Source organism: Momordica charantia (assembly GCF_013281855.1).
Source record: "Momordica charantia cultivar OHB3-1 chromosome 3 unlocalized genomic scaffold, Mcharantia_2.0 BLBB01000003.1, whole genome shotgun sequence".
Classification (NCBI taxonomy): domain Eukaryota; kingdom Viridiplantae; phylum Streptophyta; class Magnoliopsida; order Cucurbitales; family Cucurbitaceae; genus Momordica; species Momordica charantia.
This window is the reverse complement of record NW_028275161.1, coordinates 19,954,969-20,090,872: the sequence shown is the minus strand read 5'-3', so window position 1 is coordinate 20,090,872 and position 135,904 is coordinate 19,954,969. Positions and strand designations below refer to the sequence as shown.

At 35.9% G+C, this 135,904-nt stretch overlaps 19 protein-coding genes, 1 long non-coding RNA gene and 2 pseudogenes across 30 annotated transcripts in view; 10 read left to right on the top strand and 12 right to left on the bottom strand.

Annotated features, from left to right (window-relative positions):
- Window positions 1–1,089, bottom strand: part of LOC111010887 ((3S,6E)-nerolidol synthase 1-like) — a 4,134-nt gene extending 3,045 nt beyond the window's left edge. The window contains exons 1-2 of the mRNA XM_088121881.1: window positions 849–1,089; window positions 503–764 (exon numbers count right to left, since the gene is read on the bottom strand). Coding sequence (XP_087978007.1) covers window positions 503–764; window positions 849–1,037 — 451 coding nt within the window. The 5' untranslated portion in view covers window positions 1,038–1,089. The remainder of the gene's footprint in view (window positions 1–502; window positions 765–848) is intronic.
- Window positions 1,090–2,897: 1,808 nt separating this feature from the next.
- LOC148212542 (uncharacterized) lies at window positions 2,898–8,143 on the bottom strand. Its single transcript, XR_015789596.1, has 2 exons — window positions 7,711–8,143; window positions 2,898–3,376 (listed from the first exon to the last, which is right to left on the bottom strand). It is a non-coding gene; the product is annotated as an uncharacterized LOC148212542 (long non-coding RNA).
- Window positions 8,144–25,059: 16,916 nt separating this feature from the next.
- On the bottom strand, window positions 25,060–28,331 carry LOC111010924 ((3S,6E)-nerolidol synthase 2, chloroplastic/mitochondrial-like). Its single transcript, XM_088122005.1, has 7 exons — window positions 28,099–28,331; window positions 27,742–28,015; window positions 26,733–27,108; window positions 26,446–26,664; window positions 26,208–26,346; window positions 25,842–26,090; window positions 25,060–25,732 (listed from the first exon to the last, which is right to left on the bottom strand). Exons 1-6 carry the CDS (start codon window positions 28,267–28,269, stop codon window positions 26,088–26,090), a joined length of 1,182 nt encoding a protein of 393 aa, XP_087978131.1. The 5' UTR covers window positions 28,270–28,331; the 3' UTR covers window positions 25,060–25,732; window positions 25,842–26,087.
- A 7,593-nt stretch (window positions 28,332–35,924) lies between these two features.
- LOC111010706 ((3S,6E)-nerolidol synthase 1) lies at window positions 35,925–38,684 on the bottom strand. Its single transcript, XM_022284214.2, has 7 exons — window positions 38,406–38,684; window positions 38,051–38,318; window positions 37,589–37,961; window positions 37,302–37,520; window positions 37,059–37,197; window positions 36,681–36,929; window positions 35,925–36,547 (listed from the first exon to the last, which is right to left on the bottom strand). Exons 1-7 carry the CDS (start codon window positions 38,589–38,591, stop codon window positions 36,254–36,256), a joined length of 1,728 nt encoding a protein of 575 aa, XP_022139906.1. The 5' UTR covers window positions 38,592–38,684; the 3' UTR covers window positions 35,925–36,253.
- A 5,295-nt stretch (window positions 38,685–43,979) lies between these two features.
- LOC111010631 (uncharacterized) lies at window positions 43,980–45,529 on the bottom strand. Its single transcript, XM_022284112.2, has one exon. It carries the CDS (start codon window positions 45,278–45,280, stop codon window positions 44,249–44,251), a length of 1,032 nt encoding a protein of 343 aa, XP_022139804.1. The 5' UTR covers window positions 45,281–45,529; the 3' UTR covers window positions 43,980–44,248.
- A 4,077-nt stretch (window positions 45,530–49,606) lies between these two features.
- Window positions 49,607–50,966, top strand: LOC148212541 (sesquiterpene synthase Cop-like). The gene is made up of 2 exons (XM_088121960.1): window positions 49,607–50,083; window positions 50,720–50,966. Exons 1-2 carry the CDS (start codon window positions 49,642–49,644, stop codon window positions 50,842–50,844), a joined length of 567 nt encoding a protein of 188 aa, XP_087978086.1. The 5' UTR covers window positions 49,607–49,641; the 3' UTR covers window positions 50,845–50,966.
- A 1,452-nt stretch (window positions 50,967–52,418) lies between these two features.
- LOC111010702 (G-type lectin S-receptor-like serine/threonine-protein kinase RKS1) lies at window positions 52,419–56,210 on the bottom strand. The gene is made up of 7 exons (XM_022284210.2): window positions 54,818–56,210; window positions 54,600–54,728; window positions 54,310–54,494; window positions 53,664–53,874; window positions 53,348–53,585; window positions 53,068–53,212; window positions 52,419–52,974 (listed from the first exon to the last, which is right to left on the bottom strand). The coding sequence occupies exons 1-7, from the start codon at window positions 56,109–56,111 to the stop codon at window positions 52,666–52,668; spliced, it is 2,511 nt and encodes an 836-aa protein (XP_022139902.2). The 5' UTR covers window positions 56,112–56,210; the 3' UTR covers window positions 52,419–52,665.
- A 3,978-nt stretch (window positions 56,211–60,188) lies between these two features.
- LOC111010698 (G-type lectin S-receptor-like serine/threonine-protein kinase At4g27290) lies at window positions 60,189–64,062 on the bottom strand. Its single transcript, XM_022284205.2, has 7 exons — window positions 62,536–64,062; window positions 62,305–62,415; window positions 62,021–62,178; window positions 61,636–61,846; window positions 61,269–61,506; window positions 61,005–61,155; window positions 60,189–60,894 (listed from the first exon to the last, which is right to left on the bottom strand). The coding sequence occupies exons 1-7, from the start codon at window positions 63,806–63,808 to the stop codon at window positions 60,592–60,594; spliced, it is 2,445 nt and encodes an 814-aa protein (XP_022139897.1). The 5' UTR covers window positions 63,809–64,062; the 3' UTR covers window positions 60,189–60,591.
- A 1,350-nt stretch (window positions 64,063–65,412) lies between these two features.
- On the bottom strand, window positions 65,413–68,852 carry LOC148212540 (G-type lectin S-receptor-like serine/threonine-protein kinase At4g27290). Its single transcript, XM_022284204.2, has 7 exons — window positions 67,374–68,852; window positions 67,123–67,233; window positions 66,880–67,025; window positions 66,490–66,700; window positions 66,126–66,363; window positions 65,887–66,037; window positions 65,413–65,789 (listed from the first exon to the last, which is right to left on the bottom strand). Exons 1-7 carry the CDS (start codon window positions 68,662–68,664, stop codon window positions 65,487–65,489), a joined length of 2,451 nt encoding a protein of 816 aa, XP_022139896.1. The 5' UTR covers window positions 68,665–68,852; the 3' UTR covers window positions 65,413–65,486.
- A 1,048-nt stretch (window positions 68,853–69,900) lies between these two features.
- On the bottom strand, window positions 69,901–73,358 carry LOC111010700 (receptor-like serine/threonine-protein kinase SD1-8). Of its 2 annotated transcripts, XM_022284206.2 has the most exons (7): window positions 71,786–73,358; window positions 71,567–71,680; window positions 71,338–71,477; window positions 71,028–71,238; window positions 70,660–70,897; window positions 70,410–70,560; window positions 69,901–70,325 (listed from the first exon to the last, which is right to left on the bottom strand). In XM_022284206.2, the coding sequence occupies exons 1-7, from the start codon at window positions 73,038–73,040 to the stop codon at window positions 70,014–70,016; spliced, it is 2,421 nt and encodes an 806-aa protein (XP_022139898.1). In that variant the 5' UTR covers window positions 73,041–73,358; the 3' UTR covers window positions 69,901–70,013. The 2 variants fall into 2 exon arrangements, with proteins under 2 accessions (XP_022139898.1, XP_022139899.1); XM_022284207.2 differs by lacking the exon at window positions 69,901–70,325 and having other exon boundaries at window positions 70,419–70,543.
- Window positions 73,359–73,489: 131 nt separating this feature from the next.
- On the bottom strand, window positions 73,490–76,771 carry LOC111010699 (G-type lectin S-receptor-like serine/threonine-protein kinase At4g27290; annotated as a pseudogene). Its single transcript, XR_015789689.1, has 7 exons — window positions 75,397–76,771; window positions 75,214–75,327; window positions 74,979–75,115; window positions 74,631–74,841; window positions 74,265–74,501; window positions 74,022–74,172; window positions 73,490–73,937 (listed from the first exon to the last, which is right to left on the bottom strand). The product of XR_015789689.1 is annotated as a G-type lectin S-receptor-like serine/threonine-protein kinase At4g27290 (transcript).
- Window positions 76,772–77,454: 683 nt separating this feature from the next.
- On the bottom strand, window positions 77,455–80,683 carry LOC111010816 (G-type lectin S-receptor-like serine/threonine-protein kinase At4g27290). The gene is made up of 7 exons (XM_022284382.2): window positions 79,388–80,683; window positions 79,179–79,310; window positions 78,950–79,086; window positions 78,641–78,851; window positions 78,274–78,511; window positions 78,028–78,178; window positions 77,455–77,949 (listed from the first exon to the last, which is right to left on the bottom strand). The coding sequence occupies exons 1-7, from the start codon at window positions 80,646–80,648 to the stop codon at window positions 77,641–77,643; spliced, it is 2,439 nt and encodes an 812-aa protein (XP_022140074.1). The 5' UTR covers window positions 80,649–80,683; the 3' UTR covers window positions 77,455–77,640.
- Window positions 80,684–82,743: 2,060 nt separating this feature from the next.
- LOC111010815 (G-type lectin S-receptor-like serine/threonine-protein kinase At1g11330) lies at window positions 82,744–86,100 on the bottom strand. 3 transcript variants are annotated; one of them, XM_022284380.2, is made up of 8 exons: window positions 84,547–86,100; window positions 84,362–84,457; window positions 84,104–84,282; window positions 83,803–84,013; window positions 83,484–83,718; window positions 83,247–83,397; window positions 83,069–83,154; window positions 82,744–82,973 (listed from the first exon to the last, which is right to left on the bottom strand). In XM_022284380.2, exons 1-8 carry the CDS (start codon window positions 85,823–85,825, stop codon window positions 82,943–82,945), a joined length of 2,268 nt encoding a protein of 755 aa, XP_022140072.1. In that variant the 5' UTR covers window positions 85,826–86,100; the 3' UTR covers window positions 82,744–82,942. The 3 variants fall into 3 exon arrangements, with proteins under 3 accessions (XP_022140072.1, XP_022140070.1, XP_022140073.1); XM_022284378.2 differs by having other exon boundaries at window positions 82,744–83,154; window positions 84,547–86,098; XM_022284381.2 differs by lacking the exons at window positions 82,744–82,973; window positions 83,069–83,154 and having other exon boundaries at window positions 83,247–83,365.
- A 3,633-nt stretch (window positions 86,101–89,733) lies between these two features.
- LOC111010813 (G-type lectin S-receptor-like serine/threonine-protein kinase At1g11300) lies at window positions 89,734–93,639 on the top strand. Of its 3 annotated transcripts, XM_022284377.2 has the most exons (7): window positions 89,772–91,846; window positions 91,945–92,067; window positions 92,147–92,346; window positions 92,420–92,630; window positions 92,725–92,962; window positions 93,037–93,187; window positions 93,296–93,639. In XM_022284377.2, the coding sequence occupies exons 1-7, from the start codon at window positions 90,550–90,552 to the stop codon at window positions 93,602–93,604; spliced, it is 2,529 nt and encodes an 842-aa protein (XP_022140069.1). In that variant the 5' UTR covers window positions 89,772–90,549; the 3' UTR covers window positions 93,605–93,639. The 3 variants fall into 3 exon arrangements, with proteins under 3 accessions (XP_087977690.1, XP_087977689.1, XP_022140069.1); XM_088121563.1 differs by lacking the exon at window positions 93,037–93,187 and having other exon boundaries at window positions 89,747–91,846; window positions 93,296–93,437; XM_088121564.1 differs by lacking the exons at window positions 92,725–92,962; window positions 93,037–93,187; window positions 93,296–93,639 and having other exon boundaries at window positions 89,734–91,846; window positions 92,420–92,635.
- Window positions 93,640–94,963: 1,324 nt separating this feature from the next.
- On the top strand, window positions 94,964–96,746 carry LOC148212539 (G-type lectin S-receptor-like serine/threonine-protein kinase At1g11330). 2 transcript variants are annotated; one of them, XM_088121567.1, is made up of 5 exons: window positions 94,964–95,465; window positions 95,533–95,664; window positions 95,904–96,100; window positions 96,404–96,487; window positions 96,699–96,746. In XM_088121567.1, exons 1-5 carry the CDS (start codon window positions 94,964–94,966, stop codon window positions 96,720–96,722), a joined length of 939 nt encoding a protein of 312 aa, XP_087977693.1. In that variant the 3' UTR covers window positions 96,723–96,746. The 2 variants fall into 2 exon arrangements, with proteins under 2 accessions (XP_087977693.1, XP_087977692.1); XM_088121566.1 differs by having other exon boundaries at window positions 96,404–96,746.
- LOC111010814 (G-type lectin S-receptor-like serine/threonine-protein kinase At1g11330) lies at window positions 96,014–97,718 on the top strand. The gene is made up of 5 exons (XM_088121565.1): window positions 96,014–96,100; window positions 96,404–96,612; window positions 96,699–96,936; window positions 97,022–97,172; window positions 97,280–97,718. The coding sequence occupies exons 2-5, from the start codon at window positions 96,561–96,563 to the stop codon at window positions 97,586–97,588; spliced, it is 750 nt and encodes a 249-aa protein (XP_087977691.1). The 5' UTR covers window positions 96,014–96,100; window positions 96,404–96,560; the 3' UTR covers window positions 97,589–97,718.
- Window positions 97,719–98,588: 870 nt separating this feature from the next.
- On the top strand, window positions 98,589–102,070 carry LOC148212538 (G-type lectin S-receptor-like serine/threonine-protein kinase SD1-13). Its single transcript, XM_088121562.1, has 7 exons — window positions 98,589–99,985; window positions 100,081–100,197; window positions 100,435–100,622; window positions 100,722–100,932; window positions 101,021–101,258; window positions 101,349–101,499; window positions 101,601–102,070. The coding sequence occupies exons 1-7, from the start codon at window positions 98,674–98,676 to the stop codon at window positions 101,907–101,909; spliced, it is 2,526 nt and encodes an 841-aa protein (XP_087977688.1). The 5' UTR covers window positions 98,589–98,673; the 3' UTR covers window positions 101,910–102,070.
- A 553-nt stretch (window positions 102,071–102,623) lies between these two features.
- LOC111010889 (G-type lectin S-receptor-like serine/threonine-protein kinase At1g11300) lies at window positions 102,624–106,579 on the top strand. Of its 2 annotated transcripts, XM_022284465.2 has the most exons (8): window positions 102,624–103,968; window positions 104,052–104,165; window positions 104,229–104,407; window positions 104,497–104,707; window positions 104,811–105,048; window positions 105,156–105,306; window positions 105,403–105,739; window positions 106,449–106,579. In XM_022284465.2, the coding sequence occupies exons 1-7, from the start codon at window positions 102,672–102,674 to the stop codon at window positions 105,709–105,711; spliced, it is 2,499 nt and encodes an 832-aa protein (XP_022140157.2). In that variant the 5' UTR covers window positions 102,624–102,671; the 3' UTR covers window positions 105,712–105,739; window positions 106,449–106,579. The 2 variants fall into 2 exon arrangements, with proteins under 2 accessions (XP_022140157.2, XP_087977687.1); XM_088121561.1 differs by lacking the exon at window positions 106,449–106,579 and having other exon boundaries at window positions 104,232–104,407; window positions 105,403–105,712.
- Window positions 106,580–115,104: 8,525 nt separating this feature from the next.
- LOC111010962 (G-type lectin S-receptor-like serine/threonine-protein kinase SD1-13) lies at window positions 115,105–118,523 on the top strand (annotated as a pseudogene). Its single transcript, XR_015789691.1, has 7 exons — window positions 115,105–116,579; window positions 116,686–116,799; window positions 116,885–117,057; window positions 117,141–117,351; window positions 117,460–117,697; window positions 117,792–117,943; window positions 118,043–118,523. The product of XR_015789691.1 is annotated as a G-type lectin S-receptor-like serine/threonine-protein kinase SD1-13 (transcript).
- Window positions 118,524–122,417: 3,894 nt separating this feature from the next.
- Window positions 122,418–126,062, top strand: LOC148212537 (G-type lectin S-receptor-like serine/threonine-protein kinase SD1-13). 2 transcript variants are annotated; one of them, XM_088121559.1, is made up of 7 exons: window positions 122,427–124,098; window positions 124,184–124,303; window positions 124,459–124,649; window positions 124,725–124,935; window positions 125,035–125,272; window positions 125,369–125,519; window positions 125,618–126,062. In XM_088121559.1, exons 1-7 carry the CDS (start codon window positions 122,778–122,780, stop codon window positions 125,927–125,929), a joined length of 2,544 nt encoding a protein of 847 aa, XP_087977685.1. In that variant the 5' UTR covers window positions 122,427–122,777; the 3' UTR covers window positions 125,930–126,062. The 2 variants fall into 2 exon arrangements, with proteins under 2 accessions (XP_087977686.1, XP_087977685.1); XM_088121560.1 differs by lacking the exon at window positions 125,369–125,519 and having other exon boundaries at window positions 122,418–124,098; window positions 125,618–125,758.
- Window positions 126,063–126,962: 900 nt separating this feature from the next.
- LOC148212536 (G-type lectin S-receptor-like serine/threonine-protein kinase SD1-13) lies at window positions 126,963–130,855 on the top strand. Its single transcript, XM_088122242.1, has 8 exons — window positions 126,963–126,971; window positions 127,526–128,927; window positions 129,031–129,126; window positions 129,277–129,467; window positions 129,557–129,767; window positions 129,848–130,085; window positions 130,185–130,335; window positions 130,421–130,855. Exons 1-8 carry the CDS (start codon window positions 126,963–126,965, stop codon window positions 130,727–130,729), a joined length of 2,607 nt encoding a protein of 868 aa, XP_087978368.1. The 3' UTR covers window positions 130,730–130,855.
- Window positions 130,856–132,203: 1,348 nt separating this feature from the next.
- Window positions 132,204–135,685, top strand: LOC111010891 (G-type lectin S-receptor-like serine/threonine-protein kinase At1g11300). Its single transcript, XM_022284467.2, has 7 exons — window positions 132,204–133,714; window positions 133,812–133,928; window positions 134,097–134,278; window positions 134,360–134,570; window positions 134,649–134,886; window positions 134,975–135,125; window positions 135,230–135,685. Exons 1-7 carry the CDS (start codon window positions 132,319–132,321, stop codon window positions 135,512–135,514), a joined length of 2,580 nt encoding a protein of 859 aa, XP_022140159.2. The 5' UTR covers window positions 132,204–132,318; the 3' UTR covers window positions 135,515–135,685.
- Window positions 135,686–135,904: the final 219 nt, after the last annotated feature.

Here is a 135,904-nt window from a genome sequence, read left to right as displayed (position 1 = left end):
AAGAAAACATTAGCATCTAAAAAAACATTTTTGGTTAACGAAATGCTTTTGACACTTTCAAGATTTCTACTGTGCTCACTGACGGAATTGATATTTTTACAAAAGAGAGCCTCTCCAGACCAAGGCATACTATATGGTAATGTTGGTTCTATTTTTTGGAACTATCTTAGATGGACAAAAACAATCTAGATTGCGAACTTGGTTTTCAGAATCTACCCTTTTTTGTAATTATCATATTTTTATCCCATCAATTTGCTTCTTTGGTATGTTCTCACATACCAAAATAATAATAATAACTAAACACTACCAATTTTCTTTCTTAAAAAAAAATATATATACTTCTAGCCGCCAATGTGAGCTCTTTAAAAATCATGCCAAAAATACACACTAAAATAGAACTTTACGTAAAGAATTAAGAGATAATTACATAAAATAGATACTTATTTACCAATATAGCAAACAGTTTAAAAATGGAAAGTTGTGAAATATATTAAATATCAACCTGGAGAGACTTGGTAACCTTGTTGTCTGAAAAGTCGAAAAAGAAGAGCAGCCTTATGAAGATCATTATTACGAGATGAAGCTGCATTAAATAACACGTATTGCGTCTGAAGAACAGCTTCAATCTCCTCTTGGAAATGGTTGTCAATGCCAAGGCGCTGGGCTGCATCAATTAGGTTCAAACATTCCCAAGGATCTCCTACTTCTCTCAAAACATGCTTTAAAATCCTCAATTTAGCTGGATCTTCATGCCCACTATTATTCTGCATATTCGATTATCAATTCCACATAATTTAGAAGATTAAAACCCATTTACCAAAAATATAGAGAGAGATGGGTAAACGTACTGTGAAAATGGTAGCTTGGTTGATGTTATAATGGTGAGGTTTTAAGGGAGTGGGAAGCAATGGAAGATCTCGAAGAATAATGCTTTGTTTGTTTATCGGAAGATTCATGGGACGACTGGAATCATTGTTTTGTGGAATATTTAGTGTTGCAGCCAATGGACTAAAGGAAGCAAATCGAGAAAAAGCCATTCTTTGTATTTTTTTATTTTTTGTCAAAAGAGAGAGAGAGAGCTGACAATGGAAAGAGTGGAGTGCAAGTGGTGAAGTGCTGATGGATTATACTTATTATATAGGGTGGATTTAGTTAGTGATTTGAAAATACAGATATGAAAGCAAGGTTTAGGTTGGAAAACAAGGTTTTATATTTCATATTTTCAGTGTTATCCGATATATATTTTGATAGTATATTTGAAAATTGTATCCCAATTTAAAAAAATTATAAATCATAATATTAAATATCCGTAGATATGTCGACATGAGTTCAACATCGACATGAGGAGTAAATCAGCATTTTCATCATTTACAAAAAAAAAATCGACAAAATATAAAAAATATCAACAAAATATCATTAATATATACATAATAATTTTTTTTAAGATAACATCTAGGAGTGGGAGATCGATCTCTCGATCATAACCTCTTTGTTAGAGATATTGCCAATTACCGTTACATATGAATTATACTCACTTGGATATATACATTATATTAAAATTAATTATTTTTAACTTATTTAGAAATAGAAAAATGTTTACTAGTTAATTTAAATGTTTTATACGAATTTTTTAATTTCTCTAATTTTTAGAGAAATATCCATCAAAATCAATATTCTATGAAATTAAGACCTTATTTAAAACATTGGTTACAACTAAATATTTAGCTAAATCTAAAATAATATTAATTAGCATAATTTGTAGAATTATTATCTTACATTACAATATTATATAATTATGTTAATTTTAAATTGAAATAATATATTTATAATTTATTTTAATGTAATTATATATTTTAAAGTTTCAAATTGAAGTTGTTTTTATTATGATTTTGATCACAGAATTTAAACAGTTTCTAAAAACATTTCTACAAATGTATATTCATATTTAATCCCTCCGATCAAGTGAATCTGGAAAACGAGAAGCAGAATTTAAATGAAATACCAAATAGGTTCATAGCTTCTGTCCATTATTTCATTAACTCTAACTTTGAAGTCAATACGCAATCTTTTGCCTCCCACATGTAGTTGAGTCTAAATATTAAGGAAGCAAAAGTGGACTTTTATGAATCTTAACATTTTCCATTTATTTCCTATCCATTTTTGTTGAAACATGGGGTTTCTTCATATACTATAAAGTATTTTTAACGTGTTCAATAACAATACAACGTATGCTTCCCTTCAGATTAGAGCTCCCAGTCGTTGTCGGCATTTAAGGACAGATATTCCACCAATTGATTGCCTCGAATCTAACTACTTTAAATTTTACATTTTATGGGGATATTAAATATCTCTTTTAACACGTAGACATTAATTTTCATCAATATTTTTATATGGGGTTGGATTCGATGTTTGTTGGGTCTGTACGACCAATGCAAATAAAGTCCACAATTGTTAGGGTAGAGCCATAGTTTCAAATTTCGAGCGGCACGTCGACATGTCGCTTAATATTTAAGCTATATAATCTATTTTTATTGATTAAAAATGAAGAAAAAGAAACAATAAACAGACCATACAAGTTCAAATTAGTTAATTGTAAAATGCTTGAATTTTTTCTAAAAAAATTGAAAACGAAAAACAAGAAACGAAAACGTTACCAGACAGGCTCTTATAAACCCATTCTTCCATTTGTGACATATACCAAATGATCGCTTGTAGGTTCAATTGTGGACATTTATATATGATAAACAATATTAGATCTAATTTGCTAATAGAAGATCTAATATAACAGTTAACAAGTTTAATCTTAAACAGCAGCCCAACCAAAACAGTGTTCAACAAAATTAAAGAACGATAAAGATGAAAACAGAGGAGTTTAAGGGAAGAGATGGACACACAAATTTAAAGTGGTTCGATCAAGAAGATCTACATCCACTGTTGAAGGCCATCTATTAAACAATGATCAAGAAATCAACAGCTCAAACAAAGAATCGAAGCAACACTCTCTTCAAATCAGTGCTTCTATTCTTCATGCACTCCCATGGAGATTTACAGCCACTAAACACCAATTCTTGGACAGTACCCAGCTCCCACAAAAATTCCAGAAAGATTGAAAAAATCAGAACCCTAGGATGGAAGAAGAATTTGTCACCCTATTACAAAAATGGCTCTCTCTTTGCAATCTCTCTCACTCTCTCTCTTACGCACTATGCACCACACTCTGCCACCCCAACAACCATTTATCTGTAGGTGGCATAACAAACTTCTTGGGTAAAGGCCCAGTTGAATAAAAAGCCCGAACCGAATTTGTTTGGATGGGTAAAAATACCCATATGAGTTGGATAAAAAGACTTGAGCTGAGTCACCAACACCTGTCCACCTAGTTGATTAAAAAACACCAAGAAAAGTCAAATACAAATTATCTGTCAATAATATAGCAAATCTTCACCTTGACAGTTAATTTCATAAACCATGATCATTCAAATCCCAGAAAAGGATTTCTGGCCTTAACTCCTTAGCAACTTACTCATTGGTAACTTTGAGAGTTTTAAGACAACTCTCAAACTTCTTGATATCAAGAGTTTTTGTTAAAGCATCAGCTGCATTCTCTTTGGTGTTTACCTTTTCAAGCTTTATTTTTCCCTCTGCAATCACATTTCTAATGAAATGAAATCTCACATCTATGTGTTTGGTTCTCTCATGAAAGGTCTGATTTTTTGAGAGAAAAATAGCACTTTGGCTATCACAGTAAACCACAACTTGATTTTCTAATTCCTCACCAAGTTCTTCAATCAGTTCATTTAACCATAAAGCTTCTTTGAAAGCCTCAGTGACTGCCATATATTCTGATTCTGTAGTAGACAAAGATACTACTGACTGCAGTGAAGATTTCCAACTGATTGTGTTACCGAAAAACATGAATACCAGCCCTGATAATGATCTCCTTCTATCTCTGTCAGCAGCATAGTCAGAATCCACAAAACCAATAAGTTTCCCCTGTTTTGACATTTCACTGCTATATAACAGCCCTTGAGAAGATGTTCTTCTAATGTACCTCATTAACCATTTCACTGCAGTCCAATGCTCTTTGTCGGGGTTAGCCATGTATCTACTTACTACACTAAGACCGTGAGCTAAATCTGGGCGAGTACACACCATGAGATACATGAGACTACCCACTGCATTTGCATAAGGAACAGATTTCATTTCATTTTCTTCATCTGGTGTTTTAGGGGATTGAGTTGCTGACAACTTAAAGTGATTAGCAAGGGGAGTACCAACTGATTTACTGTTCAGCATCCTAAATTTTTCAAGCATCCTTAAAGAATATTGTTCTTGGGAAAGAAATAGAGTTCCTTTTTCTCTATTCCTTTTAATATCAATCCCAAGGATTCTTTTAGCTTCACCTAACTCTTTCATTTCAAATGCCCCCTTAAGATTTTCTTTAAGTTTCAACAATTCTAATTTATCACTACAAGCAAGTAGCATGTCATCCACATATAAGAGAAGATATATAGAAGGTTTGTCTCTAGTATGTTTAAAGTATACACAATGGTCTAACATGCTCCTAGAGTAACCACATGATATCATAAATGAGTCAAATTTTAGATACCATTGCCTAGGAGCTTGTTTCAATCCATATAAAGATTTTTTTAACAAACATACTTGATCTTCATTACCTTCCTTAATAAATCCAAATGGTTGTTGCATGTAAATAACTTCTGACAAATCCCCATGTAAGAATGCTGTCTTTACATCTAATTGCTCCAACTCCAAATTATATGCAGCAACTAGAGACAAGAGAATTCTTATTGAGGAGTGCCTAACAACCGGAGAGAATATCTCTCCATAATCCACTCCTTCCTTCTGTGTAAAGCCTTTTGCAACCAACCTCGCCTTATATCGAATTGGTTGTGAAGGATCAACAGCTTGTTTCAATTTGAAGATCCATTTACAACCGACAAGCTTTTGGTTAGGTGGTTTCTTTACCAATTCCCATGTTTCATTTTTAAGAAGAGAGCTCATTTCTTCTTCCATTGCTGCCAACCATTTGTCTGATTCTTTGGAGTTTATAGCTTCTGTGTAGGTTAATGGTTCATCTCCAGCTTGTTCTAATTCAGTGACTAAAGCATAGTGCACTAAATCTGCATTAGCATATCTAGTTGGAGGGCGTATTACTCTTCTTTGTCTATCCCGAGCAAGACTATAATCTTGTAAAGGCTGAGTGATAGAAGGTTCTGCAGCTGGTTCAGTATCATTATCTTGATCATCAGGACTATCTGGTTCATTAAGATTCTGCATCTGATCAGCAACATTTGTCTTAATAGTTGGAAGTTCCAACTCCATTTCAAAAGTTTGTCTAGTGATACTTTCTTGATTATCCTCTGATGTTACATTTTCATAAGCCATTTTCGACTCATCAAAGATTACATCCCGACTTATGATACATTTTTCTTCACCTTTTTCAATGCACCACAGTTTATAACCTTTGACACCATGAGGATAACCTAAGAATAGACACTTCTTAGCTCTATTGTCCAACTTACCCTCTCTGCTATGTGCATAAGCAATGCAGCCAAAAATCTTAAGATTATTCAAGTCTGGAGGGTGTTTGGACCACTTTTCAATGGGTGTTTTAAATTCAATAGCAGAGGATGGGCTTCTATTTACTAAATAAGTTGCTGTTGACAGTGCTTCACCCCAAAATTTCTTTGGCAAATGAGCATTTGACATCAAGCATCTTATCTTTTCAAGCAACGTTCGATTCATCCTCTCGGCCAACCCATTTTGCTGTGGAGTTCCTCTAACAGTTAGATGCCTATTGATCCCTTCCTTTACACAGAAAATTTTGAATTCATTACTCAAGAATTCCAACCCATTATCAGTCTGCAAGTTCTTTACCTTCCTTTCAGTCTGTTTTTCTACTAATGTTTTCCATTCAACAAATTTTTTGAAGGTTTCATCTTTAGATTTTAGTAGATATGTCCATACTTTCCTTGAAAAATCATCAACTATAGACAAAAAATACCTTGCTCCCCCCATAGTAGATGTTTTTTCAGGACCCCATAAATCAACATGAACATACTCCAAAATCCCTCTTGAGCAATGTTTTCCTTTGCCAAAAGAAAATCTAGTTTGTTTACCATAGATACAATGTTCACAAGTATCAAGTGAATCTATGGTAATTTTTCCAAGAAGTCCCTACTTAGACAACTCTTTTAGTCCTCTTTCGCTTATGTGGCCTAACCTCATATGCCACATTTTTGTTTGCTGTTGGTCTTTAAAAGAGGCTACTGCAGAACTTCCAACAATTGTATTTCCATCTAGAACATAAAGGCCATTTTGTAAATATCCTTTGGCCTTAACCATTGCTCCCTTAATAATTTTCGTTGTTTCATTCTCAAGTTTGCATATGTAGCCACTTTTATCAAAGACACCAAGGGATATTAAGTTTCTTTTCAAATCAGGCACATATCTTACTGAAGTAAGCTCCCTGACCTGATTATCAAACATTTTAACAAAGACACTCCCAATCCCTTTAATGCTACATTCATGGTGATTACCTAGTAGCACTCTTCCTCCTTCAACTTCTTGAAATTTCTTAAACCAATGTTTATTAGAGGTCATATGAAAAGTACATCCAGAGTCTAAGATCCATTCAGAGTTAAAACTCCCTTCAGATACTGTTAAAACCTCAGCAGTATCATAATTTTCTGTCACATTTACATTATGTGATTCTTCATCTCTTTTGTTTTCATTTTTCCGCTTGTTTTTCAACTCAAAACAATTTCTCCTTATATGCCCCTCTTTGTGACAATAGAAACACTTCTTAACCTTCCCTTGAGATTTAGATCTGTTTCTATTACTGCTTTTATTTGGTTTTTTATCTGTTCTGCCCCTAGCCATCAATGCTTCAGAGTCTTTGGCTTTGTTTTTCCTAATTTCCAGATCTCTGGATCTCAAAGCATTTAACACAATGTCTAATGTTAGGTTGTCCCTTCCATATTTTATAGCAGTTTTCACCTCATTGTAGGAGTCAAGAAGAGAATTAAGCAATATTATGGCCTTGTTTTTATCAGACATTACTTCATCTATATTGCTAAGGTCAAGAACAATCCGGTTCAACTCATCTAAATTCTGTTCAAGGTCTTTGCTAACATCCATCTTGAAACCAAAAAACTTTTCCTTAATATAAAGTTTATTGGTTAATGATTTTGTGAGGTAAAGTGAGTCTAATTTGGTCCAAAGTTCTTTAGCAGTCTTGGCTTCATGTACTTGGCGCAAAACATTGTCGGCCAAATACAATATTATAATACTAAAAGCAATTTCTTTAAATTCTTCAATTTCCAAGGGTGTTTGAGCTTCAGACCAAGTAGGATTATCATCTAAAGTTTTAGAAACCTTTTGTTGAACTAACAGAGCCCTCATTTTCTTCTTCCATAAGGCAAAATCACCTTTCCCATCAAACCTTTCGACTTCAAACTTTGCAGCCATTTTCAGTTTCAAATAACTTTACCAAATAGACTCAAACAATCGATTCCAGCTCTGATACCAATTTGATAAACAATATTAGATCTAATTTGCTAATAGAAGATCTAATATAACAGTTAACAAGTTTAATCTTAAACAGCAGCCCAACCAAAACAGTGTTCAACAAAATTAAAGAACGATAAAGATGAAAACAGAGGAGTTTAAGGGAAGAGATGGACACACAAATTTAAAGTGGTTCGATCAAGAAGATCTACATCCACTGTTGAAGGCCATCTATTAAACAATGATCAAGAAATCAGCAGCTCAAACAAAGAATCGAAGCAACACTCTCTTCAAATCAGTGCTTCTATTCTTCATGCACTCCCATGGAGATTTACAGCCACTAAACACCAATTCTTGGACAGTACCCAGCTCCCACAAAAATTCCAGAAAGATTGAAAAAATCAGAACCCTTGGATGGGTAAAAATACCCATATGAGTTGGATAAAAAGACTTGAGGTGAGTCACCAACACTTGTCCACCTAATTGATTAAAAAACACCAAGAAAAGTCAAATACAAATTATCTGTCAATAATATAGCAATATAATAGCCAGGAAAGACCCACGAAAATAAAAATACCGAGAACATAACTAAAATATTATCGAAGCTTTTAAGCTGTTTAGCACTGAAACTTAAAAGAGACTAAAACAGGTAAGTTAAAAAGAAGATATTGCGACGGGGCTAATGTAATTGAAGGCGTCAATGTCAATGACGCAACCGATGATGTCACAGGGCGGCAATTCAACTCATCGTGAACGGTGAAATGAAACTGATTAGGGAAGAGGGAGGGGAAGCAAAAATGTTTATAAAAAGATAAAATCTTGACCAATTGCTTTCAACGTTAATATGCTTTAATCTTAAAATAAATTTCTAAGAAGTAGAGTCCCACTTATATTAAAAATTATTATCGGATATCTCTTATTTTTTCAATATAAGATTTCTAAGGATGTCTTTTTTAAATTTAACAATCTCGGTCGAATCTGGTTTTTGAACATTATACTTGTTTAAATTGTTGGACTCTAATATCATATTAATATCTATGATCCATTTACCTTGTATTGAACTTACAACCATTATCCCTAAACATCTTTCTATGACATCTCGTCCACCTACTTATTATTAGGCCTCTTATCTTTTTAATGCGACAGTAAAATAAGAAATTGACTCGCTTTTTTGTTTGCATCAAATTGAGATGGGACCGGTGGGTGGTTGTGAGACACATTTTCATTACCTTTCTAAATCAAGAGGTGAACCAGTCAAGTTCGAAGCTCCAATCATGTTTTTCCATTTGAACAGTGTGAAATGAAATAATTGAAAAGAGAAATGAAGGGCAGGGGCGCGGAGACCACAGATAGTCTTGTGGTACAAATGTAGAGGGGCGTGGTGCACGTGACAGTGCTACCCGATCACAACACAACACAGGTTTGGGAGGTCCCATACGCCGGCGCCACTGGTTTCCCTCCACATCTGTAGTAATTGATTGGTACGTATCATCATCTACCAAAAATTCAAACGACTCCAACAAGAAATAGGAAGAATTAACAATACCATTATATTGCAATTTAGATTGTAATTTACGAATCTAAAAATTATGAAAGTTTTAAGAGTATAAGGAAAAAGGTTGGAGAGATGTAATCGTAACAACTACTACAATTTGTGGTTGTAGTTGGTACAATTTACCAAAAGAAAAAATGGTTTTTTTTCCTCTCTCGTCGTCTCCTTTTTAACCTTTTGTCTTCGGCCCTCCTGTGCTCTCTGTATGTATGAACATGGAAGTTGAGTTGGAGGAAATGCAACTCTAACAACTCCCATGCTCATGAAGGGGATCTAAGGGAAATGATCTGAGGTCGAGTTATTAAATCAGGACAAGTTGAGATTGAAACAAGAAATAGGAAGGATCAATAGATCCATATACTCGCGATCGATTCATTAATCAAACCGTTCTATCGATGAAAGTGTCAATACAACTCATCAAGTGATTTGACTATATGTTTAAGATAGTATCCGAATAGAAAGTTCTACGTTCGAACCCTATATTGTCATTTAATATTAATTATTTTGGTTTGTCCATTGCAAATTTTCAACTCCACGAATGAGGGGAAGTGTCACGTCTCTGTGACTAAATTTATCATAACTCATCCACTTAAGTTTTTAAGTTTTTGAATTTACACCTAAGTATTTTTATTTTCAAAATACATGGCCTAAAATAGGACAATTATCCAAGTAAATGATTGAAACCAGTATTTTAAACTATATTAAACTTTATATAGGATTTCTTAGGATCTCATTATTGCACATTCCGACGGAGTATGATGTTGTCTATTTTGAATATAACTCTTACATATTTGATTTTTGTTTCATCCTAAAGACTCCATACTAATACCATAATATATAGACGTTGTCCCTCACATATCTATCCATGATCTTCTCCTTCTCTAGTTTGTTAGAGATCCCATATTGAAAAGATAATGAGTCTAATAAAGGTTTATAATAGACATTATTTTTTCTCTCATTGACAATTGATTTTGAAATGGAACCCATGAATATCAATATGGTATCGGAGTTCAAAACGAGCAAAGATTGTTGCCCTCCAACTTTTTAGATATATAAAAAAAAATGTTATTTCTCATTTACAATTTTTAATGATTTTATTTTTTGTTTTATTTTTTATCTCATTTTTTCAATAAAAAACTAAAATAGGATATTTTTTTGGGATCACAATATTTGAGCCCACCAGTTACACAAAATAAATTTGTAGAAATATTACCATAGCTTTGATTTAAAGGTTTTTGTTGTGTATAAATTTTTTTTAGGATTTTACAAACCAATTAAATTATGCATTCGATGGATAATGTTATATAATAAAATGGTATTGGAGAAGAAGACTGTACAATTTAGGGAGAATGTTTTAGAATATTCAACTAAAAAACAGAGAGGTCACAGGCCTTAGAATATATCTTATGGAGCATATACACATGGAGCCATATGATAGGCCAATGCAAAACCAACTATCACGGTAGTAAAATGCTGAAAAGTAAACCAATTAAATATATAGAGGAATAACATTCTATCATCCCCACAAGCGAAACTGGGCTGAGAACGGTAAGCTTGGTGCATAGGCTGCAAAAATGCTAAACTGGAAGAGGTTTCCGTCATAATATCAGCAAGTTGGTCTTCTGACGGTATAAAACGGACCAGTAATTCGAAAGAATGTTACCCATGTAGAATCCTTAACAATCTAACCTTTTTAACAGGTAATAGTTAAATTTTGTTTAAATTCGTTGATATTTTCTACGTGGAAACTTTAACAATCTAACCTTTGTTAAACAATGATGTAAATAATAAAGACTAAAAAATTTGAAAGTACATGCCCATGTAACTAACATTTTTTTTTTAAGTTTAAGACTAAAAAAAGGTAAGATCATTAAAAGTAAACTCAGAGATTGAATTTGTAACTAATTAACAAAAGAAAACATCATATAATATCGTTACAAAGTATTTTGAATTTATATTTGATAGTTTATCAGTTGGCATACCAATTTTAAAAATCCATTGAAATGATCTTTTTTCATATTGATTGTCGAAGATATGAGGTGGATATTAAAACTTGAAAATGAAGTGTAGCTAAAAATTTAAAAGATAAAAGTCAGAGTCATTCAATCAACAAGTGGATCGGATATGTAGGCCCTAGTTTTGCCATATATCAATTTATATAAAGTCAGATGTGACTGGTGGTTTGTGAAAAACGTTTTCATATTACTTATTTTTCTACGACAAATGCAAAATTCAGCTTGTAACCGCCCTAAAGTTTTTTGAACAATGTGAAATATTGATTGTGTCTGGGGACGAAATACCCTAGACACGTGGAAGACAGTTATTAGTGCTTAGGATGACTCATGAGTCATGCCCAACTCGTACCGTCAAGATTGCCACCACCAGCGTTGACAGGTGCTAAGTATAAGGGCCGAGGTGCGACCTGGTCAAGGTCCGATCTACCAAGAAGCTCGGCGGGTCTGAGGTGAGCAGCTGTTAGCGGCGTGATTATCGGGTGTAACCATCGGTCCCGAGATTACCGGGTGTAACCGTCGCGAGATCAACGGGACTACCACCCATAAGTAGAGGACTTCACTCCACACTCAGGTATGATTTTGAACCTCGAACTAAACTGGGAGTCCGACCTATACTGACTTAAGCGTCCGAGTGTTCACCTTTCTGTGCAAGTCCGCCCAAGTGTTCAGGTCGGTCCGGAGACCGGGTTCGAGCTAGGATCAGAAGAACACTGTTGTGCATATTCTTGCATAAACATTTGGCGCCGTCTGTGGGGATTACGACAATCTAAGTCATCCCAATTCTTTTGAATAAAAACGCGAGCGAAAATGGTTCAACCAGCCAACTCGACCAATACGGCAGATCGCAGAACTCTAGCTGCCGACGATGCCCACCAGAAGGAGGTCAGAGCAGGGGTGGTAGAAGGGCAAGGTCACGACAGCCTAATAACGGAACCTCTCCTCAGGTCGGCACGAATCACCACGCATGTTCTACCACCGGCGCACCCAAGGCCATCCAAGGCCAATCGTGGCCGAGGTGGGACTTTTAAGAAGGGCACCCAGGGCGCCCAGTCCCAACTCCAACGAGTGAGAATTTTAACGCACTCCAGAGAGAAATGGAGACAATGCGCACGCAAATGCGATCCATGGAAGAAATGTATAACAAAATGGTACAAGCTGCAGGCGCAGGATCCCGATCTGAAAACCGGGTGACGCGCGTGGACATACGTGAACAGAGGGGTTCCCACCTCGGCCCAGTCGAGGAGGAGCATCTCGAAGAAAATGAGGGTGAGGGGTACACTCACCAGAGGGGAGACCTCCGTGAGCATCTTAACAGAAAGAGAGACTCATCCCTCCGAAAAGGACAGTCACCATCCCGCTCGCACAGAAGCTCCAACCAGCAGGTTGAGTCTTCTCACAACCCAGCAACTCCCAAGGGATGGTCATGAGGGAGGAGTTCGACCAGCTGAGGAGCAAGCTCGATGCTCAGGTTGAGGCCTTAAAGGCCAAATGTGAGCAGAAAGAAAGTCCACTAAGCGATGAAGACCTGGGAGAATCACCATTCACCTCGGACATTCTGGAGGCACCAATCTTTCCGAAGTTCAAAGCTCCTACAGTGAAACCTTATGACGGGTCAAATGACCCTAAGGATTATGTTGAGGTCTTTGAGGGCCTCATGGACTTTCAAGCGGCATCAGACGCAATCAAATGCCGCGCCTTTCAGATCGCGCTTACTCCCAGCGCGCGTTTGTGGTATCGGAGGTTGCCAGCCAGGTCAATCTCGACCTACCCTCAGCTGAGAAGGGAGTTCATCGCCCAATTCTCTTCTCGGCACTATGACAAAAAGACAGCGACGGGAGGAAGGTGAGACGCTACGGGAGTATGTCACCAGGTTCCAAGAGGAGCAATTGAAGGTCGCACACTGCTCCGATGACTCGGCCATGTGCTATTTTCTCACCGGTCTAGCCGACGAAGCCCTCACGGTGAAGCTTGGAGAGGAGACCCCGGCCACCTTCGCCGAAGTGCTACAGAAGGCGAAGAAAGTCATCGATGGGCAGGAGCTCCTCCGAACCAAAACCGGCCGACCAGAGAGAAAGATCGACCGGGGCAGAAGTGGAAAAGATACAGGAAAGACGGATCCCAAGTCCAAGGACAAGGGATCTTTCTCCAGTGGCCGAGCTGAGTATCGAAGGGCGGAGATCCTAACGAACGCTTCACTCCGACCACGATTCCAATCTCCGAGATCCTAACGAACATCGAGGAGTCTAGAATGGAAAAACTCCTCAAACGACCCGAGAAGCTTCGGGGAGCCCCGGAGAGGCGCAGCAAGGACAAGTATTGCCGCTTCCATCGGTAGCACGGCCATAACACGTCGAATTGCTGGGAGTTAAAGCGCCAAGTTGAGGATCTTATTCAAGATGGCTACTTCAAGAAATTCGTGGGGAAGCCCAGGACCAGCTCGGCAGAAAAGAAGGAAGAGAGGAAGCGTTCGAGGACGCCGCACCGGCGCACTGACCGACTTGCGGTCATCAATACCATTTTCGGAGGGCCAAGCGGGGGCCAGTCCGGACATAAAAGAAAAGAGTTAGCCCGTGCAGCCAGGCGCGAAGTGTGCATCATCAGGGAGCAAAGGCCGACCTGCCCAATCACCTTCGACAGTGCAGACTTGGAGGAAGTCCACCTGCCCCACAATGATGCACTCGTGATCGCTCCTTTGATTGACCATGTAGTGGTCAGAAGGGTACTATTAGACGAGGGCGCGCCTGCTAACATCCTGTCCCTACCAACATACCTCGCCCTGGGATGGACAAGGTCGCAATTGAAGAAAAGCCAGACACCACTAGTTGGGTTCTCTGGAGAGTCGGTCACCCCAGAGGGTTGCATCGACTTGCCGGTCACATTTGGGCAAGACAATACACAGGTCACCCAAATGACCTAGTTCGTGGTGATTGACGGTGGATCGGTCTATAACGCCATCTTTGGGAGACCCATCATCCACTCATTTCGGGCTGTTCCCTCAACACTTCATCAAGTTTTGAAGTATTCCACCCCTAATGGCGTGGGCACAGTCCGAGGAGAGCAGACCGCTTCGAGGGAATGCTATGCCTCCGCACTCAAAGGGTCATCGATATGCGCCCTCGAAGATCAAGCCAGTGGGGATGGTGTTGGCTTTTTGGCCTTATTCTCAAATTAATTAATTTTAATTAATTAATTAATTAATGTTTTGATGATAACAAACTTAATTTTATTTATTGACATTTTGTGTATTTTAAAGTGTTCACAGTGTAGAACTCGTTACAACGATTCCAACGACTGTTAGATCATCCAAATCGGAGCTCAAACGGAGAAGTGACGATCGAAACAAATTGGAAGGAAAAATACCCGAGAAGATGACGTAGACAGTTCGTAAGCTGACAAGTGACAAACTATATATATATATATATATATATATATATATATATATATATATAAAGAAAAGAAAAAGATTAAAATCAAAAAAATCAAAAAAAATCAAAAAGAAAAAGTCAAAAGTTACCGTTGGTAACTTTGTCAAAAAAAAAAGTCACTTCACATTAAATGCTGTCAGTTTAAAAAAAAAAATTGTAAAGTTACCGTTTCTCACACACACACACACACATATATATATATATAATTAAAAAAACTTGTCACATCACTTTTATATATATATATATATATTATTTTATTTTATCATTATTATATATATATTATACTTAATTCTTTTTCAAAATTATCTCAACCCTTCATTCCTAATGATTAAGATCTAATGGTTTAAAATTAAATTTGATTTTTTTTACCATTTTCTTCCCTCTATTTAAACTAAACTTCTCATTCAAAATCAAACAACAATTCTCTTATTCTCAATCCTCCATAATTTCAAAATTTTCATTTTGCTAATCTCTCCAAGTTCTCAATTTTTCTTTCCATCTTATTTGTGAGAGAAATTTATTATTGTGAGGATTGAAATTTTTGTGAGCTCAAATTTGTATATTTACTCTATTTGAGAGTTTGTAAGTGTGTGTTTCAAAATCTTCAACTCATTGTAACGGTGTGATCCTCACCGTGGGGAGGATCGTCTTTGCTCTTGTGAAGAGCAGTGTACCGGTTTGACTCCTACGGTGGAAAGAGTCAGAATTTCAATTTACAACCCAAGAGGTGATTGGGAATTAGAGCAGGACAGTTGTGCCGAACCACTATAAAAATTCCCGGTGTCAAATTTCTCTAACTCTCTCTCTTATTTATTTTTGCAATTAATTTTAGAATTTGATTGTTTGCTTTAAATTTCTCTTGTTTGCCTTAGAATTCATTTTATCTTACTTTGTTAAAATTGGATATCTCAAAAAGTGTATTATTTTTATTTAAATTGGGCTCATTTATTAAAAAGATTATATTTTGTTAATTAAACCCTATTCACCCCCCTCTAGGGTTGCCATACCGATCCAACAGATGGGTCGCTCGAGTTCGAGGCCGACCTGCTGAGAAGGGAGTTTTCCGTGCCCACTGAGGAACTCGAGCTTGTTCCTCTGCTTAGTCCCGAGAAACAGGTAAGCATAGGAACTAAGCTGGGGGCCACCGACAGAGAGGAGCTAATCCACTTCCTTAGATCCAACTCGGACGTCTTCGCATGGTCTCATGAGAACATGCCTGGCATTGCCCGAAGATTATGACGCATCGCCTCAGCATAGACCCGTCATTCCGACCTGTAAAACAAAAAAGAAGACCTATAAACAAGGAGAGGAGTGATGCAATTGTTGAGAAAGTAAACAAACTATTGAAAGCTGAATACATAAAAGAAATTTTGTATCCCGAGTGGCTCTCTAATGTTGTATTAGTTAAGAAATCTAACGGGAAATGGAGAATGTGCGTAGACTTTACGAACTTAAGCAAGGCATGCCCGAAAGACTGCTTCCCACTGCCGATGATCGATCAGCTCGTGGACGCCACGGCCGGGCACGAACTGCTCACCTTCATGGATGCCTACTCTAGGTACAACCAAATCAAGATGCATGTCCGAGATCAAGATCATACCGCATTCATAACAGACCAATGTCTGTATTGTTACAAGGTCATGCCCTTCGGTTTAAAGAACGCAGAAGCGACTTACCAGAGAATGGTGAACAAAATGTTCGCCAAGCAGATCGGCCGGAATATCGAAGTGTATGTGGACGACATGCTTGTAAAGAGCAAGCAGTCTAAGTCACATCTTCCCGATCTGACCGAAGCCTTCGAGGTTCTGAGGACATATCAAATGAAGCTCAACCCAGCTAAGTGTGCCTTTGGAGTCTCTTCGGGAAAATTTCTTGGCTTCATGGTGAACAGCCGGGGGCCGGGGGATTGAGGCTAACCCCGAAAAGATTAAAGTCGTGCTCGAGATGGGAGCACCCAAGACGCTGAAGCAGCTTCAATGCCTCAATGGCAGGATTGCAGCCCTGAACCGGTTTGTTTCAAAGTCGACAGATAAGTGCCTTCCTTTTTTCAAAATCCTACGAAAGAAAGGGCCGTTTGAATGGACAGCGGAGTGCGAACAAGCATTTCAGCAGTTGAAGAGTTACCTCTGTTCGACACCTTTGCTCGCCAAGCCCTTGCCAGGGGACAAGCTCCAGTTGTACTTAGCAATGTCTGACACCGCCATCAGCTCGGCTCTAATCAGGCAAGAGGAAACGCGGCAAAGCCCAGTCTACTACACAAACAAGGCTATGACCGAGGCCGAGACCAGATACCCTCAAATGGAAAAGTTGGCTCTCGCTTTAGTCATCTCGGCCCGACGGCTTAGACCATACTTCCAAGCCCATACTGTGGTGGTGCTCACTAACATGCCCCTAAAAAACATCTTCCATAAGCCAGAAGCTTCTGGACGCCTGATGAAGTGGGCAATGGAGCTGAGTGAGTATGACATCCAGTTCGAACCTAGAACTGCATTGAAAGGACAAGCAGTGGCAGATTTCATAGCCGAGCTCACACCACCTTCCGAGCTGAGCGTGTCCGACCTACCGTGGACAATCTATGTCGACGGATCCTCCAATGAGAGGGGGTGCGGGGCCGGGGTCCTCTTGCTCGGACCAGGAGGCGAGCAATTTGAGTATGCCTTGCGGTTCGGCTTCCGGACTTCTAATAACGAGGCTGAGTACGAAGCACTTATTGCCGGTCTGCGAATCGCTAGAGCATTGGGGGCCTCTTGTGTTAAGGTCTTCAGCGACTCCCAGCTGGTTGTGAGCCAGATCAAGGAAGAATACCAAGCCAGAGACTCCCGAAATGGAGAAGTATTTGGGCAAGGTCAGATCGTACCTCGCCCAGTTTCGAACTTACGAAGTAAGCCGGGTTCCCCGAGCAGAAAATTCTAATGCTGACGCCTTGGCCAAGCTAGCATCAGCGTACGAGACCGACCTGGCCAGGTCGGTCCCCGTCGAGATCTTTAATAATCCCTCGATCTTGGAGCAAGATCTGATGAAGATTGGCGCTCCAGCACCCTCATGGATGGACCCGATTATGGACTTCATTAGGGGCAATCCGGCACACGACCCCAAGGAGCGCAGAACGTTAGCGAGGAAGGCAGCTCGGTTCGTAGTCCGAGGTGGAGCGTTGTACTGACGCGGTTATTCCCTGCCTCTATTGAGATGCCTAACCCCTGAAGAGGGCCTATACGTCCTCAGAGAAATCCACGAGGGAGTATGCGGCAATCACTCAGGCGCCCGGTCCCTGTCGGCCAAGGTGGTCCGACAAGGATACTATTGGCCGACTCTCAGCCAGGACGCCAAGAAGTTCGTTAGAACTTGCGACAATTGCCAACGCTACGGAAACATAATCCACCAACCTCCCGAGCTGCTCACCCCAATCTCCCTTTGGGCACCGGCCCCGTGGCCATTCGCACAGTGGGGGGTAGACATTATTGGTCATTTCCCTTTGGGCAAAGGCCAGACCAAGTTCGGTGTGGTTGCTGTGGATTACTTCACAAAGTGGGCCGAGGCCGCGGCGCTCTCCCACATAACGGAATCCAGAGTCACGTCCTTCGTATGGACAAATATCATATGTCGCTTTGGTATACCGAAGGCCATTGTGACAGACAATGGGAAGCAGTTTGACAACACAAAGTTCAAAGATTTTTGCAGCAAGCTTGGCATAAGTCACCTCAGCTCTTCCCCTGCACATCCGCAAGCGAATGGGCAGGTGGAGGCAGTCAATAAGATCATCAAGCGAGGCATCAAACTTAAACTAGACTCCAGGAAAGGCCGGTGGGTTGAAGAGCTACCAGAGGTTCTATGGTCATACCGGACTACCCAAAAAGAGTCGACGGGTGAGACCCCGTTCTCCTTGCCCTTCGGCTCCGAAGTTGTGGTCCCAGTCGAGATCGGCATGCCATCTGACAGAGTAGACCATTACGAGGCCACAGCAAATGGGGAATAGCTGCTTCTCAACCTCGACTTATTGGAGGAAAGAAGAGCAATGGCCCAGCTACGCCTGACGGAGCATCAAGGCAGAATGGCCAGACATTACAACATCCGCGTTCGACCTCGAACCCCTCAAGTCGGACATCTGGTCTTAAGGAAGGTCCAAACCCATGTGGGTACCCTTGACCCGAACTGGGAGGGGCCGTTTGAAGTCAAGGGAATAGTCCGACCTGGGACGAACATATTGGCCGATCTGAAAGGAGACGTCTTCGCGCACCCATGGAACGCGGAGCACCTGAAGCGTTATTACCCTTGAAATGCCAAAATGGTTCTCAATGGACCTGTAAAAACTTTTTCAATGTGATTATGGTCGGAACAGATAAGATGATTTAATTTCATTACTCCGAGTTCGACCAGAAATTAAATGGGGGCCACGGACTCCCACACGATCAAATTCCAGCAATCGGTTAAAATTCAATCCTCCAAAACCTAAGGGTACGAGGTGCGATGCCAAAACCACTGATGAACTTAAAATTGAAACCCTCAAGGTAAAGGGGCGATGTGAAAAGTTCAGGATGTTCAAGCCTCTGAACCTAGGACTACGAGGTGCGATATGAAGGACAGCTACGGACTTAGGATTTTAGCCTTTTAACGTTTTTAAGTTAAGGGTGCAATGTTAAAAGTCCAGAGTTGGTGCAATGCATTGAATACTAGACGGAGATTCAAATTCAAAGTCTTAAGGGAAGGCGCGATCTCAATGGTAAAAGGTGCGAGGTGACGTTGGCTACAAAGTTTAAAAAAAAGCAAAGAAATGAGCGATGTTGCCAACACCAAAGTAAAAACAAATAAGAACTTCTTCATTGAATGGAGAGCAGAGCCAAGGCTTATAGGCTTTGTAGCTCTGCCCTAAAGCTTACAAACAAAAGAGAAGAGAAGAAGGACAGAGAAAGGCCTCAGCTGCTCCCGAGGTGAGGGGACCGCTCGCCTTGCGACCCCAAGAAGGTGATCGCCTAAGAGCCTGTTTGAGGAGCGCCCTCCTGAGTGGTGCCGACCTGGTTCTCTTCGAGATTGGAGTAGTCAGAGTCCAGATCTCTGACATAATTATTCACCAACGCTTGGGGGCCAGGGGTGCCATTAGGCCCAAACGCCCACTGCTCGGCATACCTCTTCTTTAGACCACTAAGATCGATCTGAAGGTCAGGCATGTCGGAGGTAATGCCCTTAATGAGGAACTTGAAGCCCGCGTCAGAAAAGTCTTTGGCAAATCCGTCGAAGTTAGGATGTTGCCTGAAAGACTCCTCCAAAAGGGCTCCGTTGTTGAGACGCTCCTTCGCCGTCTCTAGCTCAGTAGTCGCACGCTTCAGCTCCTCGTCCTTCGCTTCAAGCGCCTGAAGCATGTCGTCCTTCTCCTTGAGGAGTTGGAACTTCTCCTTCTTCAGGCCCTTGGTGATAGCATGGGCAGCTCGGAGCTGGGCCTTGCGTCTGTCCTCTTCCTTCTTCAACAGCTCGGTCTTGGCCTCCACCTCGGTCTTTGATGGAGGTCGGCCCCTTAACTATGCCTCCTGCGCCCTTCCTTGCGCACATATAGTACCGACCAGGCTTCTTGGCTATCCTTTTCGCTTCGAAGCACACGAGGAGCTGGTCAACATCCAATAGCTCGACCTCTTCATTGTCCCAAGCTCGTAACCAAAAAAGAATGGACAAAGCAAAAATGACACCCCACCCATTGGGGGCCACTTGAGCCGGTGCCAGCCCAGTTCGGAAAAGAAACTCTTGGACGAAAGGGTGAAGGGGAAGTCTGAGACCGTACTCAAACATTTTGAAGTAGAGAGTGACCAATCCTTCTGGATGATTGTCAGCTCTCTCCCCCTCCTCCGGAATCCTAAGGAGGATGTTTTCAGGGATAGCGAACCCCCTACGAAGGGGTCCGAGGTAGTGCTCGGGTATCCTAGAAGGGTATTCCAAACCCTGACCCGAAGTGGAAGCATCACTATCCTCCCCATCGTCGGAGAACCTAAAGTTTTCTATTTCCTCGAGCTCGGACTCTAACCTACGAGCTAAATCCTCATCGGATCCTAAGTCGCTACTAAAAGAGGACGACATGGAAACTATGCTCGAAAGAGAAAGTGAGAGGAAAGAGACCGACATACCAAAGGTTCGAGCTGCCTTCAGATCGAACTCCAAGAATTCAGGAAGCGTAAGGTATGACCTGAAGGATTGGGGGTATTTATAGCTCATCGAAAAAATTTCCCCACCGTATACGTGTAATCAACGAGCGGCTAGGATCGTCCCAAAATCCGAAGCGTCGGAATATTTGAATATTCCGACGATAAATCTACCGCAACAGTGGTATTTTTCCACGAACAGGAAGTCGCCACGTGTCCAAAGCGAATCGAATGAACTTCTCTGCCAGGTCAAGATCGAACCAGACAGAGAGGGGGCCAATGTTTGGGGGATGAAATACCCTAGACACGTGGAGGACAGCTATTAGTGCTTAGGATGACTCATGAGTCATGCCCAACTCGGACCGCCAAGATTGCCACCACCAGCGTTGACAGGTGCTAAGTATAAGGGCCGAGGTGCGACCTGGTCAAGGTCCGATCTACCAAGAAGCTCGGCGGGTCCGAGGTGAGCAGCTGTTAGCGGTGTGATTATTGGGTGTAACCGTCGGTCCCGAGATTACCGGGTGTAACCGTCAGTCCCGAGATTATCGGGTGTAACCGTCGCGAGATCAACGGGACTACCACCCATAAGTAGAGGACTTCACTCCACACCCAGGTATGATTTTGAACCTCGAACTAAACTGAGAGTCCGACCTATACTGACTTGAGCGTCGGAGTGTTCACCTTCCTGTGCAGGTCCGCCCAAGTGTTCAGGTCGGTCCGGAGACCGGGTTCGAGCTAGGATCAGAAGAACACTGTTGTGCATATTCTTACATAAACAGATTGAAAAGAAAAGAAGGGAGAGACCATACTAATTTAAACTTGAATCTTAAGAAATTTTAATTCTTTTAAAAAAATCAAATTCTTATTAATTAAATTTGTTAACCATGCCAAAAAAATAAAAATGATATTAGAAAAATTTATAACAGACAATGGTTACTCATTTAATTTTCAATTGGTTTTAAAATGTAACTTTATGAACATTAGTCAAATTAAATATTTTTTTAATAAATTTTTATTAGCCATTCAAAAATATGCCTCTATATCTAACTGGACAAGAGCACAGGACAAATTCTAATATTTATATATGGAATTTTGTGGATGATATGAAAAGATTGAGCCACTGTAACTTTGGAATGATATAAATATTTGAATAAGTTTATTATGTACATCCATTTATCATTGTAACTTTATTTAGAAGTTTCTACGTATGAGTCTTGAGTTACTAAATTTGGTATACTATTATTACCCGATAATGTCACCAAATTTTATGCTTATTTTATATGACCAAAGTTTTGTAGTAGTCTAGAGGAAATGAATTATTGAAGACTGAAAAAGATTGCACACCTATAAAGGATTCCTTGAAATAAACAATAATAAAATAAAAAAAAGAAAAAAAAAACAACGTTAACTATTATGCTTTAATTATATATCATGTATGAACCAAAGGTCCAAATTATAATGGAAACGAGGCCAAGTTATGGAAATTTTGTAAAAATACAGGAAAAATTTGGTAGTGAAAACGATACACGATGGGAGAGACAAATTATGAATTGTCAGTTGTCCAATCAACAAATATTATTCTAATTCAATCTAGGGTTGTCATCATTTCATGTCAAAATTTAGATATTGAAAATTTAAAAAAAAAAATTCTTTTGTAAAAGAAAAAAGATAAAAAAAATTAGGGATTAGTAGAGGATTATTTAAAGAACCTAATTAATATGAATTTATACTTTTGTCACGAAACATACTTGATATCCATCACTTAAATTATAAAACTATCCTTTTGTATATACACTAATATTAATTGATTTTTAAATTCTAGAATTCATTAATTGGAATGTTATATTTTGAATTCCATTATATTTGCTTAATGATACTTACCAAAAGAAGCTAAAATATCAAAATATCCAAAAATATCCTCAAATCCCTCAAATTCGAAAACCTCCAAAAATATCCCCAAATTCAAAAATAGTGACGGTTCGTGTCTTCTTTTCCGTTCGTTGGGATTATTTTTCCGATTGTTTGCGCCTTCTCCAACGATTCACCTTGATTTCGTCTGCTCCTCCATTCGTCTGCTTTGTATCCGTCGCAGAGTTGTCTGTTCCCGTCATCGAGCAGTCCGTTTCCGTTCTACCATTGTTCCGTTTCTGTCCGCTCCTTCATGTCCGGTCCCCACCTTCGTTTTTCTCCGTCACCGGAGCAACTCGTCTCCGTTTATCCCGATCGAAAAGTTTGCATTCCAATATATCCTAATGTTGAAAACCTTGTTTTTTTTTGTACTGTTAAGCCCTTTTCTTGTACTGTTTTTTTTTTTTTGTATATATTCCAATATATCCTAATGTTCATTACATATCCAAGTAGTATCCAATAGTTGTATATATAGGGTTATATGGGAATATATCTTGCAGTGAGTTTGATCTTAGCATACAAAGCACCATAACAAATTTGTGCATTTCCCTTTTTATGTGTAGGGATATATGGGGATATATCTTATAATGATTGTCTTGCACTCTTTACCTTTTTGTGTATAGGGATATATTGGGATATATGGGGGAAAAAGTGCTCGAACGAAGAGGAACCTATTGAATCAAATCTGAAATGCGTCGACAGCGGCTTCCAACAATCGATCGGAATTTACACACGAAGAGAGATGAAATTATTGGATACTTTTTCCACTAATAATAATGGTAAATGATGGGAATAAATGTTTTTTGAAGGAGTGAATCAATGTTTGGGCCCACGATAATTAAAGGAATATGATTACAATTTAGGAATTCAAATCTTTTAAATTTCCAAAACAAATAAGTATAATAAAAGTAAATGTAATAAATAAGGGTAAAATTGATATTACAAAAAAATCCGTGTAAAATTTGAAAACTTTGAACATTTGTGAAATTAAGTTTAAAAATATCCCTCCGAAAGACATTATCTCAAAAAATTAATATTAAGATATTTTGGGTGGGTTTGTATGGGCTTAAACTTGGGCTTTAATATATATATGGGGATGGGGCAATGCGGCGGTTTTAAAAGATACTTTTAGAAAATTTTAGTTCTAACAAAAATTTCACAGTATGTAAGTTAAAAAGGTTCTTTTGTTTCTTTCAAACGTTTCAAAAGTACTTTTAGCAGGGTATAGTTTTAATCCAAATAGGAAATTTTTGTTAGAACTAAATCCATATATTTAATCTTATAATCTTATTCATACATATTTAAAACTATTATCCACTAATAATTCATTCTTAATGATATCGTATAAGAAGATACAGTATTTGTTTTAAAGAAAAAAAAGGGGATTGGAATCAGGTAGAGGAGAATCATATCTAAGAAGTAAAGAGCAAAGAAGAAGAAAATGAGACAGTAATTCTAACGGGCAAGGAAAAAAAATTCCACTCAATAAAGTAGTTACAAACTTTCTTTGTAACGGAGAACCAAATCTCTCATAAGAAACTTTCCCTATCTTTATCTCAGCAAGCCTCACACTCACACTTTAACTCACTTGGAATTCGAGATTTTTAGGATGGTTTGCCAAGCAGGGTGCCCACCTATATATTTATAGTCCAACTATACTTCCTCATCAAGCAAATTTCTGTGGCTACAAATATGCCACATATTAACTTTGGATAAGATGATGATCTAGTGGTCATAGATTTGCCACATTTTGCATTCTAGTTACTTCAATTTCCAAAGAAAAGCTTCTTGAGCAAGCTTACTTAACTTGGTGGGTTCTAGAGATTTCTATCTCTAAGGAGGTTTTTTGAACAACATTTGACAAACCATTTAATTTAATGGATTCTAGAGACTTCTTGAACATCTTGGAAATATTATTTAACAGTATCAACCACTATAGTTTAATTTGAAAAAAAACATTAATGTTGTTTTAAAAATAATGTTCTCTTTCCATTTTAAAGATTAACCAAATATTAGTCATATAACATATATAACTTAAAAGATTTTTCAAAAAATAAAATATATAATTTGAAGGAAAAAAAAATTAAAATCTAGCTATTCTGTCCTTATCTCACACAATTCGTTTTAAAAATAATGCTTTCTTTCCATTTTCTTTATATAATCACGAATTGCTTTTCTTAAAATAATAAGATTTTCCATCTTTTTTATGTAAACATGAGAATGTATGTATTTAAAACAGGAAGGCCAGAGAGTGAAATATAGCCTAGTTTCGTAATTCTTTTAAATTTTTATATAAATATTTTCTTAAATTAGACCAAAATAGATTTGGATTAACCCCTATTTTAACCTAATGAAATGAACTCAAAGAAAAAAAAAAACTATTTACAATAAAGAGAACGAGTGGAAAAAAGGTTCCGACCAAAATACGATTTACACAACCATATTACATCAAGGACTGATTATCAAATATTTAATAACATTAATATTGAAGAAACAAACAATTTTCAAACACACAAAGGAAGTAAATTATCTTTCAATCGCAGGTAGGAAGGAACATATACATAACCTTACCTTATAAATTACCTAAAATAATGCAACTATATAAGCATTTTGGAGGGGAAAAAAGTGTGTTTAACATGCCTTTTGAAAAATAGTGTTTTTAAGAAAAACATTTATTATATAATCACTTTAAGTTTGAAAAAAATTTAGTTAAATGTTTCCTTTGAAGAACACTTTTTCAACCTATTTTGATTATTGAAAATTATAGCAATGTCAAAAGTATTTTTTACCGTAAAACTTTTAATCAAACACTCAATTTTTTTTAATACTTTTAATTATCTATTAGTACTTTAAAAGGCATGTCAAACACACTAAACGACCTCGCTAATGTATTTCCACACTATGAAATAGCAACTGTTGTATAAGCTGCTCAGAGGTGGGAAAGGATTGGTTTTTGCCATAATTATGTGCCAAAGGAACTGTTCTTACAATATTAAGAGTGGCTTGAATGAACTTGGCAGGAAATAAGTTGGCTGATAAAACGGATTCTTTGTTGAGAATCTTCCATTCTTCAGAAATCTTCAATATCATATGTTGTCGTGTGCTGTTATACGACATACTTGGATGCTCCTTCATGTAGTATTCTGCATACGACCCATCACGCCCTTCTGGATTCTCATCCTGTACACAAATATCATATGGTATCATTTTCAACTTCAGTAAATTAATTAAATCGTTATATATCTTGCTATTAACATGAAGTTGGTAATAATTTTATTATAAGTTCCACCTTGGCACTTCCCATGTCATCCCAAAGTCGCAATATTGTTGCACTACACGAAATAATATCTAAATCATCCTCCAAAAGCTCAACAGTTTGATTGCTTATTCGCTGCCCCAACAAAAAGAAAACATGTACTAAAAAAACGTGGACGCCGGTGGTAACAATTCCATTTCTCAAATATTCTTCTGCACTCGGTGAATGTCCACAACTCAACCATTTTGCTTCCACTAAAAATGCTTTGCATAATTTAGCTCACTGCACCCAAAAGGGAACATTGAATTATTCTCTCTTTGAAAAGGGTTTTCAAAATGAAATTTGATCCATGTATTGATTGAAATAAGGTTGTTGATCAATAAATTAGAAATAATATACCGCTTTCTTCAGAGAGCTAGCCGGATTCCAACCATGCTTTTGATAGATTTTGTAGCTAATTTCGTTCGTAACTTCAAATAGAGATTTGAGGACTATTTGCATGCAATTTGGTAATTTCTGAACACCTACCAAATCCCATCTGCACATAGGCACAATAGTAAGTCAAATAATGTAATATTAAAAGAAATCAAATGTGAAATTTCAAAATAAAAACGACATATTGAGTTAGCTTCCCAACCTGCAAACAAGTTGTGTGAACAAGGTCAGTTCATCAAGACTCCCAAAGACGTCAAAAATGTCATCAATGAGATAAATGAAGGTGATGGACTGTGCAAGTAGGACTCTTTCTTCGGAAAAGCAGGGATCCGTGAGACAAATTAGGGAGCCCATGTACCATTTAATTGGTTGATTTCTGGCAAAGCTCAACTCTTTGGCCAAATCTGTTTCTTCCCACCATCTAATCAACAAAAACCAACATCAATAAATCGTATATATGAGTTGTTAATAATTCTTTTGAACACTTACTTTGAAAACTGAGCAATTTCACTTTGGCGAAGGCGTTGGGTTGTATTAAAATCAAATCTTGCAACATCTTGCAAAATATGTATCCATTTGTTGGTCCATTGGATATCTCCAAAATAGTTGGGCACCATAAATTGCGCCACGCTTTTGTGATGCGGGTGGTTTAAAGTATTATGCACGAAAGTGGGTGAATGATGATGTTCCACGTGCAAAACCCAAGCGTTAAGCCAATGGCCACTGAAATTTTGAGCTTCTTCAAGTATGTTCTCTCCTTGCATGCTTAGCTGCGAAGCTTCATATAAAGTTGTCAGCCCCTTGATATCATGTTTTAGCTCTTCATCCAACTTTCCCTTGTTGTCCAAGAAAATTTTGAACACATCTGTTGATCAGAAAAAAAAAAAAAGAAGCACTGGCCGTCATGTATTAAACAATTAATATGAATTAAAGATTAAGTTTACCTGTTTAATAATTATTTAATTTTTAAAAAATATGTTTTATAAATAATATACCCAATAAAAAAATATGTTTAAAAAACGATACATGTTATTTTCGATTATTCTCAAAACGCATGATCTGAATTGATCGATTTTTCGACTCGTAGTTTCGTATGAGTTGTTAACAAAACCTTAGGGGAAGTAGTGTTTATTATAAGTTCAATTTTCAAAAACTAAAAGTTGAAACCTGAGGGCCTCTTTGGTAACGTTTCGGTTTGGATTTCTTGTTTTTTGTTTTTTTGTTTTCAATTTTATTAAGAAACTTAAGCATTTTATAGCTATTTATTTTCCTTATTTCATTGTTTAGAGAAACATTCTCAAAATTGTATAAAAACTTTGAAAAAAAAAAAAAAAGTTTCTTATTTCTTGTTCCCGTTCAATATCTGTTCAAAAACATAAATAAAAATATAGTTTTATAATTCTTGAATTCATGGGTGTTGGGGGTTTTTTTTTTTATTATTATTATAATACTAATTTAACTTGAAAACTTTAGTTAAAAGGAAGGGAATCACAAGTACCTGCAGAAACAAGATAAGCTTGTTGTCTAAAAAGTCGAAAAATGAGGGAAGCCTTGTGAAGATCAATGTTTGGATGAAATTGATCAGCGTTTAATGCGATGTATTGCTTCTGCATAAGAGCTTCAATCTCCTCTTGAAAGTGGTAGTCAATGCCAAGGCGTTGGGCTGCATCAATTAGGTCGAAACATTCCCAAGAGTCTCCAATTTCTGTAAGAACATGCTTCAAAATCTCCACTTTAGCTGCTGCAGCTCCTGCACCATACTCATCCTGCACCTACATAATTACAACTATTTTCTGTTAATCACAATATAATTCATTTACAGAAATTAAAAGAGCAGAGAGCAGAGAATAATTACGGTAAAATTAGAAGTGAGAGGGCTTTGGTTTTTGTGATTGTAGCATTTGGAGGGACGAGGAATAATGATGCGACTTTGTTTCTTATTGGATAAGGGCGTGTGGTCGCCACCATTGCGAATGTTTACTGTTGGAACTAAGGATTTAAAGGACGCATATAGACACAATGCCATTCTTAAAACTGTCGGAGAAAGGAAAAATACCAAATGAAAGAACCCAGAAATTAAAGTGCAGATTGCAGAATATGAAATATTTTGGAATTCCTTGAACTGAATTATATAGAATGTCAACGTAATACCATACCGCAGAGGTTGATTTATGGTCGGCGTCAGCAAGGTTCTTTTTGCACGTTGTATGCATTTTTGTGTTAAAATTTGCTACTACAGTAGGAATTCAAATCAATCTTTTAGTTGAAATATGTGATAAGAAAAATAATTATTCTTTCTCATAAAAAAATACATATCTATTTTCCAAGAAACATGAGATTTTTTTTCTTTTTGAAAAACACAGGAGTGAAACAATCGATTTATTGATATTGGAAGAATTCCTCACCAACTAGCTAATCAGAGGAGAGTCCTTTTTCGAGCAGATTCCTCCTTTTATTCTTCAGTGTACCAGATATTAACAGATGTTTTCATAGTAAATAATTTTATATTTTATATTTTGTAGATTTACCTTGTAAGCTATATTTCTTTTAAAGAATTATATTCATAAAGTTATCTACAAATATAAAGTGATAAATAAATATATAATATTATAACTTTTGTTTTAGTTTTTTCTTTAAAATTGTCTTTTTAATATCAAATACAAATAGAAATAATAATAAAATGTTTATAAATACTTTTAAATTATTTTTAAAAAATAAATTATATAAAAAATTATATTCTTATAAATGAAAAAAAATTGGTTATTATTTCAAATTCAATGGCTGTGATATTTAGTGTGAGGACATATCGGTCTTTTTAACTTTTAAAAAATAAAACTGCTGCAAGTGGCCTGGGCAGAAGGAAAAAGAAAAAAAATAAAATAAAATTCTAATCTAATCCCCTATATTTTCAGTTTTGTCATTTTGGTCCTACTTCTAAGATGTTTAGTTTAGTTTCCGTATTTTTAAAATTTTCATTTTGGTCGTGTATCTTTAAAAATTTACAATTTTAGATCTATTTTTAAAATTTTAACACAAATTCTACCCATGACGAAAATTCTTTAATATAAAATCGTGGATACAAATATATTGAATATTTTGAAAAATGAGATTAAAAATAAAATTAAAAGACTAAAATATACACTTTAAAATGTAAATGGATCAAAATAGATATTTTAAAAATAGAACTAAAGTTAGAAGTACTAACACCAAAATAAACCAAAATTAAAACGATAGAAACTAAAATCTAACTGAAACTGATGGTAGGGGGACTAAATTAGTATTTTAACTGAAGGAGAAAAAATATATATAGAGAGAGAGGAGAAGTTCAAGATGATGATGAGTTTATTGGCTAATAAATAGAAATGAATAATGAAAAAAGGTCGGTACAAATTAGTGAGTTAGATGAGATTTGAGAAGGGTTCATAAGGCTCCACGTCAGAGAGAGAATATGGATAATTTTAGTATTAAAATGAAAAAAGAAAAAAAAAGGTACAAATAGTAGCAGATAAAATTCAACCTGGCATACATAGAAAGTAGATGTTGGGTACGTACCACGACTACAAACAAACTTCCACATTAGTTAGGTTAGAGGATAGAAGATGATCATGAGTATATAAAATAACACAATTATCTCTAATTTTGAGTGAAACTAAAACTAAAATATGCCATGGGATACTATTATCCTTAACAATAGGGTAACTCTATAAAACCACCCTTCTTTAATCTAGTTAACACTACAAGAAATCTAAGTTCTTGCGACGAAACTTTTGACGACGAATCTAAGTTCTTGCGACGAAATCTAGCAGCTCACGTTCGGTTGCGCTGCGCGTTCCCGCTGGACACGTGTTAGCTGTAGGAAGTATGGTTCCGAAAGTGACTTCGGTTCGCCAGTTCAGGCTCAACTCCTCGCTTTACGTTAGCGGACCCACAGGTCGGGCCGGGGCTCTGCGCTCTTTCTTTCTGTGTGGGACGATGCCGGGGAGAGAAGGGAATGCGTCGAGGCGGCGAACAACAAGACTACAACTCAATTTTGGCTTTTCCCTCCACGAGATGAGCCCAGTGCATTGGACCGATGGATAAGAGAACGGAGCAGGCCTAAAAAGCGCTTGGGCGCTCTACGTACGATGTAGACTCCATCAGATACATATCGATTTCTTTCTGATGGATCAAGAATAGATAGAAATAGGAGATTTCTCCTTATTATTGATGGATTCCCTCTCGAGACATTTCGACTCTTTCGATCTATCAGAACAGACATATTTCGTCGTCAAAAGGTCTTTTGGGCGACGAAAGTCAACTTCGTCGTCGAAAGTTTTCCCTTCGACGACGAATACATTGTCCATCATCGAAGGGAATCCTTTCCGCAACGAAGTTGACATTTCGTTTATGAAAATAACCCTTTTGGCACCGAAGGAAACTAATTAGCATATTAGTCTCTTTGAACCACATTCTGCCCAATTATCACTAAATTATAATCCAATTACTCGCTATGTTAACAAAAAGAAGAATAATCAAAATCAAAATTTCATAAACCGAGCTAACATTTTTTTAAGTATAGAATTGAAATAGGTACAGTAGATCATTTAATTATTGGGAATTGGATACAAAATAAAAAAAAAAAAAGGAGTGAAAGTCTTTGGACCATTTTTTGTTGCCCTAATTTTTGTTTTAACACACATATAAATTTCACTTTGTGTTGGTGGGTGACGGTGGAACAAAGGAGGAGCCGTGAATTAGGTTTTTAGCAGTCAAATTTGATAGGAATTCCGTTAGCATATTTGTGGCAGCGGCTCCCGTGTTGGCGGCATAGATTGGGGAGATTTTGGCAATATTATTGTGTTTTATAGTTTTCTCCTTATTTACATATTGTGGTATGTGTTTGGACATTCTTGTGAAAAGAAAAATTTCCCGACATTAATTGATAACTTAATTAACCAAAGAAAACATATAAAGCAAACCAAGCAACGTCGTCCCACATCAGTAGTGATACAATTAACGTTAGTAACAACGAGATATTATTAAAGAAGGATGCTACAAAGTGAATAATAGCTCTACATAATTCAAGATATATAAAAGAGAAATTACAAATGTATTTCGATTTTTGTATCCATCCAATAATATATTAGGTGGTATCCAAATTTCTAAATTATATCCCATGATTTTTTAGAGACGAGCATATTGTGGTAGCTCATTATATTAAATAATTTTTCTTTCCCACTCATTGTAGGAAATATTTGGTGGGATGTTGAAATTCAGGATCAAATGGTGTAGCTAAAAAGTCGGAGCCATTCAAATGACAGGTGGAGCAAACTATATTAAGTAAGATGTGACTTAGTGTCTTTTTTATATATTTTTTTTCATTTTCTGCGACAAATCAAGTTTATTTGAACAGTGTAAAATGATTGACAAAAGAAACAAGATAGAGACCTCAAATGGTCGTGAAATTTTGTGGTTCCACAGAGCCGCGGTGCACGTGACATTGTTACCCTCAATTTTTAAACTTTTATGTGAACATGTCAATATTTTCCATGTAAATTTCTAAGTTGTTTTTTTAAATCATAAATAATATATATTTTTAGATAAATTTCAGAGGTATGTTACTTATAAAATGATTCAAACAAATCTGAATTCAACAAACCTGAGATATATGGTTAATTCCAACAAATCTGAGTTCAAACTTTATTGATGAGGTTCTTATTTTTCTTATATTTGATTATAAATAAAATTTTAATAAAGATTCCTTGAAATAAACCATTAAAAAAGAAACTTTAATTTTGTGCTTCAATATATTAGATCATTGTTTCTATGAGGTCCAAATCAGAACGGCAACGAGGCCAAATGGGAGAGTGTGGTCACAACTACCAGGTGACAATACAGGAAAAAAAAAATGTGTGAGTGAAAGCAAGAGACAACACCGGGCACTGGGCAGACAAGATGGTTATGGCAAAAGGGCAAGAAATCGACAACAATATATATAAATAACATTATTTAAATGCTGAATGGAGAGCCATTATTATTGAAAAATTGACAAGTTGATTAATTTTTGGAAAAAAATATTTACTTTTACATTTATTTAGTCTATTTTTAAAAATTTTAGTGGTGAATACAAGACATGTATGTGTTTTATCCATCGCCACCTATGTATCTTTTCATATAAAAACAGAAAGAAAGGTGTTGTCTCTACCTGCTGGGGGATAATAAACTATAAATGAACAAAAAAATTACTTTTTTATTGATTGGGCAGTTGAAGATTCTGTCGACAACTACTAAATTGTTTTACCAAAAAGCAAATAAATAAAAAAGAGATCATTTCTTTTCCCCAAAAATAAATGTGTGTAACTTTCGATTGTCCACTCAAGAAATATTATTCTAACAGAATCTAGGGTTTTTATGTCAATATTTGAATATTGAAAATAAAGATAAAAGTTAAGGAAAATACTTGACTGAGTAAAGATGAATCTTGTCCACACTACCATTTAATATTTAACAACTCATCATTTTATAAAAACACTTTTTGTTTTTGCATTTATCTCTTAATTGTCAAATATTTAATAATGGTGTCCTCCTTACTAATCACAAACCAAGTATTTTTCAAAAATTAATATTGAAATATTTTGGGTGAGGCAAGGTCAGGCGGGCAGGGATTCCATTCTTCATCCCCATTTTTTACTGAGGTATTTTTGCCATATGTAGGTCCAAATTTTTTTTTCTTTTAATAGCTTTTTAAAAGGTTATTTTAGCAAATTTTGGTTATGACATAAATTTTATAATATGTAGTTCCAAAAAGTTGTTTTGTTTCTTTGACTTTCACTAGTTTAAAAGGTAATTTTAGGAAATTTATATTTGGATTAATTTCTAAATAAAACTTAAAATCCCATCTTGATTGACATTAACCTTATAAGCATGTGACAACCACATTAGCAAGTTCTTTCGGTTGTTGCAATCTCTCTCTCAGGGTCCTCCCGCCTTTATTTTTCTGTCTCATGCCTGCTACCCTTTCTTTTTAGTTGTGATGGTAAGAGCGCAAACGAAGTTATACATTAATTAAAGAAGAGTGAGATCTATGAAAAAAGTAGAATATTAAATTTCTATCGACATGTATGTCGTGAGGAAAGCTTTCCCGACTATTTTTAAACGGCTGATGTCTTCTTTGTCCGACTGTTTGACTTAATCAGGTAAATATTATCTCTTCCGACGGGAATCTTAAAACCGTCGGCAAGTACCTAGCTCCCCCGATGCGGTTTTACAGATTTTTGTCCTCGACGTACATAAACGTCACGCAAAGTATTTTCTGACTATTTTTTGGTTTCCTCTGACATTTTCTAGCGTCTGGAGATAGCTTATTTCTTGTAGTGATATCAATATTTTTATGTGTCCATAGATTTGACATCGACACAATAGGGTAACTCGACGTTTCCATAATATTGCAAAAAAATCAATAAAATATGAAAAATAACAAAATATCACTAATATAGACATAATATTAATATTAATCATTTTTGACACATTTAGAAATTGTGAAATGCTTATTTGGTAACTTAAACATTTGTTATGAATTTTTTTATTTTTACGACCGTTGCAATTGAGAGCCAACAAAGTCTTACATTAGTTATCCAATGAAATAATTCATATATAAGTGCGACAATTCTCTCTCTTCGTATGAAACTTTTTGGGTGTAAATACTAAAAGTAAAGTCGTCCAAGTTATACACCTAAAACATATAATATCATATCATTCTGATTATCATGAATATTCATCGACATAGTTGGAATCTGAGAAAGAACAACATTAACTTGAGCTTGGTTTTATGTATTTTTCTTACTAATGATTTTGGTCCAGCCTCGTACTGCAGCCCACTACATCCTATTTAAGTGATATTGTGCAAGTTATTATATATATTTGTAACAGTTGGAAAATAAAGTGCAATGAAAAGAATCGCGGCCCAATTTTGACTTTTACTCTAAATATTTTCTCACATCCACATTGTATATCAATATTTTCATCAAAATGAAGACTTCGATATTTCTATTGACGTCCACATTTAAGATTTGAGTATAAGGCAATTATCTCTATAAGGAAGTTCTTTTGTCTATAATAGTAGTCTAATATAAAGGAATTTTTTTTTTTTTTGAGGCAGTCTAATATAAGGGAATTGCTCTAACAAATTAACATTATTGAGAAAAAGGCTCCAATGTTATAGGTAATTCATAAATATTTTAAAATTACTTCTTAAACAAAAATCTATCAATATTTTAAATAGAAAATTTTGATTGGAGTGTTTTAAAAGTGATTAGCTCCTTTTACATTTCTTTCTTTTTATATCAAATCTAGACAAGTTTTCACATTAATTACTACATTGTGCTGTATTCTGTCACATCATATTCTTAAACTCTTAAACTAAACATGTACTTAATTCTCTATTTAATTTTCAATCGGATAGAAAGAGTTTTGGTCCTAATGATTGGTGTGTTTAGTTGAGGGAGATAGATTCTTAAATATAAGGTCAACTTTCATTTTAGCTAAAAGGGAAATATTGTTCAAATATAAGGTCATCTAGCTAAAATGGAAATAATATTGTTCTATGAATCAAGGATAGATTATTCTTCTTGATCTTGAAACATCAAATTTAGATTAAAAAGCATATAGTTTTAAAGTTTTTGATTTTCTTCGTTTTAATATAACAATTCTTTCTATAAAGTTTTTAAATCAACCTATCATAGAAAATTTTTAACTCTTCATACAGCATTTTAACTTTTTAATTAATATTTCAATTGATATAATAAATAAATAAATAATAGGTAGGCTCATTCTTCTACAGCATTTTAACTTTTTAATTAATATTTCAATTGATATAATAAATAAATAAATAATAGGTAGGCTCATTCTTCTACAGCTATAGGTATTTTCTAAATGATGGTTTTCAATAAACTCTACGTACCACTGATGATATTTTACACATGATTCAACCTTGTTTTTTTTTTTTGGAACAACTATATATCATATAATATATATAAATTAATTTTTAATAAGCTTTTACTTAGTGGATTGGATGAGTCAAAGCGGAGACCAATTTGGTGATGGTCTTTTGATTGAAATTTGGAAGCTTCAGCTTTTCGGCCGGCCCTCATTGAATTTCATTTCCCACTCTCTCTAACCTCAACCCCATTTTTTGTGTGACTTAATTATTTTTAGGAAAGTTGGGATGGGTAGTAAAATATGTCACCTATTTTTTTTTTATTTTTAAATATAACACAAATTTTTACTCACTTATATTAAAGTATATCAAATATATATCACATACATATTGCACAGATACACCTATATCATTAATGTATCAAATGTATAATAGTAGTTAGATATATTACATATATTATAGATATATATCATTTGTGTAAAGTTGTCATTTTAAAATTGGACCTCTGTTTTTTTAAATGGTTATATTTGAGGGAAAAACTAAATATTGTTGCTATTTTGCTAAATATTTTTATCATATTTACAATTTTTCCTTATTTTTACTTTATGGGAATGTTTTTTTTAGTACATTTTGTAAATTTTTTCTTAAAATAGGTAAAAAGGTTTGAATTCATCCCCATATTTTAACCTAGTAACAAATGAACCCAAAAAAGAAACCCTAATAACAATAATGAAAAAAATTAAGAGGAAAAAATCTAAGAATAAACACTGATGCATAGTAGTTTTTCATATAAAAAAAGGATTCATCTATATACAACTTTTATATCAAAGATTAAATGACATCGAAACACACAAAGCTACCACGAGCATGTGGTGGCGTAGTGGGCTTGTAGTTGAATAGAGATACCCCTTTCTAGAGTTTGAGCCCTACATGGCACGTAGCCGGGATTTCATCCCTCCATTCAGTCGAGTCCTGCAACGGTTACAGAGAACCTAATTAAAATCATTCTTGACCACTTATTAGAATTTTAAAACAAACACTATCATTTTTGTCTATAAACATTTCAAATGGCATGCCAAACACACTTCAATCTCTATTAGATTTCCACACTATGAAAGAGCAACTGTTCAATTAGCTGCTCAAATGTTGGCAAGGATTGGTTTCTGCCATAATTATAGGTCAAAGGAACCGCTCTGGCAATATTAAGTGAAGCCTGAATGAACTTGGCAGGAAGTGTGGTAGATAAAAGCTGAGATTCTTTGTTGAGAGTCTTCCATGCTTCAGAAATCTTCCGCATCATATGTTGTCGTGTGATGTTACAGCACATACTTGGATGCTCCTTCATGTAGTATTTTTCATAGGACCCATCACGCCCCTCTTGATTCTCATCCTGTACACAGTATATAACATAGTACCATTTTCAACTCCAGTAAATTAAATCATCGTCTTACGTCTACGTCAACAATAAATGGATTTTAAACACTGTACACATGTATAAAGGTATTAATTATTATAAGTTCCACCTTGGCATTTCCCATGTCATCCCAAAGTCGCAATATTGTTGCACTAGACAAAATAATATCTAAATCATCCTCCAAAAGCTCCACAGTTTGCTTGCTTATTCGCTCCCCTAACAAAAAGAAAACATGTACTAAAACAACATGGACACCAGTGCTAACAATTCCATTTCTCAAATATTCTTCTGCACTCGGTGAATGTCCACAACTCAACCATTCTGCTTCCACTAAAAATGCCTTGCATAATTTAGCCCACTGCACCCAAAAGGGAATATTGAATTATTCTCCCTTTGAAAAGGGTTTGCAAAATGAAATTTGATCTATGTATTGATTGGAAATAAGGTCTGTTGATCATAATTGATGAATAAATTAGAAATAATATACCGCCTTCTTTAGAGAGCTAGCTGGATTCCAACCATGCTTTTGATAGATTTTGTAGCTTATTTCATTCGTAACTTCAAATAGAGATTTGAGGACTACTTGCATGCTATTTGGTAATTTTTTACCACCAACCAAATCCCATCTGCACATAGGCATAATAATAAGTCCAATAATGTAATAATAAAATAAATCAAATTTGAACTTTAATTTCAAAATAAAAACGACATATTGAGTTAGCTTCCCAACCTGCAAACAAGTTGTGTGAACAAGGTCAGTTCATCACGACTCCCAAAGACGTCAAAAATGTCATCAATGAGATAAATAAAGGTGATGGACTTTGCAAGTAGGACTCTTTCTTCGGAAAAGCAGGGATCCGTGAGACAAATTAGGGAGCCCATGTACCATTTAATTGGTTGATTTCTGGCAAAGCTCAACTCTTTGGCCAAATCTGTTTCTTCCCACCATCTAATCAACAAAAACCAACATCAATAAATCGTATATATGAGTTGTTAATAATTCTTTTGAACACTTACTTTGAAAATTGAGCAATTTCGTTTTGGCGAAGGCGTTGGGTTGTATTAAAATCCAATCTTGCAACATCTTGCAAAATATGTATCCATTTGTTGGTCCATTGGATATCTCCGAAATAGTTGGGCACCATAAATTGCGCCACGCTTTTATGACATGGATGGGCTAAAGTATTATGCACAAAAGCGGCGGAATGATGATCCACGTGCACAGCCCAAGCGCTCAGCCAATGGCTACTGAAACTTTCAGCTTCTTCAAGTATGTCTTCTTCATGCATGCACAGTTGTGAAGCTTCATATAAACTCGTCAGCCCCTTGATATCATGTCTCAGCTCTTCATCAAACTTCCCCACGTGGTCCAAGAAAATTTTGAACACATCTGCATTCAAAATACCAATAAAAAAATAAAATTTGCCCATAACTCATTAGCTTAAGCCTTTTGACGAGATTAAAGAACAGAATAACAACCTGCGGAGGCAGGATAACCCTGTTGTCTGAAAAGTCGGAAAAGGAGGGAAGCCTTGGGAAGATCAGTGTGTGGGTCAAATTGAACAGCATTAAATAAGATGTATTGCTTATGCAAAACAGATTCAATCTCTTCTTGGAAGTGGTAGTCAATACCAAGGCGTTGGGCTGCATCAATTAGGTTCAAACATTCATAGGAGTCTCCAATTTCTCTAAGAACATGCTTCAAAATCTTCAGTTTAGCTGTTGCAGCTCCAACTCCATAGTCATCCTGCACGTACATTCTGACAAATTTCTGTTAGCTCAGAACATTAGACCAATTTACATAAATATTGAGAGAGGTAAAGAACAGACTTACGCTTAAAGTAGTGACAGATTGGTTTTTATTATTGCAGCATATTAAGGGAAGAGGAATAGTAATAATGGTTTGTTTTTTATTTGCTAAGGGCCTTATCATAGGGTTCATGGGCTTGTGATGATGAGCATTATGGATGTTCAGTGGTGCAGCTGAGGATTTAAAGGACACAGATTGAAGGAGGGCCATTTCTTACAAATGACAGAAAAAGAAACACAAATGAAAGAACCCAGAAATTAAAGTGGAGAATATGAATATCCGGATTTCTTGAACTGAATTATATATAGGCTATGTCATCGCCTTTACTGAACTGAAGCCCTAATTAAATCTAAACGTCGTACAAAACGGTTGACGCGTTTTTATAATGTACAATATTCCACATTATAAACCGACAAATAATTAATTACCCAAGGAAATAATTGCTTAAACTATGTTTCAATCAAAAATAAACAATTTTCAATTTAGTAGGGTGCAAATTGACATATCACTGTCTATCTGACCAACGGATTAATAACTTTATATGAGCTTAGAGATTTCTAACTTAGAACTTCTATATATATATATAACATGTTATTAATAACTTTACTTAAAATAATTACTTTATTACAAATATAATTAAGTTTTAGCTGATGAATAAGTTATTTAAATAAAAATTTGATTACCTTGAAAACAAGTGTTAAGGTGGGCTAGAGTGACGATTTATGTGAGCAGAGACCTGTACCAAGAGAACAAACACTCTACACTCAATTAGTATGGAATCGATGTAAACTCTGAAGATAAGAAATCATAATTGCATACCAACATTAAAAAATGAATGTCATTTATAAGATAGAGAAAGTGGATCCCACGACTCCAAATTAGGACATGAAACATTCCATCCACGAAAAAAAGGTTATGTTTTGTTTCCACCTTTAACATTTGAAATTCTCATGTCAACATAAATGCTTCTATTGGGAATTGATCCTAGAATGCATAGTGGGACACGTCACAGGTGAAGGATGAAACCACTAAGTAACCACAGCATTATTCTCACATACCCTTTTAATGTAATGGTTTCTCCTTTCAAAGAAATTCTCATGTCGACAAATTGAGATGATTATTTTTTTACATTAAATTGAGATGGTTCTAAATTCCAATTTTTCCGGTTGTTTTCATTAAAAAAAAATCAAAGAAATCACTTTTACAGCTCAAAGATAATTATCTTTCGAATGTAAAGTCTGGAATCTTAATTACAAAAAAACCATAAGTGTAAATGATAATTTTACTCAAAATAATGTGAATGATAATAACGAATGATTTTTTGAATTCAATATCGTTTCAATACATATCTTAATCAATTAAAAATTTTGCTTAGGCCAAAAATATAGTTTTCTAAGTCTATAATATAAATTGTAGAAGTGGCGGATGTTGCTTGGTGGAAATGGTAGGAATGGATGGGAATTAACCGTTGATAACGTAGACGTACTATAATGTTAGAACCCCAAAGCAAGAATGAGGATGCTGCCACGTGGCACACAAGTCAGGGATGAGAAATAAACAAAAGTGGGGCACACGCAAAAGGATCATGTTGGATAATTGCACCCCGATGTTATAAGAGTATTATTAATGTGTAACAAATATATTTGTTTGTTTAAAAAAAAAACAAAAATATTTGTTACATTTATAAATATAGCAAAATTTCTAAAATCAAATTTTTGTTTTTTATTATTCTAATTTTGTCTTCATTTCAGATATATTTTATATTAGATATATCAATTAAATAATTGATATATCTAATATGAAGTATATCCTGATATATTTCGTATTTGACATATCAATGGGATATGTATAATCGTTTTTCCACTCTTTTTTATTGGGTTAGACTTCTATGCGTTTTGCTATGTTTGTAAATTAAAAAAACTTCTATATTTGTGATTAACTATTAATTTTTTTTTTTTTTTGCTAGATTTGTAAGCATCTCAATTTTTAATTTTGAAAATTACACTCTTAAACTTAAAAGATGGTAAAATTAGACTTCAAAACTTATGGTAAAACTTATATCTCTAAACTTTTAATTGTAATTAAAATATAAAAGATTGTAAAAATTTTTAATTTTTTACTTTTACAGTCTTGCAACGGGATTTTGAAGTTTTACCACCATTAAAATTTTAAGAGCGCAAATTTTGCAAACCTGTAAGGTAAAGATCTAACTTCTACAAATAAAAGTTGAAGAGAAATTATAATAAACCACAATACTTCAAGAATGGTTCGTGTGCAATTTGCCTTTTTGTTTTCATCCAACAAATTAAACTCTACACTATTTAATATTTTAAGTATAATTAAATTAAATCAATAATTTGATGGAATTGGAAATAGCAGTTTTTTTCTTCTTCAAATCTTAAATATTTATCATGTCATTAACCTGAAATTTGGCTCAACAATTAAAGTATTTTTTATCGTTTTTTTAGAGGTGAGTAGTGGTTCAATCTTACGCCTGCCTTATTTCCTCGTGAACCCCACATTCATGGACTGTGGTGTAAGAAATTTGTGGTGGTTTGTGGATTTGTGCTAAAAAATATAGAAAGAAAGAAAAAATCTTTGAACCAATCAAATAAGGAATTGTCGGTGTGACTTTTCTTTAAATTTGTCCCATATAAATAAGCGTACTAAAAAGTCTCATATCCGCATGATAATTTTGACACTGGGGAGAAGAGACAATGAGACAAGTCCCTCTCCCCAGGCCCACTCCAAGCTGTATTCAAATAAAATAGGTGCACAGGCATTTACATTATATGTATTTTTAAACCTAACATCATAAAGCTTTCAATTTTATTGAAACCATATTCTACATTTATGCTATATATTCAAAGAAAAAAAATGAAAAGTTGTAACATCTTCTAAAAACTTATGCTGTTGAAATGTAAGAATGTGTGAAAGTGATGATTTCTAGTTAAAGAGTGCAATCTCGATTATTCTACGTCCTCGGACTATGAGGTTTAACAAAGAAAGACAAATCTGAAAATTGGAAAATTTTGTTACAAACTTACAAATTAAGTCAATCGGTCAACTCAAAACTCGTCCTTGGAAAAAGAAAATGTCCACAATGCCCCTCTCCGGGTAGCAATCATTCAAGTTTTCCTTTCTTTATAGTTCAGTTTTAACATGTAATTTTTTATAGCTAAGAAATCTAATCTTTTATGCCTTTTTGATACTTTTTTAGTTCTTCATTTCCCTTTTAGTATATATTAACATTTTTTTAATTAGATTTTTCTGTTCAAAATTTGTTAAATTATTCTCAAAATTCTATATATATATCCCATAGATTCTCTCATCAAGTATATGTGTGATACAAAGATAGATCTAAGTAGGAATATGCTACCTAGGATTATGTTCAACTCAAAGATTACTGTTAAGGGTCCCACATTGAAAAGAGAGGGTACCTAACAATAGTTTATAAATAAACATGACTACTGATCCCGACAATTGGTTTTGAGATGGAACCCTGCGGTGATGAAGGCTGACAAGCACGATTGATCGGAATTGGAGTATCACGAGGGATTTTGCAGTTCCATGGCTGCATATTCGGTCGAGCACATGTGACTGAGTCGCCCGTACCTGAGCTCGAGAAACATTCTTTATACTGACCGTGTCTGCTTCAACTTCACCCGTTGACCAAAAAGTCGGATATTTGAATGAAGTGAAAAAGTTATTTATTTATGGGATTAGTACACTATTTAGAGACTATAATTACATAAAATGATTGAATTGTATAAAATTTATACGATTATGAAACAACTTCGTACCCATACCCAATTTACTAATATATCCTTTTGTATCTCACCTTAATATTAATTAATTTTAAAAATGCCTACTTGGGAAGTTACATCTTAAATCCATTAAATTTTGCATAATTAGACTTCCCAAAAGTGAAAAATATCAAATCCCCAAAATCCTCCATTATTGAAAAAATTCGAAAACCGCATTCCTCTGGCTTTTCTTCTTCGTCTATCGTTCTGTTTCTGTCCATTCCTTTGTCTCCAGTCGTCGTCTCCCTTCTTCTTCGTCGCCGGAATAATCCGTCTAGCTTCTCCTTCGTCTCCGGTCGCCCGTCCATTGTTTCTGTCCATTTATCCCGAGGTTTCTTTTTTGTTGTCGGCCGCCCGTCGATCATTCCAACCCTCCATTTATCTCGGCTATTGTCTAGTCCCCGACCGGAAGATTTGTAGGTTATTTGCTTTGTTTGTTAATTGTAGAGGGATATAGTCGTATATACTTTATTGCCAGATATAGGTTATATCTCCATATAAGTGTATGTTATAATGGCTATAGTTTATATCACCATTGTTAAGTGTATGTTACTTAAGTTTATAGCCGGATATAGTTTATATTTTCATATAACTGGAAAGGTAGTCGGATATAGTTTATATCTCTATATAAATAAATAAATATATATATATATATATATGTGTGTGTGTATATATATATATGTATGTATATATAAAAGTGTATGTTATAATGACTATATTATTGAAATTTGACTAAAAAATGTAATAAAATGAAAAAATATTTGTAATAAATTTCATTATTTAGTAGAATATATTAAGGAGTAAATTTGGGGATTACGATAATAATTGAATATTTTGTAATAAATTTCATTCTTTAGTAGAATATATTAAAAAGTAAATTAGGGAATTATGAGAATGATTGATTTAGGTCCCACAATAATTTAATGTTTACAAAATTCAAATTTGAAATATTAATCTTTTGCATTTAAATAAAACACAAATTATAATAAATATAAATGCCATAAATAAGGGCAAATTTGATATTTGAAAAAGTTTTAAATCCAGAAATCTAAGACGGTAAAATTTGTAAACATTGGACCATTTGTAAGTTTTACAAAATAGTTTATCCAAGACATTATCTATTTATTTATTTATTTTTACTTAAGGGTTAGGATATGGTTTAAAACTTTGATGACACAACCCAATTCATTTACACCATCAAAACTTTGATCCATGAACCAAGTCCATCTGGTGGATCAGGACTTTAGCTTTTAGAGATTGGACTGGCTTGGCCCAAAGTCGAAGAGTACTTTACACTCAGGGCCTGAACCTGGGCCGAGATTAAGCCTTTGTGTTTGCTTTGGATAATAGTATTAAGTCCATTAGTTTCAGAAAAGTCAACCCCGTTATTCTAAGCTAAATATTATCTCAATTCACAGAAAGGTACTCGGCTCAAATGATTTGATCTCCAACTCACAACTCGAACTGTGGTAATAAATAAATATACACATCTGTAATAAACAAAATATGATCGACAAAGTTTTAAAAGTTATTTTGATCAAATTTTATAGAAATTTCAGTAAAATGTGGATGTTGATAAATATTTTTGAAAGAATTATAAAAATAAAAAATTAATAACAAATACACATTTCACCAGTTTTTATATAAGTTTAAAAAATATTAGTATTAAGTTTATATTAGTAAAATTTGTTGATATTATATATATATATATATATATATATATTTCCCTTGTCATACTACAAAAATTTCGATTTGCCCCTAATTTGGACGCGGAAATAACGAAAATGTCATATGGAAATTTAATAATAAACAACCTCTTATTTAACCCTCGTATTTTCTTTAGGGAGCCGCAACTCTACCGAAAGAGAGAATTCTGCGGAAAGAAGCGTATTCCATAGGATTATAATCCTTGTTATTACAGAACCAAACCCACTTATTGCGGATTAAAGTGGAGGCAAAGAGAAGGAGAAATTACAAATCATCTACAATTTGACACAGAGAAAGCAGACCAAACATGTTCAGAGTTCAGAACGATTGAAATCATTCAACCAAACGTAGCCATTAAGAGGCTCCCCCTTGGCCTTGGCCCCTTCCATCTGCATAAGGATAATGGCTTCCGAAAAGATAATCTGCTGCTATCTGCCACTGGTTGTTGTGGGTGCCATGCCAATGGCCATGGCAATGGCAATGTCCATGGCAATATCCGCACCGGTTGTCGGGTCGCCTACAATCTGTTTGTTTCTTTGCCCGTGAGAGGCAGGGCCAGTAACCAAACAGGGTTTCGCAAAGATCCATCGCTTCCAGCCCATACCCACTTGGAAATTGCCTCACCCCTCTTCCATTTTCATACCCACCTCCCGGATCTGCCCATGAAATCGCCTCAATTTCCTCACCCGTGTCGCTCTCACTCGACGAAATGTCATCTTCCTGGATCTGGGGCGGCTTGGTTTGCTCCTCGATTTTCCCCTTTGGCGCTTCCTTAGGTACCTCCTCTTTCCCCTTCTGCGACTCAATTGGAACGGCAATGGCTTCAATCGGCGGTGGGGGTTTTGGAGCTGAAGAGGAAGAGTTCGGTGGGTAACATATTTCATTGGAAGGTGGAAGCGGCTTACCGTAGGTTTGGCAAATGTCATAGCCACCGTCGTAAGGAGTCGGGTCGTACTCTTCAAAATCAGGCTCATTAAATTCCGCAACAGAGTATGATATCACAAATTGGGTCGACACCTTCTGGTGACCATCGCCATAAAGTTGAGGGTCATATTCAATCACTTTGGGCGCACTGAAAGTCGAGGCAGAGCAAGCGTATGCCGAGTAGCTAATTGGGAAACCAGAAGCCCCATCGTCAACGGGATCTCTGAAATTGGAGCCATAGGAAGCATCAGCCGAGTCGTCAACTCCAGAATCATAAGCCTCCCCAAAATAGCAAGGAGGTGGGTAGTCAAGGAGATTGTAGAAGCTGGGTTCGTTGCTGGATTGCGGGATTGGGGGCTCCGTTTGAGCATAATCGTAGTAAGAATCATAGGAGGAATCGTAATCGGTCAAATCAGTGTGGTAGAAGGTTGGATTGCAGAACTCCATTGTAGATCTGATCATGGAGCAAATTGGGTTTCCTCCATTTGTGAATTTTGGGAATCTCTACTCTCTTTCAACTCCATCATCAATCGTACAAAGGTTGCTCCATTCCAACCACATATCACTTATCTAATTGGGAATTGGTGAGAAGAATGAATGACACGCACCTTATTGCACTAGCAGTAGCAGCAGGCTTCAACAAGTAGTCGTGTGGGGGTTGTAGTTGTACTTGTAAAGCACTGTTTTTTTCTGGGTATACGGTAACATTGATTAATTAAGATTAACAATTTGATTATTGAGTTGATAGAATGAAAGCATATGGATTGGAACGGGGTTTTTAACTTTGTCGTTTTACTAAATTAACCGTTTCAAGGTAAAAAACAGCTGACATCTAAGAAAGCTGATAGTGTGATATTATGCACTTAATATTGCCTAGATAATGAATATTTTAAAGAAAATTAATGCACCAAATTAAAGGGTGGCTGATGTTACTTAAGAGCAGCAGTTGATGTGACTGAAAAAGAATCCACGAGTGGAAGAAATTATTAATTTAAATTAAGAGTGCTTTTGTGGGGTTTGTTTGGCAGTTTGCGCCGTCACCGTGACCGTGAGGTGGTTGAAGCTAAGATCAAACGCCAGTTCGGCTGTCGTTTAGCCGCAGTTCTAACGCATGCCACCGATGATATGGGGCCATCAATCTTCTCCATTTTTGTTCATAATAATTTAATTTTGTTTTCCTTAATTCATTTTTTTAATTATTCAGCTTTTAAACACTATAAATTTAAAAATTATGTATGTTATGTTATGATGGTCAAAACAACCAAAAAAAACTTCATCAATTTGGTTTTTTCCCTTTCTTTATATTGATTACATTTTGTAACTTTTTTTTTTTAATCTTTCTGTTTCTGGAAAAATGAATCAAAACATGATATATAGCCTTTTATTTTACCTATTTTATTAACGAAGTGTAAAAATTGTTAGCTAGATATACTATTTATTTTAAAAACCTCCCTTGCACCACTGTCATTGTTGGTTGTAAACTTGCAGGATAGTCTTGGATTGAATTGGGCCACAAAGAATTGGGTTATTTTGGAATTATGGACTTTCATGAAGGAAAAGGCCCATAACCCATCATCCCATCCAATTATTTGTCTACCCCTTTCTAATCTATTACTGGCTACCAAATTACACAATTTTTTTTTTCCATTTTAAAGAAACATCTTCATCTACTTTCTGTCACAATATTGAATAGGTTAAGAGTGCCATCATAGCTTTGATTGGCCAGATAAATTATTGGTATATAGGTGATAGACAAAAAATCAAAGTCGCACAGACTTATGCTTAAGACGAACAACATCGTATTATTGTAGAAATATAGCGGATTTCTCTAACAAAATATATGGAGTAAAGAAAAACATAATTCAAAATCTATGAATATAATAAGAAATTTTGGCATTTAAATATTAAATAGTCACTAATTAAACAAAACATGTAATTTAACTTAAAGAAACATACATTTCTACCCGAAAATTTGCATTTAGCTCTTACAAAATGATTTCCAAAGTTATATGCGCAAGTAGAGCTTTACGATGGGTCATCGAAAATTTTTAGGACCAATTAGAACTCCATTTCAAATAATTGACAAGTGTCGCCGTTGGGAATGACAATTGAGGAATGGAAAATAAGAGATATATATATATTTTTAAACTTTTTTTTGAATTATTATAAAATATTTTGATTAATTATGGTAAGGTGGATAAATTAATTGATGATTGATCTTATTAATTTTTTTTAATCAAAACGTCTTTTTACTAATTTCCTTTTTAAAGTTGTTTTTCTTCATACATTCAGATCTGAAATGTTTTTTTACTTGGTTTTTATAGAACTTTTTTTTGCCTTTTTTTTTTTTGTTTTTTTCTTAGATTCTATTTCGCGTGGGTGCATGTCTGAGTGAAAAGTTGTGTTAACTTTGGAGAACAACCTGCAAAGAAACAATTTAGCACCAAAGTGATATCGAAATTGCTTTCAGAGTGGTGGGTCGAGTTTCATCCGCAACACGACGATCTTTTTCCATCTAAATCCTTAATCTGTTTTAACAATAAGTTTGTCCAATTCCCATGTCAACACATTCTTCACAATACAAGTATAGCTCCACAGTCCAATTTTGGAAAAATTATTGAAGCCACCACACTATGATGGATTATTTTTAGCCTCTTGAATGTACAAGAGAGAAATTATAAAAAAAAAAAAAGTGTTTCCATATATATATATTTAATAATTATTAATGACATATAATTTTCTTTTTAAAATTCAACAATCGGGAGATGAAGCCTAGAACCACTGACTTCTTTTTTTTAGTTCAACATGTAGGGACGAGAGATCGAACTCACAATCTTTTGGCTTGAGATATATATTAACTTAACTATGTTTGCTTTGACGATTTTGACTTCCCCTTTATGAGTTAAACCTCACAAACCTCACAATTCTTCACATGTTTTTTATGATATTTATTTCCTCATATGATAGATTTTGTGCCAGGCAAATATTGTCGATGTGTCTGATGTGACCCAGTTTGATTATGTGATTTTTTTGAACCATAAAAAGAAATCAAATGTCGGTATATTCAATCAAAAAACCTAGATATCAATAAAAATGGACCTTTTCAGTTCAACTTCTCTGAATTAGATCACCCTAATTAATAAGAGATGACTTTTTTTTTTTTCCCTTCTTCTAAGAGAGAGACATTCTGTGGGAGCAAGAAGTAGAACATGGGTACATAACATGCCAATTTTCAATTTTGTTTTTTCACACATCATTCACAAAAGCTTGGGCAGAACAAAGAAAAACAGAGATCCTAACTAAAAACAGAGATCATCACTAATGGCTAAATTATAATAAAACACCATTAAACCTTTCCAAATATTTCAAAAATATCCATATCCTTCTAAAGCTTAAAAAATACTATTTTTTTGTTAATATTTTGAACCAAAAGTTAATATGATAAATCTGACAACATATAATTAACAGTCTTCTTTATTCTCTTTTTAACAGAATTTGCTTCTCCATCTCCATTGTCTACCCAATTTATCCTAATATACTTTTAAAAAACGATACTTCGTTCACAATTCTTTTTTCTTTAGACTTAATCCAGAAAAATTTCCATCATTTCAAATTCTATCACATCTATATATCTTCGATTCTTCTAGTCAAGGTGAGACATCGAATTGACATTTAGAATAGACTTTCTTTCCATAGTTTTGCATGCATGTTGTCAAAAACATGAAACACAAAAATTGATGAAGAAACAACAAACATAAGTCTGATCCTATAAATGATTTTTTATTTTCAATTGTAGTATGATCCTATTGAATGCTTTTTTTTTTTTTCATTTTTAGCACGATCTTATTGAATGATTGATGTCCTGTAGTTGAGTTAGTATTTGCTTAGAATTTTCAATTTAGCCCCATCTTCTCTTCTCCATAGGAGAACTTAGAAAAATAACACACTACAGTTTTCTCGTTCACACACCAATTTTCACAATTCACGTGTTTCTGTGTTAAACCATTGAACCTAAATGAGATTACTTCATCAAATTTCAAATTTCCATTTATGTATTGCTTAATTTTTATGTTGCATTAGATGACTTTTTTGTTATTCTTCTATCCTGTACTAGCCTGCCAACTGTATGTGGTTTGTTATGTGTAGCCCTTTTACCTTTTTTCATACAGTAGAAATACAGTGATTCAGTATACATTTTTCCCTTTTATTTCTCTCTGTTTTTCATATTGCCAACATCTTTCACAAAATGATTGGAATACTATGTCAGTTGTACACCTTTATTTTTATATATACATATTTTTAATTACACCAAACAAAATATAGGAACTTGATCGGGACGAAGGACTTCATCAAACATAGCTATGGCGGGGAAAAGTCAAACAAAAAAAAAAAAGAGAGAGATGAAATAGCAGTAATCACATTTGATACCATATTAAATGATAAGATATAAAGTTGTGAAAATTCATTCTTCCATTAACTTTTACCGAATATGTCTTACATATTTATACAAGAATGGGATGAAAAACAAAAAAAATAAAAATAAAAAGCGAATTTACAAACCAACTAATCTTGATTAGTTACCAAATAATTAAAAAAACAAACTAAGTGTTCTTCATAAATAAAGCCTTTATATTTTGGGGCATGCGCATGCTGTAGTGTAGGGACGCGAATTGACAGGAACATTGAACCCAACCCACCAAGATTAAGTGTATGCTGATGTTTTGTTCACAAAGACATGAATACAAATAGAATGAGAACTTCGACTCTCACATAATTTCATGCACAACTTCTCATCTCAAATTTCCTTCTTAATTTAAAACATTATGGCCTTCTGTTTTGCTGCTTCCTTCCCGACTGCAAAGTACATTCCACCAAGGAATGACCATTTCTTACGACAGTTGAAGAATCCTAATGTAAAACCTTTATTTGGGACGCAAATCGTTAATTCCCATGATCTTGCCTTGCGCTCTCTCCCCCATAAACACCAAAATCAGTTTCTGGATGGTTTGAGTTGTGCAGCTGAGGTGAGGAATTTGAAGCGTATACTAAGAGACCAAGTAGGAGGTTGTTGGGAGAGTTTGGATGTGATTGATGCACTACAACGCTTAGGAATTGACTATCACTTCCAACACGAGATTGATGCCATTCTACAGAGGCAACAATATGCAATCTCTGCTCCTCGTTTTGGTGATGGCGAGATTGATCTTCATAAGGTTGCCCTTCGGTTTCGACTTCTGAGACAGCATGGTTACTACATGCCTCTAGGTGAGTATGAATTTTTAAATATATGAACAATATTTAGGTGTTGACTGGTGAGTAATTATATATCAATGTTGACCATTATTAAAAAATTCACCGCTTTTATTTTTACATTTTTCTCTTATTTTTCAATTTTGAATGATACGATGGTCGGCACAAGATAAGTACTTATCAATCAGTACCTAAGTATTGTCCTTGGGTCAAATCATAAAATTGGACCATGTTAAAAAAGTTTAGGAAGTTTAGGGTTATTTCTACTTAGCCATTATACTTAAAAAATTTTAAAAAAAGTTTTTAATACGTTCCTATTAACCAAGTTTAATCAATATCAAGTTTGGTTGAAAAAATTTCTAATATAAATTCTTAAATTTTTAATTTTGTGTCTAATAAGTCATATTAACTCTATTAGTCTTTTTTTTTTGTCACACGAGGACTATTATTTAAGAATTAAGTGGGCTGTTGATCTTGAGCAAAGTTGGACGTTTAGTGGCATAATCGTTAAACTAGCAGAATTAGCATAGGGGTTTTATCTATATACAAAGTTGAAAGATTTATAACTTATTAGCTGCCAACATTTAATAGACGATGCAACATGAACGCCAAGATTAGTTAACCCTAATTAATTATGTTATTTTGGAGTAGATGTGTTTGAAGTTTTCATGGACAAGAAGGGAAACTTCAAGAAAGATCTGAGAGCGAAGATATCAAAGGGCTGGCGAGCTTATATGAAGCTCCAAAGCTTTGTATGGATGGAGAAGAGGCCATAGTTGAAGAAGCTGAAAACTTCACCAAACAGATATACTACATCCAAAGGCTATGGATCCGGATCATCATTTGGCCAAATTTATGGGCCACACTTTGGCTCATCCACATCACACAACCCCGTCGGCGTTCATGGTAAAAAACTATTTTGGAGATACCCAATGGACCAACAAATGGATATGCTTGTTACAAGAAGTAGCCAAAGTGGAGTTCAATGCAACACAAGCCCTGCGCCAAAAGGAATTTGCTCGATTTTCTCAGCAAGTTGCTCGTGTTAATTAAGGATCTCACATTGATGATAAGAAAACTAACCATAGTCTATAATATAAGTGGGCTAACTTCTCTTATTGCCAATTGATTTTGAGATGAAATTTCAATATTGTATTTATGGGTTGTGTGAGAGTTTCATTTTGATGCTTAATATACAGTCTATGATAATTAAATTTGTTGTCAAAATTAAATGGCAGGTGATTGAAAGAGACGGGTTTGGATAACAAATGTAATTTTGGTAGACATCAACCGCTTGCGTGGTACGCTTGCTCCTTGGCGTTTTTCACAGATCCATGTTTCTCGGAAGAGAGAATTTTGCTAGCGAAATCCATCTCTTTTATTTACATAGTAGATGATATTTTTGATGAATATGGAACTCTCGACCAACTCATCATTTTCACAGAAGCCGTTTCAAGGTAACCTTTTTAAACTCTTACGTCATTAATTTTGTTAATTCAATACTTACACCACCAAATAAAGGCTTGTTGTTAAACTTTATAAAATGGCAAACTGCAGATGGGACATGAGCGGAACCGAGACGTTACCGGACTGCATGAAGTGTTGCTTGGCAGTTCTTTACGAAATAACGAGCGAGATAAACGACGCGGTGTATAAAAAACATGGATACAATTTCACAGAATCACTACAGAAAACGGTACAAACAATATAATACAAATGATTGATTCCTATAAACCAAAATTTACTATACTTTTATAGTATAAACTAATTTGTTAATTTGAAATTCTTAATACGGAGATGTTTATACTTTTATATTGTATAAACATCTGTGTTGTTTCAAAATGTGGACATATAGAAGAGGGTGAGGTAGTTTACAAAACCCCATCTAATTAAACTTTTCAATTATGTTGTGTAATAAATGTCTTATTTTATTTTATTTGTTAGTACAATAATCTAGACGGTTTTAGATTAATTATGTATAAGAGTTCTAAAAAGGGAATTATATATACTTGGAAAAGTAATAAAATAATTATACCATATATATCTTGAGGTATTATGATTTGTGTGCAATTTATTTTATCCGAGAAATGAGACAACACTTTTTACCTATTCTTTGTGGGTTAAACTTTCCATTTCTTCGAATTATACCTCAAAATGGGAGTGTTCAAGTCTTTACCACCCATGAGTGATGGCGTAGTGGACTTGTTGTCGAATGAAAATATATCTTCCCAATTTAAGTCCTATCACATGCGTAGCTGGAACTAATTAATTCTCCAATTCAAGGACGAAAGCTGTGACATGATAATTTTAAAAAATCATAAAAAAGAATATTATTCCGTGATCTGTTGAATAAATTAAAACATATGATCAAATTTAAACATGGAATATTACAATATGGTTAGGCTGAGTTAACATGAGTACTTGTGAGGTATAACTTCAAAGCAATCTATTTTCTTCCACCTAACATGCATCCAAATAAATTAGTGAAGTCCAACATATTTTCTAAGAAAATTTACAGCAAGAACCAAATAAAGAGTGCTCCCTCCAACCAATGTTGCTGTAAATCAATTTAGCATGTAACATTTAGATTATTTTTATCAACGAGCATGCATTATGGAAATTGTAACGTCATTTACAGAGTTGCCTCCTTCGGTACTGGTGGATGGATCTCCACTGTTGTATTTTCTCTTCATAATAAACGCAGGTTTCTTTGGAGATGGAAGAACCACTTCATTTCCTAGCATGAAGACGACAGTCGACATGCTTGGACGATCTGTCGGATCTTCCTGCACACACAACAGCCCAATTTGGACGCATCTCATCATTTCTTCTCCACTACCTGATTCTAATTCCAAACTTGAGTCCACTAATTCCGTTGCTTTCTCCACTTTCCACAGCTCCCAAACCTAATGGTAATAAAAATATATCTCCATTTTCATCATGTTTCGAATTTAATCAGCAAAGGCAAAGAAATAAGAACGATTCATTGACTTGCTTACATGTCCGACCAAGTTTAAGTAGGAGGACATATGATTGGTGTTCTTTCGGCCTGTAATCATCTCTAGCACCAACACCCCAAAGCTATATACATCGGATTTCTCTGAAAATAGTCCTTCCATCGCATATTCCGGCGACATGTAACCGCTGCGGTAATTGTATTTAAACAAAAATTAATGTAACATTTTGAAAAATGTATTCTTTTTCTTATTAATTAAGATTGGTGAATACAAGATTATCCAATGACAATACTTTAACTACTCACTAGGGTAGAATACTTACTATGTTCCCACAATACGATTTGTATTTGCTTGAATTTGATCTTGGCCGAATATTCTTGCCATACCAAAATCTGCGATTTTGGGATTTAAGTTAACATCTAATAGGATATTGCTCGCCTTCAAATCTCGATGGATGATTTTCAATCTTGAATCTTGATGGAGATATAATATCCCTCGTGCAATCCCACAAATGATTTCAAAACGTTTTCTCCAATCTAGCAAAGCCCTCTTGCTTTCATCTAAAAGAAAAGTAAAAAATAAGACATAAATGTAAAAGCAAGCCGTTTTGGAGATTCATTTATTCAAAAGAGACGTACCAAAGATGAAAAAGTCCAAGCTTTTGTTTGGCAAATATTCATATACGAGCATCTTCTCTTCATTCTTAACGCAGTAGCCTAAAATTCTGACGAGGTTTCTGTGTTGGAGCTTTGCAATTAAAGTAACTTCATTCTTGAACTCTCCAACTCCTTGGCCTGAATTCTTAGCCAACCTTTTAACTGCAATTTCTTCTCCATTTGCAAGCTTCCCCTGAAATATAATGTGTATAAATGATCTATATAAACCCATCCAACAAGACTCAAATTCTTCTATCTTCCATTATCTTTTGTACAATAATAATAATAATGTCCATCATATAAAGGGCCAGCGGAAAAAATATTAGCAAAAAATTGAGTATGCTTGCCTGTTATAACTTTGAGTTTTAATTTTAATAAAGTTTACAGTCTATCTACATTGACCATATATATTCATCCCACGCTTTCATCGTTTCGTTTTATTTTATAAATTCAACCCTGCTACATATTCTTCCAAGGGACACTAGAGTTTCATTATATTAGTTTAAGTTAACTTAAAACATATAACGAGAGGAATCTTGATATCACTATCACATTGTAGGGCATAGTTTGGGATATTAAAAAGGTATTTTATATAATTAAGTTGAAAATATAATATATATAAATTTACCTTATAAACTGCCCCAAATCCACCTTGTCCAAGCTTGTTATTAAAAGAAAAATTGTCTGTTGCCTTTGCTATGGCATTCAAGTCAAATACAGGCAGATCTGAGCTCCTTCTACTTTCATCAAACTCTTTATTCGGATTTGGAGAATCCCCCAAGTAAGATAAACTATTAGATCTCTCCCTTCCAGCTGTCATTAAATAATTTAAGTAAATAGTAATAATAATAACAAAGTCTAATGAGTCACGAGAGAAGAAAGAAAGTTTGACAAATTTAATTAAACAACTTTTCTTACCTTTTCTTCTAATTTCCCATAAATAAACTAGTGAGCTCACAAGCAACAATGCTCCAACGATCGACACAACGACAATTGCCACCACCTTCTTTGTCGAACGATGATTTGAATTTTTTTTTGCATATTGAGCTAAGAGAGAGAGAAATTAAATAATAAGAATTTTGGAAATTTTTGAAATTTGTTGGACTTCCAAATTCCAAGGGAATTAAAAAGCTCACCTAATTCAACTGCATCAACTCTCACGTAGAGATCTTGTCCCGCGTTGGTAAAGGTTCGCGTGTCTATCAAATCCCCATACCACGTCACGCACCCGATCCCCGTCGTCTCATCTGCGCTCGTGTAAGCCGTACAATTACAATCCTTCAGACACGCTTGCTCGCACGCTTCCAAACTCATGCTCTTGTTCCCAAGTGCCGTCGACGTGTCTGGTACCTTCACGCGCTCTACCTTCACGAATCCCTCCCCACTCCGACACGTGGCGTTTGACCGCTTCCTCACGCACCCGCCCGACGGATCTCTCAAGAACCAATCACGCTCCGACCTGGGTTCGAACCCGGGCAGGCACTGGCATTGATATTGGTCCGTGTAAGGGTTGCAGTTACTGTTCTGACCGCACCGGTTGTACTCGGTGTCGCACCACTCCGTTGGCGCCGACCAGAATTCGCTCCACACATGGTCTTTTTCCTGCCACCTGGATCGACGCAGCAACCCCAATTCGTCTAGAATCATCCTCGTCAGCACCGTGTCGTCCGTCACGCCGTTGGATATTGAAACCTCCTCGCTGTTGTCGATGTACGATGTGTTGATTATGAAAGACCTCGTCATCTCGGGCACACCGCTCCACCTGCGACCCGTCCACGACCCGACCCGCCACCACGGAACATCACCCTCGTACAAAACCAACTGCGGGTACCCGGTCGTGTCCATTCTACAGCTGAAATTCCCGGTTCCCGGATCGTCCTCCGCCTTCCATGACGTCAGTGACCAGCTGAACCCGGTTCTCCGGTTCAGCCCCAATTTCATGTACGGAAGCATGGTGTGGGTCGGATAGTCAAAGCTTTGCCATATAACCCGTCGGCTTTCTCGTTGGACCACGGCGAGATTCCCGGTATCCCAAAGCTCGACCGACACGTCGTTCGATGCCGGGATCGAAGCGTTTGTGGACCAAATAGATATTCTTTGTGCGGGGCTGTATACGACGACATTTCCATGACCGTCGAGGGCGAGGGTTCCTGAGGTGTCGTTCAGCGGTTGGTCTCTGTTGGCAATCCAGACGGGGGTTAGTTCGGGAATTTTGTTGTACCAAATTCCGACATATCGGCGAGTGGTGGAATTGTGGAAGCTGAAGAATCCAAGAACGAAATTTTTGTTGCTGGAGACCAAATGACCTCCATCTTTGATGATGTCAATGACAGTTGTATTACCGACGGCAAGGATAAAGTAGTGAGGGCGAACAAAAATAACCAAAAACATTAAAATTTTGAAGACGGCCCGTTCAGGAGGAGGATCCATGGTTCATTCGAGATCAGAGTCAGACATTAAGGGCGAAAAATGGATTATTATTTATTATAGTGGTGATGAGGCAGAGGAAGTTTGGACATTAAATGTGATGGGTAGTTGGAAGTATTAAACTCTGACGTTGGGTTGGTTGATATAACTTGTTATTAGGAAGCCAATGATATAAGTACTATTCATACTCTAATAAAAATTTGAATGTTATTTAATTTTTTAAAATGATAAAAAAATTATGTTATTTTCAATATTTATCTCTCATACTTGAAAATTGAAATATAAGTATTTTTGTTTGGATGCCACGGTTGATCGGCTGGACATTATTTTTTTGTTGGCCACATAAATCAAAAGATGGAATCGCGTGCATGGTGTGGAAGGGCATTAGCTAATTGGCCCTTTACAGAAAAATATCTTTGTTGCTTAATTGGAAGGATTTCTATTTCCTAACAGACGGGTTTATATCTATTTTTTTCATGTCAGGACAGATACAAAAACCCTCTTTGAGACTTCTAAATCAAATTTTAAATTTTCGTGGTTAGACCGTAGCCATCACTAATATATTGATTTTTCTTTTTTATTTTCTAGAAAGATGGAATACTTGGAAATAATGATGTGACTACTTTTTTTTTTTAAATATGCTTAATGTGTTATATAGAAAATGAATGAATGAATGAATTATTGATTTTCAAATTTTAATTATTCTATTGTATGCTTTTGATTATACATCTCATTTAATGAATCACCAACTGCTACACAGTTAACCAGGTTATAAAACTCAACACAATTATTAAAAAAAAAAAAAATTCTAAATCAATCTGGTTTTACAGAAAACTTATCAAATCACCGGAATCTAAAATTATTTATATGATACCCACAAATTGAAATAAATATAAAATCAAATCAAGAACATCCTCTTTATAAGAATAAATAAATAAATTGAAATAATTGATGCCGAAATTTGCAAAGTGTTCTAGAGCGATGTGTCTTGGTCCCTAGCGAACTGTGGGCAAGCGAGTTGGAGGTGAGAGACCTACAAAAACGAGTAGAGCATTCCAACATTCAAACTAGTTTTGAGTACGAATTGACCAGATCAGACATATTTTCATACCTGATTTAATGGAGTGGAGGTGTATTTATAGGGGAGGTAAATGACAGTTGCGCAATCGAATCAAACTATTCAACTGTTTCCGGAGTCGGTGACCTGCTCTCTACTATTGACTGTATTTATCACGTCAGAGTTCGCCTCCAACAAGTTCGGGGTAATCCCTTAAGCTTAGTCAGCATACCGATTTGGGAGCTTGACGCACATCACGCATCGTTGAGCTCAGCCCACGTGGCTCGTGTCTTAGCTTTCCCCAACAAATTACACAAATTAATTAACAAAATGAACATTTAAAATTCTTATTTATAGTAGTTAATTTTTTATGCCCATCTGAAAGTAGTATCATCAACGAGAAATTATTCAAGGAAATGAAATAATTTTTTGGAAGAGAGTAAAAATTATGGTTCTATACACCTAAAGATTTAAAAGGGGCAACTGCCATGCCATGTTGTTTGATACTGTTCGTTTTGGGTATAATTCTCGCATCCTTACTTTTCGTTTCATCCAAAAGACGTCATACGATTAAAGATATAATTGTCCTCATCTATATAATTATTCTCTTTCCTAACTAAATGTAAGACTTTGTTTACCCTCTTTGCAACTCAACATTTATCCCCAATCAAGTGTCTACGAACAATTTCAAAATGTTGTGGTTAGATCCATAATCTATACGTTATAGGTTCAATTTATCTTATACTTGTCATTTCAATTGTTGGGATGAGATATCATTTTTCCAAATGCGACAATTCAATAAAATCCAGCTACTTGGAGAATCCACAGCCAAATCTTTTTATTTCAAAGCACGTACGTGAAATTCTTTTATTGAAAATGATGATGAGTTTTGACTTCTTTAAATTTTTACAAGATTTTTCAAAATTTAAAATCCTTAAAAACACATGTATTTCTGTTGAACATTAAAAACACATGTATTTCTATGTATTAGGTAAGAAATTCATACCATAAGATTTGGTAACACTTCTCAACAATATGTAAGCCATGCATAAAGTGAACATTTTTAAAACAAGCCATGAATTAAATTCATCGAAAATTACAAGAATTTTAAGGATCAAGGTTGAAAACTTTAAGTATGAAAATATATTATACATAATAATATGTTGTATTGAGATTATGATTAAAAATCAATATAAATTGCCTTAATATAACATATCAACGTTTAAACAAATGGGAATTAATTAATTATTATTATTATTATTATTTTTGAAATCTGTGTGTCTGGGCCAGCTTGAGCGCACCTCGACTAATCACGGGTCAACCGCTTGACCCTACTACATTTGGTTGACAAGGTAACTCGTAGGATATTAAATCCTAGGTAGGTGACCACCATGGTTTGAACTCGTTCCCTCTAAATCCTTTACTATTTACAAAGGTCCTTATTATGGGAATTAATTATATTGTGAATAAAGTAATAAATTAGATAAATGTCGACGTCATTAGCTTGTTCGTTTATTTATGAACTCTATCCCCATGGTTACGACTGACTAGGTCAATATGATATATGATATGATTATTATTACATTATATTATATTGACGACAAAGTCAAGAGTTGTGGAGAACCATAGATTGAAACTTGACTCAGTAGGAATAAAGTTGGGGCCGAGGTGTCCAAATAACTCTTTTAATTACACCGTACATGGTGATGGTAGCAATAAATTAGAAAGGTGAGTTTAATTACTATTTCCCAAAGTAAAACAAAAAAAAAATATTTGGTCTGCTACAATAATATCCTTGCCTATATTTCATTTCTATTATTTAGTTGATTTGATTTTTTTCCACCGTTTTACAAAGACCATCAATTAATTAAGTCAACCAATAAACCATCCTAATTACTAATTAGTGCAAAGAGATTGAATAATAAGATGCTTGAACTTTTTTTAAATGAGGATTAGAGAGTATCGGGGGACTTGAGTGTCAACCTGGAGGCGGGAATAGAGAATTTTCTCTCTATTCTTATCCTATTTCCTAAATCGTTGTTTAAAAAGGAAAAATCAAGGATAAGGTTAAAGATTTTTCATGGAAATTGTTTGACAATATATATAGATTTTTAATTGAAATTTTAATTAAGCTAAAAGGTTTTAATTTCATGATATATTTTTCTCTTTCTTTAGAACAACATATCTTTTAAATCAATATAAACCTAACTACTTCTAAGAGGTTATAGATTTAAATTTCCCGCTCCACCTTTGATGGAATACTCTAAGAAAAAAAAATTTCATAATATTCATATAATTATATAAATTAAAACAATAAAACTTAGAGGTGTTAATCAAATATTTATATTTTATTATATAATTTTGGAGAATATTCATTGCACTTAAGAACAGTCAAAAAGATTATTTCTCATCCCAGTCTCCATTTCTATCCTATTGTTGGAAATTCCTTGTCAGTACAGAAAATTTTGATGCCTCTAAGAAAAATGTATTATGTATCTCGAAAGCTCATTTTCATTATTAAAGACAAATTATCAAAGAGGAAAGTCAAGAAGATCTTAAATTAATTCTCTCTTTTAATAATTTTCACTATTTTTTACCATTAAACTAATTACTCGAAGAAACCAACAACATTGACTTTGGTGCTATCCAATTGAGTGATTTCATTGATTTACCAAAAAAAAAAAAAAGAACTATTGTTTGACCCTCATGAGATTAATATAGCATAGAAACTAGAAAGAGATTAAATACTAAAATACCCAATTTTTAAATCCGAATTTTATATTAGAAAAATGCTTCACTTTAAAACACTAATATCAAAAGCTATTAAACTCATTCTTTAATATCCTAACCATTATAAGAATCGCCAAAATGGGACCTCCAAAGGCTTGATTTAGTTTTCATTTGCCATTCTAAGATTCAAAGGCTTGATTTTCACTGTAAAATTATACATGGTTGTTGAAGGTCTGAACACCACAATGAGAAAAAAACTCTGGCAAAAAGACAACCCATCTTCCACACCAGAGTTAGAAGGTACTTAAAACCTTAATATTCAATAAGAATAATCTCGTTTGACAACAAACTTTTGACAGAGTCATGTTATAGGAGTTCAAATGACAAGTTGCAACTCATCTAGAATCGAATAATGAACGATAAAGAGTGGATTTAGATTTTCAAACAGTCGATATCTTATCAGTTCGCACAGAGAATGTGTAAGAAAGAGGACACGATTAGGGGTGCTAATTTCCAAAACGATCATCCCGAGATCCAAATCCTGTTTTATCAGACATAGTCGTCAAAGTGAATTTTTTACAAGAAGCAAGTTGCATTCGTCTTGAATCGTTGAGGTGTCTTTTTGGCACTCGAGCAATGCAATGAAGGGGAAAATTAGTACCCTTTATGGAGTTTCTTTAACACTGCAATTGTCTATCAACGACCTCCTAGCGATGTAACCGTCACTTCATTCGAAGTGGAACTTTCAGCCGATAATCTATCGGCCTTAGAAATCATTCTTTCCATGTAAAATCCGGGTTGTTTAGGATGAGATAACCACATATTTTCACTCTCTAACATTGAAATAACTGACCACATAGTTGGCCTTTCATCCGGATTCTGTTGAACACACAAAAGGCCTACTTGAATGCATCGCACTGCTTCAGAGGGTTGAAATTGATCCTTCAATGCTGCATCCATCAATTCCAAAGCATTTTCTTCATCCCAAAGCTTCCATGCCTGAAGATTTCACAACCTGGAGTTAGTTTCCATGCTTGATAAGTGCTGAACTTTAAGTATTGATTGCAGATATTAGCAGGTTTAGTTTGCAAGAATGCATTAGTACTCACATGTCCAAGAAGATTTAGTTGATGCTCGGAATGGAAGAACCCTCTGTTCTTCTTACCACTAACTATTTCCAAAAGAATAACTCCGAAGCTGAACACATCAGATTTCAGTGAAAAATATCCATCGAGTGCATATTCTGGAGACATATAGCCACTGCATTGATATCATTTAATATTAACAATCTCATCACAGAGCTCATAAAGATAAAATCTAACATGTGAGGAACAAAAAAATGTTGCAACAGAGTAAATTGTCTTAATACTTACTAGGTCCCAACAACCCTTTTGGTTTTTGTCATAGTTTCGTCCTCGGCAAACATGCGCGCCATACCGAAGTCTGAAATTTTTGGATTCATTTCATCGTCTAGTAATATATTACTCACTTTGAGATCCCTATGTATTATTCTAAGCCTTGAATCTCTATGGAGATAAAGAAGTCCTCGAGCAATTCCAATTATGATATCCAATCTCTTTTTCCAGTCGAGTAAAGATCGCCTCTTGTTATCTATATCAACAATCACAGTCCAATTTAATTTGTATAGTTTATTGAGAAAAAGAATTAATTACAGGTATTAAAATTAACGTATGTTCAACTTAAGGAGCATAGAGTGAGGACAACAAGTTTGGCACTAACCAAAGAGGAAGTAGTCTAAACTTTTATTCGGCATATATTCATAGACCAGTAATGTTTCTTCCTGGTGAATGCAGAAACCAAGCAGTTTGACAAGGTTTCGATGTTGAAGTTGGGAGATCAACAGAACCTCGTTTTTGAACTCGCTTTGCCCTTGGCCAGAGCCTTCTGCCAGCCTTTTTACTGCAATCTCTTGTCCACATGGAAGCTTTCCCTGCAATGTGTTGCACATGTATGTGTTATTGTTAGAGTATATATATACATAGCTATGCATCATCTGCACAAACGAAAACTCTGAAAAAACACTAGCAGTGTAAAAGGAAGGCTCAACACATCCAAGAGATTATGAAATGAGTTTCAATACAGAGATGTTAGCAATAAAGAATACCTTGTACACAGGACCAAAACCGCCTTCGCCTATCTTATTTGCAAAAGAAAAATAATTTGTGGCAGTCTCAATCATAGTAAAATCATAGATTGGCATCTCGACTTCGTTTTCTTGAGACTGAAACTCCCCTGCAGTGATCTCAGGAGCAATCTCATTACCTGGTTCACAAAATTTGGAGATAATAAACAAAAATGATATAGCCATGAGCAATTGACAGGTTAATTAATGTTTATAGCCATGAACAATTGACAGGTTAATCAATGTTTCGGAGGAGAAATGCTTGCCTCTAGCTTTCTTTCTACGCCTCAGGACAATGCAAATGACTAAAACCGAGAAGCCTAGAAATGAAACCACAGACACGCTGATCGCAACTATAAGCTTCTTTTTGGTTGAGTCTACAGTAGATGAAGCATTGTTATAATCTTCTCTTTACAAACACATTCACAATAACCAAACAACATTTACAAAGGGCTGTAAAACAGATACTAGAATGAAGAGGTTTGCAATTCAGGTACCTAATTCTGAAGCCGCCACTCTCACATAGAGATCCTGTCCATTTTGTAGAACAAATCTAACATCCACCAGTTTCTGAAACCAGGTAACGCAGCCATAGCCGCCAGTGGAAAGTTCCATTATTCCATAGGCCAAGCAAGAGCAGTTGTTCAAGCACGCCGCCTTGCAATCTTGAATGCTCGTGTTAACATTCACCAAATGCCCTGAAGAATCCGGCAGTTTCACACTCCTGATCCTTTTAAATCCCTCTCCATTTCGGCAGATTCGTATATCCCTTCTAACGCAGCCATCTGACCACATAAACCTTTCCCAACTTTCGGGCGATTTGGGTTCAAACCCAGCCATGCAATCGCATTGTGCTGTGAGGGAAAATGTACAAATACCAAAATCTCCGCAGAGTCCATAGTCGTCGCAGCGGTCTCCCGGCATTGCGTACATAGAATACCAAAATTTTCCACCATCGTCCCAATAAAATTGTTGAAATGACCCAGCTGAGTTCAGTGCAAGTCTTACGATGAGATTGTTCACAGCATCATATGAAAAGAATGCTTCATCGGCTCTATAATCGAACTTCGGCGAATAAATAGCGGTATCCCTGAGAGGAGCAGTACCACTAAACCTTGTTCCGTACCATGGGCCACCCCGAAACGTCGTGATGGATCCTTTGCGAATAAGAAATTGGGGAAGCCCATTAACGTCTAAACTGTAAGTAAAGTCCCCAGACGATGGATCGTTTGAGCTTTTCCACGACGTCAATTTTCGGTTCAGGCCGGTTTTCGAGTCCCACCCGAGTTTCATACCAGGTAACAGAGTATCAAAGGGATAATCGAAACTCTGCCACACGTAATTTTCAGACCCAGAATCTCTCAACACCAAATTACCTGTATCTAGCAGCTGAGCAACTGGTTCTTTCACTGAAGAAGTGGAAGACCATAAAACTCCACCTGTTTCGTTGAGAAGAACGATGTTTCCATCTTTGAATGTTAATCTGGCAGAGGAATTTACAATTGGGTTGTCTCTGTTTGCGACCCACACAACAGTCTGTGGTATGATGTTCTTGTACCATATTCCCAAATACTGAAATTTGGAGCCTTGGGGAGAAAACATTCCCAACACAAAGTTCTGTCTAGATGAAACTAATATCTGGGTACTTACATTGAGGGATTCCCCTGCTTTTATGATATCACTTGCAAACGATTTTCTTGGAAACAGAGCTATGGTTGTCAAGAAAAAGAGAAAAGCTGAAAGCTTGCACCTGCAAATCAGTTTGCTCATGGCTTGTCTCAAATCAAAAGCAAGTTATTTGTCATTTTGACCTAAATATCGATCCATATACGTTCTGGAAACATCGAACATTGAATCTATATTTTATCATCAGCAAGGATCATACTGTATTTTCTGGGCTAGTATTGAATTCAAAATATATATATACTGTACCGTCATTGTCACTCCGTTTGCTATGGAACTAGTCTTTCTCAAAAGAAAATTAATATAGTGAGCACGAAGAAGATAACTCCATATTCTCTTCAAGTTTGGGTTTGTGTTTTTTTTTTTTTTCAATTTATTCTTTCAATGATTGTTTTTAGTTTACTTTTGGTGATTGCCCATTATATAAATAAGAACTCTGACTAACTTTTTGATATTGTTTATTTTTAATAGCTGAGAAGTTTTAACGGGATGTATTTATTTATTAAATATAATAGAGATAGATTAATACAAGTAAACCTTGTAATAGAATACAACCCATTACTATTCCCAAATCAAACGAGTTATAAGTTATAACATCAAATAAGCTACCAAACAAAATTTGAATCTGACATAGATTACTCTTCAATCCCAGAATTTGAACTCTATAATATGAAAGCTGTTATTTTTGTTGGATTCAGTATTCATTTAATTCAGTATTGTTTTTTATTCGGTAGCGGGTCTAACTCCAGAAAATATGAACTTGGCACAAATTGATATGGAAATCAAACGAGTGACTTGTTCTTGCATATGTATATTCAGTGCATTTGCCTGTCAAATTCAATTGCTGTCGATATGTTAGTTTATTCAATTCTGTTTGAAATGATTTTCTTTTATTATTACTCCCCAATAGGAAGGGGACATGATGAAGAACGAGCCAAGTCAAATTCAAATTAATCAAACTCAGCTTTTCTATTTTATTTTTATTCAAACGGATTACGTACGTGAAATAATAAGGAATTGATTGAACTGACTAATGTAGCACAAGAAAGGATTGAATGCTACAACACCAATATTTTCTTTACCCAAAACTAATACTAGAAAAGTGCTTCACTTGCACTAATCGTAAAAGTTAAGTTAGATTATACTCGCCCTTGATACACTATCCCTTGAAAGTTGCAAGATTTTCCATCATTAATCTTGAACAGATTAAGTGATCCTTGAGGAAAGAAATTTTCTGTTAGTGGTTTGGCATAAAATTTTGTTGTACCACAGTCCTGGATAGCAAGCCAGAGATTTTATGGAGCCAAAGAAGCATCGTTTAAGCTGCAATTCAAAGGCTTGTTTAGTGATCAAGGTAAATTCTGTGCAAGCAGCAACTTGAGGAACTCGCCGTCAAATTCACAACAGAAGCCACTTCTTGTCCTACTGAATGAAAAAGGATAAGTCGCAAACATCTTTAATTGTTAAGAAGGTTTTTTTGCACGAAAACAATGCATTGAAAGGAAAATCAGTACTCTGTGTAAACTGACTTTATCACTGCCAATTTTTTACTAACGACCTTCTAGCAGTGTAATGGTCACTCCATTGGAAGATGGGATTTCATCCGGTAATTTTTCGGTTCTCGAAACCATTCTCTCTGTGTTCAAAAACACAATATGAGTGGTGTAGTTGCACATTCGTGAACGCTACAATTTCATGTCAAACTGTTGTGTTCAAAACCAGACTACAAAAATCAGTAGTCTTTGTAAAGTGACTTTATTATTTACTAACGACCATGTAGCAGTGTAACAGTCACTTCATTGGAAGTGGAGATTTCAGCGGATAATTTTTCGGTTTTCAAAACCATTCTCTCAGTGTAAAATCCAGGCCGTTCAGGATGAGATAATACCATATTTTCACTTTCTAACATCGAAAGTACTGACCACATGCTTGGCCTTTCATCTGGGCTCTGTTGAACACACAACAGCCCTACTTGAATGCATCGTAGAGCTTCAGACGGTTGGAATCGATCCTCCAACGCTGCATCCATTAATTCCAAAGCATTTCCGTCATCCCAAAGCTTCCATGCCTAAAGATTTCACAACTTGGAGTCAGTTTCCATGCTTAAGTAGTGTTCACTTTTCAGTTTAGCATGGTTGGTTTGCAACAATGTCATTAAAACTCACATGTCCAAGAAGATTTAGTTGATGATCCGGATGGAAGAAGCCTCTATTCTTCATACCACTTATTATTTCCAAAAGAATAACTCCGAAGCTAAATATATCAGATTTCAGTGAAAAACATCCATCGAGTACATATTCTGGAGACATGTAGCCACTGCATTGGTATCATTCAAGTGATTAATGATTCTATCGCAGAGCCCATAAAGATAGAAATCCAACAAAGAAATTATCATAGTACTTACAAGGTCCCAACAATTCTTTGAGTTTTTGTCATAGTTTGGTCCTCACCGAACATTCTTGCCATTCCAAAATCTGATATTTTTGGATTCATTTCATTATCTAGTAATATATTACTCACTTTGAGATCCCGATGTATTATTCTAAGCCTTGAATCTCTATGGAGATAAAGAAGCCCTCGAGCAACCCCGATTATGATGTCCACTCTCTTTTTCCAGTTGAGTAAAGATCTCCTCTCATTATCTACAATTGCAGTCCAACTTCATAGATTGTATAGTTCATTGAGAAAAACTTGAACTGACGGTATTAAAATTAACATCTATTCAACCAAAGGAGCATAGAGTGAAAGAAAACAAGCATGGCACTAACCGAAAAGGAAGTGGTCTAAACTTTTGTTTGGCATATATTCATAAACCAGTAATGTTTCTTCTTTATGAATGCAGAAACCGAGCAGCTTGACGAGATTTCGATGTTGAAGTTGGGAGATCAACAAAACTTCGTTTCTGAACTCGCTTTGCCCTTGGCCGGAGCCCTCTGCCAGCCTTTTCACAGCAATTTCTTGTCCACATGGGAGCTTTCCCTGTAATGTATAGTAGCATATGCATGTGTTATTGTGAGTATAAGTGCATAACTAGATGATCTACTCAAAATAAAGGCTTCCCTGAAAACAAAAGTCAGAGTTTGTAAAATGAATGAAAAACACAGACAAGTAGATTATGCAATGAGTTTCAATACAAAGATGTCAGTATGAAATAACACCTTGTATACAGGACCAAAACCACCTTCGCCTATCTTATTTGAAAAAGAAAAATAATTTGTGGCGGTCTCAATCGTAGTAAAATCATAGAGTGGCATCTCAACTTCATTCTCTTGAGATTGAATCTCACTTGCAGTGATCTCATTACCTGGTTCACGAAATTTGGATACAAGAAACAAAAACGAATGTATATGAGCCATGAAAAACGGACAGATTAATCAATGTATTGGAGGAGAAATGCTTGCCTCTAAGTTTCCTTCTACGCCTCAGGATAAAGCAAATGACTAAAACCAAGAAGCCCAGAAATGAAGCCACAGACACACTGATCGCAACCATAAGCTTCTTGTTGGTCGAGTCTACAGCAGATGAAGTATTGGTAATCTCATCTTTATTCACATACAGATTCACAATAGCCAAGCAACATTTACAAGGGCTGAAAACAGGCCCTTCTTGAGAGAAAAAACAAAAATTAGAATGAAGGATTTGCATTCAGTACCTAATTCTGAAGCCGCCACTCTCACATAGAGATCCTGTCCATTTTCAGGAACAAATCTAACATCCATCAATTTCTGAAACCAATTAACGCAGCCATAGCCGCCTGTGCGAACTTCCATTATTCCGTAGGCCAAGCAAGAGCAGTTGTTCAAGCACGCCGCCTCGCAGTCTTGAATGCTCTTATTAACATTCACCAAATACCCAGAAGAATCCGGCAATTTCACGCTGCTGATTCTTTTGAATCCCTCTCCATTTCCGCAGATTTGACTGTCCCTTCTAACGCACCCATCTGACCACCTTAACTTCTCCCAATCTTGGGGCGATTTGGGTTCAAACCCAGCCATGCAATCGCATTGTGCTGTGAGGGAAAATGTACAAATACCAAAATCTCCGCAGAGTCCATAGTCATCGCAGCGGTCTCCGGGCAATATATACAAAGGGTACCAATATTTTCCACCATCGTCCCAATAAAATTGCTCAAATGTCCCATCCGCGTTCAGCACAAGTCTTAGAGTGAGATTGTTCGCAGCATCATACGAATAGGTTACTTCCCCAGCTTCATATTCGAACTTTGGAAAATAAAATGGGTTCTCTCTGAGAGGAGGGCTACCACTAAACCTTGTTCCGTACCATGGCCCGCCCCTGTACGTGGTGTTGGGTCCTTTGCGAATTACCAATTGGGGAAGCCCATCGAGGGCCACACTGTAATTGAAATCCCCAGACGACGGATCGTTTAAGCTTTCCCACGACGTTAACTTCCGGTTCAGACCGGTTTTCGAATCCCAACCCAGTTTCATGCCCGGTAACAGAGTATCAGAGGGGTAATCGAAACTCTGCCACACATAATTTTCAGACCCAAATTCTCTTAACATCAAATTACCTGTATCCAGCAGCTGCACGACCGGTTCTTTCACTGTTTTTGCAGAAGCGGAAGACCATAAAACTCCACCTGTTTCGTTGAGAAGAACAATGTTTCCTTCTTCGTTGAATTTTAATCTGGCAGAGGAATTTACAAGTGGGTTGTCTCTGTTTGCTACCCACACGACCGTCTGAGGGATGTTCTTGTAGTTGTACCATATTCCCAAATACTCAAATTTGGAGCCTTGGGGAGTGAAGATTCCCAACACAAAGTTCTGTTCAGCTGAAACTAATATCCGGGTACTACCATTGATGGATTCCCCTGCTTTTAAATGTATGCTATCACTTGCAAACGATTTTCTTGTAAACAAAGCTATGGTAGTCCAGAAGAAGAAAAGACCTGAGAGATTGCACCTGCAAATCAGTTTTCCCATGGCTTCTTTCAAAATCAAATCAAGCCTGTTGAGTTCTTCTGATGCGTGATGCTATCAAGCTGGTGATTTGTCATTTTGACCAAAATATCAATCCGCGTATCGTTATGAAAGAATCATCAAAGCATTGAACTTTGAATTTATATTTTTATCAGAAAGGATCATCATGTTTCTTCAGCTACTATTGAATGAAAATATTTACATATATCGTCATTGTCACTCTGTTTTCTATGGACCTATATTTTTTTAAAGAAATAACTAATATCGTCGGAACTGAACAACGATGCGAAGAATATAATTTTACAGTCCGTTCGTGTTGCTTACTTTAAATTGATTTTTTTAGTTTACTTCTAGGGATTGCTCATCTTTTTAAAATAATTGTTCAGCTTTCTTTTAAAATCACTTACCTTTTGAACAATAATTCTGAGATTAACCGAGCACAAGCCTTGAAACTTTCAATTATGTGTTTAGCTTTGAATTATACTCATCTACAGTTTCTTCTTTTTTAACAAGAAGTAGAGGAGAGAATTTAAACTGAGCTATCGTAAGGTTGACTCTAATCTCATATTGGTTGACCATCTCATGCTTACTTGACTTGGCCAAATTTATCTTGCAATCAAAGAAGTGACTCGTTCTGCTACAGATATAACATTTCAGTGCATTTGACTATCATCAATCTTCCATTGTTATTGATATGTTAGTTTATTAAAATTATCTGTTTAAAATGTCTTTCTTTTATAATTTCTTGCACAAGAGGAGGGGAAAATGATGGAGAATATAGAGCCAAGTCAAATTCACAATAAGCATTTTAAGCCAGCCTCCTCCTTTATTTTATTATTATTTCAACGGATGAGTACATGAAATGAGAGCGAATTGATGTAATTGTTAGAGATTACAAGAAGTGTAAACAAAGTTCCACATTAACTAGAGAATGATATATATAAGTACCTTTATCTATTTGAACAATATCATAAATTGCTTTCACGAATGAAGTTCATATATCGAAATGTAATTAATGAGAAGTTCATCCGGTATGAATTGATGAATTATGACTCAATTATAAACTAAAGTTTTATGAATGGTCCGAGATTGACATATCCTTCAAAGTTTCACATTTTGTAGCTGTATTCGGCACATTAAGTTGAGGTTTAGTAAGTGATTCTATTAAAGTAGAATGATTGATGGGTGCAGAGAAATTTGTAGTTGCAGACAATAGATTATGAGTAACACAATGGCTCATTTACCTAGAGAAAAACTTAACTATGTAATAAAACAAGACAATTTAATAATGTTGAATCATTCTATTTATAGTACCTCCTATACCAAAACAGAGAGGAAAAAGAAACAAACAACTAACGACCATCTAGCAATGTAACAGTAACATTATTCGAAGTTGAAGTTAGTTGATCACCTAACGATGAATCTATATCAGATGTTATAAACCTTTCCTCATAGAATCCTGGTCGTTCAGGAAGTATTAACGACATGTTTTCATTCTCCAACATCGAAACCACAGTTGACATAGTTGGTCTTTCTTCTGGTCGTCTTTGGACACATAAAAGCCCGATGTTTATACATCTCAGTACTTCAGATTCTTGGAATTGATCCTCCAACATTACATCTATTAATTCTAATGCCCTTCCTTCGTTCCAAAGTTTCCATGCCTGAAACGACAGTTCCATTTTGACATCATCATTGTGGATAAAAATGGTATATTTTTGAAGATGTGGTCGTTTGTTTATACTTACATGTCCAAGAAGATTTAGTTGATGTTCTGGGTGGAAAAAGCCTTTGTTCTTCTTGCCACTGATTATTTCTAGAACCATGACTCCGAAGCTGAAAACGTCAGACTTTACTGAAAAGTAACCATCTATTGCATACTCTGGAGACATATAACCACTGCATTAACAATATTTTACGTTGAGTTTTATGTTAAAATCTTATGATACGAATGGGATAGGTAAGATTTCAAGTAATGAAAGTGGTTTTGTTACTCACTAAGTCCCAACAACTCTCTTTGTTTTTGTTTCTGTTTGATCTTCACCAAACATGCGTGCTATGCCGAAATCTGAAATCTTTGGCTTCATTTCATTATCTAACAAAATATTGGCCACCTTAAGATCTCTGTGTATTATTCTAAGTCTTGAATCTCGATGGAGATAAAGAAGCCCTCGAGCTATGCCAATTATGATATCGATTCTCATTGTCCAATTGAGTAAACAACGCATTTGGTCATCTATTTTAATGATTTTTGCTGATATTAGTCTTTAGTATCAAAACAAGACAAGTTTAAGGAAGTTAATGCAAAACAGTTAATACTAAATCAAGCATGAAATAAAGATAAATAAAGATCGAAAGATACCAACCAAAAAGGAAGCAGTCCAAACTTTTGTTTGGCATGTACTCGTAGATAAGTAAAATTTCTTCATTTTGGATGCAAAAGCCAAGAAGCTTAACAAGATTCCGATGTTGAAGTTGAGAAATGAAAAGGACCTCAGTTTTGAACTCCTGCAACCCTTGCCCAGAACTTTCTGCCAGTTTTTTCACAGCAATTTCTTGCCCACTTGAGAGCTTCCCCTGCAATAATAGAGATTTCAAATCCTAATGAAGTTTACTTTAGGGACTAAAGGATACATTTCTCCATTCTTGCATTTAAAAAGCTAGAGCAAAGAGCACCTTATAAACAGGGCCAAAGCCACCTTCTCCTATCTTATTAGAAGCAGAGAAATTGTCTGTCGCAGCTTCAATAACAGCAATAGGCATCTCAAGTTCATTTTCTTGAATTGGAGGCTCAGTCACAGCAACTTCGTTATCAGCTACATGAGATTTGGCGACACATTAAAAATGGTCATAAAAAGATAGCCAAATAAGCAGTCATATGAATGAGGAAGTAAAGGCTCTTTACCTCTACCTCTTCTCCTAATGATAAACCAACCGCCGGCTAAGGCCAAAAAGATTATTGCTGATATGATTGGCACAACCACAACCACCGCAATTCTACGCTTTTTGTTAGCCGACTCTACAAATTCAAAACAGAGTTTGTCTTTTAAGTATTAGCCGATTCCTCTGGCTATGCTACACTGAAGAATCGGAACGAACTCAATTTATTGTGTTTAGCAAGTACCAAATTCTGAAGCGGCAACTCTCACGTAGAGATCATCTCCAAGCCCAACTTCAGGAACAAATCTAACATCAATCAGTTTGTGAGACCAAGTGATGCAGCCGAGGCCAATGTTGGGAAATTCCAGTGTTCCATAGGCTAAGCAAGAGCAATCCTTCAAGCATTCTGCGCCGCAATTTTGAATGCCCAGCTTCATTTTCACCAACTCCCCTGTAGAATCTGGCCATTTCACTTTGCTTATCTTTTTGAATCCATCTCCGGCTCTGCAGATATCTGGATCCTTTCTGACGCATGAAATGTCTTTGCCTGATTTTTGTTTAAACCCATCTAAGCAACCGCAACTTGCCGTTACTACAGAACTACAAACACCAAAATTTCCGCATAAATCGTAGTCGTTGCAGCCGACTCCATCAAATGTGAATGATTTGTGCCATTCTTTTTCCACATCGCTCCACTCATAGTTTTGAACGGACCCACCTGAATCCATGACAATCCTTGTACGCCAATTCGTCGAATCGTTATACGAATAGGATATCTCAGTAGCAGCATCGTAGACGAGATCATAAGTGAAGCCATTACCATAGCCCTGCCCAAAATCATGATCATACCATGGCCAGCCCCTAAACATCGTCTTGTTTCCTTTACGAACCACAAATTGAGGAAGCCCATATGTGTTCAGGCTATAACTGAATTCTCCGGACGATGGATCGTTTGGACTTCTCCATGATGTTAACTTCCGGGTCAGACCCGTTTTGGATTCCCACCCGAGTTTCATGCCCGGTAACAGAGTATCAGAGGGATAATCAAAACTCTGCCACAAAGGAATTTCAGACCCAGAATCTTTCAACACCAAATTACCAGAATCCAGCAGCTGGGCAACAGGGGTTTTCACTGATATCGTCGAATTTGAAGACCAAAAAGCCGCACCTGTTTGATTGACTAGAACTAAGTTTCCATCTCCACTGAAATTTAGAGTCGCAGAGGAGTTTACAATTGGGTTATCTCTGTTTGCCACCCAAACGACTGTCTCGGGAATGTTCTTGTACCATATTCCTAAATACTTGAAACTGGAGCCTTTGGGCACAGAGAAGAATCCCAATTCAAACTTCTGGGCGGCTGAAACAATTGATTGGGTATCGTTAATGGGTTCCCCTGCTTTTATGCTGTTGCCTGCAATTGATCGTCTGAGAAACAGAGGTACGAGTGTCCAGAAAAAGATCAAACACAAAAAATTGAATCTGGGAGTCAAATTTTCCATCTCTCCTTTTCTTGTATGAAGCGCTAGAATGTTAGTTGACCCCTTTTGTTAGGAGTGAAACTCTGTTAGCGAATGAGGATGACCGGTTCTGATAGGAAAGTAGTCATTGACCTGAATATTGATATAAATATTTGAGAGCCTTGAAATTTGAAATTGTCAATTTGCCAGTAATGGAAACAGCCATTGACCTGTGGGCTGTGGCGTTCGAACTTTTGAAAAGAGTCTTCTTTCACCTTAAGTTCATGGCCTCAGCATTCGTCCATCTTCTTAAGATCCTCCATTTTTTTGGTTTCAAAGGGCTTGGAGAGGCTCCAAAGTTTTCACATACTGCGTGGAAGGGCTAGAATTTGATCTCCTCATATTTTGTACGAATTTAAATCAATGTAGAATTATGTTCATATCTTTAATATGGGATGGAAAACTTTGGTATAGAACTTCAGAAGATCAGAAGCAGAAATAGCAGACTGCAGTTGAGCTTTCTCATAAATTTTGATGACAAGAAACATATGATTAGTTACCTTGTTTCATATAACAGGTTCTACTCAATGATACAACTTAGATTAGAATTACATAATAATAATGATAATTAACAATAAGTTCAACGACCATCTAACAATGTAATAGTTACATTATTTGAAGTGGAAGTTGATTTATCACCTAAAAGTAAATCAGCATCTGATGATACAAATCTTTCTCCATAGAATCCGGGTTGTCTTGGAGAAATTGACTTCATGTTATCATTTTCTAACATTGAAAGCACAGATGGCATGATATCTGGATGTCTTTGAACACGTAAAAGCCCAATATTTATGTATTTTAGTGCTTCATATTCTTGGAATTGATCTTCCAATGTTCTGTCTATTAATTCCAAGGTCCTTCGTTCCAAAGGTTCCATACCTGATACGAATTTCAATTTGACATGAACATTGTGAAAAAAGTATGTTTTTAATTTCCAAGAGATGGTAGTTTACTTATACTTACGTGTCCAAGAAGATTTAGTTGATGCTCGGGGTGAAAAAAACCCTTGTTCTTCTTGCCACTAATTATTTCTAGAACCATGACTCCAAAGTTAAAAACATCAGATTTGAATGAAAAGCAACCTTCAATTACATACTCTGGAGACATGTAGCCACTGCATTAACAATGTTATATTAGATTATATGTTAAAATCTTAAAAATACAAATCAAACAGGTAGGATCGAAAGTGATGGTTTTGTTACTCACTACGTCCTGACAACTCTCTTTGTTTTTGTTTCGATTTGATCTTCGCCAAACATGCGTGCAATTCCAAAGTCTGAAATTTTTGGCTTCATTTCACCGTCTAACAAAATATTGGCAACTTTAAGATCTCTTGTATTATTCTAAGTCTTGAATCTCGATGGAGATAAAGAAGCCCTCGAGCTATACCAATTATGATATCAACTCTCATTCGCCAATTGAGTAAAGAACGCCTTTGGTCATCTATTTTAATGATTCTAGCTCATATTAGTCTTTAAGTGAACAACTAAAGTTTAAAGATGTTAAAACTAAAAGGTAGAATAGTATACTAAATCAAGCATGCACAATGTGGGAAGATTGTTTGATACCAACCAAAAAGGAAGTAGTCCAAACTTTTGTTTGGCATGTATTCATAAATAAGTAATGTTTCTTCCTCGTGGATGCAAAAACCAAGAAGTTTGACAAGATTTCGATGTTGAAGCTGAGAAATGACAAGGACCTCATTTTTAAACTCATGTAGGCCTTGGCGAGAGCTTTCTGCTAGTTTTTTCACAGCAATTTCCTGTCCAGATGGAAGTCTGCCCTGCAACCAGTGCAATGTGGAGTAATAAAAGAGATGGAAAAAACTAACCATCCTCAGAGAAGCCTAAGCACAACCCAGACAAAGATTGAAAATTGAAGTATACTTGAAAGCTGTAGTCAAGAGAGACTAATGACTACCTTATAAACCGGTCCAAAACCCCCTTCTCCTGTTTTATTGGAAATAGAGAAATTGTTTGTGGCAGCTTCAACTATACCAATAGGCATCTCGAGTTCATTTTCTTGAATTAGAGCCTCAGTTGTTGCAATTCCATGGCCTGCTACATGATTACTTGACAGTAGATAAAAATGGTGATAAAAAGATCAAGTACCAAGCCAAATGAGCATGTATCATAAGGAGGAAAGCTTTACATACCTCTACCTCTTCTTCTTACATTCCTAATGACAAACCAGCTGATCAAAGCCAAGAAGATTGTTGCTGATATGGTCGCCACGACCACCGCAACTACGCGCTTCCTGTTAGTCGATTCTACAAACAAAGTTTTCTTTATCAGTTTTGGTAGTGATGAATAATGAGGAGAAGCAGCTAAAATGATACCTAATTCTGAAGCGGCCACTCTCACAAAGAGATCTTCTCCAGTACCAGCGTCACGAACAAATCTAACATCAATCAATTTGTGAAACCAGGTGACGCAGGCAGGGCCAACCTTGGGAATTTCCAATATACCATAGGCCAAGCAAGAGCAATTTTTCAAGCACTCTGTCTCGCAATTTTGAATGCCCTGCTTCATTTTCACCAAGTCCCCTGTGGAATCAGGCCATTTCACATCACTTATCTTTCTAAACCCCTCTCCGGGACTGCAGATTTTTGAGTCCTTTCTCACGCACCCATCTGAAAAGTTGTGGGCTGATTTTTGTTCAAACCCATCTAAACAATCGCAACTTGCTACTAATAAAGAACTACAGAGACCAAAATTTCCGCATAATTCGAAGTCGCTGCAGCCGGATCCTTCAAACGTGTATGATGTGCGCCATTCCTTGTCCACATCGCTCCACTCAAAGTGTACGACGGACCCATCTGAATCCAGCAGAATTCTTGAAGGGTCTTTATTATTCGGACCATCATATGAAAATGATATCTCATAAGAAGCATTATATATGAAATTCGCTAGGTTGGAGCGGCCTCGCCCAAAACCACCGCCAAACCATGGCCCGCCCCTGAGCATCGTCTTGTTTCCTTTACGAACCATAAGCTGAGGAAGCCCATCAGTGTTCACGCTGTAGCTGAATTCTCCAGACGACATATCGTTTTGACTTCTCCTTGATATTAACTTCCGGTTCAGACCCGTTTCCGAGTCCCACCCGAGTTTCATACCCGGTAACAGAGTATCAGATGGATAATCAAAACTCTGCCACAAAAATATTTCAGATCCAGAATCTCTCAACACCAAATTACCAGTATCCAGCAGCTGGGCGACTGGGTCTTTTACTAATCTTGTCGAATTCGAATACCAAAAAGCCGCACCTGTTTGATCGACAAGAACTAAGTTTCCATCTCCATTGAAATTTAAAGTGGCAGAGGAGTTTACAATTGGGCTGTCTCTGTTTGCCACCCAAACGACAGTATTGGGAATGTTGTTGTACCATATTCCCAAATACTTGAAATTGGAACCTCTGGGGTCAGTGAAGAATCCCAATTCGAACTTCCGGGCGGCTGAAACAATTACTTCGGTGTCGTTCAGGAACTGCCCTGCTTGTAAGGTGTCGGCTGCAATCGAGTGTCTGAGAAACAGAGGTATCAGTGTCCATAAACAGAGCAAAGACAAATTATTGCGCCTGAAATTGGATGTCATTTTTCGCCACTGCTTCTTTCTGTACGATGTTGGGTAACCCATTTTCTGTTAAAACTCCGCCGGAGGGGGATGATTGACCTGAGTATTACAACATCTATGTCTAACCATCACATCATCTAAATCAAGTTCAACTAACCAGTTTTTAAATTTTGATCTGAATATAATTTTTTCTTTATTTTAATGTTTTAATATTATTTCTATATACATATACATTAAAAATATGGAATATATAAATTAACTATGAATTAAATCAGTTTACATTTAATAGCTTTTTTTTTTTTTTTTTTTGAAAAGTACACTCCGAATATTTTTCCTTTAATGGCTTGAGTCAATACCATTCGTATATTTTATATTGCGATCAAAATTTAAAATAAAAAGAATGGTGACGTGCAAGAGACGTTTGAATTGACCATTTCGTTGGGAAACTAGAGCCAATTGACGTTGACCATTAATATTGCTTAATGTCTTCAGTTTTTAATTAACTTATAATTTCTTCCTTAATCTTTTAGTTTACCAATTAATTATGTAAAATGTAGTTCGAGTTTCTCTTTCATTTATGTCAAGAGTCATTTTTTATTGAAGAACAAACTTCTAAATGCTCAGAATCAAAGATCACACACTAGAGAGTATCAAGAAATTATGCTTTAGATATTTCATATTTGATGGGAGAACAAACTTCTTAATCGTCAAATTAAAGTTCACACACTAGAGACAACATTGGTAACGATCATACATTAATACCAACAAAAGCTCATTTATTTCTAATTTTCATTCCTTGAAATTCTTCGTGAACACAGATATAATAATAACTAAAAGTTACATAATCTCTTTTATTGTTATTAAATAATAATAACAAAAAAACAAGTGAAGCTCATCCATTTGATAGGAACAAAGCTAGTTAATTTTTCCATACTTCAGCTACAAAATTTAATTTACAAATCAATATATTTCCGATGAGCTGTTGAATTTAGAGGTTCACTAACGACCATCTAACGACCATCTAAGAATGTAAGTGTAGCATCATTTGAAGTAGAAGTTAGGTGATCTCCTCGTGGTAAATTAAGATTAGATACAAATCTTTCCCCGTAAAATCCAGGTCGCTCGGGAGGGATTAACAAAAAGTTATCATTTTCTATCATTGAAAGCACAGATGACATAATTGGTCTTTTTTCTGGACGCCCTTGAACACATAAAAGCCCAATGTTTATATATCTTAATGCTTCATATTCTTGAAATTGATCCTTCAATGTTGCATCTACTAATTGCAAGGCCCTCTCGTCTGTCCAAAGTTTCCATGCCTAAAACAATTTCAATTTTCACATGGTCATTGTGGGAATTGAGTTTCTTCGAGAAGACCATCATTTATTTATACTTACATGTCCAAGAAGATTTAGATGATGATCGGAGTGAAAGAAACCTCTGTTTTTCTTGCTGCTAACAATTTCTAAAACCATAACTCCAAAGCTAAAAACGTCAGATTTGAATGAAAAGTAACCATCAATTGCATACTCCGGAGACATGTAGCCACTGCATTAACAACATTATCGCATTGAGATATATACTAAAATTTTAATGTAAAAATCAAATAGGGAGGATTCCAAACAATGGTCTTTGTTACTCACAATGTCCCGACAACTCTTTTTGTTTTCGTTCCCAATTGATCTTCTCCAAACATGCGTGCAACGCCGAAGTCTGAAATTTTCGGCTTCATTTCACTATCTAATAGAATATTGGCTGCTTTAAGATCTCTGTGTATTATTCTAAGTCTAGAATCTCGATGAAGATACAGAAGACCTCGAGCTATGCCAATTATGATGTCAATTCTTGTGGACCAATTGAGTAAGGAACGCCTTTCGTCATCTATTTCAATCATATTAATCTTTTAGAATCAAACAACAAAAATTCAAAGATGTTTTAGTAAAATGGCAATAGAGAATCAAACATGCACAAAGAGGAAATATAGATAAAGAAAGATTGTTTGATACCAACCAAAAAGGAAGTAGTCCAAACTTTTGTTTGGCATGTATTCATAAATAAGTAATGTTTCTTCCTCGTGGATGCAAAAACCAAGAAGTTTGACAAGATTTCGATGTTGAAGCTGAGAAATGACAAGGACCTCATTTTTAAACTCATGTAGGCCTTGGCGAGAGCTTTCTGCTAGTTTTTTTACTGCAATTTCTTGTCCAGATGGAAGCTTGCCCTGAAACGATTTTGACAAAAGGATAGCAAAACTAGCCGCTAAAGATTTTGATGTTGAATTAAGCCTTCGAAACTTTTAATACATTAAAGACAGAGTACCTTATAAACTGGTCCAAAGCCACCTTCCCCTATCTTATTGGAAAGAGAGAAATTATTAGTCGCAACTTCAATCATAGTAATTGGCATCTCAAGTTCAATCTCTTGAATTGGAACCTCAATAATGGTAACTTCATTTTCTGCTACATGAGATAAATTAGAAACGATGACAAAAAGATTATGAATAATTAGCGAAATAAACATGTCATGAGAATGAAGAGGAAAATTTTACCTGATATAGATCTTCTTACATTCCTAATGATAAACCAGCTGATTAATGCCAAAACCATTATTGTTGGTACAACTACAGCAACTATAAGCTTGCTCTTGGATTTCCTGTTCACAATCATAGTGGTTTCTAGTTCTACAATAGAAAACAGAGTTTAAAAGTTAAGACTTTTGTTAAGGGCGAAACATAAGGAGAAGCGGTTAATTAAATACCCAATTCAGAAGCGGCCACTCTCACAAAGAGTTCATCTCCAATTCCAGGGTTTCCAGCATATCTTAAATCAATCAATTCGTGAAACCATGTTACGCAGCCGTGGCCAATGTTGGGAATTTCCACTCTTCCGTAGGCTAAGCAAGAACAATTTCTCAAACACTCCTCCTCGCAATTTTGAATACCCATCTTTAGTTTCACAAACTCCCCTCTGGAATCAGGCCATTTCACATCACTTATATTTTTGAATCCATCTCCGGCTCTGCAGATCTCTTGATCCTTTCTCACGCACCCATCTGAACTCTTTTGGGCTGTTTTCGGCTCAAACCCATCTAAACAAACGCAAGTTACCGTTACTCCCAAACTACAATAACCAAAATTTCCACATATTTTGTAGTTGTCGCAACCGACTGCTGCAAGCGCGTATGCTTTCTGCCATGCCACACCGCTCCACGTTAAGTGTGTAACGGACCCAGTTGAATCCAACGCGATTCTTGAGCGGCCATTCGTTGGATCATTATATGAATATGATATCTCAAATGAAGCATTATAGACGAAAATGGGGGTGTAATCTCTGCTCCCTTTTGAGCGACCCTGGGCAAAACCAGGACCGAACCATGGCCCGCCCCTATAAATCATCTTGTTTCCTTTACGAATGGCCAGTTGAGGAAGCCCATCCGTGTCAACGCTGTAACTGAACTCTCCAGGCGATGGATCGTTTGGACTTCTCCACGATGTTAACTTCCGGTCCAGACCCGTTTTGGAGTCCCACCCGAGTTTCATGCCCGGTAACAGAGTATCAGAGGGATAATCAAAACTCTGCCACAAAGGAATTTCAGACCCAGAATCTCTCAGCACCAAATTGCCAGTACCCAGCAGCTGGGCAACAGGGTTTTCAACTGATTTCGTCGAATTCGAAGACCAAAAAGCTGCACCTGTTTGATTGAAGAGGGCCAAGTTTCCATCTCTAGTGAAACTTAAAGTGGCAGAGGAGTTTACAATTGGGTTGTCTCTGTTTGCCACCCAAACGACTGTCTCGGAAATGTTCTTGTACCATATTCCTAAATACTTGAAATTGGAGGCGGGCTCTGTGAAGAATCCCAATTCAAACTTCTGGGCGGCTGAAACAATAAATTGGGTGTCATTAATGGATTGCCCTGCTTTTATGGTGTCGGCTGCAATCGATTGTCTGGAAAACAGAGGAACGAGTGTGCAGAAAAATAGCAAAGTTAAAAGATTGCGCATAGGGATTAGATTTTCCATTACTTGTTACTCTGTACTCTGTAGAGAGCGACTGGATGATTGTTCATATAGGAAAATAGTGATTGAATTTTAAATTTTAAAACTATAATATGTTATATATCTATCACATCGTCTCATTAAAAAAAACCAGTAGAAATTTTCAATTTGAGTTGAAGTCTTCTTAATTTTAATGTTTAACTATTTAATTTTACTCGTGAGAATTGGCGTGTGACTGAAGAAAATATAATAATGACTTAATGTTTTGTATATTATATAATGGGTCCGTGTCAATTCCTTTTATATTTTTGTGGTTACTTGTAGAAATTAAGAAGACAGCCTAGCCAATTGAGTCGTTGACTTGACCACATCAACAAGATATTGTTTGTATCTTCAGTGGCTTCAAACTCTCCTTTTACTATTATTATTATTACTATTATTATTTAATCATTAATGATGTGAATTGTAATCAGGTCCTTTTCTTATTACAGCCAATTAAGATGAACAGGAAAGTAGAATTCAAATGTAAATAAATGATGGGTAGAGATTTGAATAGGTGGACTTATTTTTAAAATGTTTAGTTTCATTCTTTTAGTACAATAAATCAGACGAGTGAGGATTTGAAACTTTAATTTCAAAGGAAATAGTAGATTATCATTTATTGTTGAGTGTGTATATATATATTAATTTGATTGATCTTTTAGATGGTAATATATACTGTATTTTATTTATTGAGAAATATAATTTTTTTTTTCTTTTTATAAAAGAAGACAGAAATGAAACACAAATTAAACATTCGGAGTTACAAAAAAAGAAAGTTAAACAACCACAAAGGCATATCTTCCTCTTCCCATGTTTCCAAAGGACAAAATCTTCTCCATCTCTGGCTCTCTTTGCAATCTCATTAGCCACCAAATTCAAATCTCTCGATGCATGTTAGATTGACACAATATTTGCAGTCAATGCCAACTGAACGCCATCTTCAATGACCCATTTTATCTCTATAAGGTCAGATTCTTTACCATTCAAAAGATTTATGACTTGAAGGCAATCCAATTCCACATAAATAAATAAATTTCATTCTCCTTCCATTATTATCGCTCTTAATCCTTCGCAAATAGTCATGGCTTCAAGGATTTTAATCTCTCGTTGCAGAGCTATCGGACGACTTCCTGCCAACATTGCCTCACCACGCTGATCACAAACTATCCCTCCAATACCACGCTAATCACGAACTATCCATCCAATACCACCGTGCCTTTGATCTTCGCTCCAAGATGCGTCACAGTTAAGTTTCCAACAGTTAATAGGAGGGGGATTCCACTTCTGATTTGAGTTACTTTGCATATCAGTTAGTCAGGTAATGCTTCTTGCCCTTCTTCTTGCTCTTTTGTGTGACTGAACTAGTATCCCCGTAATTTTTAATTAATATTTCACTAATCGAACTAGGTTTTTTTTTTTTAAAAAACAGTGAATTATGTTTAAATTATATTATAGATGATTAACATAATGAATGGATTGTTTTAGAACTTAATTATAGGTTCATTTTACGTTTGAAAAATGTAAATTTTTATCCCTAAATAGGATCTTGATTAAGAGAATTGAAAAGGATGAATCATGCTAAAATTACAACACATTTTTGTCAAAAAAAAAAAACCCTCATGCATAGTTCAAATAGGAAATATATATATATATATATATTTTTTTTTTTTCTTAGAAACTTGGAATAGGAAATATTTAATTGTCACTTAATTCAACCATAATTGACGGCATATATCTCTGATAAGTAGGTCATGAATTTGAATTTTCCACCCCACTTATTGTACTATGAAAAACTAGTACTTAATTATGGTCTTTTTAAATTTGATGAATAGTTTAAAAAGGGTAAAAAAATGTATAGGGAAAAGGTACGTAGCCCTAAACTTCACTCTACACCATGTTTCTCCCTTTTCTTGTCTCCGCAACTGTCGAAGGCACTTTCAAAATTTGCTTCCCCTCATTTTTAATATTTATTTTGTGTCCATTATTTTCTCCTTTGTTTAAGAATTTTTTGAAACTAAAAATTAAACTACACACAAATAATAATTCTAGAAATACAAATACCATCATAAAAATAACATGCCTCAAAGACGCTCTCAACTCAATTCAATAATAACCACTAAGAAACAAAGTCCAAAATGTATTCACAAATTTACCCACTTGCATAAATATGCTATCGACCTTCAAATGTGGTAACTGTGATCATGTTTGGCGAACAAGTTCCAACATGATTTTGTCCCAATGGCTCTCTCTGAATCTCCATCTCAATTTGGCTGCTACTAAATCCAGGTTGCTTTGGCGTTGGAAGATCTGTGATCTCATTACGGAGCATACAAAGAATTGTCGGTATATTTGGTCTATCATTTGTAAATTCTTGAACACATAAGAGTCCCACGTGAATGCACCTTGAAATCTCTATTTTGTAATCCGATTCAAACATTGTTTGATCAATCAAAGCGACCAAATTATCTTCCATCCATAATTTCCATGCCTGAAGGGACACCAATTAAATCAAGTAAATGATGTCAATGGGGGAGTAATGTACCTAGTTCTATATTATAAATTTGATGAGTAGAAACTTACGAATCCGAGAAGGTTCAAAGCATGCTCGTTATCATAAAAACTTGTATTTTTTCTTCCACTGATAATCTCAAGCAATAAAACGCCAAAGCTAAAGACGTCAGATTTCTCCGAGAATTGACCTTTCATTACATATTCAGGAGACATGTAGCCACTAGATTTTGTTAAAACAATCTATCAGTATTAGAACATTTAAAATTTATATCATATGTATATAGAATTAGAAGGATATATACTTACTAAGTGCCCACAACCCTTGTCGTATTGGCTTGAGCTTCATTGCTGTAAAAAATTCTAGCGGTACCAAAATCTGAAATTTTTGGATTTAAATCTCTATCTAATAAAATGTTACTAGCTTTGAGATCTCTATGAATGATTTTTAACCTTGAATCTCTATGAAGATACAGAAGTCCTCGAACAATCTCTTCAATAATGATTAGTCTTTTTCGCCAATCTAAATTTTTTTTTTTGGAATCTGCATATTTGATTCGCAAATAGATAATTAAAACCAACTAATAGAACTTCTGAAAGTAGTTTAAAAAGTGAATGCAAGGCTAACCAAAAATAATTGAATCCAAACTTCCATTTGGCATGTACTCATATACCAACATCCTTTCTTCTCCCTCCATGCAACATCCAAGAAGTTGCACAAGATTTCTATGTTGTAGTTTCGAGATCACCATTACTTCGTTTGTAAACTCTTCAAGCCCTTGTCCAGATGTTTTCGAAAGTCTCTTTACTGCTATTTCTTGTCCATCTACCAATTTTCCCTAAAAAATGAAGCCAAATTTCCATCCATCTTTCTTCAACTTAATCAAAAGGAAAAACACACACACACACACACCAAGAACTATTCCTACCTTGTACACTGGCCCAAACCCTCCCTCACCAAGCTTGTTATTGAAGTGAAAGTGATTAGTCGCAGTTTCCAGCTTCTCAAAATCAAAAAGAGGCAGCTCCTGAAGCTTAACTTGATCCATTTTGTCATGCTTCATATCACCAGTCTTAAACAAAAACTTCAGCTGGCTTTTCCTTTTCCCTGTTGCAAAGTTGCAAATTCAGTAAGATAACTTTGAAGGGGCTTGGCTTGTTACCTGATTCTCTGGTTCTCTACTTACAAAAGCAGTATATGCAGCAGATAAGGATGAAGGTTCCTGATATTACAGAAGCTATGATGACTGCTTTCACGTCTTTGGTAGTGCTTCCACTTTCATCTGTGATACAAACCATAAAAGAAGACACCAAAAACTATGAGAATTTGACCGACACCAAGAATTCTGGTTCAGAATTAATGATACCATACCAGCCAAATCTGAATAAGCCACCCGAACATAAATGTCAACTCCAAAATTTTTGAAGTTTTGAATGTCAATTAAGTCCCCTCTCCATATCATGCAACCAATCCCTGTTTTGTATGTATAAGCAGAACAAGAACAATTTGACAAGCACTGGACTCTGCACTCATCTTCCGAAGCAACAATCCAATCTGCAAAGTCTGGAACTTTAACCATTTCCACCTTCAAAAACCCATCTTCCCTCCCATTTTCTTCACTGGAGTTGTTCTTCTCACACTCCAATGGCAAATTCCTCGCACACCCACTTGTCCAATTTCCTCTGTTCCATTCCTCTGCTTTCTTTGGCCTAAAACCCTTTAAACAACTGCAAATTGAGGTATCTTGAGAATTACAGACTCCAAATGCCCCACAAGCGCCATAAACATCACACTCTGTTTCGGGAGCTGTCCAGGCGGCCTCCCATTTCTGCTCCTCAGTATCCCATTGATTCTCTTCCAGAATTCCCTTGGGGTTGAGGTAATAAAAGAATAACTGAGCTTCGTTTGCATTGGCAACCGAGAGAGAGTAAGTTTTGTTTTCGATTACGAGATTACCTCCATGAAGATAGTCAGAGTTCATACCGGGTATTCCGATGAAAACTTGTCCGTCCCACGGACCGGACCTCCAATATGTGCGGCCGTTTTTCCAAATTACAACTTCAGGGATGGTCAAAGGGTCGATTCCGAAGGAGAAATTCCCTGAAGATGGATCCGAAGGGCTTTTCCACGACACGATTTCTACTTTCTGGTTCGTGATTGTGTTTGTGATGAATTTCATCATTGGCAAGAATTTGTCTGAAGGGTTTTTGAAACTCTCCCATGTGATGGTCCCTGAAGCAGGATCTTGCAAAATAAGGTTTCCGGAATCTAGAAGCCGAGCGGTGGAATTCACTGCAGCGTTTGAAACGCTGGAATTCCAAAGAATTTTGTTCTGCTCATCATCTAATACCACGAGATTGCCGTCGTTGGATACGGCGAAAACTCCGGATTTGTTCTTGAGAGGTTTGTCTCTGTTCGCTACCCAGACGACAGTTGGTACAGACACTCGTTTACACCAAATCCCCAAGTACCGATATGTCGAATTTGGAGGGCTGAAGAAACCCAATTCGAAGAAACCGCGATTGGACAGTACAGTTTCAGGGTCTTTGAGGATTTTTGTTGATGTGATCGAATCAATGCTGCCGGAAATTTTTAAAACGAACCAAAGAAGAAGAAGAAGAAATGGAATGGTGTTGCTGATGGGTTCCATGACCGGTGGAGTTTATCGTTCTCGGCGAAGATGAAATTTTTGATTTCAACGGAAACGGAGTCATAAGAACCAGGCCCGTGGTAATCATCACGTCAAATTTCAAAGGAGAATTGTTTTTCTATTGGTTTCCTTGGACAGAACATAGAAAACTAATAATTTCTTTAGTATTTTAATTGATCAAATTTCGGAGAGGCTTCGGTTCTAAACAGTAAACATACAATATTATTCGGTCCATTTCCATTTTCCACCCAAATTTTCAAATCGATTGTCCTTCTTTTCTCACAGAAATGGGTGCAGACGCCATTGCTGAAGAAGTTGAGTGAGCAGCAGAATGGCTCTTAATTTATTCTTACAATCATGATCAGTTTCTACTCATCACAAGTGAATTGACAAAAATACCCACCCACCTCTTGTCTGGATTTTTGTTACATGAACGGGAACAAAAAACAAAATCCCAATCTCGTATCAGAGTATAACAAATAAAAACAACTAATTTTGCAATTATATGATGAGATTTGATAATTTAACCATATTCAATATTTTTTTTCAATTAATTATTAAATCATAATAAATAAATAAATAAATATTATTAGTTCACTATTTTTTATATTACAATAAAAGAGTGTACTAATTACGCTTAGTTAAGACAATATTTTTTATTATTTTATAATTTACATAAATGAACAATTATTGTAATATGGTCGTAATTTGATATATATTAATCTTTTATTATTAGAGTAATTGTAATAGGTAGCAAAAATATTTTATATATTTCAAAAAATGTCATCAGCTTTTCAAAATTTCAAATATAGCAAAATATTTGAATTTTTATTTTCGAATTTTTTATTATTCTAATTTTACCCTTATGATATCTAATATATATCTGATGTATATCTATATCTGATATACATCCAATATATCATACATCAAATCTATATTTGATATACATCTTATGTAAATTTGTATATGAAATACATCAAATCTATATCTACCGATATAACTCTGATATACTTCCGATATACATTCGATATACCACTAATATTATACATTATCAGATATACCATGATAGATATACATTATCAAATATACCACTGATATACATCAAATATATTTATTATATATATAATATATATATCTGATGTACTTCTAATTTATGCTATACTAAATATATTTCCAACTGATATACTAAATATACTTGCAACTGATATACTAAATATAAACTTATCAAATGTTTAATTTTGAGTGGTGTATCAACTGTTTAAATTATAGTTTATCATTTCAATTTGTTGTTTAATATACTAATATTATCAATAATGTTGATTACTATATCACTACTATTTATTCAATATTAATATTAATTAGATATTAAATATAAAAGATATCAACGGTTTAAATTTATAAAGTACATCAAAATGTTAACTTGTCTTTTTGGACTGCATGGTCCACGTAAACCTTTTATATAATAACTTTATATTTCAAAAATAAAAAATAAAAATTTTTGCTCCATTGTTTTCATCTGAAAAAAAATATTTGATATAATAGTATGATATCAACACACATATGATATCAATATATATATATATATATATATATATCAACACACATATATAATGGTTATATTGGAGGTATATAAGTGGTAAATTAGAAGCATACTAAGTATATATCAGTGTTATATTAGTGGTAAATCATATAATCATATAATAAGTTATATCAGTTGATAGCATAGTTATATCAGTGGTATATCATTTGTTTATAATCAACGGTAAATTAGAGACATATCAAATATATATCACATATATATGTATTGTATTAGCATGGTAAATCAATGGTTATCATACGTATATCAGTGGTAAGACATGATAGAAGTTGAGTAGATATCATGGTTATATCATAAGTAAATCAATTTTATATCATTATTATATCAGTGGTATATCAGAGATATATATCAGTAGTCAGATATATTACAGATATATATCAGATATATTAAAGGGTGAATTTGTAATTTTACAACTGGACCTCCGTTTTTTCTGAAAAAAATTGTTATATTTGGGGAAAAAAAGAAACATGAATAAAAAGATAAGATTATGTATAACCTTTGTCATGATAGCCAGTTTTTCCTTTTCTTCATGAAGACTGGGTATTTTCAGAGAAAGAAGAGCCAAAAGTGGGGAGGTCCCGTGTGTTTTCTCTCAATCCTCCAAATGAAGTTTTTTTAAAGGGTGTTCCTCTCTGATTTGTTTCGATTCTTCCGTAGTACTTTTCAAGAAGTAGCATGAATCAAAATATGAAAGGGGCCTCTTTTGCTTTTGTGAAGGAATTTTTGGGGAGGATCTTTCTTCCTCGCTAGTTTCTGTAATGGCAGATGGTGGCTGAGTGTCGAGGATCTCCTCATTGGATGTTAATAGTATTGTTGTGGCTGACAAAATCAAAGACGTCATTGTTATGTATGATCTGTGATTTTGTCATCTGGACTTTTTGAAGAGCTATTAGGTACAAAATTGGAGAAGGCACCCGCTTGCGATCTCTCGGGATGACTCTTCCATTTTCGTTGTATCTTAGTTCAGAGAATTTCTATTGTCCAGGGACAAGGAAGACGGAGCAGAAGCGACGACGGAGGTGTAGCAGCACTCAATTGCCAGATTTATACGCCCTCTTTTATTGCCATGCACTCAGCCAAATCCACATCAGTATGACATTTGTTGGGAAAAATAATATAGATCAATCGATCCTCCTGTAAGTTCTTCAAACAGGAACTATTTGATTTTCCCCTTTCACAGGCTACAGCAGATAAGTAAGTAACAATAACAAAGGAATAAGAGATAGGGATAGAAAAGCTTAACACCACAGGATTATACTGGTTCGCCCCTATCTTGGGATTACGTCCAGTCTTCTGTAAAAAAGCAGGTTCAACTATAGTTGGGAATATTACAATGGAGACTCGAGATATTATTATCTTGCTTCTAAGTAGCCTAACAATGGTTACCTAGGATTACACAATTGAAAATACCCTCACTAAAACCCACAGGATACAAAATTCTTTTTTCATACACTGCCCACAATCACTCAAGTCTCTCTTATATTTAGGTTCTCTACAAATGAAACCTTAACAAAAGGGTTTTATTTATAAGAAGTCAAATATCTCAATCCTTATAGGAAAACAGTTTTTTTTTTTTGAGAATAATTTAGATTTTAAGTTAAATCTACAATAACATTAATAAAAATAAAATTAAAAACATAAAAATATAAAAAATTATGTGTATAATAATTATATGTATAAAAATAGTTAAAACATTAGAATGTTATGTTTTAGTCCAAACTTTTACTAATTATTGTGTAAAATAAGTTCAGTAGTCAAACTCTGTAAAGTAAATAAAAATATACCTACACTAATTAGATTAAAAAGACAACAAATGATTGAAAAAGATTTTTGGCAGCGTTAATAGAGTAAGCAGCGGTACAATTTAAAATTAGGTTTTAAATTTTCCATCAACTTATTTATTTTCTTATTTTTCTTTTTTTAAAAATTTACATATTTGTATAGAAAATTTATAATTTATCATTTTTTAAAAATTTATATAATCTATGATTTTTTTTCTTCTTTAAAACTTAGGTTAGAATAAAAAAAAGTATAAAAAAATCATGAATAAAGAGAAAAAATACGCAATTAGATGGAAAATAATATAAATAAAAATGTCTCAAGTTCAAACATGGAAGATAACTTGAAGAAAAATTAAAAAGAAAAAAATACCCTAACTTTCGCACAACAAAAGGAAAAAAAACGACTATGGAAAGATTTGAACCTTAAAATTTTGAGAGGGGGTTGGACATCATACAACCACTACACCACGGGTGTATTAGATTGTTTAATACTAATGGTATATTTCTTAAAGTTCAGGAAAGCTCAAACTCCCTCTGGACCCAATGTAAATCCGCCCCTGAGTCTTGACTAGCAGCACCAAATTCTTCAAATTCAATCCAGCTTAGAGCATCTCTCCAATCCAAAAGAAGATGGGCAAAACTCATCCCCTGGTGTGGAGAATAAAGGGTAGCAAATTTCGAACTATTCCACCCTCATCGTACCTTTTTTCAAGAACCTAAGGGAATTGATAGGATGTCTGCTGCCTCATGGGGAAGAAGGTGATTTTGAATTTTATGCACAGGCCACTGACCACAGGGGCTAATTAGCTCACCAACTCTGGAATTCAATATGTTTTACTTGCAGAAAAAACATATATATGTATTTATTATTTTATTCATTTTCTTAGCCTTAGGTCAGAAATTAGATTATAATTTAGACTTTGGTGGCCGGCCACTGCATCGCACTTGGCAGTAGCACCGCACTTCCTCCGAACCTGTAGATGAAATTCCCTTCAGCCACGTCCCATCAGTCATCACCATCAGCTTCCTTTAAAGTCCAAAGTGGCGGCTTTGCTATGTGATCAATAAACTTCCAAGATCACAAAGAAAAGGTTCAATGGAACATGGATGACTTTGTAAGGTCTCCCCGAACTTGTTTCTCAGGGAACAAGATTAAACAGCCACCACCAACACGGCTTTATCTCAAACTCATTCTGTGTTTTACAAACGTAAGCAAATGAAGTTGAGAACCATACTGTATCACAGCAGAGAACAACTACCGCCATTGTTATTTATGACATTGACATGAATGAAACTATCATTACTTTCGACCCAGTTTAGTCGAATTAGCAGTCTCAGCCAAAGCCATGAAACCCGTACAGAATTATTGGAGTTTTTCAGGTCGTCTTCTTCTTCTGTCGTTTACATGCTTCTATTCAAGCTTTTGCTTCGGCAGAGATACTATCACATCAACAAATTTCATCAAAGACCCTGCAACTATAATATCCAATTCCAGTTCCTTCGAGTTGGGGTTCTTCACACCTGTTAATTCTACGAGCCGATATGTCGGAATTTGGTTTAAGCAACAAATTTCTGTACAAATGGTTGTATGGGTAGCCAACAGAGATAACCCTCTCCACGATGCTGCCGGGATTTTCACAATTTCGAAGGATGGTAATCTTGTTGTCTTAGATGGAAACAACGCCGTCGTTTGGTCTTCCAATATTTCTTCTTCTTCTTCTTCTGGAACCAACACAAGCGCCCGAATTTCAGATACCGGTAACCTTGTTTTGGAAGATACGGCTTCCGGGTTGGTTTTATGGGAGAGTTTCAAACACCCTACTCATGCATACTTGCCTTCCATGGAATTTATCACAAACACAAAAACCGACGAGGAAATTGGGCTTACTTCATGGAACACCCCTTCTGATCCATCCATGGGAAACTTTTCGTTGACACTGTTTATTCACAATATTCCTGAAAATGTCATTTGGAACGGGCGTACCCCGTATTGGAGGTCTGGTCCGTGGAATGGGCAGACTTTTATAGGGATGCCCGAAATGAAATCTGTTTATCTCTCTGGAAATAGTCTCTTAATCGAAGACCAAACTTACCATCTCACCAATGGTCAAAAATCCATGTACATATTTTTAAGCTCACAAGGGAATGTGGAGCGAAGGGCGTGGGATTCTACGGAGGAGCGCTGGAAAGTTATTTGGTCAGCTCCACGAACGCAGTGTGATTTTTATGGTGCTTGTGGGGCATTTGGGTTCTGTAATGCAAAAGCATCCCCTGTTTGTAGATGTTTAAGAGGGTTTAAGCCAAAGCAGGAAGAGGAATGGAATCAAGGAAATTGGAGTGGTGGATGCGTGAGAATTACACCAGTGAAGTGTGGGAAATTCAACACAGCCAACGCTGAGGAAGATGGGTTTTCAAAAGTGGAAATGGTTAAAGTGCCATTTCTTGCAGAGTGGTCCAATTCCTCTGCTACAGCAGATGACTGCAAACATGAGTGCTTGAAGAATTGTTCGTGTAGTGCTTATGCATATGAAAATGGCATTCATTGCATGCTATGGAAAAGCGATTTAATTGATATACAGAAGTTTGAGAGTGGTGGAGCTGATGTTTACCTTCGTTTGGCATATGCAGACTTAGACCACACCAGTATAGACTCTCCCTGAATTTCTACTTCTACTGCACTATTTTCATCACTGAAATTATATTGGTTTTTCCCATCTAAGTCTATTTAATATTGCTTTCAGTTCCATCCACAGAGGATGTAAAACACAAGAAAGGAATCATAATAGCCCTGGTGGTAGCAGGAATGTTTATCATCTCCATCATTGTCATATACTTCAGCTGGAGATGGAAGACTCACAAACATGGTATGGCAAACCTCATTACTTTATTAAAAAAAGTTGAAAGTTCAAGATTACTATATGACTATTTTATTATCATCTTCAGCAAAGAAAACCAGAGGCAAGAAGATGTCATTGTTCAACGAATTGAGGGGAAATTTCTTGAACTCGACGATGGGTCATAGAATTGGAGACAACTTGAACCAAGAGTTACCAACTTATGACCTTGAGAAGCTGGAAATTGCAACAAACCATTTTCATATGGGAAACAAGCTTGGAGAGGGTGGGTTTGGCCCTGTGTATAAGGTAGCCTTATTCACATATGCTTATTCTGTTTAATTGCAAGTTACCATGTTTGTGATTACTAGTTTGGTTTCAGGGGAGATTGGTGGATGGACAAGAAATAGCTGTAAAAAGACTTTCAACAGCCTCTGCCCAAGGGCTTGAAGAATTCATAAACGAAGTAACAGTAATTTCGAAACTCCAACATCGGAATCTTGTTCGGCTTTTTGGTTGCTGTGTTGAAGCTGAAGAAAAGATGTTGATATATGAGTACATGCCAAACTTAAGTTTGGACGCATTTATCTTTGGTTAGACACTCTCTCTTAAATACCATTTTTGTACCATTTTGCTTCTGTTGTATAATGTCTATTCACTCATCAGAAGTAAATATTGTTCATGTAGATTCCTCCAAACAAAAACTCTTAGATTGGGGAAAAAGGCTCAACATCATTAGGGGGATTGCACGAGGCCTCCTTTACCTTCACAAAGATTCTAGATTGAAGATCATTCATAGAGATCTAAAAGCGAGCAACATTCTATTGGATGAAAACTTTAATCCCAAAATTTCAGATTTTGGTATGGCACGGATTTTTGGCAACAATGAAGATCAAGCAAGCACTTTAAGAGTGGTTGGAACTTAGTAAGTATCTCTGAGTTGATTTCTAGTAGTTGAGCTAATAATATCACTTAAATACATTTCTTCGATGAATCTAGTGGCTACATGTCTCCCGAATATGCAATGCAAGGCCGATTCTCAGAGAAATCAGACGTGTTTAGTTTCGGAGTTTTGTTGCTTGAAATTATTAGTGGGAGAAAAAATACAAGCTTTTGCCACGACGAGAATGTCATAAGCCTATTAGGACTGGTACATCTACGACTGGACTTTTTCCCAATTAGTTTAGAACTTCAACTTCGATTCCCTACTACATTTATGTCCTCTCATCTTAAAACTTATTTTCTACATGTTTTGCAGGCTTGGAAATTATGGAATGAAGAGAATCTAATTTCTTTGATTGATCCAGCAATACATGACTCGTGTCATCACACAGAGATTTTGAGATGCATGCACATAGGACTGTTGTGCGTTCAAGAAGCCATAAAGGATAGGCCAAATATGTTGACCATTCTTTCGATGCTTAATAGTGAAATTATAGATCTTTATCCTCCTAAACAACCTGGCTTTACTAGCATAAAATTTGAGAGTAATACAAATTTAGCTCAGCATAGTCAGGGTAAACGTTCTGTAAATATGGTTACAATTACCAAGATTGAGGGACGGTAATATTAATTAATTAGTATGTCATATAATTGCAACAATTCTCAATATCTTTTACTTTTTATTTTATTAGAAACAGAGGCTTAAGAAGCAGGGATACATGGTGACCATATCGTCAAGTTTCTTGCATGACAAACACATTTCCAAAGGAGATATGAAATTTGTCTCAAAGATAAGAACTCATAGGACTCTTTGATTTTGAGAATGTACTAATTTCTCAATAAAATACAGAGATAAAATTTGATATTCCTTTTTAAGATAATTGGTTTTTGAAGGAGAAATGTAGCTCTGCGGTGGAAGTAGTTTCACCTCTAACACCGCCTATCAATTATAAGTGCAAGTGATTGTGATTTCAAAATTTCAACATAGATGTTTTGTCCTGCTTTTAGTTGACTAAGTCAAGTTTTTAATTTCATTAAACCCTCAACCAGAAATTAAGGAGAGTAGAGATAAATCAAATAGCCCAACTACCAGACTTGTGACAGCAGAGGACAATTACAGCCATTGTAATTTATGACATGAAGCCAACTCCACAAAGTTACCATGTTTTACATAGCACATTACTTTGGACCCAGTTTAGTGGAATTAGTAGCCAGCCAAAGCCATGGAACCCCAAAAGAATTGGAGTTTTTCAGCTCTTCTTCTTCTTCTTTTTTCATTTACATGCTTGTCTTCAAGATTTTGCTGTGGCAGAGATACGATCACATCAACAAATTTCATCAAACACCCTGCAACTATAGTTTCCAATGGCAGTTCCTTCGAGTTGGGGTTCTTCACACCTGTAAATTCCAGCAACCTATATGTTGGGATTTGGTTCAAGCAAATTTCTGTACAAACTGTAGTATGGGTAGCAAACAGAGAGAACCCTCTCAAGGATGCTACCGGGATTTTCACAATTTCCAAGGATGGGAATCTTGTGGTCTTAGATGGAAACAACACCATCCTTTGGTCTTCAAATGTTTCTTCTTCTTCTACCACTAACCGGAGCGCCCGAATTTTAGATTCGGGTAACCTTATTTTGGAAGATACAACTTTGGGGATGATTATATGGGAGAGTTTCAAACACCCTTCTCATGCATACTTGCCATCCATGGAATTGATCTCAAACGAAACGACCAAACAGAAAGGCGGGCTTACCTCATGGATCGGCCCTTCTGATCCATCCACGGGTAACTTTTCTTTAACGCTGTATGTTCACAGTATTCCCGAAAATGTCATTTGGAATGGGCATAACCCGTATTGGAGGTCTGGTCCGTGGAACGGGCAGACTTTTATCGGAATACCCGAAATGAAATCTGTTTATGTCTCTGGAAATAGCCTCGTAATCAACGGCAGACTCCTCATCTCACTAATGGTAAACAAACCATGTATATGTTTTTAAGCTCACAAGGGAATGTGGAGCGAATGGAGTGGGATTCCGCGGAGGAGCAGTGGAAACTTATTTGGTTGGCTCCACAAACGCGGTGCGATTTGTATGGTGCTTGTGGGGCGTTTGGGATTTGTAATGTAAAAGCATCCCCTGTTTGCAGCTGTTTAAGAGGGTTTAAGCCAGAGCAGGAAGAGGAATGGAATCTAGGAAATTGGAGTGGTGGGTGTGTCAGAAATACACCATTGAGCTGTGATCAGGATCAGGAATATGAGTTCTTAAAAATGGAAATGGTCAAAGTGCCATTTCTTGCCGAATGGTTCAATTCCTCTACTTCAGTAGATGACTGTAGACGTGAGTGCTTGAAAAATTGTTCGTGTAGTGCTTATGCATATGAGAATGGTATTCGTTGTATGCTATGGAGAGGAGACTTAATTGATATACAAAAGTTTGAGAGCGGTGGAGCTGATCTTTACCTTCGAATGGCATTGGATACAACAAGTAGACTCTCTAAACTTCTACTCTTGTTTAATTTTCATCATTGAATTCCCCATGTATGAGTCTTTAGTATCATTGCTTTCATTCACAGATGATGTAAAACACAAGAAGAGGATCATAATAGTCATGGTGCTACCAACAACGTTTATTATCTTCACCATTGCCATCTACTTTTGGTGGAGATGGAAGAGTCGCAAACATGGTAACTCAAACCTCATTAATTTGCCGCGTTCTCAAGACTCATCCAAAAATGATTATACAAACGAAAATTTTGTCCCTCGCTTATATTCATGATCTTCCTCTCATCTAGTTGATGTTGATGGAGGACTTCGGTCGCATTTCTAATACACAATTGAAATAATATTAGTGAGAGACTATCAAATATTTGCCATTTCACTTGTATAGCTTAGTTCATTGATTCTTGAGACTTAACATTTGCAGTGAAGAAAATGAGAAGCAATATGGCATCATTCAACGAATCAAGGGGAAATTTTTTGAACTTGACGATGAGTCAAAGATTTGGAGACAATGTGGATCAAGAGTTTCCAACTTACGACTTTAAGAAGCTGGAAATGGCCACAAACCATTTTCATTTAGATAACAAGCTCGGAGCGGGTGGGTTCGGCCCGGTGTACAAGGTAAACTTTTGTGAGCTTGTTCAAATATATTCAGTACGTGTGTGAGAGTAATTTTGAAAAAAGAGATTTTAACTCTAATTAATTTTTTAAAATTACCATCTAATTGATACTTTAAAAATGAATTTAAAGTGATTTTGAACTTTTATAAAATGAACTTCTAAATTTGACAAACATGATCAATAGAAAAATAAGTGATTTGACAATGTCAAAAACGATTTTGAATGTGCCAAACTCATTCCCAAACACACTCTTATTCTATTGAATTGAAAATTAAAGATCCGTGATTATAATTTTTGGTTTCAGGGAAGATTGATGGATGGACAAGAAATTGCTGTAAAAAGACTTTCAAGAGCCTCTAGCCAAGGACTTGAAGAATTTATAAATGAAGTGAGTCATTTCGAAACTCCAACATCGAAATCTCATTAGGTTGTTTGGTTGTTGCGTGGAAGGAGAAGAGAAGATGTTGGTATATGAGTACATGCCAAACCTAAGTTTGGATGCATTTATCTTTGGTAACACACTTTTGGATCATTTTGCCTTTATTGTATAAAATGTCAAATGTCAATTTACCCATCAAAAGCAAATATTGTTTATGTAGATTCCTCCAAACAAAAACTCTTAGATTGGGGAAGAAGGTTCAATATCATTGTTGGGATTGCAAGCGGCCTTCTTTACCTCCACAAAGATTCTAGATTGAAGATCATCCATAGAGATTTAAAAGCAAGCAACATTTTATTAGATGAAAATTTCAATCCCAAAATTTCAGATTTTGGTATGGCACGAATTTTTGGCAACAATGAAGATCATGCTAGTACTTTAAGAGTGGTTGGAACTTAGTAAGTATCTGTAAGTTAATTAACTTAATTTCTAGTAGCTAATCTAACGGTATCATTTAAGTATATTTTGTTTTGATGAATTTAGTGGCTACATGTCTCCTGAATATGCCATGGAAGGTCGATTCTCAGAGAAATCAGATGTATTTAGTTTTGGAGTTTTGCTGCTTGAAATTATTAGTGGGAGAAAAAGTTTGAGTTTTTACCATGACGAGAATGGCTTAAGCTTACTAGGAATGGTATGTATACGAACTAAACTTTCTCATTACTTTATAAATTTTGCTTCTAATTCTTTGTTAACATGTAAATTTTATCAACTTGAAACTTGTTTTCTACATATTTTTAGGCTTGGAAGTTGTGGAAGGAAGAGAATATAATTTCTTTGATTGATGAAGCAATACATGACTCGAGTCATCACACAGAAATTTTGAGGTGCATCCATATAGGGCTGTTGTGCGTTCAAGAAGCCATAAAGGATAGGCCAAATATGTTGACCATTCTTTCGATGCTTAATAGTGAAATTATAGATCTTTATCCTCCAAACCAACCTGGTTTTGTTGGCATGAAATTTGGGAGTAATACAAATTCATCCCAACAAAGTCTGAGTATGTATTCTGTAAATATGGTTACAGTTACTAAGATCGAAGGACGGTAGTGATTAGCATGTCACATAATGGCAATAATTCTCAGTTGTTTTACATTTAGACAAAAATATTTGTTACTGTACCAACTATTTTACTCACTTTCTTAGTCCCATAATTTTAGCAGTTGTAAAATTATACCTCTGTCGTATGTATCTTAATTAGAATCCAGATTAACATATGATTTTATGGATGTTGCCGGGATTTTCACAATTTCAAAGGATGAGAATCTTGTGGTCTTAAATGGAAACGACATCGTCCTTTGATCTTCAAATGTTTCTTCTTCTTCTACCACCAATCGAAGCTCCCGAATTTAATTCGAATAACTTTGTTTGGGAAGATACAATTTTGGAGTGGTTACATGGAAGAGAATAAAAAAAGAAGAGATATTGAGTTTTAATAGAAAAAAAAAGTCAATAGGAAAATGATGGTAAGCAGTCTAATATTTTTTTTAGTAGAACATATATATGTGATGGGGATCGAACTCACAATCTTTTGATTTGAAATATATGTCAATACCGTTAAACTATGCTCGCATGAGGTTAACAAGTCCATATACAAGTTTTTTTTCATATTAATATTTAATATTACCAAGCTTTCATTTTCTCAATTCCAACCAATGCCCACCAATTAGTTGGTGCTATGCAATAAATCTAAATTCCGGAAATAAAATAACATTCGAAAACAATTTAAACATTAAATTTAAAATTGACCTCAAAAAATTATGGGGAATGATGTCATTTACTTTATTTTAGAAACATCAACCAATATTTATATAAGCTCATAATTAAGTCATATCTTGCAAATCACATTATTATTGAAAGACAACATTATCTTACATGCAATGCAACCATCACACACTGAGTTTTAGTGTTTTTTTTTTAAAAATACAATAAAATATTCATCATAAATTCACTAAGTCCAGTACACAGTACAAAGTCGAATGGTTGACTTTGTAAGGTTGACAATCAGCTCCAGCCAATGGGCTTCCCCCCCGGAAAATGTTTCTGAAGGAACAAGGATTCAACGTCTCTGTTTTATAGACTATTTCCCTCACAGTTTCAGTCGAATTAATAAGTAGCCATAGCCAGCGATAACTATGAAACCTCAGACGAACTGGAGTTTTTCATGTCGTCTTCTTCTAATTCTCTCATTTACATGTTTCTCTTCAAGATTATTAATTTGCTCCGGCAGAGATACGATCACATCAACGAATTTCATCAAAGACCCTGAAACTATAACATCAAATGCCAGTTCCTTCCATCTGGGCTTCTTCACACCTCCTAATTCTACAAGGCGATATGTCGGAATTTGGTTCATAAACCAAATACCTCAACAAACCGTAGTATGGGTAGCCAACAGAGACAACCCTTTAAACAACACTTCTCAAGGGATCTTCACAATTTCCAAGGATGGGAATCTTGTGGTCTTGGACGGAAACAACACCGTCCTTTGGTCTTCAAATGTTTCTTCTCCTGCAACAAATCGAAGCGCCAGAATTTTAGATTCGGGAAACCTTGTACTTGAAGATGCTTCTTCAGGGGAGGTCATATGGGAGAGTTTCAAACACCCTTCTGATAAATTCTTGACTTCCATGAAACTTATCACAAACGCAAAAACTAGAGAGAAAGTGGAGCTTACCTCATGGAACACCCCTTCTGATCCATCAACGGGAAACTTCTCCTTAGGGATTTATGTTCACAATATTCCTGAAGCTGTTATTTGGAAGGGTCGTAACACGTATTGGCGGTCGGGTCCATGGAACGGTCAGAATTTCATTGGAATACCCGAAATGGATTCTACCTATCTCTCTGGATATAAGCTCACAATCGAAGACCAAAGTTACCATTTTTCTGTCGCTTATAATGATGATGAACAATTTGGTTACTTATTTTTAAGCTCACAGGGGAATTTGGTGGAAACAAACGTGGATCTTGATGACGAGCGCCGCTGGAGAGCTACTTGGTCGGCTCTGCAAACACAGTGTGATATCTATGGCACTTGTGGGGCATTTGGGATTTGTGATGCAAAAGCGTCCCCAATTTGTAGCTGTTTAAGAGGGTTTAAGCCAAATCATGAACAGGACTGGAATCGAGGAAACTGGAGTGGGGGTTGTGTGAGAAAGACACCATTGAAGTGTGAGACGAAGTTGAACAGCACCAGTGATAAAGAAGATGGATTTTTGAAAGTGGAAATGGTGAAAGTTCCATTTCTTGCAGAGTGGTCCAATTCCTCTGCTTCGGCAGATGATTGCAGACGCGAGTGCTTGAGGAATTGTTCATGCAGAGCTTATGCTTATGAAAATGGCATTCACTGCATGCTATGGAGTGGAGACTTGATTGATATAAAACAATTTGAGAGCAATGGAACTGATCTTTACCTTTTAATGGCATATGCAGACTTAGATAAGAGTATAATCTCCATAAACCTTCTATTTCAATTTTTTCATTGCTAGCATTGTATTGTTTTACCAACAAAATCTCTATAGTATTGATTTCATCCACAGATGATATCAAAGCTACGAAAGGAATTACCCTAATTATAGTGTTACCAGTAATAACGTTTATTATCTTCTTCGTCATTGCTATATACTTCTTCTGGAGATGGAAGACTCGAAAACAAGGTAATGCTCCCCTCAAATTTTTTTTTTTCCAATAAGGGTTCAAGTACAAACAACATTATGTGAAGTCGAACTCACAGCATTTTAGTCGAAACGAACTTGCTTAAGTTGATGTTTGGTCATAATTTAGTTATGTTTTTTTTACCGTATATATACTTTTGGTCTTCACATCATTTCCTTTGGCATTCTATTAATTTGTAAAATAGTTATATAGTTAGTGACATTTGAGGTATATAGCAGAGAAAAAGAAAACTATGAATAGTAGCATAAATGAGAACACTTTGAAGCTTAGAATGGATGATATGATTGGAGACGAAGTTAAATTGGAGGAGCTACCTCTTTATGATTTTGAGAAGTTGGCAATTGCAACAAACAACTTTGATTTAAGCAACAAGCTTGGGCAGGGTGGCTTTGGTCCAGTTTACAAGGTAGGTAACCACATGGTAAAAATATATATATATATTTTTTTATTTTTTTTTTGTTGATTTATTGGAAGCAATTGGCTCAAGATAATATTTTATTTTCAGGGAAAACTATTAAATGGACAGGAAATAGCTGTAAAGAGGCTTTCAAGAGCCTCAAACCAAGGGTATGAAGAGTTTATAAACGAAGTGAGGGTGATTTCGAAACTACAACATAGGAATCTTGTGCGACTTCTTGGATGTTGCATCGAAGGAGATGAGAAGATGTTAATATATGAATATATGCCCAACTTAAGTTTGGATGCATTAATCTTTGGTTAGATACTGTGATATATATATTTTTAATATTTTTTTAGTTGCTTTAGAATATTCATTCACTAACCCAATTAAATCTATGTATGTAGGCTCCCCCAAGCCAAATTTGTTGGATTGGCGAAAAAGGTTTAATATTATTGATGGTATTGCTCGAGGTCTTCTTTATCTTCATCGAGATTCGAGATTGAGAATCATACATAGAGATCTGAAGGCAAGTAATATACTATTAGACAAAGACTTAAATCCTAAAATTTCAGACTTCGGTATGGCAAGAATTTTTGGTGGTAATGAAGTTCAAGCAAACACTTTAAGGATCGTTGGAACTTAGTAAGGCCTCCCACCATCTTATTTCATTTTATCATAATTATTATACAACTAACACACATTAATTTGATGTTGATCTTTTTAATGAATCAGTGGATATATGTCTCCTGAATATGCAATGCAAGGTCAATTTTCGGAGAAATCAGATGTGTTTAGTTATGGAGTTCTATTGCTTGAAATCATTAGTGGGAGACGAAATACAGGATTCTACCGTCACGAACATGCTTTAAGCTTATTGGAATTTGTATGTTTATATATATTAAGAATAATTTCACGCACTCTCAAATTAACTATAACATATTTGAATATCTCAATAACGCACACAAATCTTTGACTTGATTTCAGGCATGGAAATTATGGATGGAAGACAATCTTATTCCATTGATTGAACCAACAATATATGAATTGTGCTACCAACCAGAGATTTTGAGATGCATCCATGTGGGGTTCTTATGCATTCAAGAATTTATAAATGATAGGCCAACTGTCTCTACCATTATTTCAATGCTCAATAGTGAAATTTCTGTTCTTCCATCTCCAAAGCAACCTGGCTTTATCGGTATACCACGTGACAATAACATAGAGTCATCTCGACAAAATTTGGATAAATTGTCTATAAATAATCTTACAGTTACCACAGTTGTACCTCGGTGAGGTGTTAGACAATTAAAAAAAACAAATTTTTGCTTCTATTGATCTTACGTAATTGACTTGTAATTTTGCTTTCGAACCCACAAATTTAAATTTGTCAGTTTTAAATTATAACTTGATTCCACATAGTTTTGAAGGACACATCTGATTTCTCTGTGTCTCCAAACTCCTGTATTCATATGTAAATTATAAGTGTTGTAGTTTCCATTTTGATTTCTACTCCATTGACATGGTTTGTGTTATAAGCCTTTGCCTTACTGTATTTAAAGTACATCACTATTGAATTTTTCCTTTAGATTTATTGTCAAGCACGAATACTTTTACGCCAATCGATTTGTAGGAAGGATTTTATGTTTGAATCTTTGACCCTCACCTTATTGAATTCAGAAAAAAAAAAAATTATATGTTTTTTAAAACTATTGGTTCAAAAATCACTCTAAATCCCCGTGTTAAGAATCCCCTATCGAAAGGTTTATACATGCATCGTGGACTATTCCTCTTGCTAATTAATTTTGAGATTTCGTTCTAGGAATGTTAAAATTGAAGTCCGAAGTGGTGGCTTTGAAATTGAAATGTGTGACGATCATCTAATTCAAAAAACAAACAAAAAATTCAAATGGGTGACTTTGTAACGTTGACAGCAAGGCTTTGCTGCATCTAAACGTCTTCCATTGAACACGACTATTCTTCACAAAGTTCAGTATAGAATTATTAATTACTTCCTCGGCTCACCAGGAATAGGAGGATTATCAATCAACCACATCCATGAAACCCCTGAACAATTGCAGCGTTTCATGTCGTCTTCTTCTTTCATTTATATGCTTCTCTTCAACATTTTGCTTTTCCAAAGACACCATCACATCAACAAATTTCATCAAAGACCCTGCCACTATAACATCCAACGCCACTTCCTTCCAATTGGGATTCTTCTCACCTCTTGATTCTACCCGCCGATATGTCGGAATTTGGTTCAACCAAATTTCTCCACAAACTGTGGTGTGGGTTGCCAACAGAGACAACCCTCTCAACGACACTTCCGGGCTCTTCACCATTTCCAACGACGGGAATCTTGTCGTCTTAGATGCCAAAAACACCACCATTTGGTCTTCAAATCTTTCTTCTTCTCCTGCAATCAACACAAGCGCCCGAATTTTAGATTCGGGTAACCTCGTTTTGGAAAATACTGCTTCCGGTGCGATTATATGGGAGAGTTTCAAACACCCTTTTGATAAATTCTTGCCTTCCATGAAACTTGTCACAAACACAAGAACCAAAGACGAAATTGGGCTTACCTCATGGAGCAGCCCTTCCGATCCTTCTACAGGTAACTTTTCGTTAGCTCTGCATGTTTACAATATTCCCGAAGCTGTCGTTTGGAATGGCCTTAACCTGCATTGGAGGTCTGGTCCATGGGATGGTCAGATTTTTATTGGAATACCCGACATGATTTCTGTTTATCTCTATGGATTTAACCTCGTAATCGAAGACCAAACTTACACTCTCTCTGTTGCTTCTGATGCTCAACAATTAATTGCTTACATGGTTTTGAGTTCACGTGGGAGTGTGGAGCGAATGGGGTGGGATTCCGCGAAGGAGCAATGGAACAATATATGGTCGGCTCTACAAACGCAATGTGATTTGTATGGTGCTTGTGGGGTGTTTGGGATCTGTAATGCAAAAGCCTCCCCTGTTTGCAGCTGTTTAAGAGGGTTTAAGCCAAATCAACAAGAGGAATGGAATCAAGGAAATTGGAGTGCTGGTGGATGTATGAGAAAGACGCCATTGAAGTGTGAGAAGTTGAACAACTCCAACACTGAGGAAGATGATGGGTTTGTAAAAATGGAAATGGTCAAAGTTCCATTTTTTGCAGAGTGGTCAAACTCCTCCGTTACAGCAGATGATTGCAGACGCGAATGCTTGAAGAATTGTTCGTGCAATGCTTATGCATTTGAAAACAGTATTGGTTGCATGATGTGGAGTAGAGACTTAATTGATATACAAAAGTTTGAGAGCGGTGGAGCAGATCTTTATGTTCGAATGGCATATGCAGATTTAGATACATGTAGACTACTCTGCCTAAAACTCTATTGCAAATTTTCATCGTGAAATTATATTGTTTTTCATTTGAAGTCTCTTCATTAACAGATTATGTAAAGGACAATAAAGGAATCATGATAGCCATAGTGGTACCAGCACTGATCATAGTGTTGGTCACTGTCACATACTTGTGCTGGTGGAGATGGAAAACTCGGAAACAAGGTAACACAAACCACCTCATTAATAATTTCTTAAAAAATGCACTAATATTTTGATGTCTAATAGCAGCAAAGGAGAAGAGATCTATAGTGACCAACAAAAAGGAGAAGATTTTGAAATTGAGGAACGATGAAGTTAAACTGGAGGAGCTACCTCTTTATGAGTATGAGAAGCTAGAAATTGCAACAAACAACTTTGACTTAAGTAACAAGCTTGGACAAGGTGGCTTTGGTCCAGTATATAAGGTTAGATATATAGTACTTTGCTGATATTTCTCTTATTGATCAGTTAGAAGCATATTGGCTCAAAATATAGTGTTTTATTATTTTCTTAGGGAAAACTATTAAATGGAGATGAAATAGCAGTAAAGAGACTTTCAAAAGTCTCTAGTCAAGGATACGAAGAATTTATAAATGAAGTGGAGGTGATTTCGAAACTGCAACATATAAATCTTGTGCGACTTCTTGGTTATTGCATTGAAGGAGAAGAGAAGATGTTAATATATGAATACATGCCCAACTTAAGTTTGGATGCATTCATCTTTGGTTAGATATTCTTGTACTAAATTTTAAGAAATGTTATTTGCTTTAGAATATATATACATATGTATATATTCTCTAACCACAATTGAAACCTTTTTGCATGTAGATTCTATCAATCAAAAGATTTTGGATTGGAGAAAAAGATTTAATATTATTAATGGAATTGCTCGCGGTCTCCTTTACCTTCATAGAGATTCAAGATTGAGAACCATCCACAGAGATTTAAAGGCAAGTAATATTCTATTAGACAAAGATTTCAATCCTAAAATCTCAGATTTTGGTATGGCAAGAATTTTTGGTAGTAACGAAGTGCAAGCTAATACTCTAAGGGTCGTTGGAACTTAGTAAGTATCACTCACCGTTTTATACTGCTTTTTTCTAAAGAACTTTATTTAATTTGATTATAATAATTATGCAATGAACTAATCAGAATTAATTGTACTGTATATAGTGGATATATGTCACCAGAATATGCAATGCATGGACAATTTTCAGAGAAATCAGATGTTTTTAGTTTTGGAGTTTTGTTACTTGAGATTATAAGTGGGAGAAGAAATACGGGATTCTACCGTCACCAACATTCCTTAAGCTTATTGGAATTTGTATGTATATAGAAAAAGATCAAACTTATTCGCTTCTAAACTTATGATATCATTTATATCTCTATAACTCATATAGCTCTTTTAACTTGGTTTCAGGCATGGAAGTTATGGATGGAAAACGATCTCATTCCTTTGATTGACACAACAATATATGAATTGAGCTACCAACCAGAGATTTTAAGGTGCATTCAAGTGGGATTTTTATGCGTCGAAGAATTTATAGATGATAGACCAAATATCTCTACAATTATTTCGATGCTCAACAGGGATATTTTAGATCTTCCCAATCCAAAACAACCTAGCTTTATTGGTAGCCAACCTAGGAGTAACACAAAGACATCTCAACAATGTTTAAATAAAAATTCTGTAAATAGTGTAACACTTACCACAGTAATTGGTCGATAGTGGTGGAATCTTGCCTTTTGAAGAACAGGTACGTACTTTTTTTTTCTTATCCCAAGACTTTTATTTCATTTAATTTATTTTGTCCCAAAACTTTAATAATTATAAAAGTTCTCCCATTCAAAATAAAAAAAATTATTAGAAATTTGTCCTCCCTTCCCTTCATATCATTGTACTAGAAAAATAAAATTTTGCATTTAAGGAGATAGCTGGCATACTTTTCTTCTTTGAAATCACAGGTAACTACTTTCCTGTAGAAATATATAAATATATAATATTTCTAGTCATGGTTGTTTTTCATGTTCCTCCCAGGCAAATTTAAGGAAAAACTATAAAATAAAAATAAAGTTTCTTTATATTTATTTTCTCAATTCGAACTGCACCTCCATCCCTCCTTTCCTATGCCTTCTGTAAATATTATATAATAAAATAATAATAAGAACCAAAATAATTATTTTTAAAAATTCATGAACTTTTTCTTAATAAACATAGGAGGAGATTCAAACTCACGACCTTTTTGGTTAGAAGTATGCGTCATCTCCCATACTTTACCAGTGTACTAAGCTTTTACAAGGCTTGGTGGTCTACATAGACGATCTTGTGCTTAATTTAGCCCAAACTTTTGTATTGAATGCACTATGACTTGTCTTTCTCTTTCAAGTGTGATGAATTTTACGGCTATTTCATAAATTCAAGTAGCATTTTACAATCTACTTTTCTTTTGTCTGGCATCGATGAAGTGATGCAGGTATTCCTCAAGCATGCTGTTGAATCTCTCTGTCTGACCATCGGTCTGTGGGTGATAACTCGAGGAAATGTTCAAGCTTGAACCCAGAATAGAAAAAAGTTTCGTCCAGAAGGTTCCTGTAAATCGGCCATCCCTGTCGCTAACGATGCTCGTCGGAACTCCCCATAGCTTTACTATATGTTTAAAGAACAACTGCGTCGTCAGCTCGACGGAACACGTCTTGGGAGTCGGAATGAAAGTTGAATATTTGGAAAATCGATCGATAACGACAAGAATGGCTTCATGTTCTCCTACCTTGGGCAAGTGAGAGATGAAGTCGAGCGACACACTCTCCCATGGTCTCGTAGGAGTTGGTAGAGGTTCAAGCAACCCTGCTATTTTAGTCCTTTCTACCTTATTGCTGACAGATAAGACAGGTCTTCGTGTATTGCATCACAACTTCCCGCATATTTGGCCAAAAGTACCCCTTTTTTAGCAAGGCGTAAGTCCGTTGCCACCCCGGGTGACCAGCCCATAGAGTATCGTGACACTCATGTAGGAGCTTCTTTCTCAGGTCTCCCATTCTTAGCACGTACAGTCTGTTTCCTCTTGTAAATAATAGGTCCCCTTCAACCCAGAACTGGCGGGTCTTCCCGGTCTTAGCCAGCTCGACCACAGTTCGGGCGGAGGGGTCTCTTTGAAGATATTCTCTGATGAGGTCACGGATCGACCCGTCCACTTTGCTGGCGTGAATGTGGGCTAACATGCACAAGGCCGCATGTTCGCCTTTACGGCTAAGAGCGTCGGTAGCTTGGTTGGACTTTCCTGCCTTGTGTTCAAACTTAAAATCAAACTCGGCTAACAATTCCTGCCACCTGGCTTGTTTGGTTGTTAGCTTAGGCTGATTGAAGAAATGGCAAATTGCACTGTTGTCCGTCTTTACCACAAAATATGAGCCCAACTAGTACTGCCTCCAAGACCTGAGGCAGTGAACGACTGCTAGCATTTCTTTCTCTGATATGGTATAACGTCGTTCCGCATTATTCAGCTTGCGACTTTCGTAAGCGATCGGGTGACCGTCTTGGAGAAGGACACCACCTAAAGCGTAGTCTGAAGCATCCGTTTCTACTTCAAATGGCTTCGTCACGTCGGCTAGCCCAAGTACTGGGCCTTTCATCATGGCCGCCTTTAGATCTTCGAAGGCGTCCTGACTTTCCTTCTACCACATCCAGGTCATTCCTTTCTTCAGTAACTCTGTCATTGGGGTGGCTCTCCTTGAGAATCTTTCGATAAATCATCGGTAGTAGTTGGCCAACCCCAAAAAGGAGCGCAACTCGATCACAGAGGTAGGGACTCTCCATTCTTGGATCGCCTTTACCTTATCTGTGTCCATACTGATTTGCCCCTGTTCGATCACGTGGCCAAGGAACGTGATCCGCTTTTGTGCGAACGCACACTTTTCCTTCTTTACGTATAACTGATTCTGCCTTAGTTTGTCGAAGACCAACTTGAGATGGATCTGGTGTTCTTTCAGCGTCGGACTGTATACCACTATATCGTTTAGATAGACTACCACAAACTGATCGAGATATTTGTGAAAGACCTGATTCATCATAGTACAAAACGTGGCAGGGGCATTCGTTAATCCAAAAGGCATCACGAGGAATTCAAAAGCCTTATACCTCATCACACAAGTAGTTTTAGGCTCGTCACCTTCTGCAATACGCACTTGGTAGTAGCCCGACCTGAGATCCAATTTCGTGAAGTATTTAGCTCCATGTAATTGATCAAACAGGTCGGTTATGATTGGGAGGGGATACTTGTTGCGAACCGTGACTTTGTTGAGGGCTCTATAGTTAATGCACAAACGCAACGTCCCATCCTTCTTTTTCTGAAACAGCACAAGGGCTCCGAAGGGAGTTTTAGCTGGACGGATGAACCCAGCGTTTAACAACTCATCTAGCTGCTTTCGGAGTTCGGCTAACTCCGATGGAGCCATTCGGTAAGCATTCTTTGCCGGAGGTTTAGCTCCTGGAATGAGCTCGATTTCGTTGTCAATCCCTCGTCGAGGAGGTAAGGTCTTTGGTAAACTATCTGGCATTATGTCAACATACTCTCTCATGACAACTTGAATTTCAGGTGGGACATCTCTTGTCTCCACCGGCTGTTCAACCATCGGAATGGCCATAAAGGTAGGTTCCTCCCGGTTGAGGCCTTTCTTCAACTGTAACGCGGATATCATCCTTATGCCACCAGGTTGTTTGATGCTAGCTGTGACCACGGTGGGACTATTACTAGTGACAATCATACACTTGGCCAGAGGCATCGGTATGACTTTATGTTCGATGAGGAACTTCATCCCCAGTACAACGTCGAAGTCGTCCATGCGAACTACTACGAAATCGACACTGTCTGTCCACGTTCCCAATTTCAACATTACTCTTTTAGAAACTCCCACAATGGGTAGAGCTTCAGAGTTGACGGCCTTCATCTTACCCGTATCCTTCTCAATTGTCAATTTCAGTCGGCGGGCTTCCTGTTCTGATATGAAGTTGTGGGTTGCACCCGAATCCACCATGGTGCTCTTTGCAGGGTTACAATTGATCGTAGCATCTACAAACATAAACCCCTTTTCGGACGTTCCTTTGGGTCCATTGACCCTCTTTTGAATGGCAGATAGGAATTTATCGCCCCCATTCTAGGTGTTTCTTCGTCTTCTTCCTTCTCACAATCCGTTTCAACTTCAGGTTCATTGCACGACTGAACGAATGCTTGAAGGGCAGTAAGGGCAGCTCGGTGCGGGCATTCAGCTACCCGGTGAGGACCCTTGCACAAGAAGCATGATATCGACCTTTGAGCGTTTTGACTTTGTGGATAGGGTCCTCGGGAAGGACCGGGATTCGGGCCTTGAGGTCTCTTGTCAGCTCCCCCACTCTTTGGGGTAAAGGGTGTGAACGTCTTGTTTCCCCCAGTGGGGTTTGTAGCATTCTTTTTCGGGTGGGATGGCTCACTGCTATAGTCTAGCAATCTTTTGGCAGCGGCCATGGCGGTGGCAAGGTCTTGTACTCTTTGTTCATACAGCTTGGTTCTGGCCCACGATTTCAATCCTTCGATAAAGACGAACACCTTGTCTTTCTCTGACATGTCGCGAATATCCAGCATCACGGCAGAGAATTGTTTCACGTAGTCCCGGATTGTTCCAGTGTGTCGGAGTTCACGTAGCTTCCTTCTAGCCATGAACTCGACATTGTCGAGGAAGAACTGACTCCTCAATTCTTTCTTCAGATCATCCCAGCTATTGATCGTGCATCGACCATTCTGAATGTCGTTGACTTTAGATCTCCACCACAGCTTTGCATCATCAGTAAGATGTATGGTGGCCAAAGTCACTTTCATCTCTTCTGACGTTGTCCCCGTATCCTTGAAGTACTGTTCTACGTCGAACATGAAGTTCTCGAGATCTTTTGCGTCTCTATTGCCATTAAATGGTTTGGGCTCTGGGACCTTCAACTTGTTGAACCCCATGTTCGCTTGGTTAGGAGCCTTATTTCCCACGGCTCGCATGGTTAGGTTCACTCTAGTGCTTATTTCAGTCATCTCAGCTCGGAAGGTGTCGATGGTTACTTTGAAGTCTTCTGTCATTTCGTTAAACAATTGCATCATTGCCGAATGCGAGTTGTTTAACTCACCCATACGTACTTCTATCTGTGTGTTTGGGTTCGTGGAATTATCTCCACGTTCGAAGCTACCAGGACGCGTAGCTTTGCTTTCTAGGGTCTCAACCCTCATGGCTATATCTTGTACCGGCAACCCGTCTACACGGGCATTCACTACGTCTATTTCTCCAAACTTCTCGGAGAATTCATCAACTCACGCCTCCAGCAGACGGAGGGAATCTGGGACTTCTCTCAGGTAGAGAAGTTGTTCTTCTATCTCTACCAGTCGGTCGACATGCGACTTGCTCAGTTGTTTTGTCGCCGACATGGTTCCGGACTTTTTCGGGTCGAGGAGCTAACTAAGCTCTGATACCACTTGTCACAATCGCACTTTTTCAAAGCAGCTCGAGCGATTGTGCGGCACTTGCTCTAGCTCAAACGAGCAAGTCAGCCGGGAAAAACTGTAAGTTGCGGGCAATCTCGGTCGTGGGTCTAGCCTCCGCTCACGTTTTAGGAGAAAATTGGTTTTAGAAAACGTGAGAGAGAAAAACAGTTGAAAACATCTTTAAAACAAGCATTGTAGACATTGGATACAAGAAAGCTTTGATTGCAAGAAAGTATACAACAGTTGGTCGGGGGGAGGTTTGATGACTACTTGGTCCCCCCAAGGTACATTATAAGGCATTTTTGGTGTGGCAGGTGTAGACGTCCTAAATGGCGAGGAGTCACTCGGTGGCCTACAGGGCCCATGTGAACTCCGATTGACTTGAAATTTGGCGTGCTTACATATCTTACTAATACACACCTAGTTCCAAAGCCGCTCGGCCAAATTCCACCTACAACCCCAAAAACCCGATACAAGAAAATTACACTAGAAAGCTTTAAAGACATGAAAGGAAAGCGAGTGGTGAGGATGGTTTGGACATGCGGCCATAGGTAACACACCCTGGACAAGCATGCCTACAACAGCTGGCATGGAAGGTGACTTGAAAAGCATTCGGAAGTTCTTGCGTCGTCTAGTTAAGGTGGGTACTATATTAATACTTTTTATGTCTCAATTAGATGTGCTCTGATATTATGCTTTCTGCATATAGGGTATACCAGTCGATACTTCAGTTCTTCGAAAGAACAATAGTGGAGATGGCAACGGCATTGGTGATGGAGATTCTGCAGGACCAATTGGTGGTAGTAAGAGTCCGACTAAGGACACAGACAAACCGCACGACGGTGTAAATGAGGCTGACAAAGACACCGACGCAATGGAAGCGGAGCCTACGGGCCGAGGAGGTGAGGTTGGGGACGCGTTGAATGTAGTGGAGGCTATGGAAACCGTGGAAGCGAAGCATCAAGATGTCGGTGGGACTTTGAAAGATTCTGAAACTGTAGAAACGAAGCAGTCCGACGTTCTAGAAACCGACCATTTGGAAACTACGGCATTAGCCAGTGTGACGCAGCAAGTTACAGAACATCCGAAGAAGATACCAGTTCTACATACACCCGAGGTAAGTACGAATTATAAAGTTTTGATGCACTTCACTTAGTACCTACAGTTTGAATTAGTGACTAAACTGTTTTACAAGACGAACTATACGATGACTTTTCGGACACAGAATCGGATGAGCTCCTTGACATCCAGTCACAACCCCTAGAGAGCTCATCACACGTGGCAGACGATCATTCAGAGGACGTGCTCGTTCTATCCCAGCCATTTAATCCCCCTCCACCTCGTCGGGGTGAACGGAAGAGGAGAACACCATGGAAGCTTCGAGGGTCCTTCGAAGTTAAGGTTGGAAGTAAACGAAAGAAGGTCATGGTTTACAATCTCGTCGCCGATATACCGAAGGAACAGGACTCCAAATTTCAGAAGTGGCTGGATGATGCCAATAACCCACGATCAACGCGGACAACATGCTACGCAAAACGAGGTAAGCAATGGTTTCAGGATATTCTAACACCAAGAAAATGGTGTTCATGCGAGGTATGACTGCTTCCCATAGATGAAATCGGTTATATGGATGTTCGTACATTCACTTCGAACCAAAATGAAATATATTGTTCGTCCTCGCAGGTAATCGATTCGTTGGTCATGTTCGTGCGTAAAAAACTCGAATTGCGACTGGACTTGTGTCGCCGCAAGTTCACCACCGGTGACCGAGTACTCTCGGTAAGCTTTATTATTCTAAAGCTTTATTATATATATATATACATATACGCCTTTTATTTAATAGTCGTATTGGTTACAGAATTTTCTTAGACGAACGGACGGTGTCTATGCCTGCATGCAATCTCATAGCGCCATTGCTTCAAGGGTTGCGACTGAATATGACTGGGAAGGAAGAGCGAGGACTGTGCTCAGCTACATCGATGGTACTCACTCGGACTACGAGAAGCGCTGGATGGATGTTGATGCCGTTTATCTACCGTATAACATCGGTGGAAAGCACTGGGTAATGATATGCATCGACTTCGAAGAGGGTGAGCTCATTGTGTGGGACTCCTTCATGTCCATGACACCACTGTCCAAGTTGGAAGTAGAGCTGAAGCCGATGGTCACTATTATACCAGCACTTATTTGTAGGGCCGGTGTTCATCTAAACAAGCCGAATATACCACTCACGCCATGGCGCATCCGTAGAGTCGCATCAGCACCCCAGCAGGACATGGGCGGTGATTGCGGTATATTTTGTGTCAAATTTTTTGAGTACGATGTCACTGCCTCTTCCTTTGATACCCTAACACAGTCTAAGATGTCATTTTTTAGGCGGCAATTTGCCGTTCAACTTTGGGCTAACAAATCGATCATTTGAATAGTACTTTTGTAATAGTTCTGAAGTATGTTTTGTATAGTTCAACGTTCTTATTATTATTGTACGACCATTTCTTTAATCGTATACAATTGAATGCATTTCTGAACCATTGTTGTTGACATACTGGATTTGAGGGTTGTTAAGATAAACAGAGGTACATGTAATGAAAAACTGGAGTAGTGAATTCAAATAAATGCAGGCACCACGGCCATAATATTATCAATTCACGGCCGTGGTGTAGTGAATTCATGCCCGTGGTTGTCTGGATTCAAGGCCGTGGTGTTGAAAATTAAAGCTCATGGTTATCTAGATTCAAGTTCATGGTGTTGAAAATTAAAGGCCGTAGTGTTGAAAAATGCTATAATATTATCAATTCACGGCCGTGGTGTAGTGAATTCATGCCCGTGGTTGTCTGGATTCAAGGCCGTGGTGTTGAAAATTAAAGCTCGTGGTTATCTAGATTCAAGTTCGTGGTGTTGAAAATCAAAGGCCGTGGTGTTGAAAATTGCTATAATATTATCAATTCATGGCCGTGGTGTAGTGAATTCATGCCCGCGGTTGTCTGGATTCAAGGCCGTGGTGTTGAAAATTAAAGCTCGTGGTTATCTAGATTCAAGTTCGTGGTGTTGAAAATTGCTATAATATTATCAATTCATGGCCATGGTGTAGTGAATTCATGCCCGTGGTTGTCTGGATTCAAGGCCGTGGTGTTGAAAATTAAAGCTCGTGGTTATCTAGATTCAAGTTCGTGGTGTTGAAAATCAAAGGCCGTGGTGTTGAAAAATGCTATAATATTATCAATTCACGGGCGTGGTGTAGTGAATTCATGCCCGCGGTTGTCTGGATTCAAGGCCGTGGTGTTGAAAATTAAAGCTCGTGGTTATCTAGATTCAAGTTCGTGGTGTTGAAAAATGCTATAATATTATCAATTCATAGCCGTGGTGTAGTGAATTCATGCCCGTGGTTGTCTGGATTCAAGGCTGTGGTGTTGAAAATTAAAGCTCGTGGTTATCTAGATTCAAGTTCGTGGTGTTGAAAATTAAAGCTCGTGGTTATCTAGATTCAAGTTCGTGGTGTTGAAAATCAAAGGCCGTGGTGTTGAAAATTGCTATAATATTATCAATTCATGGTCGTGGTGTAGTGAATTCATGCCCGTGGTTGTCTGGATTCAAGGCCGTGATGTTGAAAATTAAAGCTCGTGGTTGTCTTGTGTCAATGTCTTTACTCATAATATAAAGCACAAACACGAGTGGGGGCACATAATCGAACATTAGAGGACCACGGCTGAGGGAACATACAACCATAGCCATGGTCGTCAAACGATCAAGGTTATCTGTATGCAATCGACCTAAAACCACGGTCGTTAATCATAAAATCATTGATCACGGCCATTAAACGAATAAACACGGCCATGAATCATTGACTTATGTAACTTCTTTTACCCACAAAAATACTGAAAAATTCAGAAATTTCATTTACTCCAACTAAATACATCATATTCTAGACGAATCGAAAACAATATTATGAACCAATAAAAAACTAACCTCGTTCAAGGTGTCAGAGATGAAAAATTGACTTCTTTTAATGGATTCAAGATGTGAAAAATGTTGGAAAAGGTATGAAAGTTCTTCAAAACCACGTGAAAGATGTGCTTCTGGACAATACGGACTGAAACATACTTTTATTCTCTGCACTCGGTGAGAACGTGTGGGTATATAATAAATGATAGTACAAAAATTTGGTGGGGAATTATTAAGTTGGTGGTACTTTAATAAATTCATGGCCATGAATCAAGTGGAACTCGCCCATGGTTTTAATTACACCAACATACGTGATTCACCGGCAGATTTGTTGTAGTTCAATTCATTTGGGGGTATATTCGTAATTACAAACTCTCTGAAATGTCAGAAAAGTTAAAATTAGGTCAGTTGAGTCAATTTTTATAATTTAGGTCATTTGAGCAAAATGGAAACTTTTTCAGGTCAATTGGGTCAATTTCCCCCCTTTTTCCTTTTTCATGTTGTCATTTTTTCTTAATTTTATGGGTTTAGTCTAGTTTCCTTCCCATGACTGTGGAGGAAAGTTGTAGTTAGACTCTGCTGAGTAACTTAGATCATGTGTATTGCATCTTGTGCACTTTTTCCAGCAATTTTACAAATAAATATTAATTTTTTTGGGATAAGTTTGTAAGGTTCGACGACAAGCAGCAACGGTCCAATCAAGTCGCCTTCCTTCCCGAACTTTATTTCTCAAAGCAACAAGATAATAAACGTGCTGCAATTTCAACCGGTCTCTCAAGATGAGGGCCATCTCTTCTACAGACTACTTTCCTCACAGTGTTGTCCAATTAGTTTAGTAGTCACCGAGAACAGAACCATGGAACCCCAAAGGCATTATTGCAGTTTTTCATTTCTTCTTTCATTTGCATGTTTCTCTTCAACATTAATTTGCTTCGCCACAGATACCATCACGTCAACGAAATTCATCAAAGACCCTGAAACCATAACATCCAAAGCCAGTTCCTTCCAGCTCGGCTTCTTCACACCTCCTAATTCCACAACTCGATATGTCGGTATTTGGTTCCACAACCATTCTCCACAAACCGTTGTATGGGTGGCCAACAGAGAAACCCTTTAAACAACACTTCTCAAGGGATCTTCACAATTTCCAAGGATGGGAATTTTGTGGTCTTGGATGGAAACCACACCGTCCTCTGGTGTTCAAATGTTTCCTCTTCTTCTGCAACCAATAGAAGCGCCCGAATTTTAGATTCGGGAAACCTTGTTCTTGAAGATGCTTCTTCAGGGGAGGTCATATGGGAGAGTTTCAAACACCCTTGTGACAAATTCTTGCCTTCCATGAAATTTACGGCCAACACAAGAACTAAAGACACAGTGGGGCTCACCTCATGGACCAGCCCTTCCGACCCATCTACAGGAAACTTCTACTTAGCGCTTCACGTTCACAGCATTCCTGAAGGTGTAATTTGGAATGGGGATAGCCCTTATTGGAGGACTGGCCCATGGAACGGTCAGATTTTTATTGGAATACCCAACATGTATTCTGTTTATCTCTCTGGGTATAAACTCTTAATCGAAGACCAAACTTACTCTCTTTCTGTCCAATATGATAGGGATCACCTATTTCGTTACTTATTTTTAACCCCACAAGCGGATCTGCAGGAAATTTGCTTGGATACTAAAACGGGCCGCTGGATTTCTGATTGGAATGCTCTGCAAACGTAGTGTGATCGGTATGCCACTTGTGGGGCCTTTGGGATATGTAATCCCAAGGCCTCCCCAATTTGCAGCTGCCTAACAGGGTTTAGGCCAAACCATGAGGAGCAGTGGAATCAGGGAAATTGGAGCGGGGGATGTGTAAGAAAGACGCCATTAAAGTGTGAGAACCTCAATAACAGTAACTCCATCAGCAACCACCAAGATGGGTTCTTCAAAGTGGAAATGGTTAAAGTGCCATTTCTTGCAGAGTGGTCCACTGCCTCTGTTACACCAGATGACTGCGGAAACCACTGCTTGAAGAATTGTTCCTGCACTGCTTATGCATATGAAAATGGCATTCATTGCATGCTATGGACAAGTGATTTAAATGATATACAGAAGTTTGAGAGCGGTGGAGCTGATGTTTACCTTCGTTTGGCATATGCTGACTTAGACCATACCAGTATAATACTCCTCCCTCAGCTTCTACTACACTATCTTTCATCACTCCAAATTATATTGTTCTTGCAACTAATTAAATCTCTATAATATGTTGCTTTGGTCCACAGATGGTGTAAAAGACAAGAAAGTAATTGTTATTCCCATAGTAGTTTGAGTAACTTGTTTCATCTCCACAATTGCTATATACTACATTTGGTGGAGATGGAAGACTCGCAAACAAGGTACACACAAACCTCATTAACTTTTCAAGAAATGCACTCAAAGATTAATTGATATCTAAGTAGCATTATTTGAGGTTTATAGCAGAGACTTGTAGTGAAGAGGAGGAAACTATGAGGTTGAGAAGGGATGATATGATTGAAGAAGAAGTTAAATTGGAGGAGCTGCCACTTTATGATTTTGAGAAGTTGGCAATTGCAACAAACAGATTTGATTCAAGCAACAAGCTGGGACAGGGTGGCTTTGGTCCAGTATATAAAGTAGGTAGAAATAGAATAGAACATCTAGTTTTTTTTTTTTTTTTTTAAAAATAAATTACTCAAATGAATGGTTTATTTTTCAGGGAAAATTGTCAAATGGACAGGAAATAGCAGTAAAGAGGCTTTCAAGAGTCTCTAGTCAAGGGTATGAAGAATTTATAAATGAAGTGAGGGTGATTTCAAAACTACAGCATAGGAATCTTGTGCAACTTCTTGGATGCTGTATTGAAGGAGAAGAGAAGATGTTGATATATGAATACATGCCCAACTTAAGTCTGGATTCCTTAATCTTTGGTGAGATGTTGGGCTAAATTTTAAAAATTATGTTTGTTTTGTTTGATTTTGTTGTTTTAAAACATTCATTCTCTAATTACCAAAATTAAATCAATGCATGTAATGTAGGGTCCGACGCGCAACAGTTTCTGGATTGGAGAAAAAGATTCTCTATTATTGATGGAATTGCTCGAGGTCTTCTTTACCTTCATCGAGATTCAAGACTGAAAATTATCCATAGAGATCTCAAGGCAAGTAATATTCTACTAGACAAATATTGGAATCCTAAAATTTCAGATTTTGGTATGGCAAAGATTTTTGGTGGTAATGAAATTGAAGCAAACACCACCAGAGTGGTTCGAACTTAGTAAGACCTCTCACCATTTTATTATGATGTGATTATATATAATTGTTATGGTACTTTCAACAATTAATCTTATGTGGTTGTTTTATGAATCTAGTGGATATATGGCTCCTGAATATGCAATGTAAGATCAATTTTCGGAAAAAATCAGACGTGTTTAGTTTCGGAGTTCTATTGCTTGAAATTATTAGTGGAAAACGAAACACTGGGTTCTACGGCCACGGACATTCTTTAAGCTGGTTAGAATTTGTATGTCTATAAAATTTTGTATGAAAAGTTAGTCTGTCTCAAATTTATTATAACATTCAAATATCAATAACTCATACAATTTTGTTAATACTGTTTCAGGCATGGAAGTTATGGGAAGGAGACAATCTAATTCCTTTCACTGAACCAACAATTTATGAATTGAGGTACCAACCAGAGATTTTGAGATGCATTAATGTTGGGCTATTATGCATTCAAGAATCTATAAATGATAGGCCAAATGTTTCTACCATTTCTACCATTATTTCAATGCTCAATAGTGAAATTGTATGTCTTCCTTCTCCAAAACAACCGGGCTTTATTAGTAGACCATGGGAGAGTAACATGGAGGTATTTCGTATAAATTGTGATAAATTTTCTGTAAATAATCTTACAGTTACCACACTTGTACCTCGGTAGTGTGTTAGATTGGATAACAAATCTTTGTAAATTTGTAATGGTAGTATTAGAATCCATATAAATGAATTAAATTTATCCAACTGCTTTTGAGGTGGGTGGTGGGTATCAAGCGGATGTACAATTTGTTTGGGCAAATAATCAAATTTTTGCTGAATTAGTTTAATAGATTTTTTTAAGGTCTAATTTCAACTTTAAAGATGTCGATTGAATTGACCTTTCAACTTTATAAAATGTGTAATAAGTGTAAAAAATTTTAATATCAAATCCGTAATAAATCTTTAAATTTAAAAAAGTGTTTAATACATTTAGAATTTTAATTTAATATTATATTGTGAGAACTTATTAAACAACACTCTAATCTTATTATATACCTTTTTTTTTAGTCTAGAAATGTAAACACAACTTTAAAAATAATTATGCGGAGACATTGTTCACATATATTAATAAAAATATCTATACTATTACCAAGTCAACGCCCACATATATTAGTTGAAATATCTTCTCCATACAATTTCAAGGAAAGAAAGCAGAGTTTTCATATAAAAGGAATCATCATAAATCATGGACTGGAATTAATTTTATAATACCATTTATAATGGCAGCAACTAATCTGGACTTTTCTCCAGTTTGACTTCATTTCTGTTTCTTTCTAGAAAATTACTTTATCTACGTATCACTCTGACCTTTTTTTTTACTTTTTAAAAAATATTATCTATTAATTCCAATAAGAATGTGTAAGTGGTTAAAGTAGGTATCTAAGGTCATGAGTTTGAATTCCCACCATAAATCCTCACTTATAGATGTAATATTCGAAGTCTAACCAAGATTTTAAGTAACAAAAATAGAAAAAATAATTTAGAATATGTTAAGGACAATCCTAGTATCTAAATGGTATGATATTGTCCCTTTGTACATAACCCTCTCGATTTTATTTTTTGTTTCATCCAAAAGATCTCATAGATAATTTTCTCTCTTCTCTAACAAATGTGGAAGTTTATTTGTATTTACCTTACAAACCCAACAAAATAAATTATTAATTTTTTAATATACAAAATATTCATCGTTATTTTACGACAGATAATATTATATTGAAATATATACTATGAATATAGTACATATATTTGTTTTATAAAGAAAGAGGAAAAAAAGGTCTTTTCTGGTGGCCAGAGACGTATAGATGGGACAAAGAGAGAATTTTAAACTATCGAAGTACGTACTAGGTATATAATAGTCCCCTAAATAAATATTCCCTAATTTTTTAAAAACAGTAGTCCCATTTTTTAGGTAATTTTTAATCTGGTCCTGACTCCTGAGTATTATGAAATTATCAATTTTATTTTAATATATTAAAAGTTTTAATGAGTTCCTTTCATGGTTTAATAAAAAAAATGTCAAATTTTACTATTACAAAATTTGTGCGATAAAAATATTGCTTTATTAATATATTGTAAATAAAAATTTGTGCAAAATTTGCAACCAATATTGCTTTATTAACATATTTAGCCAAACAAAAACAATAAAACATGAGAAGAAGGGTCTTAAATACTGAAACAAGTATAATTGATATGTTTGTAACGAAAAATACTTAATCTCAGAAAAGAAATTTAACAGAAATATGTTCTGTTAGTTCCCGGGGCTCCTTTGTTAATGTTTTTATTCATTATTTTTTTCCTCAATTCTAATAAAGAAAAACAAAATTACATAGTCTCAACAACGAAATCAAAGATCAAACAATATTTATATTTATGTTTGGCAACAAATTGGAAACGGAAACAAAAATAAAAAAAAATTAAATTTGTTCCGATTGTTCCCATATTCAATTTTTGAGAATTTTAAAAAATAAAAAATAGAAATAATTGCAAAGTGCTTGATTCTAATAAAATTGAAAATCAGAAACAAGTAACGGAAACATTAAGGTTAGTTTGGTAATGTTTGATTGTTTCTATTTTCTTTTTCTTTTAATAAAGAAAAATGACATACATCTATATATTTAAGAATGATAAAATTATATTTTTATTTATGTCGCGTAAAAAGTTGAAAATGAGAATAAGAAGACGACGGAAAAAAAAAAAAACCTAATTTTCATTATCGGGTAACTTTAATTAGAAGTCTCGTATGAGTCTTGAGTTACTAAATTTGGCATACTCTTGTTACCCGATAATGTCACCAAATTTTATTTGAGCAAAGTTTTTTAGTAGTCTACAGAAAATGAATTATTGGAAGAATGAAAAGGATTCCTTCAAATAAACAATAATAATAATAATATTAAAAATAAAGTTATTTTTTGTTTCAAAAATTTCCATTTCTAAGATAATAAAGAAAGATAAATAGTTATAGTTTCTTAATAAAATTTGGGAATTTGTAATGGGTAGCATATAAGTTTTCTATATTTAACAAAATAGCATGCCTTTTTTATATTTTCAGAATTTTGAAAATCCTGATTTTAAAATTTTCAGTATTCCCAAATTAATTACCCTTTTCAGTTATCGCTTCGTTATTATATATCAAACATATATCACATATATATCAGGAGTATATCTGACAACATTAGTATATTAGAAGTCAATCAGTTCTATATTAGTTGTATAATAGTAAATCACTATTTTACCTGCTTTAACCATTTGTCTTGTATTTTTTTTTTGATCAATTAGAAATCGGTAGGTATTGGCATGCATGAGAAAACTTGATACTTACTAAAAATGAGAAAGAAAACTTGAAAGGAACGTGAATGTGAACGTCAATGGTGATTTTCGAAGTTACTGTGAATGAGAAACCAATTAGAAATTATAAGTAAATAGAAACTTAGGGTTTTTTTTGTATATCAATAATATATCAGTGATATATCAAGTATGCATCGTACATATATCAATAGTACAATTAAGTTTTATTAAAGTTTTAAATATCAAAACGAAATCAGCAACAATGTCATTCTTAAAAGATTTAAACATCATTCTTGGGTATCAACATCAACATCAACATCAAATGAACCAGTAGCGTCAACCAAAAACTTAAAGGTTTAAACATCAAAACGAACCAGTAGCATAAACCAAAAGTAGACTAACAATGTCATTCTGAAAATTCTATAAATGAAGAAGCATAAGTTCCAACAGTTTAGAAAAGCATAAGTTTCATTCTTGTATAATCTTTTAGTAAAAGCTTGGGACATCAATCTTCGTTCTTGGTGATTGTCGTGTTTTCGGAGATAATATCTTTGAAGCTTTCCGTTTTTCCATAGACAACACTTTTGGCGTTGGTTTATGTTGTCTTTTGGACGAACGACATCAACATTTTCAACAATGCTTTTTTATTTCATTTTTCGTGTTTATACCATTGCTTTTATCTGGAAAAAAAAATTATTTCATATATTAGTAGTATATCAAAAAACATATATTAGAGCTAATATGTTCGAAATAATTGATAGATATCATAGTTATATAAAAAGTAAATCAATTTCATATCATATGTATATCAAACCTATATCACACATATATCAAGAGTATATCTATTAATCATAGTTATATCAGAAGTAAATCAATAGTATATCAGAAGTCAATTAGTTATATATCATCTATAGTAGTAGATATCACATAGTTATATAAGAAGTAAATCAATTTCATATCATATGTATATCAAACATATATCACATATATATCAGGAGTATATATGTCAATCATAGTTATATCACAAGTAAATCAATAGTATATCAGAAGTCAATCAGTTCTATATCACCTATAGTAGTATATATCATAGTTATATCAGAAATAAACAATTTCATATCAGATGTATATGAAACATATATCACATATATATCAGGAGTATATCTGTCAATCATAGTTATATCATAAGTAAATCAATAGTATATCATAAGTCAATCAATTCTATATCACCTATAGTAGTAGATATCATAGTTATATCAGAAGTAAATCAATTTCATACCATATGTATATCAAACATATATCACATATATATCAGGAGTATATCTGTCAATCATTAGTATATGAGAAATCAATCAGAAGTAATTTATTGTTTGTTCGGGCCTGCAAGGTATACTTGTAGTTTAGCCTCCGTTTTTTTACAAAAAAAAAAAATACTATATTTGAAAAACTCAATCCTTACTATTTTACTTATTTTCCTAACTTTTTTTTACCATGTTTGCCCCGTAAAATTACAACATTTCTTATTTTCCTCTTCGAAATTGTCAAACAAAGCAGCTGCCGTCAATCCGCTTGGCTGGCTGCCCAACAAAACTCGTAGACCTTCTAATTGAAAACCCTCGCCCCCAACTTGTTTCTCAAGGGACGAGATTCAACGCTGTGCAGTCCCATCAATGGTTCTCGCAAAATACGGGTCGTCTATTTTACACACCCTTCAGCACGCTGTGCAGTTTGGATCAATTGATTAGTATTCGGCGACGGTCATGAAATCCAAAAAAAGCTGCAATTTTTCCTGTCCTCTTCTTCATCTTCTTCTTCTTCTTTCATTTACATGCTTCTCTTCAACATTTTGCTCTGCCAAAGATACCATCACATCAACAAATTTCATCAAAGACCCTGCAACTATATCATCCAATTCCAGTTCCTTCGAGTTGGGATTCTTCGCACCTCCTAATTCTACCCGCCGATATGTCGGAATTTGGTTCAACCAAGTCTCCGTACAAACCTTAATATGGGTAGCCAACAGAGACAATCCTTTAAACAACACTTCTCAAGGGATCTTCACAATTTCCAAGGATGGGAATCTTGTGGTCTTAGATGGAAACGACACCGTCCTCTGGTCTTCAGATGTTTCTTCTTCTTCTTCAACCAATCGAAGCGCCCGAATTTTAGATTCGGGAAACCTGGTTCTGGAAGATGCTTCTTCAGGGGAGGTTATATGGCAGAGTTTCAAACACCCTTCTGACAAATTCTTGCCCGCCATGCAAATCATCACAAACAAATTAGACGTAAATTCCAAAGACAAGGTTCAGCTTACCTCATGGAAAAACCCTTCGGATCCATCTACAGGAAACTTTTCCTTCGGGATGGATGTTCAAAATCTCCCAGAAGTTGTGGTTTGGAATGGCCGTGATCCTTATTGGCGGTCTGGTCCATGGAATGGTAATTCTTTTATCGGAGTACCCGAAATGGAAGCTGTTTATCTTTCCGGATACAGCCTTGTAATCCAAGACCAAACTTACACTCTCTCTGTTTCTTACAATTATAGCATTCAAGAATTTGCTTATTTGTTTTTAAGCCCGGGAGGGAATTTGCAGCAAACGTACTGGGATGTTTCGGAGGAGCGCTGGAAGATTACTTGGATGTCTCTACAAACGCGTTGCGATTTGTATGGTGCTTGTGGGGCATTTGGGATCTGCAATCCCAAACCGTCCCCTGTTTGCAGCTGTTTAAAAGGGTTTAAGCCAAATCATGAAGAGGAGTGGAATCAAGGAAATTGGAGTGGTGGTTGTGTCAGAAATACACCATTGCTGTGTAATGCCACCACTCTGGAAGATGGGTTTTTGAAAGTGGAAACAGTTAAATTGCCATTTTTGGCAGAGTGGTCCGGCATTTCCTCTCTTACAGCAGATGATTGCAGACAGTTGTGCTTGAAGAATTGTTCTTGTACTGCTTATGCATATGAAAATGGTATCAATTGTATGCTTTGGAGAAGGGATGATTTAATTGATATGCAAAAGTTTGAGAGTGGTGGAGCTGATCTTTATGTTCGAATGGCGTATGCCGACTTAGATCATACTACAAGTATATACTTCTAACTCTGCCTATAAACTTCTACTGCAATTTTTTCATCATTGAAATTATTTAATGTTATTTTGATCTAACACAGATGATCGTGTAAAAGACAAGACGGGAATTATTATAGCCATAGTGCTACCGACAACGCTTGTCATTTTCGTCATTGCAATATACTTGTGGTTGAGATGGAAAAGGAAAGCTCCCAAAAACGGTAACTAAAAAGTCAAATTAAAATTTGTCTTTCAATATGACATTTGAGACAGTCTTATAATGCGTGCTAATTATAGTCAATGTCATAAATTCTTTACCATTTTACTACAAAGTACAAAGTCATAATCTTTGGTAACGTTTGATGTTAATAAACAGAGAAGAAGAAAACTATGGCGTCCGGAGAAAAAGAGAAGATTTTGAAACTGAAAAGAGAAGATGATATGATTGAGGATGATATAAAACTTGAGGAGCTACCTATTTATGATCTTGAGAAGCTGGCAATGGCAACCAACAATTTTGATTTGACCAACAAGCTTGGGCAAGGTGGCTTTGGTCCAGTGTATAAGGTAAGTACTTTTTCTTTATAATATTCTTTGATTATTGGAGGAAGCTAGTGTATGATTTAAGAATTTTATTTTCAGGGAAAATTAGCAAATGGACAGGAAATAGCAGTAAAGAGGCTTTCAAGGGTCTCCCAACAAGGATATGAAGAATTTATTAATGAAGTAAGAGTAATTTCAAAACTACAACATAGGAATCTTGTGCGACTTTTTGGTTGTTGCATCGAAGGAGAAGAGAAGATGTTGATATATGAGTATATGCCCAACCTAAGTTTGGATGCATTAATTTTTGGTGAGATACTCTGACCCTAAATTTCAAAAGTTACGACAGTGTTTAATGTAGTTTGGGATTTTCATTCACTAACCAAAGCTAAAATCTATACACGTGTAGGCTCCTCCAAACAAAAACTTTTGGATTGGAGAGAGAGATTTAATATTATCGATGGAATTGCTCGAGGACTTCTTTATCTTCATAGGGATTCGAGATTGAAAATTATTCATAGAGATCTCAAGGCGAGCAATATTCTGTTAGACAAAAATTTCAACCCTAAAATTTCGGACTTTGGCACGGCAAGAATTTTTTATGGCAATGAAGTTAAAGCCAACACTTTAAGAATTGTTGGAACTTAGTAAGTATCTTTCTCGTCATTTTATAGTAAATCGATCCTTATTGTTATGTAGCTAACAATAATTCATTGATGTGTTTTTGTTTTCTACAAATCTAGTGGATATATGTCTCCTGAATATGCAATGCAAGGTCAATTTTCAGAGAAATCAGACGTGTTTAGTTTTGGAGTTCTATTGCTTGAAATTATTAGTGGAAGACGAAATACAGGGTTCTACTACCACGAGCATTCTTTGAACTTATTAGAATTTGTACGTTCATACAAGTTTCTAGAAAAGTTGTTCTCAAATTCATTGTATCATTCACATCTCAATAACTCATACAACTTTGTTAATTAACTTCGTTTCAGGTATGGAAGTTATGGGAGGGAGACGATCTAATTCATCTGATTGAACCTACAATTTATGAATTGAGGTACCAAGGAGAGATTTTGAGATGCATTCATGTTGGGCTCTTGTGCATTCAAGAACTTATAAATGATAGGCCAAATGTTTCTACCATTATCTCAATGCTGAATAGTGAAATTGTAGATCTTCCTTTCCCAAAACAACCGGGCTTTATTGGTAGACCACGCGAGAATAGCATAGAGGAATCTCAAAAAAATTGTGATAAATTTTCTGTAAATAATAGTCTTACAGTTACCACAATTGTACCTCGGTAGCTTGTTGGATTGGACAACAAATAGTTTTGGTTTACTTGTAACCTATTCGTAATTGTGGCTTAAAGAGCATACTGATACTGATAATTGATACGGTAGGGCACCGACCTTCTCAATTTTATTTTACTTTCTTAAATTGGTTTAATATTTTCACTTCTAATTAAAGTCTATCTATAGATTTTCTTAAGGTTGAATTGCATGGTCAAAGATGTTCATTTTTTACTTTGTAAAATATTTAATGTTTTCAAAAAAAACTTTTAATAGGGTTACTAATTGATCTTTAGATTTCGAAAAATGTCTAATAAATTCTGGTCTGAAGTGAAATGAATAATCATAAATCATAGACTGGAATTAATTTTATAATATAATAGAAATACTTAACTGCATATCATTATCGATTTTTAATTTGATTTTTCTTTTCAGTTCAAAAAAATATTAGCGGGATCCATTGATCTTAATTGGTTTATAAATAAGTCAGGTTAGAATGATATACTGCGTTTGGGTTTTGGTATAACTTTAAAAAAATAATACTTTTAAAGAAAATAATTTCTTCTCCCAATACTTTTGTAAAAAGTATTAATTTAAACTTTCTAGGTAATTTTAGATGAGTAGGAATATTTTTTTAAAAAAGTTTAATGTTAGGTAGTAAATAAAAAATATTTTTTTAAAAAATTGATTGTCTTAAAATACCTTTTTATTAAACACTTGAAAGATAATTATACACAAAATTATTTTTGAAAAATCTCAAATGGTTAACTTACCTGGACATTTTGAATTTGAACCCTCATCTCACAATTTATACTAAAAAATATATCAAACTCACCGTTGGTAAGATTTGTCCTTAGGTAAGTATTGTTTGTTTGTTTTTTATTTATCCCTCAGTGTTTAAATTTCTGGTTCTATTTCTGACGTAACATTCTCAAATTTTAAATTACAAAAAATAGAAAAAAGTGATAAAATAATTTTTTATATTTTTTAATACTTAAAATATTCATCGTTAATTTACTGCAGATAATATTATATTGAAATATAAACTATGAATACAGTATTTTATTGGTTTACAAAGAATAAGGAAAAGACAAATCAAGAAGTCTTTTCTGGTGGCTAGAGTTTCAAGGCACAGATATTTTAAAACATCAGCGCTGAACATATCAAAATGGTAATCAATATTTGAAGTAATTCTCCATTTGCTAATTAAACATTTAAAATTTTCAATTTTATTCTAATCTATTAAAAATTCTCAGTTAAATTTTTTCAGAAAGAATGTCACAAATTTAATAATAAAAAGTTTTTATTATTAAAATACTGTTTTATTATTATAATTTTTTTTGCAAAAGGGAAATATTGTTTTATCGTGAAACTGCAGAAAGCCCAGCTGCAGCTGCATCCAAAATTTTCCAATCCGCTTCTCATCAAGTTTGCACCGCTGCAGACACAACTTGTACACCTAATTGTGAAATATTCTCCATTGCGGGTACCAAAATATTTTCACATAGAATAACAAAATTTTACCTTCTAATTTTTTATTGGCACAAATTTTCAATTCTGAAAACTCTGTAGGAGAAAACTTTCAAAATCTTTAATTTAATTTTTCTTTAGGTTGTGCACAGTCCCATTAATGGTCATCGCAAAATTAGGGTCGTCTATTTTATACACCCTTTTGCACGCAGTTTGGTTGAATTGATCAGTAAAAACACCTGCAATTTTTCATGTCGTCGTTTTCTTGATCTTCTTCTTCTTTCATTTATATGCTTCTCTTCAACAATTTGCTCTGCCCAAGATACGATCACATCAACAAATTTCATTAAAGACCCTGCAACTATATCATCCAATGCCAGTTCCTTCGAGTTGGGATTCTTCGCACCTCCTAATTCTACCCGCCGATATGTCGGAATTTGGTTCAACCAAGTCTCCGTACAAACCTTAATATGGGTAGCCAACAGAGACAACCCTTTAAACAACACTTCTCAAGGGATCTTCACAATTTCCAAAGATGGGAATCTTGTAGTCTTAGATGGAAACGACACCGTCCTTTGGTCTTCAAATGTTTCTTCTTCTTCTGCAGCCAATCGAAGCGCCCGAATTCTAGATTCGGGAAACCTTGTTTTGGAAGATGCTTCTTCAGGGGAGGTTATATGGGAGAGTTTCGAACACCCTTCTGATAAATTCTTGCCTTCCTTGAAATTTTTGACCAACAGAAGAACTAAAGACACAGTGGGGCTTACCTCATGGACCAGCCCTTCCGACCCATCTACAGGGAACTTTTCCTTTACGTTGAATGTCTTCAATCTCCCTGAAGCTGTCATTTGGAATGGAGGTAGCCTTTATTGGCGGTCTGGTCCATGGAACGGCCAGTCTTTCATCGGAGTACCCGAAATGGAATCTGTTTATCTCTCCGGATTCAACCTCGTAATCCAAGACCAAACTTACACTCTCTCTGTTCCTTACAATTACAGTATTCAAGAATTTGCATATTTGTTTTTAAGATCGGAAGGGGATTTGGAGCAAATGTACTGGGATGCTTCGGAGGGGTGGAAGATTAGTTGGTCGGCTCTAAAAACGCGGTGCGATTTTTATGGTGCTTGTGGGGCGTTTGGGATGTGCAATCCCAAAGCATCCCCTGTTTGCAGCTGTATAAAAGGGTTTAAGCCAAAGCATGAAGAGGAGTGGAATCGAGGAAATTGGAGTGGTGGATGCACCAGAAATACACCACTGCAGTGTGAGAAATCGAACAATGATAATGCCACCATTCAGGAAGATGGGTTTGTAAAAGTGGAAATGGTTAAAGTTCCATATTTGGCAGAGTGGTCCATTACTTCTCTTACAGCAGAGGATTGCAGACAGGAATGCTTGAAGAATTGTTCTTGTACTGCTTATGCATATGAAAATGGCATTCGTTGTATGCTATGGAGAGGAGACTTAATTGATATACAGAAGTTTGAGGGCGTTGGAGCTGATCTTTACCTTCGAATGGCATATGCAGATTTGGATCATACTACAAGTATATATATACTCTCCCTTTCCCTCATTACAGTTTTTCAACCTTGTAATTATGTTGTTTTTGGAACTAAGTATATCTTTAATATTGATTTCTTCATCCCCAGATGTAAAAGACAACAGAAGAGTAATTATTATAGCCACAGTTCTACCAGCAACGCTTATCATATTCATCATTGCCATATACTTGTGGTGCAAACAAGGTAACTAAAAAAAAAAAAAAAATTGTCTTATAGTTTTAACATGACATTTGAGGTAGTATATATTGCTAATTATAGTCATTTCATTTCTTAAGCGTTTTAGTAGTGGGTAAAAGGGTTTATATTTGGTTAACATTTGAGGTGTATAAACAGAGAAGAAGAAAACTATGAGGTCCAGTGAAAAAGAGAAGATTTTGAAACTGACAAGGGAAGATGATATGATTGAGGATGATATCAAACTTGAGGAGCTACCTCTTTATGATTTTAAGAAGCTAGCAATGGCAACCAACAATTTTGATTTGACCAACAAACTTGGGCAAGGTGGCTTTGGTCCAATGTATAAGGTACATGGCTACTACTTTTTGTGGGTTCTTTTTCTAAAAAAAACATTAATCGGAAGCTTATATGGTTTAAGAAAAAGTTTTATTTTCAGGGAAAATTGTTAAATGGACAAGAAATAGCAATAAAGAGGCTTTCCAGGGCCTCTAATCAAGGATATGAAGAATTTATTAATGAAGTGAGGGTGATTTCAAAACTACAACATAGGAATCTTGTGCGGCTTTTTGGTTGTTGCATCGAAGGAGAAGAGAAGATGTTGATATATGAGTATATGCCTAACCTAAGTTTGGATGCATTAATTTTTGGTGAGATATATACTTGAGCTAAATTTCAAAAGTTTGGAATATTCATTCGGTAACCAAAATTAAAATCTATACATGTGTAGGTTCACCAAAACAAAAACTTTTGAATTGGAGGGAGAGATTTAATATTATCGATGGAATTGCTCCAGGACTTCTTTACCTTCATAGAGATTCGAGATTGAAGATTATTCATAGAGATCTCAAGGCAAGTAATATTTTGTTAGACGAAGATTTGAACCCTAAAATTTCGGACTTTGGCATGCCAAGAATCTTTTATGGCAACGAAGTTAAAGCGAACACTTTAAGAGTTGTTGGAACTTAGTAAGTCTCTGTCGCCATTTTATATTAAATTTTGATCCTCATTGTTATATGTAGCTAATAACGATTCATTTATGTGTTTTTGTGTTTGTATGAATGTAGTGGATATATGTCTCCTGAATATGCAATGCAGGGTCAATTTTCAGAGAAATCAGATGTCTTTAGTTTTGAAGTTCTATTACTTGAAATCATCAGTGGAAGGAGAAACACAGAGTTCTACCCCCACGAATATGCCATAACTTTATTGGGATTTGTAAGCTCGTGAAAAACTTCACTCCCAATTTCATGACAAGATTCAAATCTGAATAACTCATACAAGTTTATTAACTTGGTTTCAGGCATGGAAGTTGTGGATGGAAGACAATCTTATGCATTTGATTGAACCAACAATATATGAATTGGACTACCAATTAGAGATTTTCAGATGCATTCAAGTGGGGCTCTTATGCGTTCAAGAATTTATAAATGATAGGCCAAATGTCTCCACCATTATTTCAATGCTCAATAGTGAAATTGTAGATCTTCCTTCTCCAAAGGAACCAGGTTTTGTTGGCAGAACACATGAAAGTAGCACAGATTCATCCCAGCAAAACTTAGATAAATATTCTGTAAATAGTGTCACACTTACCAAAATTATAGCTAGATAGTTCATAGGTAGCAGTACCAAATAATTGTACCTTTTTTTCTAATCTTATACCTTTTGAAGAATCTTCCAATTTATTACACCTATTTCTTGTATTTCTCAATCCATATATTGTTCCCACGGATTTTGATTTTGATTTTTTATGTTTCATTATTAGATAATGTGAAATTTGGATGTCATTCCAAATACAACTTTACCAAGTCAATGCCACATTGTATATTAAAAGAAATTGATCCATCATTTCCAATATATATAAAGTATTAGTATAGAAGTATCGTCATCATGGACTATGGAATATAATTTTATAACATAGTTTGACATTGAAAATACCTAATCACCTGGACATTTCTCGAGTTTGACTCAGTTGCCCGAAAATCATTTCTTTACTCAATCTCGTGTTATGCATGATTTTCTTGCTAGATGGTCATAATTTTCCAAAGATGATAAGGTTTTATAAAATTGATGTTTGTGAATATTTTGACTCTTTCTATTACTGGGTATACCATAATTTGGATCGCCCAAAAAACATCAACACTCAATAATTAGAAAAGCTGTTGTGGGAAAGTATTTTTCTATATACATTTATTAAATAAATTCAGAGGAAATCATCGATCATATTGTAATATTTAGACAAATTGATTAAATTAGTTGAATATAGTAACCATTATATATTGTAATTAAAAGAGAGTTGTAAGCTTTTTAAAAACAGCAAGGTCTTGTGATAATTAACTTGTTAGCAAATGTAGTTTTATATTCATCATTCTTTTTGTTGAATCGCCAACAAAATTATTAATGATATGATTGTATAGATGTCAACTAAATTTTAACTTTTACCTATTTTATTATCATTAAGTTTTTATTTCAAGCATTGCACACGACTTTTAATATTTTAAAATAATATTTGACAGTGAAGTTTCAAAATTATTCAACATATAACATAATTTTCAAATGGTACGGAGAATTAGTTACTGAAAAAAAATGTTGTTGTTCATTGAAAGTTGTATATTTTTTCAGTAAACAATGACAAAATACATGTTTCCGTCCTAAATGTATGGAAAGTTTCTTCAATGGTCAGTAATTCGGTGAAAATTTAGAGAATAAAACAAAAAATAAAAAGTCATCAAAGGGAAAAGAAAAAAAAAAGAAATTCCGAAGAAAAATTAGAAACTTTCCTGGCTTAGATGATCATTTTACCTAGGTAAATTTTTGCCAATTCAATAATTATTAGGTCATACAATTCAATGCTACGAATATGAAATTTGGTAAAAGAAAAGTTCGAAAACAATCAAGATAACTAAGAGACTGTGAATTCGAACTTCCACCCATATTAAAAAAAAAAACATTAATTTCTAAATGAAGTTTAAAATTTTAGAGTCATTTACTAGATTCGAAAGTAGTAGCTAAGCTTTGCATAAGCACGTACCTACCGCAACCAATTAAAAAGAAAAAGGAAAAAGGCAAAAAAGAGTAGGACTCTAAAAGGATCATATGAGTTTGGAAGTTTGACCAGCAGTGGAGTGGCACCCAATCAGCTTTCCCATCGAACTTGTTTCTAAGGCAATGTGATTAAACAGCCTTCAGTTCCAAGGATTTATGCACAATATAAGCCTCTCTTTTACACATTATTTTGTCACTCCAATTAGTAATCAACAGATTAAAACAGCCATGAAATTGAACCCCCAAAAGTATTGGAGTAGTTTTTCATGTCGTCTCCTCCTAATCCTTCTTTCATCTTCATGTCTCTGTTCAAATCTTTGCTTCGGGCGTACAGATACCATCACATCAACCAATTTCATCAAACACCCTTCAACCATAACATCCAATTCCACTTCCTTCCAGCTCGGCTTCTTCACACCTCTCAACTCCACAAACCAATTCCTCGGAATTTGGTTCAACAATCAAATATCTCCACAAACCGTTGTGTGGGTGGCCAACAAAGACGAACCTCTCAAACACTCCCCCGGAATCTTCACCATTTCCCAAGATGGAAACCTTGTCGTCTTAGACGGAAACGACGCCGTCCTTTGGTCTTCAAACATTTCATCTTCTCCCAAATCCAATAGAACCGCCAGCATTTTAGACACCGGCAACCTCATCTTGGAAGATACAACTTCTGGGGTTGTTTTATGGCAGAGTTTCGAACACCCATCTGATAAATTCTTGCCATCCATGAAATTTATGACCAACACAAGAACAAAACAGAGACTGGGGCTTACTTCATGGAACACCCCTTCTGATCCATCCACGGGAAATTTCTCGTTTGGGCTGTACGTTCACAACATTCCCGAAGCTGTGATTTGGAATGGCCGTGACACGTTTTGGCGATCCGGTCCATGGAATGGACAGGGTTTTATGGGAATACCCGACATGGTCTCTGTTTATCTCTCTGGATACAGCCTCGTAATCGAAGACCAAACTTACTATCTTTCCGTCACTTACAACGAGGCTGAGAAATTCGATTACTTGTTTTTAAGCTCGCAAGGAAATATTCAGGAAATGTACTTGGATTCTGAGGAGAAGCGGTGGATGGGAGGTTGGTTGGCTATAAAAACGCAGTGTGATTACTATGGTGCTTGTGGGGCTTTTGGGATCTGTAATGCGAAAGCGTCCCCTGTTTGCAGTTGCTTAAAAGGGTTCAAGCCAAAGCGTGAGGAGGAGTGGAATCAGGGAAATTGGAGTGGTGGGTGTGTGAGAAATACGCCATTGGAGTGTGAGAAGTCAAACAGGAGCGCCACTGAGGTGGAAGTTGATGGATTTTTGAAAGTGGGAGTTGTTAAAGTTCCATTTCTTGCAGAATGGTTGAATTCCTCTGCTTCGGTAGATGATTGTAGAGGTGAGTGCTTGAAGAATTGTTCGTGTAGTGCTTATGCTTATGAAAGTGGTCTTCGTTGTATGCTGTGGAGAGGGGAGTTGATTGATATACAGAAGTTTGAGAGCGATGGAGCTGATCTTTACCTTCGTGTGGCATATGCAGACTTGGATCATACAAGTATATTCTTTTCCTAAACATCAACTGCAACGTTTTATTACTGAAATTTATATTGTTTTTTCTATCCAAGTGTTTCTAATATTGCTTTCATCCACAGATGACATAAAAGACAAGAAAGGTATTATTATAGCCATAGTACTATCAGCAATAATGTTTATCATCTTCATCATTGTTGCCATGTATTTTTGGTGGGGAGGGAAGACTCGAAAACAAGGTAACACTTATCCCATTAGTACAACAAATATAAGAATGAAAGATTAAACCTACGACGTGTAGGAGAGGAATGAGATGTTTTAACTGCTAAGTCACACTAATGTTGGTATTAAATTTATCTTGTGTTAGTTGATAAAATAGTCAGGTAAATCATTGATATGTATGGCAGGGAAGAAAAGAAATATGACTTCCACAAAGGAGGAGAAGATTTTGAAGTGGACAAGGGAAGATATGATGATTGAAGACGCAGTAGAGCTACCTCTTTATGATTTTGAGAAGTTGGCAATTGCAACAAACAACTTTGATTTAAGCAACAAGCTTGGGCAGGGTGGCTTCGGTCCAGTTTACAAGGTAGGCAACCACATGGTAAATTTATTTGATTTTATTTATTAATTGGAAGCATGTGACTTAAGATAATGTTTTTATTTCTAGGGAAAACTGTTAAATGGACAGGAAATAGCGGTGAAGATGCTCTCAAAAGCCTCTCATCAAGGATACCAAGAATTTATAAATGAAGTGAGGGTGATTTCAAAACTACAACATAGAAATCTTGTGCGACTTTTCGGTTGTTGCACTGAAGGAGAAGAGAAGATGTTAGTATATGAATACATGCCCAACTTAAGTTTGGATGCATTAATCTTTGGTGAGAATGCTGCCTAATAAGCATTAAATTGTATTTAGTATATCCGTTCACTAATTATAATTAAGTTTGTGCATGTAGGCTCCCAAAAGCAAAACATTTTGGATTGGCACAAGAGATTCAATATTATTGATGGGGTTGCTCGAGGTCTTCTTTACCTTCATCGAGATTCAAGATTAAGAATCATTCATAGAGATCTAAAGGCAAGTAATATTCTATTAGATAAAGATTTGAATCCTAAAATTTCAGATTTTGGTATGGCAAGAATTTTTGGCGATGATGAAGTTCAAGCAAGTACTGTAAGAGTTGTTGGAACTTAGTAAGAGCTCTCACCATTTTTTTTTTAAATTATATTGTTATATGCAACTAACATAAACTAATTTTTGATGTGATTTTCATGAACCAAGTGGATATATGTCTCCTGAATATGCAATGCGAGGTCAATTTTCAGAGAAATCAGATGTGTTTAGTTTTGGAGTTCTATTGCTTGAAATTATTAGTGGAAGACGAAACACAGGGTTCTACTACCACGAATATGCTTTAAGCTTATTAGAATTTGTACGTCTATAATTTCCTTTTTTTTTTTTAATTACTCTCTAAATTCATTATAACATTCAAAATCTCTAAAACTAGCTCATATAACTTTTATAACTTGGTTTCAGGCATGGAAGTTGTGGATGGAAGACAATCTTATTCCTTTGATTGATCCATCAATGTATGAATTGTGCTATCAATCGGAGATTTTGAGATGCATTCAAGTGGGGCTGTTATGCGTTCAAGAATTTGTAAATGATAGACCAAATATTACTACCATTATCTCAATGCTCAATAGTGAGATTGTAGATCTCCCTTCTCCAAAGCAATCGGGCTTTATTGGTACATCGCAACCAAATTCTGATAAATTTTCTCTAAATAGTCTGACACTTACCACAATTGTGCCTCGGTAGTGTTAGATTGGAAAAGTTGATATGTAATTTTGAGAGCCTACCAGTTTAATAAGGAAGGTATACGCCCTCTCAAATATTTCTCGAATTGGATAATAGTGTCACTTATAACTCAAGTCTACAAATTTGTTTTCAATTACAAGTTTAGTTTATAAATTCTAAGATGGTATCCAATTGATGTCCGAATTTTCGATATTATATATATATATATGTCTAATAAATTTCTAACCTTAAAAATTTATTTAATAAGTTCTTCAACTTTTAATTTTGTGTGATAATCTAAACTTTTAATGTCGTGTCTACTAAGTTTCTAAACTTTAAATTAAAAATTTTTAAATCTATTAAAAGTTTTTTAAAGTTTATTAAACATAATTTTAAAAGCTTGGAGATTGA

What these genes read in the sequence shown, in the direction of transcription:
- LOC111010924 (XM_088122005.1), bottom strand. Translation starts at nt 28,269, where the DNA reads ATGGCATTGTGTCTATATGCGTCCTTTAAATCCTTAGTTCCAACAGTA. An exon ending in AGCTTATCTTGTTTCTGCAG is followed by an intron (nt 27,109 to 27,741) that starts GTACTTGTGATT and finishes TCTGATCAACAG; the next exon opens with ATGTGTTCAAAATTTTCTTG. An exon ending in GAAATTGCTCAGTTTTCAAA is followed by an intron (nt 26,665 to 26,732) that starts GTAAGTGTTCAA and finishes TTTGTTGATTAG; the next exon opens with ATGGTGGGAAGAAACAGATT.
- LOC111010706 (XM_022284214.2), bottom strand. Translation starts at nt 38,591, where the DNA reads ATGGCCCTCCTTCAATCTGTGTCCTTTAAATCCTCAGCTGCACCACTG. An exon ending in GAAATTGCTCAATTTTCAAA is followed by an intron (nt 37,521 to 37,588) that starts GTAAGTGTTCAA and finishes TTTGTTGATTAG; the next exon opens with ATGGTGGGAAGAAACAGATT. An exon ending in CTAGCTCTCTAAAGAAGGCG is followed by an intron (nt 36,930 to 37,058) that starts GTATATTATTTC and finishes TTTTGGGTGCAG; the next exon opens with TGGGCTAAATTATGCAAGGC.
- LOC111010631 (XM_022284112.2), bottom strand. Translation starts at nt 45,280, where the DNA reads ATGATCAGATCTACAATGGAGTTCTGCAATCCAACCTTCTACCACACT.
- LOC148212541 (XM_088121960.1), top strand. Translation starts at nt 49,642, where the DNA reads ATGGCCTTCTGTTTTGCTGCTTCCTTCCCGACTGCAAAGTACATTCCA. An exon ending in TGGTTACTACATGCCTCTAG is followed by an intron (nt 50,084 to 50,719) that starts GTGAGTATGAAT and finishes ATTTTGGAGTAG; the next exon opens with ATGTGTTTGAAGTTTTCATG.
- LOC111010702 (XM_022284210.2), bottom strand. Translation starts at nt 56,111, where the DNA reads ATGGATCCTCCTCCTGAACGGGCCGTCTTCAAAATTTTAATGTTTTTG. An exon ending in GATTTGGGGCAGTTTATAAG is followed by an intron (nt 53,875 to 54,309) that starts GTAAATTTATAT and finishes ATTATATTTCAG; the next exon opens with GGGAAGCTTGCAAATGGAGA. An exon ending in AATCGTATTGTGGGAACATA is followed by an intron (nt 53,213 to 53,347) that starts GTAAGTATTCTA and finishes CAATTACCGCAG; the next exon opens with CGGTTACATGTCGCCGGAAT.
- LOC111010698 (XM_022284205.2), bottom strand. Translation starts at nt 63,808, where the DNA reads ATGAGCAAACTGATTTGCAGGTGCAAGCTTTCAGCTTTTCTCTTTTTC. An exon ending in AGTGGCGGCTTCAGAATTAG is followed by an intron (nt 62,416 to 62,535) that starts GTACCTGAATTG and finishes CATCTACTGTAG; the next exon opens with ACTCAACCAAAAAGAAGCTT. An exon ending in TTTAGACTACTTCCTCTTTG is followed by an intron (nt 61,507 to 61,635) that starts GTTAGTGCCAAA and finishes TTGTTGATATAG; the next exon opens with ATAACAAGAGGCGATCTTTA.
- LOC148212540 (XM_022284204.2), bottom strand. Translation starts at nt 68,664, where the DNA reads ATGGGAAAACTGATTTGCAGGTGCAATCTCTCAGGTCTTTTCTTCTTC. An exon ending in GTTTTGGTCCTGTATACAAG is followed by an intron (nt 66,701 to 66,879) that starts GTGTTATTTCAT and finishes TATACATTACAG; the next exon opens with GGAAAGCTCCCATGTGGACA. An exon ending in AACTAAATCTTCTTGGACAT is followed by an intron (nt 65,790 to 65,886) that starts GTGAGTTTTAAT and finishes TGAAATCTTTAG; the next exon opens with GCATGGAAGCTTTGGGATGA.
- LOC111010700 (XM_022284206.2), bottom strand. Translation starts at nt 73,040, where the DNA reads ATGGAAAATTTGACTCCCAGATTCAATTTTTTGTGTTTGATCTTTTTC. An exon ending in CATTAGGAGAAGAGGTAGAG is followed by an intron (nt 71,478 to 71,566) that starts GTAAAGAGCCTT and finishes AATCTCATGTAG; the next exon opens with CTGATAACGAAGTTGCTGTG. An exon ending in AAGAGAGTTGTTGGGACTTA is followed by an intron (nt 70,561 to 70,659) that starts GTGAGTAACAAA and finishes TTGTTAATGCAG; the next exon opens with TGGTTATATGTCTCCAGAGT.
- LOC111010816 (XM_022284382.2), bottom strand. Translation starts at nt 80,648, where the DNA reads ATGGAAAATCTAATCCCTATGCGCAATCTTTTAACTTTGCTATTTTTC. An exon ending in AGTGGCCGCTTCTGAATTGG is followed by an intron (nt 79,311 to 79,387) that starts GTATTTAATTAA and finishes TTTCTATTGTAG; the next exon opens with AACTAGAAACCACTATGATT. An exon ending in GCTTTGGACCAGTTTATAAG is followed by an intron (nt 78,852 to 78,949) that starts GTACTCTGTCTT and finishes AAATCGTTTCAG; the next exon opens with GGCAAGCTTCCATCTGGACA.
- LOC111010815 (XM_022284378.2), bottom strand. Translation starts at nt 85,825, where the DNA reads ATGGAACCCATCAGCAACACCATTCCATTTCTTCTTCTTCTTCTTTGG. An exon ending in GGCTTATTCAGATTTGGCTG is followed by an intron (nt 84,458 to 84,546) that starts GTATGGTATCAT and finishes TTTGTATCACAG; the next exon opens with ATGAAAGTGGAAGCACTACC. An exon ending in CTTTGAACCTTCTCGGATTC is followed by an intron (nt 83,155 to 83,246) that starts GTAAGTTTCTAC and finishes GTGTCCCTTCAG; the next exon opens with GCATGGAAATTATGGATGGA.
- LOC111010813 (XM_022284377.2), top strand. Translation starts at nt 90,550, where the DNA reads ATGAAACCCGTACAGAATTATTGGAGTTTTTCAGGTCGTCTTCTTCTT. An exon ending in TGCAGACTTAGACCACACCA is followed by an intron (nt 91,847 to 91,944) that starts GTATAGACTCTC and finishes TATTGCTTTCAG; the next exon opens with TTCCATCCACAGAGGATGTA. An exon ending in ATGGAAGACTCACAAACATG is followed by an intron (nt 92,068 to 92,146) that starts GTATGGCAAACC and finishes TATCATCTTCAG; the next exon opens with CAAAGAAAACCAGAGGCAAG.
- LOC148212539 (XM_088121566.1), top strand. Translation starts at nt 94,964, where the DNA reads ATGTATATGTTTTTAAGCTCACAAGGGAATGTGGAGCGAATGGAGTGG. An exon ending in AATGGCATTGGATACAACAA is followed by an intron (nt 95,466 to 95,532) that starts GTAGACTCTCTA and finishes ATGAGTCTTTAG; the next exon opens with TATCATTGCTTTCATTCACA. An exon ending in GGTTCGGCCCGGTGTACAAG is followed by an intron (nt 96,101 to 96,403) that starts GTAAACTTTTGT and finishes TTTTGGTTTCAG; the next exon opens with GGAAGATTGATGGATGGACA.
- LOC111010814 (XM_088121565.1), top strand. Translation starts at nt 96,561, where the DNA reads ATGTTGGTATATGAGTACATGCCAAACCTAAGTTTGGATGCATTTATC. An exon ending in TTAAGAGTGGTTGGAACTTA is followed by an intron (nt 96,937 to 97,021) that starts GTAAGTATCTGT and finishes TGATGAATTTAG; the next exon opens with TGGCTACATGTCTCCTGAAT. An exon ending in GCTTAAGCTTACTAGGAATG is followed by an intron (nt 97,173 to 97,279) that starts GTATGTATACGA and finishes ACATATTTTTAG; the next exon opens with GCTTGGAAGTTGTGGAAGGA.
- LOC148212538 (XM_088121562.1), top strand. Translation starts at nt 98,674, where the DNA reads ATGAAACCTCAGACGAACTGGAGTTTTTCATGTCGTCTTCTTCTAATT. An exon ending in ATGGAAGACTCGAAAACAAG is followed by an intron (nt 100,198 to 100,434) that starts GTAATGCTCCCC and finishes GGTATATAGCAG; the next exon opens with AGAAAAAGAAAACTATGAAT. An exon ending in CTTTAAGCTTATTGGAATTT is followed by an intron (nt 101,500 to 101,600) that starts GTATGTTTATAT and finishes ACTTGATTTCAG; the next exon opens with GCATGGAAATTATGGATGGA.
- LOC111010889 (XM_022284465.2), top strand. Translation starts at nt 102,672, where the DNA reads ATGAAACCCCTGAACAATTGCAGCGTTTCATGTCGTCTTCTTCTTTCA. An exon ending in ATGGAAAACTCGGAAACAAG is followed by an intron (nt 104,166 to 104,228) that starts GTAACACAAACC and finishes GATGTCTAATAG; the next exon opens with CAGCAAAGGAGAAGAGATCT. An exon ending in CCTTAAGCTTATTGGAATTT is followed by an intron (nt 105,307 to 105,402) that starts GTATGTATATAG and finishes ACTTGGTTTCAG; the next exon opens with GCATGGAAGTTATGGATGGA.
- LOC148212537 (XM_088121559.1), top strand. Translation starts at nt 122,778, where the DNA reads ATGAAATCCAAAAAAAGCTGCAATTTTTCCTGTCCTCTTCTTCATCTT. An exon ending in CGACTTAGATCATACTACAA is followed by an intron (nt 124,099 to 124,183) that starts GTATATACTTCT and finishes GATCTAACACAG; the next exon opens with ATGATCGTGTAAAAGACAAG. An exon ending in CTTTGAACTTATTAGAATTT is followed by an intron (nt 125,520 to 125,617) that starts GTACGTTCATAC and finishes ACTTCGTTTCAG; the next exon opens with GTATGGAAGTTATGGGAGGG.
- LOC148212536 (XM_088122242.1), top strand. An exon ending in GCTTTGGTCCAATGTATAAG is followed by an intron (nt 129,468 to 129,556) that starts GTACATGGCTAC and finishes TTTTATTTTCAG; the next exon opens with GGAAAATTGTTAAATGGACA. An exon ending in CCATAACTTTATTGGGATTT is followed by an intron (nt 130,336 to 130,420) that starts GTAAGCTCGTGA and finishes ACTTGGTTTCAG; the next exon opens with GCATGGAAGTTGTGGATGGA.
- LOC111010891 (XM_022284467.2), top strand. Translation starts at nt 132,319, where the DNA reads ATGCACAATATAAGCCTCTCTTTTACACATTATTTTGTCACTCCAATT. An exon ending in TGCAGACTTGGATCATACAA is followed by an intron (nt 133,715 to 133,811) that starts GTATATTCTTTT and finishes TTTCATCCACAG; the next exon opens with ATGACATAAAAGACAAGAAA. An exon ending in AGGGAAGACTCGAAAACAAG is followed by an intron (nt 133,929 to 134,096) that starts GTAACACTTATC and finishes TATGTATGGCAG; the next exon opens with GGAAGAAAAGAAATATGACT.